Source organism: Tyto alba, unplaced genomic scaffold (genome assembly GCF_018691265.1).
Source record: "Tyto alba isolate M040663 unplaced genomic scaffold, T.alba_DEE_v4.0 Super-Scaffold_29, whole genome shotgun sequence".
Lineage (NCBI taxonomy): Eukaryota > Metazoa > Chordata > Aves > Strigiformes > Tytonidae > Tyto > Tyto alba.
This window is the reverse complement of record NW_024881303.1, coordinates 8,643,198-8,787,376: the sequence shown is the minus strand read 5'-3', so window position 1 is coordinate 8,787,376 and position 144,179 is coordinate 8,643,198. Positions and strand designations below refer to the sequence as shown.

At 38.9% G+C, this 144,179-nt stretch overlaps 3 protein-coding genes and 1 long non-coding RNA gene across 22 annotated transcripts in view; 3 read left to right on the top strand and 1 right to left on the bottom strand.

Moving 5' to 3' along the window:
• The window catches only part of SGPP1 (sphingosine-1-phosphate phosphatase 1), a 21,357-nt gene extending 7,293 nt beyond the window's left edge, over positions 1-14,064 (top strand). Inside the window, exons 2-3 of the mRNA XM_032996357.2 lie at positions 5,255-5,344; positions 7,653-14,064. Of these exons, the coding sequence (XP_032852248.2) occupies positions 5,255-5,344; positions 7,653-8,204 (642 nt within the window). The 3' untranslated portion in view covers positions 8,205-14,064. The remainder of the gene's footprint in view (positions 1-5,254; positions 5,345-7,652) is intronic.
• Positions 14,065-15,058: 994 nt separating this feature from the next.
• Positions 15,059-40,341, top strand: WDR89 (WD repeat domain 89). Of its 15 annotated transcripts, none has more exons than XM_032996379.2 (6): positions 15,059-15,213; positions 20,171-20,375; positions 20,999-21,767; positions 22,280-22,378; positions 23,591-23,676; positions 37,069-40,341. In XM_032996379.2, the coding sequence occupies exon 6, from the start codon at positions 37,100-37,102 to the stop codon at positions 38,261-38,263; it is 1,164 nt and encodes a 387-aa protein (XP_032852270.2). In that variant the 5' UTR covers positions 15,059-15,213; positions 20,171-20,375; positions 20,999-21,767; positions 22,280-22,378; positions 23,591-23,676; positions 37,069-37,099; the 3' UTR covers positions 38,264-40,341. The 15 variants fall into 15 exon arrangements, with proteins under 15 accessions (XP_032852270.2, XP_032852268.2, XP_032852265.2 ...); XM_032996377.2 differs by having other exon boundaries at positions 20,936-21,767; XM_032996374.2 differs by having other exon boundaries at positions 20,920-21,767.
• Positions 40,342-51,963: 11,622 nt separating this feature from the next.
• LOC122154021 lies at positions 51,964-66,318 on the bottom strand. The gene is made up of 2 exons (XR_006165923.1): positions 66,113-66,318; positions 51,964-52,978 (listed from the first exon to the last, which is right to left on the bottom strand). It is a non-coding gene; the product is annotated as an uncharacterized LOC122154021 (long non-coding RNA).
• Positions 66,319-66,422: 104 nt separating this feature from the next.
• Positions 66,423-142,019, top strand: PPP2R5E (protein phosphatase 2 regulatory subunit B'epsilon). 5 transcript variants are annotated; one of them, XM_042799238.1, is made up of 14 exons: positions 66,423-67,124; positions 69,985-70,145; positions 108,857-109,053; positions 121,026-121,127; positions 123,217-123,309; positions 127,879-128,009; positions 128,095-128,154; positions 128,808-128,916; positions 129,909-129,962; positions 130,059-130,109; positions 130,965-131,084; positions 132,196-132,323; positions 134,731-134,832; positions 137,481-142,019. In XM_042799238.1, exons 2-14 carry the CDS (start codon positions 69,989-69,991, stop codon positions 137,578-137,580), a joined length of 1,404 nt encoding a protein of 467 aa, XP_042655172.1. In that variant the 5' UTR covers positions 66,423-67,124; positions 69,985-69,988; the 3' UTR covers positions 137,581-142,019. The 5 variants fall into 5 exon arrangements, with proteins under 5 accessions (XP_042655172.1, XP_042655173.1, XP_042655171.1 ...); XM_042799239.1 differs by having other exon boundaries at positions 69,982-70,145; positions 134,731-134,817; XM_042799237.1 differs by having other exon boundaries at positions 69,982-70,145.
• Positions 142,020-144,179: the final 2,160 nt, after the last annotated feature.

Below are 144,179 nucleotides of genomic sequence, written 5' to 3'. Positions count from 1 at the left end.
ATTGAAGCCTGAGAGAAGATGAGTCGTCTACTCTATCAGCTTTACTCCTAGCTTTTTCTTTAATATGTGAATTTAAGAAGTTAACCTTTTCTTAGCCTTTTTTTTTTTTTTTTTTTTAATACTTAGTGATTTGTCCCTTAGTCATATGCATTAAGACTGGGACACTTTTCATAATGGGCATGATGTCTTCAAAGAAATATACCTATTCAAACATTTAAAAGCCAAAATATCAACAAAGGTGGGTTTTAATCTGTATGTTGCATTTGTCTCTATCTCCAGTCTCTTCCTTGCTGTCCACCCTTCCATCTGCCTCTGCTTCATCTTCTAATACTGTATTTGTACTACATACTTACGCATATTATCAAAGTTTTATTCTGGCCTTTGGATAAATATTTGTGCAAGCTGGATATCAGTGATTTGATCTAATATGGAATGTGGGATACTTTTGTCACAGAGAAAAATGCTGGGTTAGTGTTGAGTTTTGAGTCAGTGTGATTTCTGAAGTTCAGGTACGTATGTGAGTGTCTTTCTTTTTGTATAAGGTTAAGACTTTCAGATCACAAATTTGTGTTTTTAATTTGGAAAAACAAAAGCAGTATGTGGTTCAGTACTCTCCATACTAAAAATTGTTGAGGTCACATGGTAATTATGGAAGCATAATGAGTATATGAGGATATGCATAGGATGGTCTTAATTGAGGGCATAAAGGCAGGGTTTGAGATGTTTGTGTCTAAAATGGGGTGTTCCTGAATATCTGACTCTGAGCAGCTCTGAGTACAGTCAAGAGTGAAGATATGTCAATTCTGTTATTGGAAAGAACAAGCTGAGAGCATGGAACCTGGTTTTTACGTCTACCTCTGCCAGCTGTGATCTGACAACCTTTCAGGCCCTCATCTGAAAGGAGATAGAATTGGGGAAGACGATAGAAGTGAACTTGTAATCTTTTGTCCTTTGTGCCTCTGTAGGTGTGATTTGGCATGCAAGGAACCATGGGACTAAAATTGCTGGAATTCAGCAGTCTTGTTTTAATATCTTTAGAGACTGTAAGTGTGTCTATATACAACTATATAGAAAAAGATGTAAAAGTTTATAACTCAAATGTAATTGATAACTGTTACTTTAAAGTTTTCACACTAATCTTTATTATGTTTTCTACTTAAAATAGTCCCGTTTTATGAAAAACTTAGGTTTTCTCTTTGAAGATTCATTTGTGATTGGGAGAAAAGCTTTGTGAAATCCACTATTTATTGTAAAGCAGGGCTGATTAATATTAATCCTTTTAAGGCACTGTACTAATAGATGATGTTTGGTATTTGGGGGGATTTTGCATGCCTAGGCAGTGGGAGATTAGATACACAACCGTGGTATACCCAAGGTATATATACAAAATACAGGCAGTCATTTTCTAGATGAAACAGTGTTTAGAAAATGCTTGCTGGTACCTCAATGTTGCATTATTTTCAGACAATGCTTTGGAAGTAAATTTATGGCATCAGCCTTTTTTATAAGGATCAAGGTAATGATCCCTGTTATGACTTGGCATGCCGCTGAGCTAAAAGGTGTGTGGGAGTGTTAATATTCTCCTTTAGTCACCTTGTACACTTATCCCTACATGTGAGGACAAAATATGCAGCTGCCTTACCACCTCAAGGTAGATTTTAAGCAGGTGCAACCAGTTCAGTGTTGTTGGAGTTCTTGAACCCAGTGGCTGCTTTTAAAAGGTATGAGTGAATACAGGCCAAGGCAGAGGCAGGGTATTGTGCTTGATTTGTGTTGAAGTAGGGGGGTTGGTTCTGCTTGAATTCAGCTAGTATCTAAGGAGGCCAGTGAACCGTGGAGTCCTAAAGGGGATATACAGCTTTATGATGCTCTGCAAGTGGGTACTGGGGTTGTGGGAAGAAAATCAGAGCAGTTATGTTGGCAACACAGGGAGGTGTGGCTATAACATTGGAAGAAAGCAGGATATATGAAGGTTAAAACCTTCTTTAGATTACATTTTATTTCTTTGCTTCATACATAAAGATATCTTTATCTAAACTGAGAGTTATTTTACTGACTGATAAGTAAACTTCAGACATAAACTGACAGTTGTCCAAGTATGCTGGTTACACAGTGGGAGGATGAAGGAAAATGCTTTGTGTGGGAACTAATCACAAAAATCAACTTCACTGTTGTATTCTGGAATATTATTCCAGAGAGGATTGAAATAATGGTTTCAATCTTCTGGGTTTTTGTTTGGTCGTTTTTTTTTTTTGTTTTTTTTTTTTTTTACGGTGGACTGGATATAGTGCAGCTAGGTATGCTGTAGTGAATAAGCTCTCCTGAGTGGGAAGAAACTGGGTTTAGGCCTTCTGTGATTAACATACATTAAAAATACTGTAAATCAGTATGTGCCTAATACAGCAGACACATTTGTGGACAGGTCATGCTAAAGCTATTTCAGTAAGAATAATTTTTCTGGGTTTAAGTTAAAAATTCTTCATTACTTCATACATTTAACACTGATTTATATATTCTTAATTGGCTTTTTGTTGGGGACGCAATAGGGAAGTGTTTGAGCTCATGGGTACAGATACTTTGCTACAGAAGAACTAAACTAGCCAGTGTTTTCAGATGTTTTAATGGATATTTATTCTCAATACTATTAAAAACAGAATTGGAGTAAGATAGGACTGAGCCAAATATTCTTTCAAAAATTTTCTTCAAAGTTGTAGTTTCTGACAATTTCTTTCTTCCTCAAACACCCCTCCCTTGAGAGTTCCTAACAGAAAGCAAGTATTTCTTTTCATTTTCAGAATTTTATCCTGCTCTCCCTGCTGTTTACATTGACCTGACCAGGACTGTCAAAACAAGACTCCTCACATAAACCTTTAATTTCATACACCTTGCTCTTAGGGTCTTGCTGTTTAGCTGCTCTAGCCTCCCCCATGATCCCAACTTCCTACCCCAAGCATCATTAGCTGCTATAGCCCGCTGAGCCTGGCGCTTCATTGGTCTTTCTGCTAAAGCTCCAGCCTCTGTTTCAGTCGGGTATTTCAGAAACGCAGGAAAAGTCTTTAATCGAGAAAAGCCTTACCCCTAATTGGAGGCTGAAAGCACAAAAGATGTATGCCAGGAAACAAGAATGGATGTATGGTATCAAGTGATGGGCAAAACCATTTGAAACTTCTGACGTGTGTGAACAGATGCGAGTTCATTCTACCACCGAGGAATTGTGATGCTATTAAATTTTCTGGTCAAGATGTTTGCATTGCTTCTGGAGGTAGCAAATATTCCCATGCCAGTCTCTGACAAACAAGAAGTCTGTCTTCCCAGGCTTTTATCTTGCAGAGCATGTAAAGAGGAGTGTTAGAAGCTCCTCTTTACTTCAGAGGATATAGGGTATGCTATCTCTGTATACACCAGCAGTTCTGCTTTGGTAGCCCTCCGTGGGGGAGAGTGGAGGCACACCATGCAGGAAGGTTGTGTGGCTTGAGCGTCTGCCTGGTGCAGGCAGTGTTACTGCTACCCAGGGAGTGATGGTAGAGGCATGATGGGGGTGAGTGGTGGGGCTACACCTGTAGTGTGTTCTGGTGGTCCAGGACAGGGTACAAGGATTGCTTTTGTGGCTGCTGTTACAACGTCAGCATCTGATAACTCTGCAATCATGTCTTGAGTGTGACCTAGTCACTGGTGTGTTGCTCGTTATTGGCATAATTCTGAAAGGCAGGAAACTGAATTTGTTCCTTCATCATTTCAGTTAGAAATGTTTTCATTAAGTACATAATTTTGTTTAGGTACACTTTCTAGGTGAGAGTAGTATAAACAAAGATGAATGTTGCTACAGGAATATGTAATACAGTTGTGATCTGGACATCAAGAATTGATTTAAATGTGAAATCTGTTTCTTATTTGAAACATAAACTTCCTGATTTTCTGTTAGTTTGAGAAAAGTCTTTTAGGTTTGTCATGCTAACATGGTCCTGGAGCTGAGAATTCAAAAAAATGTTGGAGTGGTGCAGAAAATTGATAATCTTCTCTCGAACCTTCCATTGGAAGACTGATTATGAAGCTTGTCAATCTGTTAAATTGCCTTCAGAGGACTACGGTTTTCTTCAGTAAGATTAGAGATACATTCTCTAATTGGTTGGATATTCTGCCCTTCAGGTTACCTGTAAGACGAGCAAGGGAAAAGGCAAGAAAACCATATGTAATTCTTAGCTTTAATTTTGAGGTTTGAGTACATCTAGACTGCCTGTTTATATTGAAAGTGTTTATCACTGCTTTCATGTAGGAAGTGAAGCAATTTTGGAAACATGCCATTTTGTCTTGTGACTGCTTCTTTTATAGAACTGATATTTATTTTTAATGCTGAAAAAAGGAAGCTCTATCCTGTCTTGTACAACATTTTGCAATATGCTGGTGGGGAATGTATTTCTTACTGTGCTGTAAGATGTGAATTAGCATACTTTTATCCAAAACCTAGGAAGGTTAAAATACTAAGTTTCTACACATGCTGATGAGTGTTTATTAAAACCAATTACTTTGTTTGTTCCTGGTAAATGGTCCTTATTAATAAAAAATCTTCTATCAGAAGATGAAGATAATTGGAAATAATTATTTGATGTTTTTAATTAATGTGGATTGTAAGAGGGAATTTACATGGGTTTGCAGAGGACAGAAAAGATTACTATTCTAGGAGTTTCATACTGATGGTCAGAGATTGAGTCAAAGATTGTGGAAACTCTAAAGCAGTGTGTAAGAAATTGAATTTATTTGTAAATTATTATGAGTAGTTCCTTTTCAGGAGAAAGGTGAAGCTAGATTCTGCCTGGATTATTGTTAACAGTGCTAGTATATTATGTAACTGCTTCACCTAGTGTAAAACCGTTGCAGAGTTTATAACACAAGGCTTGTGTCTGCCCATATCCATTAGGATATTATAATATGGCAAGGCTAACTGCTACAAAGATCTATTAACTTCTTACTGCTTTGTCTGAAAAGATATGGCCAACACCCTGAAATTCATATATCCTGAATGCAAAGGAAGAGAACAAGGAAAAAGTTGAAAACGTTTGACTTCATGATGTTTTGACTTTATGAAAAGTGGATTTACTTGAGGTAGGCTAGGACAAGGAAAAGAGTTAGCATAAATTACGTTAACAGGAATTAATTATAGAATTATTATAAAGTGGTTTGGGTGTTTCTTTGTTTGGGCACCTTTTTTTTTTTTTTTTCCAATTCTAAAATAATCTCTCAATTTTTTCCCTACCAGTATCCCCTTGTGTTTGGACTGATCCTTGCATTCTGCTGGTGTTCTTTGGTTTGCTGTAGTCGAATTTATATGGGAATGCATTCAATTTTGGTAAGAAAATAATCCTACTAAACTTTAATTTTAATGTTTTTCTGATTTTATAGATTTCCCTCACACTTTTTACAGTGCAGTAATTGTATATAGATTTTTTTTTTTTTAGAAAGTGCTACCATATAGGAACAGAATACTTATATTTCTGCAGCAGAGAAATTGATACAATAGCTAAAAGTGGATGTCAAACTTCTGTGAATTTGTACTTTTCGTTCATAAACTCAGTCCACAGTTGAAGCTTAGCAGATATTTAATAGCAGTTTTAGTGCAGAAATTGATGACCGCACTAAAGCATAGACTTAAGCTTTCCTCTATAGAGTAGAAATAGTTTTTCAGGATGAGAGAGTGGCTCTTAATGTCCACTTGGATTCCATGTCAGCTGCTCAAAACATGTGCATATCAGAGTACCATGTTAAATGCCAGGGTTTCACTTACCAGAGTTCCTAAAACCAAATAACAAAGTTGTCATCTTTGAAAAACCGACTTACTTATTAAAAAGTATTAAAAAAATACCAAATCTGAAACAGATGCACAGATGTAAAAAGGGGTAAACAAGACTACAAAATGGTGATCGGAATGTAAAACCACTAATAAGGATGGCTAAAGAGGTTTTTGAGAATCAGTTGCTAGAAGAAGAAAAGCTAACAGACTGGATGCAGAAAGCCTGGTAGCGAGTTGTAAAGCTGGTAGATGAACACAGTGTAAAAGGAGTGTGTGAAAATAAGGCAGCTCAGAAAAACTGAATGACATGTTTTGCATGAGTGATTAGAAGGCTTTCGAAGTCAGAACCACTTGTATGGAGGATGAGGGGATGAACTGGTATTTCAGCTGATAATGTCAGCTGACAGATAATGTCTTAGAACAAAGTCACGCAACAAATAGTGATGCATCATGTAGACTAGGTTATTCAGCAGTTTTATAGCTGAATCCTCTATAGTGTTTGAGTGAATACAATTAACCATGTGTTGCCTGTAATATAAATCAACCATGGTGCCCAACTTTGGTGGAGGAGGAGGGTGTAGGGTGGCAAATATGGCAGGAAGTTGTAGTGGCTGCTTCTGAAATGAGCAAGTCTGACTTTCATATCAGTCAATTGTATTAGAGCTTTTACCAAGCATTCAGTTAGTGAATAAATAATGATTCATTGAAGATGGAGCAATACAAATACTGCATATGAAAGTCCTATGCCCTGGCTCATGCAGGAGTTGATAAGCATATGAATGAAAGTGGTGTGGTTTCTAGTGCTTGGATTTCTAAAAGACTTTCAACACATTTCTGCTTAACAACTAATGGTGACAACAGTTGCAGGTAATACCGTGCAACTGAGTAGTTAATGAGTAGTTAATCAACAGTAACTGAAATTTAATGTTAAATTTAAAATAGAATAACCTTTTAACTAAGAAAAGACTTTTTTTTAAACAATATTAAAACTAAAAATCAAGTATGATGCCACAGAAGTTACATCTTCCTCTTTAATAGTTGGAAACACTTCTCCATTCTTGCAGTATTGTTAATTCTGAAGCTGGGGTGGAAAGTCGAAGCTGCTCTAACGCTGAGCTGCAGGGGCTGACTGCCTTACCAGCTGCTGCTGCCAGCGTGCCTGCGCGTTGGCACCCAGGCGCTTAGGTCCAGTGTTGAGCTGTTCCAGCAAACTAAGTTGGCAGAACTTACTTAGCTGGGCCAGCTTTGTGTTGACTGTAGACTGGAGTGCCTTGGTCCTGGACAAGGACTGTTGTAGCCAGCAGATAGAATCCCAGAATTACAGAATGGTTTGGGTTGGAAGGGACCTTTAAAGGCTGTCTAGTCCAAGCCCCCTCCAGTGAGCAGCAACATCTTCCACTAGATCAGGTTGCTCAGAGCCCTGTTCAACCTGACCTTAAATGTTTCCACAGATGGGGCATCCACCACCTCTCTGGGTAACTGGTTCCAATGTTTCACCACCCTCATCATAAAAATTTTCTTCCTTATCTAGTCTGAATTTATCCTCTTGTAGTTTAAAACCATTGCCCCTTGTCTTATTGCTACAGGCCCCTACTAAAAGGTCTGTAGATCTATAACTTTGATCGTGGATCGCTTGGTCATAGCTTCATCCATGATCTGATCATGATGCAGGTGTCCTATTGATAGGTGATCAGATGTAATTCTTTAACATTAAAAAGATTTAATATTGTATGGTAAATGGGAAAAGATGGGAATCCACAAGTTGCTTTTAGCAACAGAGCAACTAGGCTTGTCTTCTTGCTAATGTAACTTTAATTTTTTTTAATAGTTATTACACTGAAACCATATCTTTCTCTCTCTTTAACAGGATGTTATTGCTGGATTTCTGTATGCTATTCTTATCTTGGTTGTCTTCCATCCAGTTGTGGACCTGATTGATAACTTCAACTTAACTTACAAATATGCACCCTTAATTATCATCAGTCTCCATTTAGCCCTGGGCATCTTCTCTTTTACTCTAGACACCTGGAGCACATCAAGAGGAGACACAGCTCAGATACTGGGCTGTGGTGCTGGAGTAGCCTGTGGCTCTCACGTTAACTACATAATGGGTCTAAAGCTAGATCCTCCTTCTGATACGTTACCTTTATCTCTTTCCTCTCTCACTGTGACTGTGTTTGGAAAAGCCATATTGCGGTTGTTGATTGGAGTAATAGTTCTGTTGTTAACAAAAGTAGGGATGAAAAAAGCCACTATTCCACTGGCATGTAAAATATTTTGCATACCACATGATGATGTACGGAAAGCAAGACAACGCATGGAAGTTGAGCTTCCCTATCGCTATATTACATATGGAATGGTTGGGTTTTCCCTCATGTTTATTGTTCCTTGCCTCTTCCATTTTATTGGTCTTTCCTGATGCAGTTTTATCATTTTAGATAGGGAGACCAGATCTAGTTGCTTTTCGAAGAGGTGCACTAGTTTGCTAAGGGAAGGCCAGTGAGCTTGGCTTTAGCAGGGTCTTTAACAGCAATACATAGCAGGCAAAGCATTTACAGAACTTTGCACATCTTTGGGTACGGTATGGGGCCAGAAGTCAAATATCAGTCCATGAGAAGTGCTGAACTCTATAAATGCTATGTCTAGACTCATTGCTGTAACGAAATCTGTGTGTATGTGTGATGCAATGAATGTATCTGGAATGTCTGTCATACTGTACCTGTATACATTGACATTTTAACAGGTATGTCTGACAGCTGATCAGAAAGCTCTATTCATGATCTGTTTGCCATTTCATAGTAATTTGTTCAAGCTGTTGGACCATAGACTGCTAAATTTGTTTTCTTCTATTCTTTCCTGAAGTCGTGCTTCAAGAGGTTTCAGCTAATAGGCATTTCTAATGGACCAAACTTGTAATGTGGTTGAATTTTTTGTAAAAAAAAAACAAAAACAAAAACAAAACCACCCCAAACAACCAAATAACAAACCAACCAAAACCCAACAAAAGCCTTTTTTATTTTTAGCACACTCTACAGAGTAAAATGTCTGGATTGGCATTGGTAGATATCACTAGCATATATATATATATATCATTCAGGTACTGTATTTTACGGTTTAGTAACTGTGCCTTTCTGTTGCTAAATTAAGAAATGCCATACGTACTGTGATGTAAAAATGCCTAATTTTATTTAAAATCCTACGTGATTAGGCAGATATTTTAAATTGTTGGATTGTCCACCTTGCTGGCATGGTTCACGTTAACCAGAATATTCAGTTTAGCCTGATCAAAATTGCATAAATGAAATGACCCAAGAATTGTGTCCTTAAGCTCATGATGTTGTAAATGGACAATAATCCCTTTTGTAAGTATTTTTAATGTGTATTGTAAGTTACTGGAAGAGGATATATTTTTCTGGAGATTGTTTATACAGTGGACAGATATTAAAAATTAATTACCTAAACATATAAACAATAAAAACACCCCATTCTGGAAAGAAATGGGCCTCACTGGTTCCAAACTAGTTTAGAAGGACCCTTGTTTTTAAATACTTGCTTAGAAAATATAATCTGTATTCTAGAAAAATATGTATTTTTATGCATTAACATTTAAAGGTGTTATAGCTATCTAAATTGGGTAAAAGTGCTTAAGACAATATAATGGTCAAATTAATTTTTTAATCATTTTGATAGGCAGATTGTGAGCAGTCATGACAGTATGGTCAATGCATAAACGGTTTGTGCATATCTAAATTTTACTGAATTATTATTATATTCAGCTTTTCATGATCCTTTTTCCAGTGATGAGTTCAACTGTAATTTCATGTGCCTCTTCTGTGTTTCATTTTCTGTCTGTTAATGCGATGTCTAACTTGTTTTTTCCATGTCAGGAACGGTCATATTGCAGCAATAGCTGTCTTATTGTCTGGCCAGACATGAATTACTTAATCTTGCATTGTATGTTTTTTTTTTTTCAGGGAAAACATAATTTGGTTGGGAAATAGAGTGATTAGATAGAATACAAAGCTTGCATTTTATTGTAAACGGTATTTGGAAGTTTTTTTATATTGGAGCTTTTATCTCCAAATTGTTCATATGTAAATTAGCAAAATTAACTTTGTATCTCTTTCCTCAGAGCAGTCAAAGTTATGGTACGCTGGCATTAGATGATGTGAAAAGCTAAATTTTGATGCATTTTTTCAGTGCATTCAGAATGCACCACTATGAATGTATTCAAACTGATGTATTCAGAACTGATAGTGTGTTAAACAACTTCTATAGTTGAAAAGACCTTACCTAGTAGAAAATGGTTAGCTTGTTTCAGTGCGTATTTCCAGATTTGATTTGTCTATCTGTTCTTTTGCAGTTTAATGCTGAATGTGCAGTAAAAGGTAAATTGGTTTCCAAGGTTTTGAGGGAGGGATTTCCACTGGTGTGGCTTTGCACACTAAGATAGTTATTTAAATAGCTGGGGGGAATGTACACGAAATGCCTTATGCTTAGAGCCCTGAGCAAGTGGTGTAGTTCCAATTATAGTAAATTAGTCTGAGGACTGGTGAAAATAGTAGATAATTTTCTCTGAAATTTAGGGCATATTCTCCTTAAATATCCTAGCTTTACAGTTTATAGTGAAAAATGTTTAAATTTTCGCACAGAAGAGACAAGCGAGCAAAACTAATTTTTTAAGGTACATAACTGACTTCTAGGAACTTCAAGTTTACAGCATAAGAGTGTTCCTGAAGCTGTCTTTTCTAGCTGTGCTTGCTCTGTTGTACTATTAATGGAAAATAAAATCTACTGTGGAAGATCTCGACTGGGGGAAAAAATCGTATGTAGGTAGGGCTTTCAACAGGCTAAGGAGAATGGCACTGTAGCTTATTCTACTGTTACTCATACATACATATTTTATATTTTTATACATTGCATTGGGTAACTTCAAAATGTTACGTTCCATGTACCACATAGTCTAGTACACAGGAAATGTATATCAGAATGTTTATACAGCACCTTTACAACCCTGTCTCTAAGACTACAACTACTTTACTGAAGTTTACATGAAAAAAGTTTTACTAATCTATTTTCATGTTTTATAAGGGGCTAGGCTCAAGAGGGCAGATTAGCACAAAATATCATGCAGTATGAATATTGTTATAGTATAAAGAATCACAAAAATGCAAAAATTTTAAAATCCAACTTAAATGTTTGCATTTTATTATATTTTTGTTTAATAATAGTCCAAGATTCCTTCAGATCAGGCATAAGAAAACATCAGGTAAAACTGGAGCACTTTCTTTGCCCTAAGCTATTCCTAAAGTTGAACATGAAAAAATATTTCTAGTATGAGCATCAGCTGGTACCAAATTATTTATAAATAAATTTAACCTAGCTTTAAAAGGTAGTTGCATGTCTTTTCAGGAGAATACACTTGAAACTTTTCATGAAGTGGTGCAAAAACATATCCATATGTCACTGCTAGTGAACTTCCTCAGTTCCAGGTTGTATAGTCCTAAAGGGAGAAATGCTACTACTTTATAGAAACAGATATAAATACACATTTATTACAAAAAGCTATGAGTTAAATTTGTCTTACTTGATTACTGTATGAAATAAAACCTGAAACTAACAGTCACATAGAGTTTAATCTGGCACAAAATTCTGTTTTCCAAGAGGCTGAAGAGACTTGAGTTAGTCTTAGACTGCCTTACACATAGGAGCAAGAATTTTCTGACTTGGCCCTCAATCAGAACTAACATATGCATTGCATCTTGGGTAAGTTCTAGAATCTGTTACTTTGAAAAGATTTTCATGCTTGTAAAAAAGCTGCTACTTGTGTTTCCCATACCACAAACTGGGGTTGAAATGTCTTTCTCCTGTGTGATCACTTATGAAGCTCTTCCGTCTCTGATCACATTTGCCTTATCACTTACCTTGCAAATTGGGTAGGGGAGGAAAGGGGAAGGTAGAGAAGCTGTTTTAAGGTAAATTGGCAAACCAAAGGGAGTTGTATTTTGTTTATTTACTTGGAATTTTTTGTAAGCTTATGTACAGGTTTTCTCAAAAAAAAAAGTTTCTTTAAAAATAGTATCTCTAAATGTGGTATGTTGCTTTTTTTTTTTTTTTACAGGAACAGTGTTAAATTGTCTGGATTTTAAGAGCTATTATGTTTTCTTTTATTACTATTTTTTTTATCACTGCTTTATGTATTTTTTACTCTATTTCTTGCTTATTTCCCAGGGAGTGTCCTGAACTTTTTGTAAGTAATTGCTACTGATGTGAAGATTGTAATTTTGAACTTGTAAATACTTAAGGGCTGTCAGTGGCTGTTAGCTGTTCAAATACAACAAAAACAAACTTTGCATGCTGTAAGTAAATACATCTGTTGTGCGAAAAGTTGTTTCTATTTCAGTATTTGCTTTCTCAATAAAAAAATTGAGATTTTTCATACACAATACATAAGAGATTTAATAGTTCAGTGGTATGAGGGGGGCATCGCTGTCTAACTCCTGTTGACTTTACTGGGAGTTCTGCACCTAGTTCCTTCCCATATTACACTGGGAATGAACCCTGAAGGTCACTTCCATGCTTTGACATGCGTACAGGCATCGGTGTGTGTGAAAGGACTTACCTTCTAAGGTATAAATGTAATATCCTTGCTTTTGAGGTCTGAGATTGTTCTTTTAAAAATCATACTTAGCCCAGTTTTTACAAGACTTTTTAAGGGCTAAACTTGGAAGCTGTTTCTTAGTAGCTGGAACTGGCTCTACGTTTGCAATTCTTAATTGATGCTTTCCCCTCTGTACCATAATTCTGCTGAATGACGAGATCCCAGAATAATGTCAGCAGATAAAATGATGACAGGAGAATTGATTTCTTGGGGTATTGTGGCTCAACTTGTAATAGATTCTTAGATTTTTTTTTTTTGTCTAATGTAGAATGTTTCTAGGTTATACAATTTATTTCTCTATTCTGCAAATAGCTTTGAGGAAACTTGGACTTTTTGTGGGAGGAAATCTCTTTGACTCCATGCCAGAACTTTATTCTAGTGGAAAGCTTAAGTGGCCTTTTTGTTTCAGTAAAAATGTATAAGCCTATTTTAAAATTTACTGTAAATAACATATTTGTCAAATTGATAGGTTACTTAGGATACTAATGTTGTTTTTCTTTGTATAATATTTCTCAAAACAAAGGCAAACAAAGCTTAATTTGGAAACAAAATGTGATAGTGTGGCAGAGAGGATATAGCTCTTCAGGTATTCTCTAAAAAGCCAGTATCACATGCTGGAGTTGAAGCAGATTTAACTATGCATTGGAAAAATTTCTTTGCACTCCGTTCTGCACCAGAAATACTCGACTTGCATGTTGGTAAGAGTCCATTTAACAAAACAAAGCAAAGCAATATGTGCTTGCAGTGTGTAATTAGTAACTGTTCCTGTAGGATAAAAGAAGAATAGAGGGTACATAGAATACTACCTTAAAGGTATTGATCAGTAAATGTAAATAAAAAGTCCTATCAAGTTGGAGAATTTTATTAGTCACTAAACTTTGACTAAATTAGTCACTAAGTTTTTCCCACAACTTTATTTTGTCAGAAAGTGTAGTGAAAGACAAGGGTGATATTCCTGAAACAGAATTTAGATCTTAAGACAATTCTAGATGTCTGAAGTATCATAACTGAAAGAGATCAGTTCAGGAGGTAGTAACCTGAAAAATAAGAGCAAAGTCTGAGGGGGATTTTGTATTAAACTTAATGCACTTAAAAATGATGCCAAAATTTGGCCTATACTTGATTTATATGAAATCTGTAGTACAATATATATAGAGATATATAATATATTGTGTATTGGAGTTTAATTTTTTATGTATAGATTTTTTTTTTTTCTTGTTACTGCATTCCCTGATAAAAAGCAAGTGTTCATAACATAGAAAACAGTTTTGTCTGTATAAGGTAAGGCTGTATGTTAGCAGTATTTTGGGAAATAATGCAGTTGTAATCCCCTGTGTCTCAACCTCTTGGAGAACTTTCAAAAAAAAAAAAAAAGTACTTTCAAATGGAAGCCCTGAGTTAGTTGAGGATTGAGAATTATATAATGGTTGCTGTATAATAGTGTACAACTGATGTTTTAAAAATTAATACATTGAAACGTTTTGTTATCGTTAATGATTTTGTACTCATTGTACACTTTCTGCAGTTGTCAACTAATACTTAAACTCACATTGACTGGTAACTGAAGTGTCTAACTTCATTGGCAATGAGTGGGTAATAAACTACTGTTGGATTCAAATGTGTTCTGTTGTCTTTATTCCTTCCAGTGCTGAGGGATACATGGCTGGACACATACCACAAGTATAAAACACTGATCACAAGAAAGCTTACATTCGTATTACCATATAGCAATAATTGTTAGAATAATGTTGGCATTTAAGGTGTGGGCTTTAGATGCAAAAGTTTAGGAAAAAGAATGAGGAAATACAGAAATGAGGGGTTTGTTTATTTCCCACTGCCTTAAAATCTGGACTGTTTAGTTTCATATACTGAATAATAAAACAAGGTATTGATTAAACTGTATACAAAAATGTAAATTGTATCTTTCTGTAGCTTTTGCCACTTGTTGCACACTGATAAATTAATATGGAAGCATGCTCTTATTCTAATTGACAAGAAACTTGCTTTCTAGGGAAGTGCCTGTTTGGAGAAGACTTTCACAAATTCTGGACCTACTGAAGTCTGGGTTTCCAGTGGATATCTGATGGATGCTTTGACTCGTTTGCTGCAGGGTGACTTTAATGAGATAGCTCAGTCCTTATTTGAAATCAGAATCCTTATAGAAAACCACCATGAGTTCGTATCTTGTTGGGTCACCTTCCAGTAACTTCTGCTCACCTCCCAGATCTGCTTTGAAAATTGGCCAACTGTGGGTATTTTTTTCCTTAGACTACTGAATATGTACAGCTTTTCATGGAATGCATGTCGGCAGTATATTTGCATAAGTTTTGCTTCCTTAGTAAACCAGACTAATTGCAGAATACTATTAATTTCAAATACTGTGAATTTTGTTTCGCTATGGTCCCAAGATTCTTTAACTGCTATGTAATATAGAAGCATGAGAAAGTATTAGTTCATTTGTATGTCTGTATTAACTTAAGTAGCCTTAAGCTACTTGAAGTGCAGCATAAAAAATACTAGTCAGCATAACTCTTGCTTCATCTCTTCCTGCAGTTGTGCAATGCCCAGTGAGGAAGTTTGAGCAGTTAAGTAATGTATTTGAACAGTATTGCAGAACACACTAGAAGAGGTGGGAACTGCCCCTTAGAAGGAAGCTGTTATGATATTTCAATTCCACTTACTGTACACTGTAGAGTGTTCCTCTTCATTTTGCTAACTGGAAGGATTTATGTGGAGCTAGTGCACAAGATTCTACTTTTTACATAAGGTAAGAACTCATACTTTTATGCTAAGCCAATCTCCTAAAACTTGCAGAGATTGCTGTGACTTTTTTTTGTCCTGTAGAGCTGTCAAAAATGTAGATAACAAGGATGTTAATTCCAGGGACTGCAGAAATGTATGATCTGTTGGCTATTAGTTTGTTCTATAAGTCTCAAGATAATTTTGAAGATGCCGAGATAAAAAAAATTGAACACAAAAAAAAAAAAAAAAAAAAGAAAAACCCGAAACAAACACACATACGTACACAAAACCAAAAGAAAACCCCAAAGACTTAAAGAATCTCAAAAAGGATAAACTCAGAAGAAAGTACATGATGAAAACCTCAACAAGTGTAACTAAATCACACCTCTTTGGCAAGATTTTAATTCATCATTCCATGGATGTTTATACCTGTTCATGGTCTTTGCTGGGTAAACATGGGTTTCTTACAAGGATGTAACTTGTTACCACAGAAGAGTTCTGGTCCCTCGTTTCATAAAATGACAAAGTGCTTGGTCTTTCTAATTATTCATTCTAAATAAAATAATTTTGAAGTGATTTGGAATAAGCATTCCTTTTCTGCTTAAACTGCTGATGAAGCTGAATTGCTAGCCTCATGGCAGTTCTAGCTTATGTCATGAACCAAAACCAGAAAGGTGTAATTGGAACTCCTTTGATCATCACATCCTGGCCAAATATTACTGAACTGATAACTAAATCTCCATAGACCTGTGATTGGGATCTTCCTCAGTTGTATACTTTGTTTGCTGCTCTTTCTGTGAGACTTTTAGATCACAAGTGGCCCAGATACAGGGCAACTGTGTAAACTTTTGTTGGTACAGATCATTAATAGTCCTTTGACATCAGTTTAGCCATGATTTGCATATAAATTGTTTAATCCGATTTGACTCTTTGCTTGCTAATTATTTTGCAGAAAGTAAAAGCAATTTCGTGCCCAAAAGCTTAAACTTGCAGTGCACTGGGAATTGTCCCTTCCTCCATTTTACATTTTGTAATAGAGCCTTCCCAGTGCTTTAGCCTTAGTCTGTGAAGAACAGCTGGATGTAGACACTTGTTTTTTGGTGTGGGTTTTTTTTTTTTTTTTTTTTTTCTCTGAAGGATCTTCTTATCACTCTTTCAATTGTCAAATATTTATTATTGACTTAAATGGATGCTCTGGCTTTATACAACTGTCTTACTCTGACCACATGCAATAACCTTTCCAGCTGGTGTGGCAAATACTTGGCTTACAAATGATGTGGGTTTGGTACAGTACATGGCAGCCCTTGCTAACTATAGCTGGTATGCTTGCTTTCACCCCTAATGTTCTGACCCTTCCTTCTGCTTCTGTGACTAATAGTTTCTTCTGTCCCCACAACTACTGAAGATCTATCACATCCTAAAGACAAATGTTTTCTTTTTCAAGTACATAATAAATCTTCCAGGTAGGAGAAAGGATTCTGAATCTGTGGGGTTTTAGTTCCTCCCCTGCCTCCCCTAATTGCATCTACATTGCAGCATTTTGTAGGGAAGCCAAACTTGTTTTCTTAATCTCAGGAGGAAAGGAGCAAAATTCTTTCATGCTGCCATAAAAATCAGTAAAAGGCTGCTGTTTAAATAGATGCTTCATAATGAAATTCAGTGAAGTTTAGACAACAGCAAACTCAAGAGAATCTATTTTCTGTGGATACTATGGTAAACTTATTAGTTCAAAGGAATTAAGGCATTTATTCTACTCTAGAAAACCCTACAGAATAGTGATAGAAAATGGTAAGTCTGCAATAGGTGAAATTACTTACACCTAGATTCTGGTCAGCCTTTCCCAGGTAGAAAAGGAATGATGTCCTGATTCTGTACAAGTGGCTGCTCTTGCCTCCCAGCCATCTGGTGCTTTTCTAGGTGTAGCCTTTCTGTGTCCTACACGCCATTTTTACTCATTTCTGTGGACACTTATTTCTCATCTACTCTTCAGCTTTTTCCCTTCAAGTAGCTCCAAAGACCAGAATCCTACCAAACTTTACAGCCACGCTTCACCTTCCATGACACACCACAGCACCGAGGTCCTTCAGCTCACAGCGCAGAGCGTTCACGTGCCAATCTGGTTTCCTTCATGCAGTCATCCTCTGCTTAGTCAGATGTTTCCATTCTATGCAGCTGGTGTGAAACGTGCAGAGTAAGACTGCAGAAGAGGAGAAATAGCAGTGAGGTATGTCACTAGAGCATTGTAGAAAGAAAAGGGGGAGGGGGAAACCTGTGTGTAGCAGAGGTAGGATGTTGGCATATGGAGGAGAAAAGGGTTGTGGGAATGTGCAAGAGCGGAGGACATAAGGAATTAACAGAGGTGTTGAGAAGTAGTAAACTAAGGAAGAAATTGAGAGTTGTGAAAAAGGCATGAGCTGTAAATCCTTTGCTCTTTTGAGAACATCCTTGGGGTTAGGAACAAAATAAATTCCATCTTCATAATCTTCTAATAACTTTTAAAATTCCTTTTTTCCTTAACCCCCGCCCCTCCCCTGCTGATATGATACTGAATATTCAAAAGAAAGTAGGTAAGAGTTTCCCAAAGTTAGAGTGGGCAGCTATTTTGGCTTAGAGTTGTGGTCATCTGTTAGAGAGAGAACAGTCTATCACCTGTACTAATTCTAATGCAGTTTCATTCAAGGTAGTCTCAAATTTGAGTTTGTAGATGGATTCAGCAGCTAATCTTCTCAGAATCTTAAAAAAAATAACAACAAACAAAACTAAACTTGGCTGGGTTTGGTTGTTTTTTTTTCTAAAGGTTCTTTTCCCCTTCAATATATGAGGCTAATTTGACATGATAGCTTAGCAAGCAGAGGCAGAAAGTACCTTCTGCTTCCGTATCAGATAAAGACAAAAATGTCCCCTGAATTATTTAATCCATCACATGTCTAATCATCTCTCCTGGTATGCTGGTAGCCGTATTTGGGTAATTCCTGCTGTAGAGAATTCAGTCCTGGTGGCTAGTGAAGGCCACAGCAGCCTTGGGAAGATTGCCAAAAAAATGCCCGTTATGAAGAGTTACTTCTCAATTGCTAATCTCATATGGTTAAGCAAAGGGATGTAATCATGTTTGCCTCGTACAGAATGATTAAATTTCAGAACATGATGACCCAGATTTCAACTAACCTGCAAAGATTTTTAAACAAAAAATTTAGAGAGGTGGTAACCTGTGCTTCTCCTGCACACAGCACGTACTTTAATTACTCCTTTTTGATGATTTACTGTTTACAGCATTATTCATGCTGTAATGCCTACTAATTGCTTAGCAATTATTGCTGTGGACTGCAGTGGATCAGCTGCAGATGCTGAAACTATAAATTAAATAAAGCCTATTACTCAAACTGACACTTGCTGCTTTAAGAGCTAGAATATTTTCTCTGGGCTGATGTTTATAGAACATAATGCTCTCTCTGATAATCTTTAATAAGGTTTGAAGGAGTAAAAGTTGCCAACATCTTTAAGACAGTGGTAAAAGTACAAAGTCAACTACTTTAGCATTCAGACTGATTTCATACCAATGCTAATTAGCCCTCTGTTGTGCTTGCCTTGCAGCAGCAGTTGTTTCCTGATGTATGGGCCTTGTGATGGTATTGAGATTGTGACTAGACTTCAGGCTGACTAACCTAATATATAATTGAAAGAAAAATTAAAAATTCTTATGGTCAGATTTGTCTCTTTTCACTTAAAGGCATGTCCAGGCATCTCTTTTAAACATATGGTTACTGAGATTTCTTTCTTGTCAATGCAAATAAAGGTTTATTTGAAAATTTATATACAAGACACTTAGTAGTTATGCAAACGCTGTAGCTATGATAAAGCAATTCTGAAATATGTATCTGGTCTGATGCTTCTCTGTCCTTGAACTTGGACTTTTGGGGTGTTAGTCATCTGTAATTGTTCTTGGTGTCAACCAATTTCAATTGGAGTTAGAAGACCAGAGCTTGAAGCAAACATAAAAATGGTATTCCCTAACACACACAAAAAAAAAAAAGCGTACAGCATATGGAATTTGACAAATCCATGTTCTTAAGAACTTGCCCCCACTCCCCCAAAGTCAATAGGTAGCACATCTGGGTTGTTTCCTAATGCGTGTCTGCTGTGTTCAGGAACTTCACATGTGAGAAGAGCCAGGTTGTCCTGTTTGGTCTCTGTACAAATACAAAAAGCCCAGAGAATGCTGATAGGTGAACCTTCCCTGGTGCGCTCTGGGTGCCCTCTGCTACCACTTAGATGGAAGGCTCCTGCAGTTGTGTCCAGTTTGATCTTTCTGTTTCAGGGAGGAATAAGGAATTCTTGCCGCTGACAAAATTTCCAATAAAAAACCAAAATCTCAACATGTATACCCTTAGCATGGCTGTTCAAAAAGACAGTATGACCATGAAAACAGAAACGTGTCTGCAGGCTCTCTTCCCTGCCTGAGCTATGCCTGGAACATCCACTCAGCCTTTTAGGGATAGTTACAGAGAACAGCTGGGGAGGATGAGGAGGAGCAGTGCACAGCGCATGGCCCAGTTTTCTGCTTTTAACAGGATCAGATACAAAATCTTACACTAGTGCTCTGTGCAGGTCATGAAAAACTGCAAGCATTGTTACCAATAAGAGCATTATTAAAATTAAGAATTCCTGCAGCAGACAGGACGGACACAGCTTATTCACTGCAGGATGCCAGAAGTTAGCTAAGGGTCTCTGAAGTCAGAAGCTGCTAACTGAGCTGACCTCTAAGAAATGGTGTCCTTACCCAACAACTTGACTTTGCAATCAAAACATCATTTTATTGTACTATGTAATTAGAGTATATGATTTAACAAACATTTGATTTTGGTTTATTAAGGGCTTATTCAGCACTAAGTGGCAATTAAGCATTAAAGTACCTTCAGTAAATCCAGGAACTTGATAATCATCCGTCATAATAATTCTGCCTCATTTCTACATTTTGTGTCAAGTTCTGCAGGTAGAATTGCAAAAAGTGACACAGAGAAGTTTGCCAACTCTCCCTCCCCAACAAACAGAGGAGAACTGAAATGTGAAACGATCCAATGAGCTGTAACTTTTTAAAGATGTTCAAAATATTCTCTCCAATAAATCATGTTACCTTCTACTACTTCAGCTGCAGGAATTTGCTAATGGAATTATGTTCATGAATCCCTGGTATGTAACACTTCATCTACATGCACGTTAATTGCAAATCACTATACTGTAAAAGTTGGTATAGGTGGCCAAAATACACTGCCACATAAATAACCTTGACATAGATAGCCAAGTAGTTAGGGTACAACTGCTTGATTTGATAGCCCTTACCTGAATCATTCCAGTTAAAACTGCAACAAGCAACATTCAGAATTATCAAGCTCTACCAACATTTATTTATGAAAGATCTTGGAAAAAGTAATTTCAACTACAACTACATACTCTCATTTCTTTCTCTGCTTTGAATGCTATGCATAAAATTACTCTAAAAATAATGGTGTTTTCATTCTCCCTTTTTTTAATAACTTTGTGGAGGGGAAGAAACACTTCTCACTGACCTGCATTTCACACAATGCAACCTAACTACTTCACTTTCTTTTAAGGTAGGAATCATAAAGATTCCTTTCTCAAAATGTCTTTTAAGTTATGTCTGTAAAGTAGCTGTCAAGAGTTACAAGCGATCTCTGAAGCAACTGCCAGGCAATTACTGTGGTGAACTTTACAGATGTGTTTCTACCTAGGATGTACGGTGACTCAGCAGCGTTGGTGTGCTATCAAGAAAGTTGTACTTTCTGTTAATATAGCTGGTTTCATCTGGGAGTACTGAATACCAAATCCGTGGCTGTTGAAGTATGTCATTCCAGTTGATCTTGCAGCTGTTTTTACTGTGTGAACAATGAACAGAAGGTATTTGTTGAATTTGTGGCAATACTTACCACCCCAGGAAACTGGGATGAAAAACTACTAACTACTACTACTGTATTTACAATACAGCCTTAAGTATTGTAATGTATGTTGCGTTAAATTCAATATTGTCTTCAGTGAAAGCATATACATCTTGTTTTGAAATTTTCAGAGCAACTCTCACTAGTTTGAGCAGTGATTAGTCCTGGGTGATAGACTTCAGCAGGACCAGGCTTCACAATGATGGAAGGTATTTACTGTGAAAACAGTAAGCGTGGAATTTGGGTCTCTGTGCTTTGATGTCATGTGCTTAGATGTTTTTCTATCTTCAGTGCACCATACAGAAAAAAAAAGTGGCCCCAGAAATAATTAAGAAGCAAAAATAAACAAAAATGGTGCTTTTTTCATGGCAGTTGGTGAATTGCTCTGTCTTCTGTGATACCTGCTTGGCTAAGGGTTCTGTGAGCTGTGCATCTGTGAGTCCTCACGAATACAAATAGTTGCATTAATATCTGGTCCTAATAAGCTATTTAGAGAGCAGACTTTAATCTGAACTCTAGGTGAATCATTAAGGCATCTGTGAAATACAAGTCAAGCTGACCATCTCACAGTATTGCAGAGCGATCATCGAGAAGGGTATTCTCTACTCACAGAAAGATTATTGTGCTGGTAGGTACATAAATAGATGCAGTAATAAAAATAACAGTAGATATACTGCATGTAGAATTAATTAAAATTTTGCACACTACTAGTGGTAGGCAACTGAAATTGTCAGTACTTTGAAGTACCTTTTGATTGACTTTCTGCTTTCATTACATGGCAGAGTTAAATAAAAATACATTAAACTGAGGTCCAAGTCATGGTTTTTATAATATTCTGTGGTTATTATCAGTGTGACTTGACTACATTATTGGGCTTAGATAAATCTCTTTTTCATCTTGCTAGAAAAATATATAGTCATCTTAAATGTTAGCAAATGTTAGTATGCTATCCTTCTAATAACCTGTATGTGCTAGCTTATTAAATTGTAATTAAAAAAAAAAAAAAAAAAAAAAGAAAAAAAATACTATTTGGAACTTTAACTGGAAGAAATGAGAGTCTGGCAAAATGTAAGAGCAAGCTGAAGGAAAAGGAAACATAATTAATGCTCCTGTCCCCCTTCCTGTTTGAATCCCTCCCAGGAAATAATCCTTTCTGTTCTGCTTCGCTGGAGAAGGGCAGCTGGGCAGCAGCAGATGCTTGTGCATCTCCGTCACCCCTGTGGTCCAGCTGCTCGACAGGTATTCTATGTAGGCAGTGTTAGTTACTGCTAAAAAGCTATAAAGGAAAATTCAGTCCCTAACCCAGTTGACCAAATCTGGCCTCATGTGCCTAGGGGTATGCAGGGAGAGCCGGCCTCTCCTCACAGGAGCAGCGCACTCGTTAAGGACAGGAAAAAAAAAAAAAAAATCAAGAAACAGGTTGATTTTAATTACTAAAGGACAAAATCGCCGTTTGCTTGCTGGTCTTTCGGGTTCTGCTCTGTGGAACATGACATCATTTTCTATTTGGGGCTCCCGAGGTCGGTGCTAGCGAACCGCAGCGATGCCCGAGCGGCCACTTCTCCCGCCCCGAGGCCCCGCTCGCCGCCGGCAGCCCGGGGTCTGCCGGAGGACCCAGGCCGTGGCCCGACCGGAGCCCCGTGGGCCCCTCGCCGCGATTTTATCCCGCAGCGGCAGCCATGCCTCCTCCCTCGAGGGCCGGGAATGGCGCCGGGTCCCCTCAGCCGGGGAAGGCCCCGCCCCCGGTGCCACGGCAACGGCCGCCGGCCGCCAATCACGGTGAAGGGCGGGTGGGCCACGCCCCCCTCCGCTGTCTGCACCAATCCCCTTCCCTTTGTGTAGTTTCCTCTCCCCTCCGCCACGGAAGGAAGATGGCTGCCGGCGTCAGCGGCGTCAGCAGCCAATGAGGTGGCGGGGGGGGGGGGGGCTGTGGAGGCGGGGCCGGGCGCACGAGGCGGCGGCCGGTTGTGGTGGGCGGCGGGAAGCGGGGCTCGCGGGAAGGGCCCCCAAGCGGGGGGTTCTCTGGGGCGAGGGGCCACTCGTGGGCAGTTGCCGTGGGGAGGGCGGGGCTGGGTGGGTGTGCGCGCGCGCGCCTCTGAGGGGAGTCATCCCTGGGGCGGGGGGGTACTTAGTGGAGAGCTGTGGGGGAGGGGAGTGTGTGTGTGGGGGGTCCCTCTGCAAGGGGGGGGGGTGAGGGGGGCACAGTGTGTCCTGCGGGTTTGGCCGAGGGTTGCCCCGTGCGGTTTGTGGGGAGGGAGGCCAGGGGTTGCTCAGGGCGGGGGGTTTGAGCTGGGGGAGCCCCCGCCCAGCAGTGCCCCGGCCCCCACCGCCCCCGAGCAGCGGGGTCGGGCTGCTCCCGGCGTGTGTGTCAGTGTGCTGGCGGTAGGGAGGAGGAAGGGGGAAGCTCCTGAGGTTTCCTTCCCTCACCGCTGCCTTTTCTTTTTCCGTTAGGCTAAACTGAAGCATCTCTGGTTCCGCTGGTAGCGATGCTGTCTCTGTCACTGGTGAAGCGTGAATAAAACCGCTCAGTTTACACTGTGAGTTTACCCTGTTACTCAGTGAAGCCTGGAAGCTTAGAAACACTCACTGGCTCTGCTTTCAGAGCACTGAGCTGGGGTAAGGGGCTGCTGGAGGGTGGACACTGGCCTGGCCACCTTTTCTAGCTTTGATGCTGTGTCTGGGAGGGAGTGGGCTGGGATTGAGCCTGTCATGAGGGCTGGGTCAGTGTATTGCTAATTTGGGCAGGCACATCTGATTAGGGTTGTGACTGGCCACTGACAGGCTGTCAGGGTTAAAGTTAGGGTCTGTATTGGCAGATAAAATATGTTTATTAAGAAGCTATGCTGGTTAGTACTAGCTGGCCTCACCTAGGTTTGGTGAAGATGGGGATCTTTTTTAATAATAGTCTTAAAAAAAAATTGGGAAAAGGTCAGAAGACAAAATAAATGTTATGATTTTGATTTTTTGTTCGGCTGTTTTATTCCTCAGTAAAAAGAAACTTTTTTATGTTTTTGAAGAAAAATATGGAGAAACTACTGTTAAAGCTGTAATACGTATATCCTTAATGATGTTTTATATAACCAACAGGTATTTTAAAACATGCTATGCTGGAGAATTAACTTTTTCCCACAAGGTATGGGAAGTGGAATTGTCAATGCTGTATTATGTTACTGACTCATGGTTACAGTTCTATAATTCTAAGTTATTTTTCCCTAGAAATGTATATACAGAAGAATGCAGAAACACAAGGTCTTTTCTTAGTATGCTGGTTTTTGGGTCTGTAAAAACTTTATTCTTAGAACTAAGCAATGTTAATGTCTTTTATTTCCTAATATTTTAAATGGATTTCCTGTTTGAGATCAACCATTAGATTCAGTGAGGTGTGTGTGCTCCTATAAGTGTTGTTGACAGAGTAACTGAAAAGTTTTCTGTTCATGTTTATCCCAAGGTTTGCTTTCTGCTTGTTAATTTTTCATAATGCTTGTTTAAAGTTTATATGTTGGTTTCTGTTTGTTGAAGGACTGTGGTAGCTATTTGCGTTTTTCTCCAGATATCTTTTTATGGGGTCAAGGAACAGCCCTGCAGGGAAGTTGGGCCTAGGACTCCTCGACAGATTCTGCATACACAGACACTGGCGTGGGGCCTGGCTGTTTCTTGTATGTTCTCAGACATTTTGGAAACAAGTATCTTCTTTTTTTGCCACATAAGAGTTCTACTCTACATGGAGTGATTGATGATGTTCAGGTAGTTTTTTAAATGCCTTAAGTAGAGAGGATTTTTTTAAAAGTTTTTTTCCCTTCACTGTATCAGTGTCGGGGTTCTTTGCTGGGATCTGGTCTGTACCTGACTGCATGAGAGGTCTCATGTAAAACCAGATTGTTGTTACGTGCTGACAGCACTTCCCAGCTGGGTTCTGCAGCTTTGTCATGCTTTTACTGTAACTATACAAATAATGGGATTTCTGAGATTTTCTGAAAAAAAAGCAGAGCATAATGAAATCAGCACTACCATGCTGATTAACCATGTTAATGTAAAGTTGCCTGTGCAGGCTTCTAGGACTTGGTTTTAATTGATGAGTGAAAAGACATTTTCTGTGTGGGTCAGCTGCTCCTGTGTGATGACGAGTCTGTTAGTGGGTTTCACACCAGTCATAAAGTGTTGAGCCTTGTGAATCAGAGACTTGGTGAGGGCAGGTTTTGGAGGTGAGTGTTCATCGTGATTTGCAAGCAGTTTAGGTGCAAGATAGACAATGAAGGACACAAGAAAGGCAGGAAAAGAGCATGTTGCCTATAGCCATGTGGGGTTAGGAAGCTCGACTTCAAACATGCCTTTGCCCTCTTCAGACTTTAGGCTGACCCACTATCCACTTCTCCCTTAGTTCTGAAAGGGGGAAAAATTAATTCAAGTGGTTTAATGTCTCAGGTAACTATTATCATGTTGTATTGAATGCTCATAGCAGCCAGATGTGAGTGTAATAGATTGAGAGAAGAAAGGTTTTTTAGTTGTTGGATTTGGTTTGTTCCTACTGCCCCCCCTTCCCTGGGAAAACTTAGTGATGGGTGTTTCTGGACTTGACGCTTGCTGGATGCTTAAAGAGCAAATACAAATGCACAAAGGTCAGTTGTCCCCTGTATGCTTCTGTGTGTGTTGCATGGAAATAGGAGAGTCACATCTTGCGTTGCTGTGAACTCTGGAAGATCAAAAGGTCTGAATTGAATTCACAACAATGAGATTTTAAAAAAGAACGTGTCATTTATTTTTAATTTCTTCGATAGATCTGAAGGAGAAGGTTGCCGTGTAGTTGAATTTGGGTTTTTTCCTTCTGTTTTTGGTGCTAGAGAAGGCCTAGACTCTGGTTCTAAGTGAAGGCTGTGATTTTTGATTAATAGTCTGATTTGATGATCTGAGGCTTTTAAAAGGAAAATAAAATGCAGGTACTTTAATAGCATTCTTTGTAGTACTTCAGGCTTATTTCCCGTGCCTTGCACTGTAAATTACGTTTTGTTTCTTTGAATGTCGCTCTGCTGGAGGAGAGAATCAGCTTATCATAACCGGTTAAAATGAGTGTTGCGGTACAGAAATGCAACAAACAGAGCAAGTGCTCTCCTGAACCGCACGGTCCAGGCCCGCAGCTCCTGGAGGAGCACCCGAGCTGCTCGCGAGTGCTGGTCACTGGTGACACCCCGTGGGCCGAGAGCGAAGTGACGGCGCCTGCCCATGGGCGGCCCCCGCAGCACAAAAACTCCTCAGGTCTACGTGGCAGTGACCGATAAACACTCCAACCGGAGAGGGGGGCGTTGCGTTTCCCACGGGAAGAGTCTTTGCGAGAGGAGGTGGCTGTTCGGAGGGGCGCACTCGAGTCCATTGACTTTTATTCCGAGGGTTTCCAGGGGCGTGGGGAGAGGAAGCCGCCTTCCGCTGCCGCCGCATCCTCACCGTGCACACACACGCCCTCCTAGGAGGGTCCCAGCAGCGCTGCTGAAGCTGTGCAGTAAGCAAGTGGTGTGTCTTCCTGATGTCTGGCAATGCGGTGTCTTCCAGGAAGAAATGATGAGCCAGCTTCTCTTGTTGCTTGTGTTTCAGTCTGCCTTCCTGCTTCTGTTCTTTGCTCTGCGAGGGCAGTTGTGGGTGCCAGGCTGATGAGGCTGTAAAGAAGAGATGAAGACAGTCAAAGTTTTTGCCCCCTCTGTTCTAATTGGAAACTATTTTGAAAGATAAACTTCATAATTTCTGCTCTACATTTTATTTGTGGTCAGTTTATGCTCTTAAACTGTTGTGCCAGTATTGTTCTTGAGTAGCTCCCTTCCCTCCTCAGCATTTATTCCTTTGATGTATTTGTAGATAGTAATCGTATCCCCTTTCAGTCTCTGTCTTTGCCAAGCTATACAAGGCAAAGCATCCCCGCTACTTCTTGTAAAATAAACAGTCCATTCCCTGGATCATCTAACCCGTCCTCCTCTGCACTTGATTATGGTTTCATTATCAAGAGATCGGCTTCAGCAAAGAGCTCTGCTGGCAACCTGCTGTGACCCTGCAAAGTATGGATTGACTAAAGCATTGAGAGCAAATGTGGCTTCAGAGCAAGGTTATTAAAATATATAAGGCTCTTAACTTTGCTTTTTATCCTTGTCTTGTTTTGGGACAACACTGTCTGCTGAAGATGTTGGAAAGGTCTTTGTGGATCTCAGAAAAATAAATTCCCCACCCAGATCTTAGGGATTTGTGGGTGCTAACAAAAGCATATAGTTTTTGCTGTGAGTTGCCAGCAGGGCATGCCTGTGTTGCTGTATACAGTAATTTCTTGATCAGAAAGTGGTAGAGTATCAATACGTACATACTTGCTCTTTTGTCCTTTCCCTTTTGCGATTCCATTTCTTATGACTGAGTCCTAAATCATGCTCACAGTGAAAGGTGGTTGAACATGAACTTCCAGTGCAGTATGGTGGAAAATCACTGCGTGCTTGGATGTTATAAAAATGGAAAAATTATTTTTTATCTGTGTGTGGCATTGGTGAAGCTAGTACTGGAGTGCTGCGTATGATTTAAGTACAAACACTGTCTAAAGACTCTTGAAAACAGAGCCGAAGAGAGTACCTTGCATAGGTACAATGTGCACATACGTGATGCCTTAGTATCTTTTACAGAGACTGAAAAGTAAATTCTTTTGAACAGGATAGAGCCAACATAGCTCTAAATCCCTTTATTTCAGCCTCTTCCATCCTACTGTTGTCACTTAGATGTCATCTTTTCCTTTTGCCTGCTACAAAGCACTGAGAATTGAGCTTAGGGCATGATAAGGATTCAGCAGAGCTCCCAGCTGTCCAGCTATGCGTGAAGAGCATGTTTGGAAATTGATAGTCTGTGAACTGTCACGGGTACAGAAGGATCTCCAGTTTCTCCTGTTGCCTTGATACTGGAGAGGGTCTGACAAATTACCTTGACATGGTGGTGTTCTGGATTAGCTAAATATCAAACCCAGATATTGTATGATGTGACTGGCGAAGATACCTTAGTGGTCTGCATGTTCCTGGGGAAGCACGTGAGGAAAATGAGGAGAAGTCATTTCCCCTCCTTAGGCTTGACAGATGTCTGTGCTTGTGCAATGCATCTGGAATGGCAGAGAATTGTTCAGGCAGTGATGTTAGCATAGTGTTAAAAATTTCCAAGCACATGAATGTTGTGTTCAGAAAATACTGGTGCCACATCTGCACATGTAGGGGAATGTCATCTTAGCATTCACCAGCAACATCCCTAGTGCAGATGAGCTACCTGTAGTAGCTGATTTAAGCTTGGGTTTTTAAAAGAGTCTTGAAAACATAATAGGTTTGTGTTTTGAAGAATGAGCTCTGGTAACAAAATATACATAAGCTAAGTTACTGTTGTGAAAGAATTTCTAAAATATTCTGGTAAATAAAACATTTTATCTCATTGTAGGTATTTTGGCACCAGTGTGTGGTAGTAGGAGTTATTTTTCCTGCTGTAGCTAAGTTTCTTTATATCTTTTTATTACAGTTGCTGCTAAATTTAGGCTGAAATTTCCCTGGCTTCCTGTGGTGTAGAAACAAATTCTTTAGAAGAGTTTCAGCAAAATTTATTAATATTTGGGAAGAATCTTCTTTCTTATTTCCAGTTTTTTTATATGAAGATGTTGGTGCCAAGTGACAATGTCTAAATTGAAGGAAATAAATGGTGTTATTTCATAGTCACTAAATTATTCATGCAGCTGCATAAGTAATTATTTCCTTTCACCTTTCTATGTAGGGTGGATGATTGGGGTTGCCCATTCATGTGTTGGTTTTGTTAAGCTTAAAATGGCCCTGAAAATCATCACTCTTGGAGTCCTTTCTTGTAATCCCAAAGGAGAAAGGACATTGAAGCACTTTGTGGTTGTGGAATTTGCAGGTGCATTACGGTGTTACTGTAACTTTTGCATTTTATCTTGTAGCATAGATGTTCAGAACAAGGCTTTTTCTTTCAAAAATCTGCTGCTGACTGTACTTACTAATGTTTGTGTGCACAAGTATTATGAGTTAGGCAAACACTGTCTTTTTTTCACTGATTAAGCAAGTACAGAGTGAATGTTGCGTCTTGCTGGGAATTACTCAGTATGCTGTTCTGCCAGAATCAGGACTCATAAGTGTTCACAGGCCAGGCTTTTGTTCAAATCCGCTCGGGCAAATAGCTTTATTTCTGTCACCTTTTTCTGTGAGATGACTGTCTTGGTGCATAGCTCTAGTGCCAAGCCAAACAGCAAGCCGTTTGACCGTTTAACAAAAGAAAATGCTATTAGTGAGGATGTGGGTGAGGAATAGTTCAGAGAAAGATACAAACTTTCACTTGGCTGCTCATAGTTACGTTGTGGAAACGTGAATGATGAAAAACTTAATGCTAGGTGCAGGAGGATGCTGTACTCCACATGTTTGATTTCCAGCAGTAACTGGCTGTATGTAATTGAGAGACTGATTAGTTCTGTATCTTCTTTCCTATGTTTGTGGTTACAAAAAGTGATGTCAATATGGTGTCTATGGTGGGAGGTGCTCACAAGAGAAAGGAAATGACTTCTCTGTGGTCACTGTGGTCTGATGAGATAAGCACAAATGCAGAAGGCTGAGACTCGGATTCTCTTCAAGTTTTGCCACGAGTTGACTGAATAGCCGTGGTTACGTTACAGACAGACACCAGGACACAAAGGTGCTGTGTTCTGAAGCTGTGAGTTACCTGGCACCTGCTGGAGGTGGGAGCACTGGTGCTTGCGTAGCACATGCGTACACATCGTTCACCTTCCGTTCCTCATGGGGATGTTAACCAGCATCCCAGGCCCCATCCTGGGAGGAGGTGTCTGTTAGAGAAAGGGTGAGTGTCGCAGAACTGGCCATGACTTCCCTGGTAGATGCTTGCCCTTCTTTTAGAAGGTGATCTGCATGCCTCACCCCGTACGTCGTAAGCATGCTGGGCTGGAGTCCAGGTTAGGCCCTGTCTGTGCCTGGGAGGAGAGGGGAGAAGGGAGGGAGGAGCGGTGGGAACAAACCTCGTATTTGACCCCCATCTCCCCATCATCAGAGATTTGCTCCAGTGCAAAAGCCAAGGCCCAGTGCTAGGGCAGTTTTCCTGGCAGCTCTTGCCCATTCTCTAGAATCCACCTGAGGATGTAGTTTGTCGTTTCCCTGTCCAGAGGCCACGAGTGTGTAGTTTAGGGATAGATCAACTTTTGCAAATGGTTTTAAAACACAGTATTCTTTACAAAAACAAAGGACAATGTATAGAATTTAGAAGATAATATCCTGATTACAGTATTGCTTTCTGTAATTTAGCCTTTGCCTGGGAATCTTCTACAATAGGATTGCTCCTGCTGCAGCTCCTGCCAGCTTGATCTGAGAATAGCTGTGGGAGTAAAGTAGAGCATCTCTTATCCTCTTATTACTTTACAGACTCCTTTATTGGATGACCACCCCAGCACCTGGATGCAGCATCATCCTCTGCCTGATGAGGTCACTGCGAGGAAACCTCCCCCTCACAAGAAAGTTCTCAATTAGATCCAGCTGCTCCTGTCAGTGTGATTTTGGTGACAGCCAGCTTGCTTTGCTACTCCTCCGTTAGTGGGTCTATGTCACTAGCATGGAATTGAATGAAAAGAGAAGACTGAAAAAGGAAAATTCTCAAACATACTTGAAATAATGTTTGACACAGCTTCTTAGAGTTTTTAGAAACTATGTTTCCCATGTTTTATGTTAGGGTCTCCTAAATTGTTCTAGAGAAGGTAGTTTATCTGTCTGAGCATCAGATTTTAAAAATTTTGACTAAATTTGAAGCTAAAATCAGTAATTTGAGCATTTTTATAGTTTTGTATGGTGTTTTCTGGCTTATTTGAATTTTTAAATTGTACACTGGATTTTTCTACACTTAGATTTTTCTTATGATGGCTTGTCATCTGGGTCCTTTGCAGCTCTTTGCCATCTCTTTGGTTCATTGATTTATATCAATATTGAATGACTTTTATATCAATTTCAGTTACTCAAGTCTGAATGTTAAATTAATTGCAATTTGGAGCTGAAGGCATACTTAAATATTCCAAATCTCGCCTGCCTCCACTGTATTTTGCATTGTTGGATGAAAGATCAGAATATGTCTTTCTAGTTGGAATGCAAAATCTTACACCAAAAAACTGAATTTTGAAAGCTTTCTTTTGTTGAAAATATTCAATGTGCAGCTTTTATGATTTATGTATTTAAAACTATGCCCGGTAAAATCCAAAAGTTGTTTTTGTGTTCTCTGTCTATGGATATCAGGTATAATATTCAAAAAGAGGTTTTGTTTCTGTATTGACATGAACACCTGCTTATGCCCTCAAAAGATGAGTACACAAAAGCTGTAGTTTCCTTTTTTGAAAAAATCATCGAGCCCTGAAGCACTGAGCACCTGTGACTTTTCCCCTTTGTTCTCTCCTAGCTCTGACTCGTCGTTGTTCCCTCTAACCAATGCCGCTGTTTAAGCCCAGTTCCTTGCTTCTCTGTCCCACCTCCAGCTCTTCTCTCCGTTGCTGAACAGGATTGTACCCCCAAGGTCAGTGCTCTTGGGAGGGTAGGAATTGATTTCATGGAAGGCAGATAGTTTGCTAGACCTAATTTTTTTGCTCTTCCCATAGACTTTGTTGTGGCGGTGTTTTATTTCATTGTGCTGTCTTGATATAATATTTTTCTCTGTACTGCAAATGCAAAATTACGTGGAGTTGTTTTCTTGCTGTGCTTTGCGTTTGGAAACTAGAGGCAGCTGATTTGAAAGGATGAAATAATTCTCTTGGCAGTTTACATCTTGTCTCTGCACTTTAGCCTCTCGCACATCTTATTCCCTTCCTGCTTGACAGACTAAATGCTGCTCTTTTTGCCTTAAAATGGCTTTGTGGGAATGCTGGAAGAACACCTTATCTCTCTGCTTCGGTAAAATAACAAAATCAACTGCAGGAGTTTGCATCCTGCAGAAATTATGCATGCCTGATGGGTGTTTTGTGCTTCCCCTCAGTGCTTAGATCGTTGGGCTGATCCGTCTTGTGTTGTGAAGCGGTGCCAGTGCGGGGAGGTCTCTGAAGGCATTTTGCATTAGTGAAGTGCAGCGTACTAATGCCTTCTCCTCAGCCAACCCTGCCTTCTGCATTTTTGTTTTAAAATGCAAACCACATGTAATGTTGCATGCATGGGTTACTTTCCACTGCCCAGAGCTCCAGGTTTGTACTTGGTTTGTTCTTGAACTTTTAGTAATAGTGAAAATAAAGGGAGGGTCTGTTTGTATTGTTTATAGTAGGAAAGAACAGTGCAAGATTTCATCTACTGCTGTTCAAATCCCTTGCTATTTTTGGTATTTGACCTCTACAGAGAAGATTGCCAAACCTACAGGTTGTTTTAATTTTTATAATGTGTTTCTACCCTCCTACTCATGAGTTACTCTTACGTTACTGATTAAATCTTTGAGAAAGTTCCATTTCTCCCACATTTTCCATGGTATTTTTCAGAGAGGTAATTCTATGTTTCTGTATGTTGTTGAGCCAACATTGCCTTTTGGAAATGAGAGCTATGCAATTTGGCAGCATCTTGTGTACACCACTGAAAGGTGAAGGAAAATACCTTATGAATTGCTAGTTTATTTTTTGAAAAACTGTCTGGATTGAAGAGGACTCATGAGCCTGTTGGCTGGAGTTGAGACTGCAGCGTTTAGAGTACGGCACAAAGAGCACAGCAGTACACACCGAGACAATATTACGTTTAGTTTGTGTGGATAGGTGCCTGCCTTTCGTTTCTGTGCCGCTGGAAAGGCCTGCTTTCAGCACCCCTGGCTGTTTGCTTCTAGTCTGGCTGGGTGGTTGTTTCCACACTCCGCTACTGAGAAATACGTAACAAAGGCATTTGAAAATCCCGTCCTGCCTCCTTGGCATCCCTTCCACTTCATGCCTTCTACTCTAAAAATCGAGCTTATTTCTTTTTTTAAAGGAGCCTTGTAGGATGCCCTGGAGGTCAGAATGTTTTAGGTTTTTTCAAAGTACTGTACTCTGAGTTCCCAAGATGTAATGAGTTTTGAGTGTCCTTCAGGAAGCTTACTGTTTCTGGTAGTTGTGATATCAGGGAGATGTGCAGGGATTGCATATAACTGCAAAGTGAATTCATAGAAAAGTTCACATGAATGTCGTTCCAGAGGACTCGATACAGTCACACCGAAGATTCGGGGTTAATGTGTAAAAGGTGGCTTTACCTTGTTCAGGGAGTGCAGGTGAGAGATGCGGGTGTCACATACGAGGAACGGTGGTCACAGAGGATGGGGTTGGACTTGGCTTCAAACATGAGTGACTGGGCTGTAGCCAGGCACCTCCAGCCACATGCTTGTGTGTCACCCAAGTGGTGGGGTTTCCCTGGCACCCTGACACCACCTGGACTTTGTGTTGAGACTGGAGAGCCGCTCCATGGGCCGCTGTGAGCTAAGATAAGTGAAGAACCTGAATTTAATTAACTACCTCACGTTCTGAGCAAAGGAGGTACCTTGGGGAAAGATGAGGTTTTGGTCAGTGCTATCTGCAATTTCTTCTGAGACTGGAACAGCTCAAGAGCAAACGGCCTGTGCCCTGCAGAGTCTTCGTGTCACGGTTTGTCTCATTAGCATGAGCAGTTTTTCTCATTGATCACCGCAAGTGGCTGTTGGGCTATGTCCAAAGTATGCCAGGTTTCAAAAATATTGACTTTGCCAAAGGATTCTTTATGGCAGAAACAAAACAGGTACCTGTGTTGTTGAAGTTAAGGAATGTTCAGCTAAAAGTGCTTCACTTCTGCAGTGCAGAGCACCGTGTGCTTTGTAGGTGGCTGCAGTCCAGTGCTTAGTTATCTCCTATTGTGTTTGGAAGACCATTGTTTCCTATTTGTCTCACAAATTTAACACAGATCCTATTCCTGCCATTTAAACTTTCCCATCAAAATACAACAGTGACTTCCCCTTCTGAAGAGGAAGGACTGGCAGCTACACCCTGAAGTTTGAGCACGAATTGTTTATATAACCTTCAATCACAATTTCATAATAGTCTGAAGACTTTCTTACTAGGGCAGACATTTTACTGAGGTTTTAGCAAAAACCTGGCTGCCATCAAGTGCAATTTTAAGGCTTCTTGGTTGTTGCAGTGGAAATAGAATTGAAAACTGTACCCTCCGGTTTCCTGATGATATAAATTGCACATCTATCTGGAAACATGAACAGCATTTTCTGGTATTTCAGAATAGCAGTACCTATGTCATTTGGGAGTAAAAGCTTAAGGGCTATCTTGGGCTAATTTTATTTCCCAGAAAATATTATTAAATCTGAATGAGCATGCTTTTGCAGACTCTGGCTTTTTACAACTTCTGGGTACTTGTAGAGTTCCCTCGTCCTTCCCTCCCCAGCAGTAAAATCTCTGCCATGAATGTTGTATAAACTGCTCATTGAATAATATTCTCTATCAAAGTCAGTAATATTTAAACAACTGCAGCTTGCTTTCCAAATGGATGACATTTGTCAGGAACATGTCTGTTTGAGTTTACTTGGCCTTTTGAGTATAAAAAGTCTGAATATTTAGAGCTTGAAATTCAGGTCAGTCTGGAAAACTACATCTTACAAAAAGCTTACAGAGAGAACCCAATTTTTTCAGTAACCATAGCACTACTGGGTAGCTGGTTTATGCAAACTCCGTTCTCCACCTTCAAGCATCTGTTTTTGAAACAGTATTTAAATAGAAGCTTCCATCGTAATTCTTCAGTAAATTGGATTAAGTAGAAGTTGTCCTTATTAATAATATGAAAATATTTTATTTCTTAAATTTAAATTATTTATTTGCGTGGGAGTTTAATCGTTTTGTGTTTGAGCAGTGTAGCAAGCACTGTTTGAGAACAGTTTGCTTTATGTAATAGTTCTAGTAAAAGCTGGTTCCATTTGAGGACATACCCAGAAAAGTAAGGAGCAATCTGTGGGTAGGGTTGTACACAGGCTAACGCCAGAAAACATGTTGAACTTCTCTTCAGAGGGGAAAGGAGTTTCCACAGGATGTCTGCGTTTTATGGCAAAAATTACTTGAAGATGTGCTCTGAAAGGTTGCTTTGATGTAGAAGATTAACCTGGGGACCTCATTGTCAGGATATTACTGAGGCAAATATCTTAGTGAGATTATTTGTGACTTGGGAATTAAGCTTTTATGAGTGTGCCTACTTAAGCTGTTTTTTAAGAATTTGCTTGTTTGTCACATGGTGTCATGAATATTTGTACGTACCAAAGAGGAGGAGGGCAAGCAAAATCCTGAAGCTACAAACAGCACCAAGAAGGCAAAAAAAGCAAATGCAGTTTTGTCATAGCAACTTTTTCTTTGCTGCTGGTCTCTCATGGACCACTAAAGTAACTACCCTAAAACAAGTAATACATGGAAACTTGCTCATTCCACCTCCAAAAATCCAGCCTGAAGAATTTGCAGAAAAATTTATGATGGGACAGCCAGGAAGGCATGAGAATATTTTCTTGCATTCTGGCTCTGCTTGATTTTTACTCCATTTCTGTTTGAATTTTTTCAGAAAGGATCTTTTCATGCATGTGGTAACTAAGGTCGGGTGCTGGCATAGTCCTTAAGGAAATAAGGAGATTTTTGAGCATTGCTTTACGCTTATTTGTATTACCTAAAATATCTGTACCAGTGAGAAGTCACCGGAGTGTTGAGACCCTGGAACCTGCTGTGATTCCCTCAATGTTCATTTTTTTTTTTTTTTTTAAGTGGAAGAGAAGTCTAACTGAACCTGTAATTGTAACAGAAGTCGTTCATGTGGATGGTTATGCTTACTTAACGTACCCCACCCACATCTTTCTTCTGAAAATGACTGTAGTTTGTGAACTCACTAAAAACATGTATTGTTCATGATGGTAAATACCTCATTTAAATTTAAATGTTTCACTACTTTTTCTGACTGTAAGCTGATGAAGGCCTTTACTGCAAGTACAGAATTGAATTTTCCTTTGTGTTATAGAAAGGAGTTTGTTTTTTTTTTTTTTTAAGGTCACACCCTTTCTTTAAAAGACAATCTATGAGATTGAGAGAATATTTTAATTTTTTTTTTTCCTTGGTAAAATTTGAATTTGCGTACATCACTGAAATAGTATGGGTTTCTAGGAGGGCTCAGCAGTGTCAGAGAAGAATTGCCTGTGAAGGCAAGATTTTTATCAGTTGCACTAACAGCCAGCGTTACGTGGTTTTACAGGAGGCTCAAAAACCATTTAGATTCTGAAGAGAATTGATAAGAAAGCTCAGTTCCAGTGAATTCCACTGATGTCAGGTAGGCTGTTGAGGCGGTCCATGGTACGCTGACAGGTGTTTATGTGTGTCATTGCGCACCTAAATACTTGTAAAATTGATTTCATCTGGCCATTTCCAGCTGTAGTTTCACATAATTTTGGTCTTGTTCTCTGCCTCCCCTTTGCGCCTCCCCCAGCAGCAGAGTTCACTGAAGCAGTCTCCTGCGGTTGTACTGATGCGGGCTGTGCCTCCTAGCAACTTTTTAGAACAAAAATTATTCCTCCTTAAGTAGTGGTGATGACTTCTATTTTCTTTCCACTTATGGAGAACATCGCTTTGCTATTTACTTTATAAAAATAATAAAGCAAATTTAGCTAAGTGACTTTCACAGGGTTCACAGACAGACTGTTTAATCTTTTAAGGGGATGATACGACGTAGTGCTTAGAGTCACAAGAGACTGAACTCCTTAACTCGGGGAGCCCTTTCCAGTTCTCTGTTTCTGTAAAAGTTGCAGTGGGTAGGACTTCAGGACAATGGAATTTTTACTTCACGCGTTATCTCCGGGCAAGATGCTTTTTCACGTATCTTTTGAAAGTTAATATTATGTAGAACGTCATAATTGAAACTTGCCTTGGATTTTATTTATTACAGGTTTCTGGCAGCGTTAGGAGCGACACCTGAGATGACTGCAGTGATTGAGGAGCAGCTTGCTAGCCTGCGCATAGCGAAGCGCGCTGCGCCGAGTGCGGAACCCGCTTACTTACTGGATATAGACGTTTCCAAACCTGCTCAGTCTGCAAGCAGTCGCTTTGTGGCAGTTTCGTGTTCCAATAAGTCAATCAGGGTATATAACAGGGAAACATTAAACTTCCTGCGGGAGTACAGTGGCCGTCCTGGGGTACTTCATGGAGTCAGGTTTGCACACGCGTGTGACAGCACCGTGTTCTCAGCGTGCAGTGACGGTACGGTAAAATGTTGGGATATTCGTTCAGCAGCTCAGAAAGCTGTGCAGGTATTTAGTGGCTATCCTTCCAACGCTTTCATCAGTTTTGATATCAACTGCAGTGATCTCATAATTTGTGCTGGAACAGAAAAAGTTGAAAAGGACACATTTCTGGTGTTTTGGGATGCCAGAGGCATTACAAACTGTGCCAGTGCTACTCAGGAACCCTTGGGAGTCTATTCTGAAAGTCACAATGACGATATCACTAAAATTTGTTTTCATCCTGTCGAACCCAATTTGGTAGTTTCTGGGTCAACTGATGGGTTGGTTAACGTGTTCAACATTAACAAGGATAATGAAGATGATGCTTTGATATCAACTTGCAATTCAGATTCCTCAGTAAGTTTTATTGGCTGGTCTGGGAAAGATTATAAACAGGTCTACTGCGTGACACACGACGAGGGGTTTTGTTGGTGGGACACTGCCCAGTTAGATACAGAAGAGCCAATAACACTACTGCACGTTTTAGATGTCAGAGACGCCGTCTGCCCTGAAAACGACAGCTTGCATTACCTGGTAGGTGGCTTCTACCACGAAAAGGCAGACAAACTCTTTCTTATTGGGGGAACATCCACAGGAAACATCCACCTGGTCGGCTGCGGCAGGGCGGGCCTGGGCCTGGCGGGCACCCTCTGCGGAGGACACGCCGCCCCTGTGCGCTCCTTCTGCTGGAGCCTGGCGGATGAGTCTCTGCTGACGGGTGGAGAGGATGCTCAGCTGTTGCTATGGAAACCCGGAGCTGTGGAAAGGTCCCTCGCAAAGAAAGCTTCTATGAAAATTGCTTCTTCCGTGCAGAAGAGAGTAAGAGTTCACAACAGCTCCCTCAAAAGCAGGAAGAAGTAAAATCCTGAAAGTGGGAGTCTCTGCTGTGTCGAGTTTTCCTGGTGCTTAATCTCTTGGGCAGTGCTTGGCTGTGCTCTGTTTGGAGGTAATCTGTGGAGAGAACTGAGATGCGTGAGTTCTACCTGGGAATGCATTTCAGTCACCGGAGGAGTGCACCTCTTTGGTTTGTGCTTTTTTTGGTGTTGGTTGGGGTTTTTTGTTTGTTTTTTGTTTTGTTTTGTTTTTAAGTTGCTAATATTAATCAGAAAAGAATAAATGTTTGCTCTCAAGTTCTTGAACAATAGATCTTAAATCAAATTGTATAAAAATGTTTTGGTGGCAGTTTAATGCCTCAGCCAACATTTTTAATGTGTAATATAGGCCCATGGCTTGCATAATTTGTTACCTTCCCACTGAAATTTCCTGGGATGTTTTAAGAGCTTTTGTATTTCATGCTGTATCTTGCTTTCTTTACAGAGAACTTAATGAAATTGCTCAATATATTAAAAGATTTTATGTCACATCTTAATGCCTGAGGGAATGACTTCTTGATGAAACAGAAAATAAGTCCTGTTTTGCACTGTCATACCGCTGGTTTATAACAAGCTCATAAAGAAGCAGTTGATAGAGCCGTATTTTTCATAGCAAAGATATGAATGTATTCAAACAGGAACACACGATTCCAAGCAGCTAATTTTTAAGTGTTAGAGAACTGTTAAATTGGCATTATTTACGGCACATTTCCTGCATGAAAATACCCAAGAACCTTGCAAGCAGCTTCATTCTCTCCTGGTAAGTGCCTCTCGGGGGGGTGCATCTGGAAGACTGGGGAGATCTTCAGTGGGTTAAAGAAGTTGATAGGTGTAATTACACCAGTGGCGCTTAAAATTCCAAATCCTGCATTTGAAATAAGGTAGTACCACATGCTAAGTGGGAATGTTTAAACCAAAAATGAACGCTGCCTTCTGAGGCTGTAGTTCTGGAGTAACAGACCGATGTGAGGAAACTTTAACAAAACCTTTTAGAGGTTAATGTGTATCCTTCAAGAAATGTCTCTCTGTGCAGGTTTTATGCTTAGACATCTCCCTCGGACAGCTTCGGTTTAGTATTCCATCAAAGCCCTGTTAAGTAGTGCCAAAATTGGGCTGTACTGGGGAAGCAGCTGAGTCTTTACGCTTATTCTGCTCCACTGGCAGGCCACCATCCCCGCATCTGCTCTGCACACACAGGCACCTTCAGCCTTCCGAGGAGCGCTGCAGTGGAACGGCGGCTGGTAATTCCGCCGTAGGTACCGCCTGTGGCTGCGACTGGGAACAGCACAGGAGTGTTTAAGAATCGCTGTATGTTATAGAACAGTTGGCAAAGGAATTAAGAGGGGTTGGGTTTATTTTTTTGCCCGAGGGTGGATAGCTAATTCAAAACAAGTTTTGAATGTCATGTTTAGAGGATTAGCCTGGAGTTGAGAACGGGTTTCCGAGGTACAGAAGGTACCTCTGGTATATGGTTACGGCCGTGCTGGAGGTGTCTTAATGATCTCTGGAAACAAATCCTATTTAACCAGAAGTATCGAGTTTCCCCATGATATGTTTTACAAATTGTTAATGTCCTTCAGCCGCAACTCTGTGTCCGCACTTCGTTTGGGTCTGCCTGCCGGTGGTAATTAAGATGAATCACTTGGGTGTGAAACTGCTGGTTATTTAAAAGCGCAGCTTCAATTTAAAAATCACATTTCTCTAAACTTTTTGTATTGCTCGGATTCAAGTTACAGCCAACATCCGTATCTGTTGCTTTTCAAATTGCTTTGTGCTGTTCCGAGACAACTTGGGCGGCGAGTGTCAGGGCCACCTACATCACGTGCCCTTTCAAGGTTTGTTCTCTCAGGTCACCAGTTATTGCCCGTTTCTGTGGAAGTCACAGTTTTGTCACTGTGGACCAAAAGCTTCAGACCCCTCTGAATTCTTGGTAAGGCCCTTGTGAACCGTGACTCGGCTCGGTGCCAGTAGTGGAGGGGGGGAACTAAAGGATGATTCTGAGACCCGTTTCGTTGCAAGTACGATCTATAACTTGCATGTTAGGTGTTCATCCACTCTGTTCCTGGTACCTGGAGACACTCAGCAGAATAAGGTCACTGGGTCTGTCTAACGCTTGATTTCTTGAAGATGATTTTGTGTGCTACCTACAGAAAAGCAGAGTGAGGGAGCATTTGGTTGCTGCTGCTTGTTTTCAAGTGTCTGTTGGGCGAGATTCTGCTGGATCCTGGCAACTGACTGAACTAAAGCAGCAGAGAGGGGAAGTTCTGGTACTGAGGTGTTTGAACTCTGCAACCTGTATCTGTTCCCTCGCTTCTGAAGTAGATTGATATGTAACAAATCGATGTCCATCACGGTTAAAGCCATGCTGCTTTTCCCCGGGAGGCTGATTTCTCCCTTTTACATACATGGCTCAAATAGCAGTGGAAGGGGGAGAACGTATGTGTGTATCTTAAAATTCTGCAAAATTCAGCACAGCAGCTGTCAGGAGGCTCAGTGTTGTGTTGCCTCTGAAAATGCTTGATTATTTTATTTTTTTTCTTTTATGTTGACTTAATTTCAGGTTAATATCCATAAAATAGACATAGATGGAAACTACATGTTAATGAGTAATTAGCCTGGCTTGCTTTTGTAAACTGCAAACACTATTTCATAGACCACAGAGCACAGGCAGAATACGTATATATGCATATAAATAATAACAGACGTTAAATTAGGCAGGTTAATGTGTCTGGCTGTATTTAATCTCTTAGGTTAGGTTTGATGTCTGTAAATTGGCTCCAGCATTGTTAAGAAACATATTTGACCTTTATAAAACTTAGGTAATTGAAACTATGTGCAAGTAGCAGGCGTCCAGAAATCATCACCCTGTGAATTGTTTAACCCCAGGGGAAGCTTTCATTCCGGAAGCAGTATCAGATTTTTTCCAGTAAATGAAAAGCAAAAATCCAGATAGACTACCTAAGTGCAGCAGAAAACAGTGTCCATCTTTATTTAGAGATGATAGTAAACCCGTTGTACAGGATTTCTGAGCAGCAGGAGATTATCCTGCTGCGAACACATGAAAATAAACTTACTTGCATTTGGTACGTTCCTAAATTTCCTCTTTGTTTCTTTTTCTTCTCACTGTAAGTAAAATCCAGCACTTGCACACTCGCCACTGCTGTGTTTAAGCTGTGCTCCCACTGAATATGAGCTTGTTGCCTTTTCTTGTACTGTTTTACTATTTCATTTTTGTTCAAGTAAAAGACCTACCAGTATGACATCCCATAGTCGGTGGGTAATTTCAGCAATTATCTTGCTAGAGTGTAGGATCTTACCCCCACTTTGGGACGGTGGTGGAAATTATTTAACAAATCTAAAGGTGTGAATTAATTTCTAGGAGGAATTTATTTAGCCAGTTGTCAGTCATAAGCTATTTTATGGCCAGATTGTGTATGGGGTGTGACCTGTGTATTCAAATGGACATACCTGCATGCCTACATTAAAATATTAATTAGGAAAGATGCTGATAGAGTAAACCAGTTTGAAGACCTGAAGTGCAAGCTTTTATACTACATTTTTGACTGACGGCTTTCTCTTGGCTAGCGATCTTATGTAGCTCTGTAGGTCATGCTGTTATATGAAGCCATGTGTTTTGTCGTGGGAAGTGCTGACTCAGAAATCGGCTTTTAAAGGCGTTAGGAGCCGGGCACCTCCACGCTGACGTGGCTGCATCTTGTGCCTCATGGGAAAGTGCCTTGCCTGTTGGGATGGGCCCCAGCCCAAGTGTAACGGAGGCTTAATAAGGACGCAGTTAATTGCAGTGTCAGTTGTTCAGCAAAGCTTTTGGACTCCTGAAAGAACTGACACTTGGCCCACCTCACAAAGCTCATCTGCATTTGCCGTTGTTCATTTGGAATTACTTCTCTCGATCCCTTCGAAATGGCTGTTATTCGGCTGCTTGGTCTTTTTTTGGGGGTAGGAGGGAGTTATGTCTTGCTGTCTGCTTTTCTGGAGAGGCTGAGTCCTGCCCTTTCCCCCTTGCGCTCTCCTGTCCTGTGTGTGGGCTGCTGGACTCTGCGCCTCTCATTACACCCAGGTGGGGGCTGGGAAGCAGAGAGGGAGGAAGAAGGGAGGTTGGCCCCAGCCAACCCTCTGACGGGGTCTCTGTCCAGGGAAGCTCCTCGGCTGAGGAGTCGGACCCTCTACCCTTGAAATACGTGCAATGGCTTGTTCTTGAGCTTGATGGAAGCAGGATAGGACCTTAAATAAATTAGGCAAGACATAAAGACCGTTCAGGCATAAAAGCCGGTTCCTGTTTGTCTGCGAGCTGAGATGTTTGGCAGCGCAGCGCGCGAGAGAGGCACAAGGTGTTTGCTCGCAGGGGCTGGCTGCTCTTAATTCCTGCTCGCGGGGAGGAAAGCCACGGCTCAGACCAGCACCGCTACCTCTACCCTGCAGGGGCCGGGGGACTGGGGGATTTCCCATACCACGGCAAAAGGGAAGGCAAAAGTGAGTGTGGAGGTGACAGCTAAAGGTCGCGGTTCAGTCTGTGAACTTACAGCTCTGGTAGGCAGTCACACAGCATGTACCCGGTTCCTTGGCAGTATTATTGGCAGAAAACCTAAGAACCAATTGTGAGAGTCTTTGGTGACTTCTTGTTTTCTGTTTCCCTTTTCTATACCGGTTTGCACACTGGCACAGGTAAGTGTGGGCTACTGGGGTTAACTTCAGTCACTGCCACGGACTGCTTGGCCTCAGATTGCTGTCACGGTGTTCTGTCCTGCCAGGATTTCAACACATGCATTTCTTCAAGTCTTGCTTCCTCTTGTCTTTAGATACTTTGGAATCTGTATTTTGAATGTTTTCTACTTTTCTGGAAACAGAATGACAGAAAATACTATTCTATGTACTCCTGCTGCAATCTTGGCACCAATATATTATGGGAATATATTGCATTTTCAATTCAATATCAATTTCAGTCTTATTCTCTCATGCTTTGAATAAAAATTTGATGCTGCTAAAATCCCATAAAGGTGGTACTTGAGCAGCCGGTTGCCACAGGAACTCGGAACTGGCAGTGAGAAACGCTGGGAGGAGTTTGAGAGAATTCTCAGTGCTAATGTAAAGTGATCATTTGGGGAAGTTGAATAAAAGTGGAAAAAAAAAAAAAATGAAGATCCAGGGAACTCACAGTAGATCACCAAAGGGCTGTGGCATCCCAGGTAGGACACTTGATGTTACTAATGCTGGCCAGTATGTCAGACCACAGCTGAAGCACAAACAGACCCACAGTTCACTATTCTGGATGTTTTTAATACAGGAATTCTTAATTACCAATGGAGCTGAGTACCTGCGAGTACAATGTTCACCAAAACTCGCTACTTCAGATTAAGACATAGTGAATACACACATAGCAGGTAAAATAGCTGGAAGTGACTCACTGGACTTTTACTGGGACTTCTGGAGGGTGCTGGAGAGCAGTGCTTACACATACCGAGTACAGGGGGTCTGCCTTCTGTCTTTGGTTTCAGTGCTGCAGGTACGTGAAGAATGAAGGCAGAGAGGTGAACCAATAAAGTGTTTGTAACACTACCTTAAACTGTAATTACTCCTGCCAAAATTGACTCTGTGCTGATGGATGTAAATTTTGCATTCAGACTTTCATGTCTTAGAGAAAACTGATTTCCTTGATGTGCTTTTGTTTCTGCTTCTCATATCAGAAGCGAGGGAGGAAGAAGTACGGACCCTGGACTGGAAATGTGGGTTCTGTTGATGCTCTGTCAGCAGCTGCCCAGCTGCGCACGCCTCTGCACTGTGTTCCTGTGTTGGAATCTGGTAACGGGTTAAGATGTCTCTTGGGTCTCTCTGAGCACCACGAAGCCGGCAGTACCCGCCGGAGTGCTGCAGAGGATGCTAGATGATGTGTGAGCTGATCACCGGGTCTTGGGAGAAACTGAGGCTGACACGTGTTGATGATGGGAACGCTCACTCATACCTGGAGATCTCAAATGCTGCTTTAAAATTGTTTTACTCAGGCATCTAGAGAATGCATAGTGCAACATTTTTTAACAGTAATTTGGGGATGGTTTGAAGAAGGAAGCCTCAAGACTTGACTTCACTACAACAATGACCTTGGTGAACTGTCTCAATTTAGGACTGAGAAAGGAGGGATCAGGAGAAACAGGGGCGTGTTCCTTGCAGAGGTACAGTTGTTTTTCAAAGGTTTGTGTAGCTGTAGATTTGCAGTAGGAACACGTAGAAATAGACTTGCACTTGCTATGCTACACTTTTAAAAAATGTATACTTGGTACATTTGCACATGTAAATTTAACAGTTACACTACCAAATGAGCCGGTAGATGCCAAGCAGTTGTATGTTTCAACATTCGATCTTTTTGACAAAAGTAAGCGGGGAACAATTATACCTGTCATTATGCCAGCACGGCAGAGACAATACCCATAAGGACAACAGTGTCTTGGATCAACTAGGATGGGGTTTGTGCTTCACACCCCAAAAATCTAATACTAGACAACCTAATGTTTATTAGAAATAAATTAGCGTTTTATAGAACAATCTTATTTTGCTAAATGAAGACATATAACGATGTATGGGTCAGAAGGAATACCGCTAGATAGCAAACCAGTAACGAGGTGGTAATAAAGATCTTGGGTAATCTATATGTGTATGGTATTAGAGTGACAAGAAGATAAAATAATTGTTAGAATTAATTCTTGTAGTTGGGTTGAATGTATTGAGTCCTAACTGTTGCAGATAGAAGCAAGTATGAAGGCAATTAAGGAGTGTAATAGGAGCAGAGAGACATCTTACCACATGCCAAGGAATGAAGGGGGGCATTTTGTGAAAATATCTTGGCTAAAATAAGACCCAATGCTTATTTATTTTTATTAGTGTTATTATTTTAACATTTCTGTTGTCGTTTGTTGCCAGGATGCCCAGACAGTGAGTGAACTGTAGCTCTGGGTTGTTAGGAGCTAGCTCGGTGGCATGTGGAGCGAGTGAGTTTCTCTTCCCTTTGTGCATTCACCTGCCATCCAGGACACTCGTGTTTGTTTCCCAGTTTTCACCTTACTTTTACTTCACATGTTCTAACCCTGCATGCTTATTATATTTCCTTTAAGCATTTGCTCCCATTTATTTTCTAAACTGTTACAATGCCCCAAGATTGCAGTCAAATGAGACATAACTGATGTATTTGTGGTTTCTTACAGGAGTGTGTAATTATTAGACACATTTGCTGATCGCTAGGTTGATTCATGTGGTACAGTTAGCACATGGACAGCTACCTATTTATGCATTAATATGGCAGTTTTAACTGTCCTGTCAATACTCCTTAAATACACCAACAAAGAGTCCCAAGACTTGATTATAGGTGACAATTTCTGTAGCTGTGGGTGTTTTTAAAGAGCTGGTTTATGAAACAATTCCAAAAAGCTCCATAGTATCTTCTAAATGAGAAGCCAGTGTTCCCCAGATGGCTCTGTAAGTAAATTCGGTAGATGCAGAAATAAATAAAGGTATTTCAAGAGCTCCAGGCGTGTTTTTGCACATAATGCTACGGTGAGCTAACAGAGGAAATGAACTTCCTTTTGTTTGTAAAATATAAAAACCTTCAAGTTCTTAACGTTTTTTCCACACTGCTGGGCGAGTTAAGCTACTACACAGGTTTTTCTTGTCAATCACAGGTTTCCATGCGCAGCACATTCACGAACCCTCCTACAAAACCTCAGAGAAGAAGGGCCACAGTTAGCTCTAGACTGCTCGTGCGGACGCAAACCAGAGCATTTTGCTGGGTCAGAATCCAAGGAATAGGAGAATAAAGCGTGCACACGGAGCTGGCCTGCAGCAGAAAATACCAAGAGCAGTTACTGCTGCGTGTGTGTCATCTTTCCATTCTCTCTCCTATGTTTTTAAAAGGTGGTTTAACTTACTGTGCACTCGGGGGTCATCTTGCTACAAAAGAGGAAGAGTTACTGAAGTTCTGCCATAGCTCTAAGAACCTCCTGTGTTTGTTCCCTGCCTTGCTCTTCTGGACCTCATACTATTTCTGTTCTTTAGGCAAAGGTGAATTTGACAGTTACCAGGATGATTTCCAGCTCCCCCGCACAAGCATTGGGACAGCACCAAAGGAACAGGTTTAAAATCGGTGTTTGAATCCCCACACTGCAAGAATGCTGCTGAGTGCGTGCTCCAAAATCCCTGTTTTGCTTGCTGGTGTTTTGGGCCATGAGGCTTCATGCTGCATATTGAAAAAAGAGTGGAAAGTGTGGTGTTGCACCTGCCTGCCTTGATACCTGGCGGAGTGTGCAAAGGGATCCCGTGTGTACAGACACCTGCTGAAATGGCCTCTGAGAGGTACTCTGTGTGACAGATCACATGGAGGAGCTTGGAATCGCTTCTGGATGTGTTCAGTTATTGGAAAGGTCATCTTATGGTTGATATTAAAGCAATAGTGTAAGTGGAATAGTCTAAATATACACTTGGAATAATAAACTATTGCTAATCTTCTGGAACAAAATGGTGCTCTGCCATTCAAAGACTATTTTCCACAGATTTTAGACAGGATTTAAGCTTTTTTTTTTTTTTTTTCCCCATTATCTCCAGTATAACTAAAATAAACCATCTAATTTTTAAGGGTAAGTTACAAAGTTATTCTCAAGGAGTGAAATTAAAACTTCTAAACTTTAGAACCAAAGCAGAATCTAGGTTTCTAAAAGTGCAGTATTTTGTATCTATAATATGCATTCTGTTCCATCAAGATGGTTTCATTATTATACATTTCATGAGCAGAATGGTCTTAAAAACCATTAATAGATATCAGCTTTCAGAGAATGATATAAAATAGCATCTCTCTTTAGCTTCCCTAAGGAACTCTCCTCTGAGTGCCACTACCTGACTTTTAACCCAGGTTCCTACCTGCTCGTTTGGTTTGCTGTGGCTGGCGGCAGCAGCAGAGGCCAAGGCTTCCCTGTGCGGATAAACTGCTGCACCTGGTGCTGAGTGGGTGAGCAGTGAGTGGTCCTGCCAGAGAGCAGATCACTGAAGTGTATCAAACAGAGAGCGGATGTGGTATTTTTCATTTTACAGACAGGGAAAGTGAGGCAAAAAGCTCCCCAGTTGCACATAAGAAATCTGTGCCAGGACTGAATTGAGGCCAAGAACTCCTGCTTCTCTCCCATTCTTCTGCACGATAAGGCTGCTGCTGCTGTGGCCTCTTCTGGAGTTTATAACGTTACCAGCAGAGGTAATTTATTTTGTTAATTTAAAGCTTTGAAGCCTGGGTTGAGGTCTAGAACCCCAGAGGACACAAGGAACACGCAAGGAACACGCAGCCAATATACCGGAGGGAATAAACCACACATGAACAGAAAACCAATAGTAAAGAGGTGAGAACACCAGGCAGCTAAGTCACAGTCGTAAAGCCAGAAGACCCTGTCCTTTCCTCAGCCCCTTACCAATTTTTGTCAAGCTTTTGCAGACACGGGTGGCAGGGAGGAGAATGTGTGCATGGCTTTAAAGAACTCTTGACAGAGAACAAAGTCATGGTTTGGTGCTGGCTTCCTGAGAGCCCCTGGGGAGAGCACGGGGTGGAAGCAGGGGAGAAGGCAGGAAAAGGTCCATTTGAAAGTCAAAGAGGTGACAGAAACTCCTACTAGATGTGTATCAGCAAGTCACTGAGGAAGACAGGTGTAACTCGTGTGGCTTGTCTTCCCGCTGTCAAGGCTAAATTGCAAACTCAAGGGCTTCTGTCAGGATGGCAAGGGGACACTAAGGCCCCGCAGTCCTGTTTTCCTAAAGCAGAAAGCCTCGGAGAGGTTGCACGGCTCCACCACGTGCTGGCGAGGTCGCGAGGCCTCTGTTGGGTGTGAGACTGCAGTACGGTGCCGCAGGTGACCGATGGATAACAAAGAGCCTTCAGAGGACCCAGCAAGCAACCGTTTGGAGGGAGAGGAGGAAAAGTCAAGATAACAGCAATGAGACGTGCAAGAGGAACAGCAGCATGGTGGCAGCCAGTGTCAAAGGCAACAGGCCGGCCGAGGAGGAAGTGGTGCTGTTTGGAAATCAGCCAAGTTGTCACCCGCGGTATTTTATGATGATGCCCTGCAATGTGATCTCTGTTTACATTTTAATAGATCCATTTAGCAGACGCAGTGGCAGGATTCCTGCCAGCTCCATTCAACCAACTTTGTTTTCCTTGCTAATGAGCGCCAGTGGAAGGCAAGCACAGACAAGCAACTGCCTGTGCCAGTCCCACAGGCAGCTGTGCCTGCGTCTGGGGGAAGCGGGGCTCAAGTTTGTGCTTAGCTCAACTTCCCTCCCCCAAGGAAGGATTTTTGCCAAGCTCTGCCCTCAGACCTCTTTCCACTGTGCACCTGTATGCACGTGTCATATTACTCGAGTACAAACAGTCCCAGTAAAACACCGCAGAGCTCGGCCCCGCTTTCTCGCCCACTGCCCAGCCGCACACCTCTGAGGTCATGTCGCAAACGTCACAAATGACCCATTTTGCACAGTTCAGTGACTTGCAGCTGGGGAACCCTGAGGTGGGATCTGCTTGACAGAAACTCAAGGCAGCTCTGCAGACAGGGCAGTGCCTGCGCGACTGCTACGGCAGGTGGCAAAAAATTTCTAATTGTAGAGTGTGGCTCAACAGCAAGTGGTTCATGTTGAGCACAAGAGGCAGAAACCTGTTGGTAGAGAGAAAAGTCCAGGCTGTGATCCTATGTAGCCCTGAGATCAAGCTGAATGAGGCTTTTTACCTTGGGTGATGCTAAAGCAATCTTATTGGGTTTTTATTTGTGTGGTTTTGTCCTTAAAGAGCCAGAGGGGAGAGCATTAACAGCAAGTCTGAGTCATGGATATGAAGGAGATGGCGTGAACCGAGAGATCGTGGGGCACAGAGAGGCTGTCGCCTTCTGACCTCTGTTGCAGTTACTTGATTTGCCTGCTGTGCTCCCGTGTGGATTTTATAAACAGCGGTAGCTCTTAATACCACACACACTTGGGATAACAGCGTGAGGTGTGTGCAGGAGCCAAGGCTGGGCTTGGTTGCCATTGTTCGTTATGTAAGAAGAGATGATAGAGTACGTTTCTTTCATTTCACTTAAAATTGATAAACCCACGGAGCTCTCCTGCGCGTCTGTTTTGTTAGTAACAGTTTAGTCATATTGTAGTTAATGCTCTAAAGGCACTGACAATCTCTTTAAAATCTTCATTCTTAGAAACCAGGCTGTGATCATTCATATCCTCCATCACCGGAAGGTTGAAGATGTTTTTTGGTACTGTATTGGGTCTGGCTGAGATGGAGTTCGTTTTCCCCACAGCAGCCCTCCCGGTGCTGTGCTCGGCACTGGCGGCCAGGAAGGTGTTGGGAACACCCCAGTGTTTTGGCTGCTGCTGGGCGGTGCTCCCACAGCATCAGCGCTGTCTGTCCAGCATTCCCCCCTCAGCAGTCCGGGGGTGGGCACGATCCTGGGAGGGGACACAGCCAGGGCAGGTGACCCAAACCAACCAGAGGGGTATCCCATACCGTATGGCGTCTGCCCAGCAATAAAAACTAAGAAAGGAGGAGGAAAGGGGGCATTCATTATTACATTTGTCTTCAGGAACAACCAGTATGCCTACTGAAGCCCTACTTCTTGGGGAGTGGCTGGACATCCCCTGCTGATGGGAAGTAGAGAATAAATCTTTCTGTTTTCCTTGTGTCCATGCATGGCCTTTGCTTTTGCTTTGTTGAACTTTATCTTGACCCATGAGGTTTTTTCCATCTTATTTTGTTCCCCGCCCTGTCCTGCTGAGGAGGGGAGTGACAGAACAGCTTGGTGGGCACCTGGCACCCAGACAAGGTCAACCCACCACAAGTAGGCATTTAGGTTTTTCCCAAGCCATGGAAAACATAAGAAACAAACCCTAAAACCTTCTGAAAAATGTTAATTGGGAAGCAAAGTCACATACTGTCTTTGTCTCCTTTGTATACTTAAATAATGTGAGAGAAAACCTCCTCACGGAACTGCAGCCCTCACCTCTTGAGCTGCTCTCAGATGGGGCAAGGGCAGCTGTTGCCCCTTAACAAAATTGTACAAATCCCCTGGTGTTACACTGCCTCTGAATGCTTTGTAACATTTCTACTATATTTGTATATTATAATGCTTTGTAATAAAATTATACTCTGGGGTGTTTGGGGCATACCAATGCAATCCCAAGTGCTTCAGTCACTTCTATCAGTGGCAGTATTGGACGGGGCCCCTTGCTGAGGCAACTGGCAGGAGCCTCCCCTGTGAGAGAAGGTGGTGGTGGTGTTACTGTATCACTTGCACCATGGACCAGCTTCAGACTGTGCTTACTGAAACTTTGGCCCTGGGATGTTGGAAATGAAATAAGGAGTTTTTCCAGAAATAAAACAGGGTTGGTGAAGCTGGCAGCTCTCCCAGTGAGACACAAAAGTGAGACTCAAAAATAACCCCAACACTAGTTTATTGTCAAAATTAGACTCTCATCTAGAGGGCATTTTTGGTGTTCTGTAAGTGGGGTAGTGGTACCACTGGATTTTACACTTACTATGTAAAAGAAACTTACCTAATGTGTTTTTCATCTGGGACTAAGAATTTCCCAATTTCTTCCTGTCCTTAGCTAACTTAGCCTGACCCGGATCTTGACTTAGCTCCATAAGACAACTTTTTCATTAATTTCAACATTGTCTAAATGTTTGGAGTAAAAATTTGTATTTCAATGTCTTCCCTGATGTTTGTTTTACCCTTGTTTCATTCTTACTGAAGTTTTGCATTTGTTGCTTTCTCCATAAGGAAGCAAAGAGTGAGTGCCAATATCATTACGTACCTGCAAGTTGTAAATCCTTAGTTGTCTTGCAATGTGCACGTAGCAACACAGCCTGCATTAGTAATGTAGAAATATACACAACAGACTGAACTCTACAAATAGTTGTCAGTTCCCTAACTTATGGTGGTTTAACTCAAATACAGTATATAATACAGCTTGTGTACCACTGAAATCTACTTACATAAGAAAAACCTCCAGCATTAAAGATATAAAACTTAGACTTCAGCCATGTTTAAAATTTCTTTTGGAACAGAGGCTTCTGTAGATACATTAGAATTAGTGGTAAAATTCATTAACAGCAAGAATATAAGTATCTAATCCTGCCACACATTTGTGAGAACTGCTGAATTCAGGTTGGGTGGGATGACTACAGAATGAGAGTCCTGTCCTAAACTCATCAATATTTTCCTTGCAGAAGTCATAATGTAGAGAAAAAAAAAAGCGACCTCCCCCATCCCCTCCCCTGCAGCATGTTGTGGTTTATGTGTGTATATTATAGAAATCTATTCTTTGTAGAATTATTTTCCAAATAACATTAAAATGATAGGAAGCTTACAATCTCTCTGAAGCACATGTGAGCGTGGGCCATCTGAAGACAAAGTGTCTGCCCTGTTCTGAGGGGTACGTGCTGCTTTGGGACCTTAGGTTCAGATATGATCCCTTAGAAAGTACAAGCTTGGCTCCATGGTCTCTCCTCCACAAGACCCTGTAGTCCTTCACCTCTCCTGTGTGCTGGAGAAAACCACAGAAGAGACGACAGAAGGTTGCGAAGAGGCTTCTTACCCCTCCTTGAACAGCCTGTGAGTGCTGCAGACTCTGCTCTTCAGTTAATGACTGCATATAGGAATAAAATTTAGTAATAACACTATTTATTACAATAATCAACTTATGACAAGATGAATGCCCGGGAGCTGAAATGGGACATAAATAAAATTAGAAATAAGGTACATTATGATGGCAGAGGCCAGAATTAACCATTCCAGCAACTTGCCTCCACCCATGCAAGACCACAGCACTGGAAATACTAAAATGAAGACGGGATTTTCTTTACAAGAAATGACAACTACTCATTTACTACAGCATCATGTTTAAACACTGATAAATATTTTCTTTTTCTCTCTTTAAAGTCATTTCACAGACAAAATTCAGGAGAATGGATCTTTGCACTCTTTAGCTAGGAATATTAACTTTCATTGAATTCTTCTCCCTTCTCTTCCCCCAGGTTAAGAAATTTTCACTCTTCTTAATTAATAATTCTCTTAAAGGCATCATGCCTTCTACACGCTCATACATTCTCAGCTTTCCTTAATTTGAAAGATTAAATGTTTGAACTTCAAATTCAAACACTTAAAAAGATGAAACCATCTCCCTTAAAATGCCTGTGCTAGCCTGACCTTTCTAAATCTGGCTCCGAAGCGACACTTGAGCTGTCAGCAAGGCTGGATTGTTTCAGGACGGCGTGGATACGGTCCATGCTGCAGGTGCAGCTCTGTGAGGGTAAAGTTGCATTTGTTTAGTGTCTTTGTCTTAGGTTTTGAGTACTTTTCACAATAAAACTACAGACAAGCTCTTCTGCAGAAAGGAAGGAGCCAGAGGAGCAAGTTGGTTTTGCAACCGCTTCCCTGTCCACTTGCTTGCCTTGATAGCAGCACGTCATGTAAGCATTAACAGCTCTGAATGGATGTTGGAGGGATTTGGTGAGTACCAAAAGAGCAACTTGCATAAAGAAGTATTGGAGCAATTACCAAAGCAATTTCTGAGGAAGATGCCATTATTGTTAGTAAAGACTCTCCACATGTAGGACAGTGTCACTCTTAAGCAAGAAAGCTCCCGGTTTCACCTTCCAGAGCAGAACCAGGTGCTCCACCTGGAGAAAGAAGAGACATCCTTATTTAAGCAAATACTCTAGAGACACCTTAACATTACAGCCTCCTGCTGTTCACTGCCTTTGATAAGGAACTGAAGGTAACACCTCAAATTTGGCTTTCAGAAGATGCCTGTCTGTGCTCATGGTGCATTTTCCATTTGTTTAGCTCAGATGCATCATTTATCAATTTTCAGGAAATACCTGCAAAGCTGCCATAACTTGGTGCATCCTGGGACATAGGAATGACCAGAAGCCAGTAAAGGATGGTACAGGGGACAGTTGTTTCATCTTTAGAATGATGCATAAATACACTGAAGGTTTTTAACTTGCATTTGTAACTCAGCCGAGAGCAGCAGGAACAAAGATATATTTAAATACATACTTATATATTTCATAACTATATTTATAAGGTGTTAAAGAACAACAAAATTACGGGCAAAAATGATCCTGAAACAGGAAAGAAATAAGCCATTCACAGGAAGAAGAGAACTATGAGATGGGAGAAACTTGGCTGCTAAATTGTGTATTGCACAGTGAGGCACTGAGTGGTGTTTTTTTACAGTCTAATACATGTATGTTTGACTATGGTATTTTTGCCCACATTTCCTCTTAAGTTAAGCGCTGCAAAGAAATAGTTCTGGTTGAGCTAAAAACAACGGAGAAATGGATGGTATTTCTAGAGGAAAGGTATTTTTCACTTACTGGGAAGGTTTGAGAATTCTGCTTGCAACACTATTGGCCCTGATTCCTCTCTCTTGTTTATATTTTGAATTTTCAAGTCACATACTGAATTATGCCAAGTGACAGAAGGGAAAAAGTCTGTGTGGAGCAGAGTCATGCTCCCATGAGGAACCGGCTTTCTTGGCGTATCGGTGTTTTCAGGCACTAGTGACCTTCTGAGCGAAAAATGGAAAAAAGAATCATAAGCCAGATTTTCAGACAGGAATCCACAATTAAACACATTTGAATATGCCTTATTTACGCTCGTAAGGAGTCATTTGTGTTTCTCTTCTGAAAAGTGTGAGCCTACTGTAATCTTAATAGCCACACAGGTTGCTGCCCTCTTCAAGGGCTTGATTAACTTGACCTTGTTTTCTTCCTTTCTAGCAGTGAGGTAGCCCCTGACTGGGTAGAATAGATTTTGGTCAGCTGTAAGGCATGCACAGTCATTCCAAGTTAATGGGGCAAAAACATGAGCTAGAGGTAGGATATACAGATAATGCAGGATCTGTGTATGAATATGAAGCAAGAAGGCAAGAGGCTGAGTGTTTACTAATGGCTTCTGGCAGCATCTGGTTTAGGCTGTGATTACAATTAGCATTTTCATATGAAACTTCTCTCCCACTTAAACTTTGCAAGACTGTGTATGTGGCCCATTGCTTCCTAATACAGCAAGCATCTGTAGAAATCATGTATGCTCTCATATCTTGTGTTACACTTGAATCCAATTTCCTGGGTGAGGAATAACTGATTTTGATGCCTCATTTGACCACTGGTATAATTAATGATGTTTTTACTCAAGCACACTTGTGCCAGAACCATCATTTTTTGTACAGGTAAAAAAGCTAGTCTGGTTTTGTAGTACATTGGTTTATACTATTGTTCAGCTTCCCAGATGAGAAAGGAAGTCTACATACATAAACGTGTCTTGCTGTACTAGGAAAAATGGTTCATGGATGCTTTTGCTGAGTTTGAAAAACTCAGTGGAAACTCTGAAGAGGCACAGCTTTGGTAAAAAACTGCAAAAAAGAAGGCAAGAAGTAGATACAACTTTGTGGTTCACAGTTTATTTAAAAACACCTGCAAGGGGGGGGAAGTACAAGCAGTCCTAAAATCTTTCTTCTGTATTAAAGAACAAAACCAAGACCTGGAATATCGCAGTTAGCAAAATATACTAAATTATTGGCAGAGTTCAATGAATGCAGGTAGTCCACCTTATTTTAGTGGTTATCCTTCTGTGGCCAGGATACATGGTAGGACAAAGTAAATGGAAACTCCCCTGTATATAATGGAAAATGTTGATAGGTTGTTTCTTTCTGTAATATTGATTTTTCTGAGCACAATCTTTTGTAAAAAAATTACCATCTCAAGAAACTCTCTGGCTGGGTATACCAGTGTGAGAGACAACAGCGGGATGTGACAACCAGTCAGTGACACTTAGTCCCATTAGTGGGAAAATGGACAAAACCACCTAGGGAGTCCCTCTTCAAGGAAACAGAAGAAGCTGTTGGAAGACAAGCTGAACAGAGTCTCATCTCTTACTCGAACTAGTTAGAGATTTTCACCAAGAGTGTATTCTGTTTAACCACAGAAAATCTACTCCAAGAGGACGTTCCCATTATGGGGAGTTACACAAAAAATATCATCGTGACCAGAGCGCTGGTGAGAGACCAGTATAATCACTGGTTTCACAAGTCTTGCCTCCTGAGTCACTCTGAAATGACCAAATAGTGAATTGATGGGCAAGATGGCTAATGATAAAGTGATAGAGTGCAATGCACGTGGTACAAAATATCTTAAAATACAGTGAAATTGGGCTTAATAATAGTTTGTTAAAAAAACCCAATGAATTGTAAAGGAAATTGAAAATGTAAATAACTTTGGTTTAGGAAATAATGATGACTTGATGGGTTTCGGAGTGTGACCAGCCGATTGGATCCTTAATGAAAATATGCATTTGAGAACGGCTGGGAGCTTTCTACATTGGTATGACAGAGGAAATTCCCCATGATATATGCCGACTGTGTATTAGGTTTTCATGAATCAGAGAGGCTCTGGCTGATGAAGGTACATAAGGATAGCTAATGCTAGACTAGCTTGCACTCAGCCATTTTTGATAAATAGTGTATTTGGAGGAGAAACATCAGAAATTTCCTAATTCTTCAGAATTACTTCCTAAACAAATGGCATAATTTTTAGGGCCTCTGACTGCAACAGAACAGACGTGCAGCCCATTGAAGATCATCCATGCAAAAAAGTTAGTACAGAAGTTCTAGAAGAATGCAAGGTCTTTCAAAAGCTTTTTCCTCTGATGCTTAATATTCTGACATGCAATGAAAGTGGGGACAAGCAGCTGAGACCAAGCCTGTGATTCACTGGAGAAAAGTTTTTCAAAAGAAAAGATGAAGCTCACTCCCAAAGTACCTTTTCCCCAGGACAAAACACCCTCAGCATTGTTTTTAAGACTTAGTAGAGACTACTTGCCTGGAGTTGCAGCCAAAGTATCTCCCTTCTTGTTGCCTCTTTTTAGGAAAAAAAATGAGATGGTAATGGGTCCCTGAACAGACACGCATGGAGAGTCAAGTCTCAAGCTGGCATTGTTGCTAATTCACTCAGGGAATTGAAGTGCTCTTGATTCAAGAGACAGTGCTAAGCACAGACAACGTCAGTGTACTGCTGCTGCAGGGAAATCAGGCTGCAACATGTGCCTGTGGCGTGGCTCCTGAACGTTAGCTGAGGTAGAGAAAACGTACACCACCTCCTACAGATTCTACCAGTATCCTGAGCAGAGACTGGCTCTGAGCAGTAAGGTGAAACCCAGTCATACTAAGGAATACCATCCATCTCCAAAAATATACATATTCTCAGGGAAAAAAAATAAACACACAAAGATTCTAACAAACAGAAATACTGCACAAAGGACCTTTAGGCTTGATGATCAAGGACTTCCATGTGGAAGCTGTTAGTCCTCCTGCAACTTTGGATGGATCACCAATAAAGGGTATGCCCCATTCCAAAAAGCAAGAGGGTCTGAGCTATGAAGAGTCACCACATAGGATGGATTTGGGCTAAGCTGCTCTGTGGCTGGATCAGTGTTCCCACCTACAATAAGTATACTGGGTTTGGATTCCAGAAATAAGTCTGTTGCATGGGAAATGTGAGCCATCCTATTCAGCACGGTTTGTAAAAGTAGCAGCCATCTGCTGGGGTTTATAGAAGGCTGAGAAACACAGGATGTTTACTTTTATTGAGATGTGCGATGGATGTGCCTTGTATGAGCAGACTTGTTACAATACTGATAAAACAACTGGGACATTAAGCTCAAGAGAAAAAGCTTGTTTTACATACTAAAATTGAACTTGAGCAAGATAGAAAGCGTCACAAACATACATGCACATATGCATATACATAATCATGTAAGTAAAGGCCAGTAGAAAACAGGTCAGACAGAAATTCCAAACAAATACGACACTAACTTTGAGACTAAACTGACTGCTTTCTGAGGTGCTTTATGGACACCACTCCCCAAAAATATAATCTACAACAGGTAAGATAAGGAAGAGACCAATTTAAAAATAAACCTACATTGTGAAATTACAAGCTGATATTTAGATAAACTCATCTGAAGGGGATTTGGCATTACCAACAAAACTGAAACGTGGGTGCGTACAGCGCGAATCCGAGACCTCTAAAGATGAGGCAGAGGCAGTCCCTTATCACTGACAGTGATCAGCAAGACCACATGAGACACTTGAGAGGGAACTGGGCTCGGGTGCCTTTGACTACAGGAAAATGTCATCCACAATGGGAATAACTTCCTGCTGCTGCAAATGTTAACCACCAAAGGGAAAAAATTCCCATGGGAGTTCAGAGGATGCAAGCAAAATTCTGCAAATGCTAAGAAAACAAATCCAAGAAGTAACCAAAGATGCAGATGGAGACGCTGACAAACAGCATTAGCAACAGCTAAGGTTGTTTTTGCCAACAAATGAAAAAGTTAAGTATAGTAACTCAAATAAAATTAAACATGTAGCAGCAATAGATGGCCTACTTTTTTTCACAAATGTCTCTTACCATTTTTTTCCCCTGAAGGTAATGAGCATTTTTGTAAATCTCAATTGAAAGCAGACTACCTTACTTATATTTCTGTCTAATTACTTGAATAAGCAGATAACATTTCAGATGGTAAATATTTTTGCAACTAAAATAACAAAGAATTCTGCATACATGGCATTCTGGTTGAAATATCCTGCAGATGATCACCCACTGGACCAACACTAGATGGCAATTTCTTGAAGAAACAATTTGAATGGGATGATAGGCAATGGTACTGTATGAAAGCTTTGGCATGTGTATTTGTTAGAATTCTGTCAATTTGTTAAAAGCAAAGCAGTGAGTTGTAGTGGGGAACAGGAGGCAAGTTAAATTGCTTACATATATGTATCAAAACAGCTTGCTAAGTGCAGTGCTACCAGGAATTATGAAAAAATCCATAAAACATATTCAGTGTTGTGTATTAGAACAGTAGTGTGCAACTTCCTACGACATCCCAAAGAAAACCAGCTGGATCACATTAGGAAAAGGCCTGAGATGGGTTTCAGTAGGTGTGGAATTACACTTAATGCAATCAGAATAGTTTGAATGTCAATGAATGAAATTCTGGATCAAAAATAGTGTACTTTGGAAGAAAGTTCAGTAACTCTGGATGTTTTATGTAGAACATGGAGAAAATTTATTTTCAGAAAATATATTTTCATGTGGCTTACATAATATTTTCAAATCCTAAATGAAGCTGCAGTGAGTTTTCAAGAAAGAAACCTAAGATCATAATATGAATTTTACCTAGGTATAAGTCAGTAAAAAGAAAAAAATCACATTTAAAAAATGTACTCAAGCAGGCATTGAGCAGTATTGACCAGGAGCATCTCACACTTCAAGCTACAAGGTGGTGATAAAATTTCAAGAACTAAGCTCTACAAAGATTACAGGTCTAAAAAAATGTCTCAACAGCCCATCATTAAACCCCAGTAACTGCAAGACACTGGAATTATTCTAAAACAAACTTGCAGGGCTCTCGTTAGCCATTTGTGTACTAAAAGCTCTCAATATTAGATTTTCATTGTCTAGTGTATTTTTGATAGACTTTAACACATGAACTACAAATGCACACCTGCAGAACTGCAGTTAGAGACAAATCTGCTCAGAGCTAGGAGATCACCTAGAAAGGCACATATTAGAACTAAATATGACTCAGAAGTGCACAATTCCGTTAAATATTTATTTATTCAAGATGAGCAAACAGTCAATGTGATCTGATTATTTTTTATCTGTATTTGAGCTGAAATGGCTCAAGTAGGAGACACAATTCCTTTGAATGTTCTAAATATAGCATTAGATGAATTTTCCAGAGGTGTCTGCTGGTGCTGCTTGGTGCCTTAGCAAATCATGGTTTTAACTCCTCCTTTCAGCTTCTTAGAAAGGAAAATCTCAACTCTTATTTTTGATCTTTTCTCATTCCAGTCTTGGCTATAGGTTCTTGCTATAAATTCTTCCAGGACCCACCTGACACTGGATAATGTTGAAAATTCCCTAAGTATAGGGACCAGATAGCATGTCAAAGAAGCCACTCAATAATGATGCCAAATCTTATCGTACGTATCACAGATTTTATATTGGCTCAAATTCTTCTGTATTTACTGAGTTGTCTTACCCTAAATCTGGTGTCTAGACTTCTCTATAGAACAGATTTTTAAAGTTGATAGTGGTGCATTTTTATTTAGTGGCAATTAAGCTTCTAAACTCATTAATGTGTTGTATATGTAATGTATACTGCAATTATGGTAGCCTGTTAAAGTACAAGGACAATTTAATCTCCTTGGTACCCTTCGGCAGCTGTTTTTTCAAATTTTGTTTTATTTGAGCCTGTTCATACCTTTTGCCTCTATAACAGGACATGAAAGCTTCTAATATTCCATCTTGCCAGGTAACACAAGAACAAATAATACAAATCAGTTTTGAAAAATAAGTCACTCGTTCACCTATCTCCATTCCATCGAAGATCTTGACAGACCTCCATCAAATTCAGCCTGAAGTTTTTTCCTTCTGAGCTCAAGACACGCACTGTAGTAATCCTCATCTTGTTTGGGAACTGTATCAAGCCATCTTATTTCTTGGCTTTATATTCTCTAAATACAGTCTATACCAAATTACACAGAGGTAAAGATAAGGAAGGATGCATGATGGATCTGTACAATGGTATAATGATGTTTCCTCTTTTATTTGCTATTCCTTTCCCAACCTTAGCATTCTCATCTCTTTTTGTCATCAAGTACGGGAGAGGCTTTAATGCCATTCCTTCTCAGTGTTTCCTAAAAATCAGTTCTATCAATGTGCTCCTTTAAAGTGAGGCATTCTCATGTCTTCAACCAAGTTTGTGAACTTCCAGGACTTGCAGAGAACACCACCATTTTTGTTCTTGCTCCAGTTATCTATTTTTGTGTGGTCTGCTTGGTTAGGAGATTGTTTAGGTGGTTCTTTGCTATTTTTTGTCTAAATCTAATTGATTTCTGTCTTTTTCTAGGATTCATAGCTTTTGGATTTCATAGCTTTTTGGATTTTGTCTCATGTGAAATTCCTGTACAGCGTCATGAAAGAACTACAAGCCTCCTTACTCACATAATTTTCTCAGCGGCAAAATTATCCTATTTGTTTAACCCTGACAGTGGATCTGGGAAGATTTTAGAAAATGCTCTTGTAACCTTTCTTTTTCTGTCCTTCCTATTTCAGCAGTGTTTATAAAGATTCCTTTCCAGTGCTTCCCTACAGTAATGTCTCTACTGCTGTATCTGCCAGCCAGGGAATGGACAGCATGGCTGCCTGGCTCGCACCCATACTGCTGTCGGCTCCCCCCGCTTGCGGTGGGTGGAGAGGGGCCTGCTTTGTCTTGCTCCGTGCGAGGGCACATCTGCTCATGCAGCAGACTCCCAGGATTTGTGTTTAGACCTCTGACTAACACTCAGCCACTTCTTTCCAAGTAGCTTTGTTCCCGATGCCTTTTAACAAGTTGTTCTAAAGCTCTGTGAAAGTGCCCTCGGCACCTGTACAGCCCTTCCTCTGCCCAGCTTCCTACTGCAACCTTTGGAACCCATTAAGACTTATATTTTAAACTTATTTAAGTGCTGAAAGACTCCCTCTGATGTTAAGCATTCCCTACAATGGTAAGCTGAGCTACAAACTATAGAACACTTTTATTTGCCATAATTTGGAAACTTTAAAAGTATCTAATAGGTTAAAGCTGTACCATGAAGGTAAAGCAAGTTGAAAAAAATACAACACAAATAAATACTTGCTTGTTCTCTTTTATAACAGAGAACAAGTATCTCTACCTCATCCTACTCTGTCTTCAGGGTCTCTGTACTCGGGGAAAATCTCAAATGTTTTATCAACTGCTGCTATAACCCCAAGAGATGCACCGAGTTTGGGAGGGAGCTGGTGGGTATTTCACTAGGGATGTGGGAAGAGCGAGGAGAGCAGCAGCTCACTTGAAGCACTCCTGGACACCTTAACCACACACTTTTACTCATTTTATTTGTTTGGTTTGGGGTGTGATGATGCTGGGCCACAGCAGAGGGTGCTCATCTGAAGAGGATGCTTTATACTGGGTGATCGTAACAGCGTGTACGTTGGCTTATAACACATTAAATGCAGAGATGATGGAAATGAGACTTTATCACAAAGTCATAAAACAGAAGCAGACCTTGTTTCACTTGGGATTCAGCCATACCCCACGTATGGGGACCACGTAACACAGGCGTTTCAGGTGCCAGAAGCAGCCCTGTGGGTGCTGCCCCGGGGCCGAAGGGGTGAGTGCTGTTGGGGAGTGACAGCTGAGAGAGGCCTTTGGCTGAGGAACACACCGCAAAGCCTGAAGAAGGCAGAGGTAAATGGGCAGCAAAGGAAAGTTAACAATTCATAAAATAGGCTTAAAGGAACACCTGGGGCCCAAAGGCAAGGTAACATGCTGGGGAAGAGGAACAAAATAAGAACAAAAATGTGAACTGGGGAATAAGTGAAAGCAGTGTTGTGCTAGGAGGAGGCAGCTAGCCAGCTGCCGAGGCAAGCAAGCTCCTACTTATCTTGCCATGTTGACTACAGAAACAGACTTCAAATGACACAGTGTCTATAAACAGAGAGGAAGAATTAGTTCCCATTCTAGTAGTTGTGTCTATAACCCTAAAATCCTTACCCCACACATGCATCAGGAATTCAGTTCCTGAGGGCACTGACAGTGTTATCACATAGCTGATACAAGGAGGAGCAGTAGGCAAAAAGTAACAAGCACTTGCTTATTATTAGAGAAACTTGGTATGGCGATTACAATTGTTGCCCAAAAGTTGGACATACCAATCTTCCCCAAAATGTGAAACATATGAATCAGAAGTCAACCGAGGGGTAAACAGGCTAAATAGAATGTTTTCTCATTCCACATGAATTTGCTTCAAAAGTAAACAAAAAATCTCAGATTGTTCTGTTTCAATCAAACTGATGAGGCAGGACAGTTACTTTGATGCACTATTCCACTATGTTCATTTTTGTTAAAAGATGGATCAGAAAGGCCTTGTTTGCATGCTGATTTGACTCTTCAAACAGCACTGCTGCTTCCTCCATAACGCTTTCTCTTTCTGGTCTTTTTCCTGCTGGTCTGAATAATTAGTTCTCTGGGGAGATCAAGTCTTTTCTTGCTTACTAGTACTGGAACAGGGAAGAGCTGAACTAATCCCATGGTACCCCCAATAATGGTCCTTTTGACATAGAGGAGATCCTCTATGGAGCATTATGTGACCCTTACTGTAGACAAGTATGTGTCAGATGTGCTACACAAAACATTTACAAGCTCCAGCTAGATCCATTTATGTTTATCACTCAATGAAGCAGGACTTCCACAGTGGTATCTATGTAGCAATCCTGTTTGATAAGCTGCTACGTAAAGAGCAGAATGCCAATGTGGATGAGAGCTCTGTATTCCTGCCTGGGTGGCCATAACAGATGGTCTATAGTGGAACTTCAGTCACACAAAAAAAGATGAAGCTGCACAAATCTGAGTCACTGGTACAAAAATCTCTGTTTTGGAAGACTCTTGACTGCTGTTCTGACTATTCAGGTGCTAAAAAGGACAATGTCTAACTGGTGAGGAGCTGGCCCTGCAAATTCCTTTCTAAGCTATTTAAAAAAAAAAATCCCTTTTGTAGGACAGTAAGGCAGTATAACTTTTAAAAAGGATAGGCTTGTCGTGTGCCTTATTGCTTGTAGATCTTCAGGAAGGGCTGCAGGTATTGAACGTGTGCATATTTTTATATATATGCCAACCCACTCGTATGTGAGATATTGGTCACGTGAACCTTATCTGATGACAGTTAATGTTTATTCTTGCACATTTATATTTATTTATACAAACATATATAAAAACATATACAGATACACATTTATGTAAAACACCTATAGTACTTATTTCTTCTCCATCTCTGGAATTCACATAATCATTTTTAAAGTAGCAATTTTTACAAAGCACAGACTAAACAGAGAATAGAAGATGGACAAGTAACAGTGACCCTTTGAAATATTAGCAGTTTAACATTCATATCTTATGTTGTGGTCTTAAATCTCCTCACAGATGGATACTTTACAGATCAAAGTAGAAAAAAGAAAGCAACCTGGAAATAAAAGGGAAGCCAACCCTGTAAACTCTGACAGCCAAGTGATAAAGAAAAGGTAAGATTTCTGTTTATTCACTGATAGTACCTCTATTTTTCTTGAATTGTTACCATAAAAACATCACCTGATATAAAACATATCACAAAAATGCTTTACACACTCAAAATGGACAAAACATACCACATGATGCATTTTTCATGTAAGAAATAAACTAGCTGAATGTATTATCTACCAGATTGTTCAGCTATACTGAGGAACTAATTCTATCACTAGCTATTATACAAACACAGAATTAAAAATAAAAAACTCTCTGTGCACAGGATAGTAGACTTGGACAGCAGTCTTGGTTTTTATCCTTTCTGTGGCAATTACTTTAATAAACACCCACATCACATGCTTCAGTTTTAGATTCTCAGTGTTTTAGAAAGATGGATTTCATTTCATACTGGGAAGACCAAAGTAAAACCATGTAAAATGACATACTCAACATCATCTTAAAGGCCAGTCTAGGCATCACTGTACTAGAACTTCACTTTTTCAGCGTATGCTATCAATAACTTTATGAGCTGCTCATTGCACTGTTCAATCCACATCAAAGGCAGCACACAGAACAGTGAATAAATCTCAGAATTAAAGTACGTCACTGACAAACACAACTAACAGAATTAAGTACATATAACAAAGCAACACATGTACATCTGCAGGTTCTATCCCTCATTGATGGGGCAACAGGACTTTACACTGTTTTTGCCAAATTCTACCTTATATTGGTATAAAAACCCACTGACCTACATTTTTTGTTATCAACCCTTGCTTGCATTTAGATTATTTTAGCTGGTCTGGTTTAAGTGAATTTAACGTTTTAAATATTTACAAATATGTACATAACTCTCTTCCAAATTCAGAGTTACACAACCATTCTGTAACTGTGGCACAGTTCAATCTTAGTAAAGTTTTGTTTTTTAAATACAATTCTTCTGAGAAATGCAATTGATATGCAAAGGATGACAAATTCTACAGTTTTCTGACTTAAAATCATGTGGAATTTTATTTTAAAAGATGTCTTGACTGCTTGATTGTCCATCTATCCAGTAGTAAAAATGAAGGGATACCATTAGGGCTGTTAATTAAATAATTTCTCAAGTAGCACTACTGTCTATGCAAGGGAGAAATAACTGGCTTGGTAGGTCAGCAGAAATGTACATAATTTCTGTTTACCTGTTTTGTTTATAAAACAGGTCAGCAAAATTGTGAATAGATCATACTGACTCAACCGTATTGGTATTGGCACATGTAAACAGGAATGCAGTCTGTGACAGGCATGACAGCAGATGCTGGTGTTGTTGAGGCCTTAACTGTAGTACTGTGTCCAGTCTTGGGTGCTGCAGTTAAACAGATTGTGAATGATTTTGCGACAACACAGGGAGAAGAAATAAGCATCCTGAGAGATTTAAAATTGTGACACACAAGGAAGGATTGAAATGAAGTGTAATTGTTTAATCTATAGGTAAAAAAATTTAGTGGACACCTATTTCTAAAGATATAAAAGAGGCATACTGAGAGACGAAAGACCAAACTGTTCACATCCATTAGTCATACTTTAGAAGCAGTGAGCTTTTATTTCAACTAGTGTTCCACATTCCTTAATGTGAGCTGGACCAGGGAGCTTACCTGGCCGAAAACTAGCAATTCTGGAAGTAGATTCACAACAGTTTAAATTACTGTAAATTGAGTCTGCCACAGTCCCACCTCCTCAGTTATGCCAATATTGCTACTCACATACCTGGAGGGTAAGCGGTCAAGAAGCTGAGTGGGACAAAAACTAGGTATCTTTTGTAGGACCAGTAATTTTCAGAGGGTTCAGACACTCACTACCTGCACAAACAGGGGGGACGTGACTGACCCATCAAAGTAATGATCTCTCAAACTGCCCTTGAGCTCATTTCCTAAAAAAAAATATGAGTGTACCTTGGAAGGTTTTTGTCATATCAACACAGGAGACCTGCTGCTCATGTGAGTCATTTTTTTTTTCTTCCAGAAATACAGGGGAAACGGTGTATAGCATTTTCAAACATAATAATCACATTAACATGATTAGTTGTATTTTAGGGGAAAAAAAAAAAAAAACAACAAAACCCCACCAGACAGCAAGCCTTCTGATAAAGAAACTGAACCAAGATTTATGATATTTAACAATACTATCTACAAGCACTTATTGTGCTGGATGCTATAGATATAAATACACTTGTTAAAAAAAAAGGTGTAAAACGATTCAGACTACAATCCTACCCTGGCCACTGGCTAAACAAACCCAAGGACAACGGTTGCAGGGCTGCAGAAACCCTGTAGTCGAGAAGTAAGCCACTGCTTCCCAGCTCTCATTCCGAGCGAACGAAGGAAAGTGCGGGCCAACCGCGGGGCCCCTCGGCGAGCCGGAGGGAGCTCCTCCCGCCCGCAGCCCTCCCCGGGAAGGGGGCTCCGGGCCCCCTAAGAAGGCCCAGTGCGGCGGGACACGGACTTTACCTCAGCATCAGTAGGGTTTTACCTCAGCACTGCCGAGTTTTTTACCTCAGCATCAGCAGGGTCTTACCTCAGCACTGCTGGGTTTTTTACCTCAGCATCAGCAGGATCTTACCTCAGTACTGCCGCGATTTTTACCTCAGCATCAGCACGGTTTTACCTCAGGACTGCCGGGTTTTTTACCTCAGCCGACGGGCCCTCTCTCTGGCGCTCAGTCTGCCTCAGCCCCGGCCCGCAGAGGGACGAGAAGGGCGATGATGGCGATGACGACGAGCCGCTCGCCGCCGCTGCGCACCGCACCGCACCGCAGCGCTCCGACCGGCGCCGCCTTCATCCTCTTCCTCTTCCTCCTCCTCCTCCTCCTCCTCCTCCTCCGGCAGCGCTCCCCTTTCCCGGCTGTCCCGGCGGCGGCGGCGGGCGCCAATGAGGCGGCGCGTCCCGGCGGCAGCTCCAGTGGGCGGGCGCGGGGGGCGGGCCGCGGGCCCGGGGAAGGGGGGGGGGTGGGGGGGGGGGGCGGTGGCAGCACGCTCGGTTGTGTGTGAGTGAGTGAGTGTGTGTGAGTGAGTGCCATGGCCGGAGCCCGCTGAGAGTGACAATAGGAGCCAGCCGGAGCGCGACCCCGACGCCCACCGGGACCCCCCCTCTCACCTGAGCCGGCCGCCGGCGGAAGAGGCCCTTCCCTTCCCCTCGCAGCACCGCCGCGCCGCCTGCCCGGCCTTAACCCCCCACCCCCCCCCACCCCTCTCCCTTCCACGGCCGCCCGCACCGCGCCCGCCGCTCCCCCTCGGCTCGGCCCGCACTCGGCTCCCCTCGCACCCCCCCCACCCCCCCACCCCCCCCCCCCACCAAACACACACACACACACGCACGGAGCCTCCTCAGGGCCGCTCCGCCGGGAATGTGAGGCAGCAGCCATCGCAGCCAGCGGGCCGCGCCGAGTGCATGGGACTGAGCGGAGCTCGAGCAGCCGCCCGCTCCTGAACCCGCCGCCAACGCCGCCCTGCGCTGGGGAGGCCGCCAACGCCGCCGAGGCCTACAGGCTCCTGCGCCGCCGCCGCCGCGGCAGGGACCGAGACCGGCGCGTATCGCACTCGGGCCGCCGCCGCCGCCAGGCATCGGCCGCGCTCCGCCAAGCCCGGCTCACGCCGCCGCCGCCTTCCCTCCCGTCTCCGGCTTCTCTACCAGGAGGGTCAAGGTAACTCCATCCCTCCGCGGCCGGCCCGCGGGGGAGCGGCGAGGCGGCGGCGGTGCGGGGAGGAGGCGCGGGCGGGCCGAGGCGGCGGGGGGGTGGGGGGGGCTGGGGGGGGGGGGGGTGCCAGGCGGCGGTGAGGAGGCGCGGGGGGCTGCGGGGAGGACATGTTCCAGCCGCGGTGCTCCGCGGCTCCCTTCGGGAAATGACAGCCGAGAGCAGCAAGGCGGGAGGCAGCCCGTTCCACCTCCGCTTCCCCGGGCGCGGGGCGAGCCTCTGGCTCGTTTCCCCGCCGAGATCCGTCGGTATTTTCACGGCCGCTCGCCTCTCCGTGCATTACACCACCCCCCCCCCCCCTCCCCCCCGGGGAGCCAGCAGATCTGATGTGCGTGGCTTCGTATTTACCCAAATACTTCGGGAATAGAATAAGATCCCCTGCTGAAATGAACAAGAAGCAGTGGCTGGGTTTGCAGCTTTCCCACTCGCACACAATAAATAATCTCGGGCTTCTCCCCACCCCCCCCCCCCCCCCCCCCCCCCCGGTTGGTTGAAACAGTGTGTTTCACTGCGATAGTGTATTCAGGGGAGCGAATGTTCATTTGGAGAGATAAAAAAAAGATCAGTGTTTACTGTAAGGTTGTTAGGCTGGATGTAGTCTTGTTGAATTAGAATTAGATTTTAATAATTTATAAAGCAGGTTAGGGAAACTGTTACTAAATTTACAGCAGAGAAGTGTCAGTAAAGCTTCTTGCTGACACAATGATCCTGCAGTTTAAGTGATCTACTTTAGTCCCTGTCCATTATTGTTATTTATTTTTTTTTTTAATTTAATTTTGAGAGAGCATGCAGACACTTCTGCAGAAATGGTTACACTTTAATGATGCACGTGATGGGGAGGTGAATCTTTTTGATGAGATGAAACAGGGCCAACCAATTCAGGTTTTAAGAATATATTTTTGCTGATATTTCCAGAATTTGATTTATGTAACAGGTAACTTTTTATGTTTTTTGGCGGACTGTTGAAATCTTAGAAGTAGGTTGCTGAAGTACAGGCCATTCTATTTCAGTTTATCTGACTTTTTTATTTACTAATCTTGGCTGGGGCCTGAATGCCCTGGTGATGGTGGCATTTTTTTCCCCCCAGATAATAAACAAGACCAGTTTAAAGTACAGGTTCGTGTTGCTGACAGTATATTATATTTGGAAAGCATAAGGTGGTAGTGAAAGAATACCTCAGGAGAAATCAAGAAGATGGAATAAGGTTTTTTCATTATTGTAATGCCAGCTGCACAGTTCAGCTTCTGGGTGTTGCACATGCTTCCTCAAAGAACCTACGGAGTTTATACTTCCATTTTTGATAGATTTAGTGCATGTATATGTAATTTTGTGTTAGCTAGTTCTTACCTTTTGGAACTTGTTTACACTGTTGCAATAAATCATACTTTCTAAAGACTTTTTTACAGAAGACAAACCCAAATAAGGTCTGTTTCAATGGATTTAATAATTTATGAAGCATATGAGTAACCAAATATTTTAATAAAATAAGTACTCGAAAGTGTTCTCTATATTGTGGCATCAACTTCTTTTAGCATACGAGTCACTTCGGTAATTGAAGTCAACAGACAGTGAGGATGAGTAATGCTTTCCAAGGACATGTTCTAAGACCCTGATCCTGCAAATGCTTATGCCGATGCTTAACTTTGCATGAGTGTGTAGCTGTACTGAAATCAACAGAGCTGCTGTTGTTAATGATCGTGTTATTAATGCAGATAGCTCTCCTGATTTCAGTAGAGGTGCACATGCTGGTGAAGTTAACTGTACACAGAGCTGCTTGAAATGTGTAGGCCTAAATTCCTCCTATCTTGTTTCCCTTAAGTATTACTCATGTATTTCGCCAAGATATGATGGGCCTTTTTAACAGACAGGACAAGACTGGTAAATGCACTAGCTGGATGGATTAATTCACTGTTTAAATGTTTCCTTTTGGTATTTCTTGGTAGTATGGAATCAGCTACAGGAGAACTACCAGTGCAAGTTTTATAGGAAGAAGCAATGCTTATTTCTTAGACCAGCTGATAGAGTTGGGAAACAAACTTTTGCTTGCAGAAACCTATTTTGGCGCTCTGCCTCTCCCTGCAAACCTTGTCTGGCTTATGCCCTTAGAATAGGTATGGCTACCACACTGCTATTCTTACAGAAATGCCAGAACACGGAATGACTGTGTGTAAAGAGACTCACAAGAAAATAACTGAGTATTTTTAAAATAGCAAATAAAGAAGTAATATGTAAAATTTGTCAGTGAAATTGTGAAGCATAGCAGTACTTTTTGCTATACTTTTAAAAATGTCTATAAAGTCTTGTATGTAGGTGTGGCAAATAAACTGATTTTTTCTTCTGTCCTATTTTTTTTGTCTTGTGCATATGGATGACTTTAGTGCCAAAAAAACATTTCTACCTTTTTGTGTGCCCATTCTTTAGCATGCATGGGTTGCTTGCAGAATGAGTTGAAATTACTTTGTCCCAAAGAAGATATAGTTGAAGGCTATAATCCTGTATCAAGTCTACAGGTGTATGAAGTTCTGCTGACATAATAATGTCAGCATTAGGTCTGAATTTTTTCCTGTTGTGGGATTTTTGGCAAATGGGAGACACAGATAAAAAAGTGAGAGGAATTATTTCACTCTTCCATTAAGTTTATTCCATACAATTTGTACATATGTTGGTAGGTTAGCTCTCTTAGCAGTCTATCTGGGTGAGCTGTCAGCAGGAGAGTGGTGCAGAAAGAAGATTTTTGGAAAATTTAGGTTACTCCTTACCGATTTCATCCATTTGGAATATGTTTGTAACACTTGTTTTCCTTCAGTAGGGATATGTCCTCAGCACCAACTACTCCTCCATCAGTGGATAAAGTAGACGGATTTTCTCGGAAGTCCGTCAGAAAAGCCAGACAGAAGAGGTCACAAAGCTCCTCCCAGTTTAGGTCTCAGGGCAAGCCTATCGAGTTAACTCCCCTGCCTCTGCTAAAAGGTAAGATCAAGAATGACTTTTAATAAATAAAACAGTTTTACTCTACAGCCAACTTATAAACTCAAAGTGTTCTGTTGCCAGAAATTGCAGGGAAATTTTGCCAGCAATGAGAAATGTTTCATGCCAGAAATGTATGTATTTAAGCTCTACAAAATATTTTATCTGTGACTTGAGGGTGTGGTAATTGTTTGCAATACTTTTTAAAGTTTTTAATTCTAACGTTAACCCGTACCATGACTTGACTTTTCAAGGCACTCAGGCTGTGTGTATGCATTTTATTTAGTTTGTGAATCCTCAACAGTTGATGTAAATGAACAGTAATTTTGATAGGGGTGAATTGACTTGTAAGCAGAGTGAAACTGGTTTTTAGTGTCTATCCTTGATGTGTGGGTCTGCAGCCTGGGACAGTGGTGCCCAGTGCAGCCCATGGGAATATTTTGAATGCTCTACAGCAAGGTATTAGTGGGAAGAGTGGACCTGCTCTCATACCATTTGTACATGGGTAGTTCCTGGCTGCTGCTGAGTCTTGAAGTCAAAAGGTCCCATGAGCTGCAGCCTCTCGAGAGGACAGATGCTGCCAGTCAGGTCTTAGGCAAGACGCTACTGTTTGGAGAGCCTTTCCAGTATCCCAGCTCCGGTTGAGTTTCTGCTGGCAGATTTAACCTCTAATTTGGGAAAGAAAATTATGATCCAGCATACTACTCTTGAAAGGATGCCAGTATTGCTGCAATATCTTGAATGCTTACCCTAAATCCCAGTTGTCGGTGAATTTCAGTACAATTCTAGGGGCCAAAAGAACCTCACAGAATTATGTCTGTCAGGTGAGGAAGGGGGAATTGCCTTTCAGAAGTGTTTCTCTTACACTGAATTCTCAAATAGTTTATTTAGTTTTGTGGATTTTTTTTAAATTGATATTCTACTTTTCTACTAGTAGTGAAAATAAGCATGGTTGGTACTGATAATTCTGCAAAGTAGCAAGATTAATAAGTTTAATATTATGTCTGTCCCATTTTTGCTTTGTGGGCAAGTATATTCTTTCCTCTACCTGTGTGAAAAATTTGTTAGTCAGACTACTGAAATATGTAATAAATGTGTAATTGCACCTTGGTTTACATCTTAACCTCACTTCTTCATAAGAAGAGAGAAGTTGCAAAAAATACCCCCCACAAAACTCACACCTTAATGTGTGTCTTAATTAAAAGTGAGATTCTAGGATTAGTTCTAGTGGAGTTGTCATTAAAATGGGAATTTCTTTGGGATACCTGTCAAAATGCACAAATGGCCATATTGTGTCTAAAGGAAGGTCCATCTCACCCCACTGCATTGTGCCTGACAGTGGCTGACTTGGAATCATAGAGGAGAGTAGAAGAGTGGGAGGCCTGGAGCGATGTTGTACCCAAAAGCTCTCCCCCTTCAGTGCTTCTTAGTTTAGGGCCTGTTGGTGCTAGTGGATTTGACTTTGTAGTCTGCAATGAGTATTATTTTATGAATTTTTCTCATTGTTTTGTGACAGTATGATAAAGAAGCAGATGCTCTTTTAAAATAATTTTAGAGCTCAGTTTTATACTTTTACAGGTCATTTTTGATATGCAGGTCATTTTCTTTGAAAATACTAGTTGCTACACTTCAGAAGGTGAATGGAGTTTATCCTTTGGATTAAATGGCTAGATTACTGGAAAACACTGAGATTTCTATTTGTGTAAATGAAGAAATTGATGTTACAATTATTTCATTCTGTTGTGTAGTCCCATTCAGGGAATAATGTAGGCATGTGCATGAGCAAAAGAAAAACGTTACCTTTGTCTGAGGACCTGGTTTTACAGAAACATAGGCATATGCAGGTGCTTAATTTGACTACTGTGGCTAGTCCTGTGGATTGAGATATAAAACCGTAATAAGATAAAACAAACAGATGGGGAGCAGAGAGTGTTGGTGAGACATTTATGATTAGTGTCATAATGAGTTACAGTGGTCCAGCTTCAAGTTAAGAATCTGATCCTGTGAGTTAGTTTTCCCTCTTTGACTTAATGCGGATTCCCAGAGGCACAGGGATCTACCTGTGCACATTAATTTGCAAGATTTGGGCCTAACAATCTATCTGAAACAGCAGTGGTATTGCTTCCTGCTGAAGGGACACTGGCAGTTAAAAATCATGCTACAGTTGGGAAGTATTCTTGACCTACATTAACATTTGTAACATTCAGGTTTACTAAACATGAAAAGTCAGGAAACAATTTTCTCCTGAATTTTTCATACTTTTCTTAGCCAATTGCCTGAAAGTCCTAATTTTTTAAACTCTTAGGTTTATACTTCTCTTCAAACAAGTGACTCATCCTATTACTTCAAGCCAGTAACCATATGATTTTAACTTTTATCTTTGTTGTTTGGGTCTTTCAAACCAAAACAGAGAAGAGATTGCAGCACAGTAGCTTTTTAAAGTCTCAGAAATAATGAAATCAGTTTGGGGATGTACAGTTGCTAATTTTAATAAACTTCTTGTTTTGGGTAAATTTAAAGTTTAATTAAACCTCTTCAGAAATATTTCAGTACAGGAAATTTTTAGAGGACAGACCTCAAATGCAACCTTAGACATATTTCATATTCATGATGGAAGGGCTTTGCTGACAAAAACATATATGCTATGCTCCCTTTTCTTACTTCTTATAACTATATTATATACTGACATTTGCAGGTTACCTTCTTTCAAACAGCACTTCTATGGAATTCAGTATCTTCTTTGATTACAAGAATCATGTATGCAGAAAACTAGATAAATACTTAGTCCATTCTTTGCAAGTTTTTATACTATGCCTGTCACCATAATGATTTGAGCACCTTCCAGTAGTGTATTAAGTGACGTGACTACACATCTGTCACATCTTATCTGCTCTCATTCTTTTCCCTAGGGGCAGAGTCACATGTAGTGAAATGGCTTGTTTTGGTAGTGTTTTAATGCAGTCTGTTGCCTTCTGTGAGCATACATGCCTGTATTGGAAAAACAGATAGATAAGTCAGTGTTGTTGTTTATTTGGTAATAAAAATGTTTTGGGAAAGAAAAATAGAAGAGACAGTATGTGTTGATGCTATGTACAAGTCTGAAGGATAATCTGCTATTTAGGAAATGGAATAAGAACTGGAATTTTCAGTATTGCTCATTCCAGAAAAAAAGTATAGAGAATTTGTTACTGTTGTATTTATTTATTTATTAACAGATGTGTATGTATCGTATCTTTTTGTAAACAAACATTTAATGTATTTAGAAAATAGGATGTGCCTTCTGAGGCTCTGTTGGTCCGAGTTTAGGCTTTCAATAGCCACGAGCCAAAAAGCTGCTCTGTTTGCCTATAGTAAACTTTTCTGATAATTTAATTATATTTTTATTTGTTGCCTTGTGACTAAATTTGATTTGGAGTTATCTTTTTAATATGGCTAATGTCCAATATAACACTTTAAAACCAGCCTTTTTTCCTTTGTTTCAAGTGTAGAGAAATGAGACAAGAAGTGCATATGGGACTTGTGATATAACTGTCCTGCATTTTCAATATGTGTACTTGTACCTATGTTTCCATCTCACGTGCATTTTTGTATGTTTGCATGCTCTTGCCTTGTGTATCTTTCAGCGCATTGTGGCTTTTAATTTTGGCTTTACTTTTAAAGAGGCTATTGGTATCATCAAGGCTGTCAGGTTCCTTAGATATCTGGTTTGTGGCAGAGCAGTCCTGGGGAAGGTCCTGTTTCTGGGAATGAGTACTTCCACCTCTGCCTTAGTCAAACCCAGACCAAGTTTGTTAACCAAGTTCGTGGCATGCCTCAAATCATGCTTGTTCTGCAGAGGAAGATAGTGTTGTGTGTACATTGGGTGAGAGTATTATTTATTGGAGGGTTATTTTACTTTCCTTTTGTATAGATAGACTTTTTAGTTAGAAGTCTCTAGAGGTAGATTGGTAGGGGTGTAGTGTTATAAGTTAGTTGGAAAAAAGTGTATTGTAGTACTGGACATGTGAAAACAGAGCAATTTCAGTATTACCTGTAAAAGGGGAAGTGGGGAGTTCATTTGTGTTTCTGCCAGTATCTGTAATGTTAGGGGAGTGTCCAGAGGATGAAAACATACATACAAATGACTAAAAAGATCATATGCCTTATGAATACATCTTTAGCATCTTGAGAAGTTGGACAGAATACTTGCATGTAATTCACAGTATTCTCCTTATCCCCCTTGCCCTCATTAAAAATACATGTTAAGTAAAACAAACCATCCAAAAGTAAGACTGTTAAATTTAAATCAATGTATCCCATTTTTATAATTTCAAGGTGTGCCTATGTTTTCCTATTATCCTCCCACATTTTCCAATGATGTAATATAATTAGCGTAGTTTACTTTCAGGTTTTCTAAAAGTATTGTGTATTTTTGTGGAAGACAGCTCAAAGTACAGTTTTTATCTTTAGATAATTTTTCTGCCTTAAAATAGGCATGCAGAACAGAAGTTCTCTGTCAACAATACCAATTGCTTTGCTACCTCAATATTATGAAATTTATTGAGCTTCTAATACATTTATCAGATAGTTTCCATGGCATTAAACAGTTCCTGTAGTGGCAACAAAAGAGCATTGCATAGTCAAAAAGGGAAAATCTCTTTTCATTTGCTGTTTGCTTTTGATCATCATTGCCCTATAGTTCAGGTTTTATTATAAGCTTTTCTTATGAATGCTATCTATAGGTCAAATGAAGTTCCTAAAGAATGAAAAATCCTACCAACTCCAAAAGACTTTTGACTAAGTGAGAACTGCAAGATGTGCACTTTCTTTTTCAAATATAGTTTTTTGAATTTTTTTTTTTTTTTAAATCACCTTTATCATAAAAAAGTCTGGCTTTTTCAGACTTATGGATACTGCCTTCAGAACAGTATATATGGGAAATAGTTATGCTTTAAGTTGTAGAAGAAGAAAGATGCAGCTTCTATTTTCTGTTGACTTCCATGGGATTTGGCTGCTTGTCTTTTCTGAGCTACTCTCCATTTGTGAAATTTTTAAGACTTTACAGGTATCAATAAATTGTTAATAATACACCTATGCTAAATACTTTCTCCTTATGTATAAATAGAAATTTAGGATCATAGAGGTTATGACTTTTTCAAAACAAAATTTTGCTTTATTTCCATAGTTGGAAATAGATCCCAGGACTCTTAATTCATGGTGTGGAAGGAATCCTGGAACTTGGTTTGTGCCGTACATAATCAATGGTGAATCAAGCATCAGTCCTGGAACTACTTTTAAGAAATCTGTGCTCATTCTGGCTGAAATAAATCTGGACATAATGGGCCATCTCTGTGTAAGATTTGGTAATAGGGCCACAATCCCAAAAGGGAGAAGGATTTAGCCTATTTATTATTTTTTCTTCAGATGTGTGAGCTTCCTGTCATATGCAATTAATCTATTCACTTTCTGTTGTGCTCTTGGCAGTTGTTTCTTGAACATATACTTAACTTTCTTATTATTTTTTTCAACATCTGGTGACTGTAAAGTAATTATTTCCAAAAATCTGAAAAGTTTCTGTTTTTTTTTTTGTAAAAAGTATTTGTTTGATGGTGTTTAGAAAGGGCCATATACTAGTTATATTCTGTATTTCTGAATATTTCTCCCCTTGTTACTGTCTCCCACATTTGGAATGTAGTTTTGGAGAGCTGCACTTGCAGAGGATGGGCATGTGTAGAAATGCTGACTTGAAGTTAAGTTCATAGTAAAAGAATACAGTGTCTTAGTGAAACTGCAGTTGGTGAGAAATTCTGTCAGCTTAGCCCTGTTTTGCTAATGTTTCCATTCAGTTGTCTTTATTTCTAAGTTTCTTTAGATATGGTGATTTTCCTGTAGGTTGAAGGTGTTTTGTTTGTGTTTTTTTTTTTTTTTTTTTTTTGGTTGTTGTTTGTTTGTTTTTTTGTTTTGTTTTGCTTTCTTTTTAAACCTGAAGCCTTCAGTGTAATTATTTTACCTCTGGAATTCCTCGGTCTACCTTTTGGAAATGTTAAGTGAAGATTATTCCCACCTCCTCTTTTTTTTTTTTTTTTTTCTTTCCAATTTATTTTAAAAGTGAAGTAACTTGCATTCACTGTGTAAAATGTATTTTGGTACTTGTCACAGGATTGAGTCTGAAATCTTGATCATTTTCTTCAGGAGTGCTTATACTTGTGTAGAAACTTGTGTTGTTTACAGTCTGTATTTGTACAGTATGTCTCTATAATATGTTGCCCAGTATTATTTATTTCTCTAATAATACTACAATTTTCTTTCTGTGTCCAAGTGTAACTCTATAGGTCTGTAATAGAACCTCCTGTTTCTGTAATAAGTACCTCCTTTATGTTCCTTTCCCAAAGTACCTTTGACAAATGTAAGTTATGGTTTAGTCATGCAATTATTTCTATATAGTATACATGATTGTTGAAGTACAGTGTTGCCTTTATAACTGATTACGATATGGAACTTGTACCTTTCACTACAGTAATTTCCCATATCTCTGGAATTATGTGTGTATTTATAAAACCTGTGTTTGTGTATATTAAATGTGTATAATATATATCTGTGTCCATAACGAAGTTATATGTTGAATGTCATATATAAAGTTTAGATTTTGAGCTTACTTAATTTTGTGTTTTTAAAATTCAGTACTTGCAATGGGATATTAATTCTGTTCATTGGTAGAGCTTTACAGTAAGTAAGCAGACCTTTCACGTTCATCCATTTTAAGCTACTGCCTCCCCGAGAAAAGAGCACTTTCATTTATGCTTTCTGGGGAGTAGGAGGAGGACAGAAAACTATTTTTAGATTCAGGGTAACTTTCTTTCACCTACAGTTTTTTCATTCAAGTTATTACTGTTTCTTTGGCTCAATCAGGCAAAAATCCTTAGAAGTGGCAGACGAGAGGAGTCACTGAGTTGAGTGAGTTTTGGTAGGGTTGGGCATTTATGGATTAGTGGTGGGACAGTGTCATCTTAGTAACTGTCTAATTCACAAATACCAGCAAATGGGCACACATTACTTCATAAAAGGTTAAGGAAAATTTGTTAGAAAGATACTAGAGTCTTCTTTCAGAAGGATATGGCAGGGCTTATCTTAAGTTTGAAACCTCACTGGTTGTGTCAGTCTTCGTTGCAGGTGCAGTTCCATCAGGGTTTTTTCTGGTGGCAAAGCTTCTTGGAGAAGTTTCCAAGCGCACACCACAGAGCACTGCCCCTCATCTGTGCCGAGACAAGTGTCTGCAAGGCCACAATGTAGACCAGAGTGTTAAAAACATTTTGCCTCCTCCTAAGTTTAGTGATGTGCTTGAACCTGTGTCCTCTCAAACAGTTGACTCAGCAGAACTGAAATAGTGAACTGTTACATAGGGTTGGTAGCTTCTGTGTGTGTTTTTCTGTTTAAAAAAAAAAAAAGTTGAAAAAATTACTGTAGTTACAATCAGGATCTTGATCGAGCGTTTTCAAAAGATAAGGCAGCTGTCCAAAGAACCAGTGTGAAATACTTTTATGCCCTTAGTTGTTGCACTTGATTGAACAAATTGTTTTGAGCGAAGTCTTGAAGTTAAGCTACAGGGGAATCAGTTCTAATCAGGAGTAATAATGATTTACAATAATGGAAGGTTTTTTACTAATAGGTTTTTATAATCAAAAGTGATGTGTGTATAATTTTGAAAATATATGTATTTTAGTAATTTCATTTTAAAACTAATGTTTTATGATGTTTTTTATTAATACAGTTTTATAAAAATGGGTAATTATTTTGCATGTATTCCCTTTATTAATTTTTATGGCTATTTTTTCCTTTCCAATCTGTATGACAGGTTCTTATCCCTGGTATTTCCCTTGCATGTAAAGTGTGTGGTCCTTCCCCCAGCATCTGCAAGAGCCTGGGGCAGAAAAGGAACACGGGATAAGAGAGTTGGTGTACCTGGTTAAATGGACAGAAGGCGAGAAAGTGAAAGGGATCCCCTTTCTGGGTAGTTTTCTAGAAGAAAAAATAGAATAGCAGATTGCTGCAAAGTCTGTTGAACATCATTGGACATATTGCTAGCTCTTCTGTAACAGCAGCTTCTTGTGTTCCCTGATCTGAAGAGCTTGTTCTAGAAACTTAATGTTGGACTTCAGAACTGATCAAGTTATAAGAGAGGTGAATGCAAGCAGTTTGTTATTATGATTATAAAGGTTTGTGCATAATTAGCGTGTTGGTTTTGAAGATTATTATGAATTTAAAAAGATGCATCTGCTGCAAAATATCAGTCGCAGACTTAGCCTTCCTTACTTGATGGGTATTTTGCAGAAGCTAAAGTAAATCATTAGTGGTATCTCAGGGATGATGAATAAAAGCATATAGCTCTGGTTATATATTGGTAAAAGTGTTAATTTTAGGATTTGATCCCCCAGTTGGAGATGATGGTCAAGTACTCAGATACAATAATTTTTCTTCAGAAAAAACAGGTACCCATGAAGAATAAGGTTAAGCTGAAATTGTATTTTGTCTGGAGAAGTACTTTACTGACAGGTTTCGATTAAACAAATAAATGTAAGTTGCACAGTTATCCATTTTACCCCTTTCATTGTGAATAGTGACTAGGAATAAATGTGGTTTTTGTAATAGGGAAGTGTTTCTTTAGGTATTCTTTTGTCACAAGATTAAGAAGATTTGTCGTTAGAATTGTTATTTTTAATGGGTTTCTAACTCTTTTTGGGGAGCATCAGAAAAAATGTTTTGTGTCATTAAGAATAAATGAATGTGGTTTATGTTGAATGTGGTCTGTAGTTTTCTTTGGGATTCTTGGGAGATTTTCAGGAAGTTTTAGGGATAAGTTGTGTGAGATCCCTTTATTTTTTCACCCTGTTTGTGATATTTACCTGGTCAGAACTGGCCTTTTGTTGTTTGGGATTTCTGTGTCTTGTTTGCAGTATATCATGAGCTTAATTTAACATTTTAGTAACTTTCTTGGCTTCTTTTTTGTGTGTGCTTGTACCAAATGTGGATTTCCAAGTTTTAAAATCTAGGTGGCAGTAAATTTGTTTGTTTCTTTCAAGGTTTTGAATATATTGTCATATGGATCATGTTGTAAAGGAAGTCTACTGCAAGTTAAATGTATCATATTACAAATTGTTATTGGGGATAGTCAGAAACTCAGGAAAGGATGACTACAGCTTTTAAAGGAAGTATATATTCTTATTTTTCTTCTATGTTACCCAGTAGGATGTAATGTGAAGGCATAAACTTGCATTAGTTTTCTGTGCAGGTTTAGCTCACATGCTCTCCACTTTCACATTCCATGTCAGGGTATAGATTTATATGCAGCCTCTTTATAAATAAGAAAGTCTATCTAATAAGTGTTTTCTGACTTCATACAGGGTTAACTGTTCAAAACTGTTTATAGAGACTATGTTTTCCCATCTATGTGGAAACAAAGGTGCAAAAGATGGTTATTACAGCTGAGACAGTACTTGAATCACTGTGGAGAATATAACTTATTTGTTGAATACTGTCAGTGTTACCAAGGGAGAGTAAATTTGGCACCTTGTTATCTTTGGTGTTTTCAAATAACATTTTTGGGATAGCTTTTTGAAGAAGTTGAGGTGGTACTGTTACTAGTCATCTTGCTTCTCCTTTACTTTCCCTGTATTCCACACAGTCCATACTTCTCCTTTCTTTTTCTTTGCTTATTCTATAGCACTGCCTTCCTTACTCCCACTTTCTACTTCCTATAACCTCTGACAGATACAATTCACATATTTTTCCACAAGAGGGTGATAAAACTTGCTCATACATGTAAGAGGATTCCATGTGGAGTGGATTGCAGAGGTTATTGAAAATCTCAATGTAATAAAATAAGTTATATTTATAAAGAAAAAAAAGAATCTGTTCATCTTCTTAAGCTTCATCAATGTGTTACAGTGGTTGTTTGTCTGCACTTCTGGAGACAAGACTAGACCTGTCAGGATGGAGATCCACCCGGTGAAGAGCGTGCCAGCTCCATCCTGCTTCTTTTGCAGTAATCAGACCTTACTACAAGCCATTCTTCCTTTTATGTTATTCATGCAAAAATTTTCCTTGTCTTTCCTCCTCCATGTAATCTCTTGAGTTTTTTTTTTTTTTTTTCTCCTTTCTTCCCCATCCTGCTTATTATTAGAAGAAACAGACCCTCCTTTCCTACCAGTGCTAAGAAACTGCAGGGGTTGAAATTTCTGCTCATCTTTAAAAAGTGCAAAAGGGGTGAAAAGGCAAGGCAAGGAGAGAGAAAATAGCCACCACTGTGATTTGCTTCTAATAGAGGATTTTAGGAGAAATCTGTAACTGCTTTTGGCAAAACCTAGACCTTAACAGGTATTTTACTAAAGATTAAAAGCCAATCTAGTTTTTAAGTCTAGGAAGTATGATGGAGAGAAGTGGTTATTAGACCTTCTGAGAAGAGTAGCTCTAGTATTGTCTGTCTCAAGTGATGGAGACTGTGGCTAAAGTTCTGGTATCTGGCTTTGGCTCTTGGAAGAGCGGTGCAGTTGTCTCAGGGTGTGCTGGATGGCAAAGGTACAGGAGCAGAGCTATTAGCTATGTGGGGGAGCGTTGGGTTGCAGGGCTTTTTACATGTACTTTAAGGAAGAGAGCGTATCAAGGTGGTTGTTAGCCTGTATTTTAGATGGCGTAATTTCAAAAAAAGCATCCATTGCTGTAAACAGCTTCAGAATATCATCTGAGTTGCCAGATTAAATCTTGTTAGCCACAAGTAAAAAGAACTGCAGTGAGTCCCTTAATACTAGAGAAATGAGCAAACGGGATCTACATTGTGGGTTAGGCATAAACTAGGCAGTGAAAAGGCTCCTGGAAAAATTCTAGACATTTCATTGCGATGAGTCAAAAGGAGTCCTAGCAAGGAAGGAGAAAGGAACAAAATACTTGAGATTATGTTTACCCTATCCTCCCATTAACCGTGAAATTTCAGGTCACGGAGTGAAATTTCTCATTCTTCCTTAATTTCAGGAAGAGCAAATGAATGACCCAAATAAAGAATAATAAGAATGCACTCTTTTACGGAAAAGACAACCTCAGAGTCAGTGATCTTGTCAGAATATCCCAATATTTTTGTCTCCTTCTAATAGTAGGAAATTTCAAAGATAGAAGAAATGTGTTGAATTTCTCAGGACAAGTCTGTTCCTCTTCCTGTTCTTTCAGTTGTCCCTAAACTACCACATGCATAATGTGCACAGTCAAATTCAACAAACAGCATTTGGAGCACCTTGCTTCATGGGCAAGAAGGGCCGAGTTTAAAGTTTGGTTCATGTATCTCTAAATCTCAAGTTGGACAGGTTCTTCAAACTAACACACTTGAGGGGGGCATCCCCACCCCAAAGCAGCCCATCTACAAAAGAAAAAAATTCACAAAACCCAAATCATTCTCAGAATTTTTGTATATGCTTCTGAGCTGACTCTGAGAGAGTTGAAGGGAATGGGAGAGATTCTAATTTATATTAGCAAGGTAAAAGTATTTTTCTTAAGTTTTCAGGATTTTCTCTTAATGAAAGAATGCCATTATATCTAGAAACAGAAGTGGCTAGAAGCAGGTTTTGAAGTATCTCTAAGCAAGTTTCTTTTATTTCCTGTTTAGTAAGGAACAGTCATTCCTGTTGCAGAAACTTTCACAATCAAGGATTTTGCAGAGAGGAGGGCTGACATGCCTTTCAGTAGAGATCCTGAGGTGACCTCATTTGACATGGCTGCATCGTTGGTCTCCCCTTGTTTTGCACAGTTGATCTTAGCATGAACAGGCATTGCGCTACAGCACAAATTCATTTGAGAGCCAACATCTTAAAAGTTCCTTCACTTGTAGTGAAATGTGTCAAAACTTCATGGTCAATAAAAAGTAAATGGTTTGGAAGTGATCATACTTCCATGTTTATTTGGTTTTGGATAAGTATTATACTTCTGTATTAAAACCCCGTGATATTTTGAATATAATAGAAAAGCTCTACAACAAGACATAATGTACAGTAATAAAGCACAGACTGTTTTTTCATTACAGTTGGTCTTTTTAGATAAAGCATTCATTAATTGATAATGTTTTTGCCCATGTAGTTTTAAATGTCTTGAGAAACAGGACCTATCTCATGTCCAGAGCTGCAGCAAAGATAGTTGAATGGAGTGGCCACCAGTGTGTGCTTTGTTTCTGGAAAGGAGTCAAATGGGTGAAAGAGAATTAATTCAGCCTTCCCCTCCCCATTCCTAGAATCAGTGACTAGATAGACAATGCCTCCTCATCTCTTGAGCTCGTGCTGCATTTGTGGTTAATGCAGTTTTTCTGCACTGTTGTTTCCCAGGTTTCTTGTCCATACTGAATACCTATACTTGGGATTATTTTTCTGAGACGTATTATTTGGTGCTTTTCCAAACTGAATTTCACCTTATTTTCTGGTCATGTAAGGAATTTGCATAGGTTCCTTTGTATTATTTCTGACTTTACTGCTACTCAAAGTTCCCTAGTTAATATCCTCAGAAGATGTTATCTATATGCTATTTTAATCATATAGATCATTAAGGAAGCTATTAATGTCTGGACTAAATTGATTCTTACAACTCACTGGCATTTCATTCCAGTTGGATACTTTGAGATTTTTATGCTTTTATTTCTAGACTTTTCAGCAATACTGTGTTTCTCAGCCTCTCCTACCCATAAAAATTGGAATCAGTTTTAAATGTACGACTTCCAGGGAAAACAGAAATGTGATCATGCTGGAGTAGAATAAACTTTGTAAAACCAATCACAAGTTGAAATTGAAGCTGTATTATAATCATTGCATATATATCTTCACATTGATTTCAATATGCTGTCTTTGTACTTTAATTTGTACAGTAGAAGTTCTTAAATGATAAATTATTAAGTAAATATTTTCCTGGTGGAATGTGCTTTCTATTTTTGTATATCATCTTGAGAACAGAATGTGATTCCTTTCTGTAGGGTCAGCTGTTTGAAATACTTGCCTGTGTTTGTTCTCACTGCATAATCTATAATCCTCAATATGTCTTTAATCCACTTTATCTCCTAAAGAACTACATCTTTGGAACAGGGAAGAATATAGTGTGATAGGTAGAATCTAAGGGTATAAAGTTTGGGAAGATTAAATCAATTTCTGAGGTCAGTATTGATAGATTTTGCCAAATAACAGATAGAAGAAATGACTAGTTAAGAAAATTAAATACTACTTATATTGCTATTCCTATGGAATGAACAAATAATAAGTAACAATGAAATTTTACAGTATTTCATATCTGGAAGTATGATAAAAATAAAGATGGAGTTTACCACCTGGCTAATCTTAAACATCTCCTACAGTGCTCAGGGAAAGGAATTGATTTATTTTCTTTTGATTCATTATGGTTATTGTGTCAAGTCAAACTGAACTTAAAAATGTTTGTCTTTATATGCACGACCAAGGTAGAAACCAGAGTGCGTATTTCTTAGCACTGACCACTTGAGATTGAGTGAATGCATTAACCTGGAACAAATTTAGCTGTGGGTTCAAGGAGGGGCATGTGTGTGCATGCACATGCGTGTTTAAAAGTCTGTTCTTGGAAGAATGAATGCATCCTGGTGTTGGTTAGTAGAGTTTTGGACAATTTGAAGTGCTGTTTTTGTTAAGAATCGCACAATGAGCTTCTGTTGTGATTGCTTCATTAAATAATGGAGGAGAAAAACTTTTGAAAAAAATTTCATGTAGTCTACATGTATTAAAAGGCAAAGTGTGACCCTTTAACAAAATCATTGGTGCTGTTAGAGGGTGTCTATTTTGATGGACTTAATAAACTATGCATTTTTCAAGTAGGAGAATGGGGAAGACCAGTCAGCTATCAAAATTTCAGATTTTTTTTTTAATTAGCCCCAAACAAACTTTATTTAAAACCACTATTTTTGTGTGTAAATTTCAGGTAGCATATTTTATTAGGTGAGTATTGAAGTGTTAGATGCAAATAGAGCTGAATTTTTTTTCCAAGTGTTGCTGTTGCTTTTCTGTGTTTTGGTAACTGACAGCAATTGAAGATCGTTAAATAAAACAAGTTGTCAAAGGTCAGGTTTCTGTGTTTGTCTAATACGAAGGTATTAAGTACCATTTGTCAGGGGACGATGGATTTCTCATTTTGCCTAGTGACAGTCTGATGTTTACAAGGTCTTTGGGTTTGGGGATAGTGATCATGTTAAATGGCAAGCTTGCGTAGCACAGTTTTTTTTGTTAATGAAGCCACACTATATAGCAGGCCTGACTTCACCACCACCAGTACTTCTATTTATTTATTAATTTATTTTTAAAGTAATTGGTGTTAAACACAAATATTCCTGGTTTTGTATTTTCGAAGATGATCGGCAATATTAAGGAAATCTGGTGCATCAGTCCTAATGTTTGTTGTTCTTACAAATGGTTAGGAACATGCATAATACTGAAAACCCCACATTCTTATAATATTAAACAGAAAGAAAAAGTTTTTGTGGAATTTCAGCATTCTATAGTTGTAAGACTTCAGAGAATCCAGCAAGTATATGTAGATTGCATGGAAGCTTACTTACTTGAGTGGAGATTTCCTGTATAGAAAAAAAAAAGATACCACGTGAAGCAGCATGGTCCTTGTCTGCTACTTGTCCTTAAAACCAAGTCCATCTAATCCATTCCCTGGAAGGGATGGGAACTGGCTAACAGGGCAGCAGGTGAATCTGAACACCGAAATGTCTATTTTGTACCTGCACATACCATTGCAATAGCATCCACATGACTGTAGGGTGGGAAGGCCTGCATTGTATTTTTTCCAGTGAGAATCTAAGTGGGAATTTGCATTTTTTCTTTTTAGACAACAAGAAGTTTTCTACCAGCTTCACTGCTTAAATTCATACTGTGCTTTCTGTGCTGCCATACCATTTTCCATAAAAGAGCAGTTGCATGGAGACAAAGAGGCTGCTGATTTAAGTCTCAATAGAGAAGTCTGTTAAGCTTCAACTGTGGGAGGATACTAAATGTAGCTAAGAGGTTGGCAGATGCTACCTGGACCAAACTACTTGAAAATATTAAGCAGCTGTTTAGTAGGTTTGTCTAAAAACCATTTAATGGCTGGAACTGTTGCTGGGAAGAATATGACAGAGGAGTTTTGGTTTAAAAATGTACTTACTGTCTGGATGTACTAAAAAAACCGCAGAGGTCAGCTACAAATATTTTGCCAGTGTTGATGTGAGGGGAGAAAAAAATCTAGCCCCAAGCCCTTCATTCTCTTCCCACCTGTCTTACAATTTTTTTGGTAATTTATGTCAACTTATGCAACATTTTGGCTTTCATTTTCAAAGGGAGTAGTACTGTTTCAGATTATGTAAGTTAAGATGAAAGCTGTGGAGTGTTGTCTCCTGAAGTTTTCAGAAAGCTCAGTGTATCTGCTGCTATTAGTGTTTTTCTAAACTACAACACTGAAAATTTACCTAAAGGGTTTATTTTGTGCTACAGCCTTTGAGAGCACCATAAGGAGGCTGAAAGCGAGGTGCTGGGACTGGGCCTGAATTTCTGCAGGGTACATGCAGACCTCTGTGTACAGATCAAGAGGGGAAGATTTCTTCGTCTCTACCTTCCTCATCCCTGCACTGGAGTACTCTGCAGGTTGGATAGTCCTGGGAGCTGCCCTGGTTTCTCGACTCGTTGCTGAGCCAGAGTGTAAACGTTCTTTAGCTGTATCATCTCTGACCTGTGAGATACTGGGTGGGACGCATGAAATGAGCTACCCCAGCATTTTTTGGTTTTCCTTTTGGTGGATGGAGAGGGGAGATAAAGAAGTTGTGTGAAGCTCTTGTGCTGCGTGACTAAACACAGAGAAAAGGCCTAAGGAAGCCATTGCTCAGGACCAGTGTAGTTAATTTTAGCAGAGAGTATGGACTTCTAATTCATTTCGAAGTGCGGTTCCCTTTATGACCTGTTCCGTGGGGAGAGTTGATTACAGGAGCTCTGTGCTGGCTCATTAAATAGTTAACATCAATGGTGATATTTGCACACGTGTGGGTATAACCATTTCCAGTAGAACACATTTGATACTTAACCTGGAAAAAAGTCAAAAGAGGTGATTAATGTTTTGTACATTTGGAATAGGCTTAATTTGGTGTGCCTAAAGCATCTAGCAGGTGCTGTAGAAACGGGGGAAAGAAATCATCTTTTCAGCATGTTCCACCCATACTTCACATTGAGCCACAAAATAATATTCAGATGAACAAGAACCTCTTGATTGAATCTAAATGGAAAATGCAGTTTTCCATGGCCCAGTTATTCCATAAATGATAATTTTATTGTAGGCAAATTTAACTAAACCTAGGAGGTTTCTGCAGAATTATCTGAAAGAAAAAGTACTGTTCTCGTTTTAAAGTGAGTCAAAGAAATAGCAAGAGTTTTTTCACAGAGTCTGTCTTGATCTATCTTGGCTACTAGTTCTGTTTCTGATAGAAAAGGGTTTTCAATTTTCCCAGATATGTTCTTTGTCAATTGCTTACTATTTTGTTTGTTACTACATTATACAGTAATGTGACTGAAATTACTGTACACACCGTTTTATAAATTGCCATTTTTTCTTATAGAACTTCTAAAAGATAATTTCTGAAAGAGTGTACTTTTGCTCATCTGAAATGGTTGCTTTAGAGCTTCTCTTTGTCAGGGGTGGGTTTTGTGCCCTGGATCAGCTTTTGGCTTTGTTTGTGAATACCAGCCCAAGCTTGTGGCAGAGTTCTGAGACAGTGGAAGATTATTTTGTGTGTAACAGCTAGATAGGGTTATCATAATTAAGAATGATCAGGCATTTAGCATCTGTCATTAACTAGAGTGTGTGTGTGTGTGTGTCATACTCTCAGAGCAAATAAGGATGATTTGTTTCCTCTTAGGTGTGACAGAGGCATCAGTGTTACTTCTCTTTGTGACACTGGTAAGATCAATATTAGTATGCATCATGGCATCTGGAACTTGGCATACCTGAAGAAGCTGCAGGAGAATGAGGGAGATGTAGATCCATTAAATGATCGAAGACCCAGAGACGATGCCTTATGCAGTACAATTTAAAAAATATCTGTTTGCATAGCTTATCAAAAAGCTTGAGTGCAGATATGGTCATACTGTCTTATGGGGAGAAAATACTGGTCAAATACAAGAAGAGCTAATGCTGTTGGCTAAAGCCAGAAACTAGGCATGCGTTTTTAATAGTCAGGAAAAATATGAACGGGCAGGAACACTTAAAGTGTTGTTAGATTCTCTGTGTGCTTCCAAATCAAGAGTCATGACTTTTCTAAAAGTTGTATTATTTGATCACAAGTTACCAGAATTAATTCAGAGAGGGTTGCTTCATTAGGAAATCTTAGGGACTGTTTCATATAGGTTAGACTATCTGCTTCCAGCTTGTGGTTTCCTAACTGTAGCTGGAAGACCCCCAGCTTTAGCCATTTCAGAAGCTTTGAAAATTTGTAGGAAGGGCAGTAAGGGATTTGGGGAGAAAAATGAGGCTTTCATGAGTTAGACAAGTTGGATCTTTCCTTGGAGGAATTAGACTTTGTTGTTTCTTCTGCTCTGTAGGTCTTGGGTGATGCTCTACTAGTTGTTCAGAAGTGCTTACTCTTTTTGCTGCTCACTCTGAGACACTGGGTCGTGATTTACAGAGTGGATGATGACTCAAAATGCAAGTGAATTTAGTGGGAACTAGTCCTGAATACTACACAGTGCTAAGTAAACATTCAGAAAAATCAGGATGTCTCAAATTGGGCATTGAAAAATAATGGATGCTTTTAATATGAATCTTTTTATTTCTCAGTGTTCTTTTAAATTAATAACTTGTGAGTAATACAGTATAAAAGTGTCAGTCTTTAAAAATGTTATTCTTGTTTGACTTGAGAAAAACAAGAGACAAAAATTAAATATGACATTATACAAACTCTTTAAGATTCACCGCTTTTATTACATACAAGTAACTGAAAGATTGCTCTAATCTTATTTTAATAGAAAAAAAATGTGATCAAATTATTTCTGTTTTTCTTTTCAAAAATCACAGACTGTTACAAACCTTTTTCAAAAGTCTTGATTAAAGGTAATGATGCAGGCTAGTGAAATTCAGGTATGATCCAGGCTGGAGCACAGTCGCTTTATTGGCTCACCCCGAGTGCCAAGTCCCTTCCTTCACAATCAGATTTTTTTTTTGTTAAGTAATAAAACTTTTAAATGAATTTTTCTGTTTTTATTCATTATTTTAGTTCACTATTTAATTATGCATTTTTTTTTCTAAGCGTGGTGTGCTGTGTAGCTTTTACTAAAATCCATAATTTATTTTGTTGCCTTGTCAGATCAGTTTTTTGTTATTAACACATTTTAGCAAGTTGTGCCAGGTTACAGTAGGGCTATAGATTTAAAATAGTTTGAAACTGCAATCCTGCTTAAGCTTTTCTTCTGTTATCTCACTTCCTTCTGCCTGCCCTGAGAACAACTATCTTTTCATGCCCTTTCTCCTCTCTGTCTTTATTACTGTGGAGAACACCAGTAATGTGCGTTTGTGATCTTCATTGTCAACTGAAAGCAGTTCAGTGGCAAATGCCTTGTATGCTTGCTTGGTATTCCCTTCTTTGGGTCAAAATCTTAGGAGATATTGAACAACTTCTCCCAATACTGTGAAGTGAAATTTTCAGTGACAGAAAGTTCATCTGTGAGGACTTTGGTATGTTTATTCCACTAATTTTGTGGTGTAACATGTAGTAATTTATTGTGATGTGTTACATGTCCTTGCGCTAATTTTTGCCTTTCTTAAGGCATTTGCCTTCCCACTTCCAAACAAATGTCTAAAAAATAGTCAGACAGATCACTGAGGGTAGAAGAGAATGGTTGCCCTTACAGAAATGAGTGAAACCTCAGAGATGCTGATGTGTAAACAACCCCAAAAAAAAACAACCCCCCAAAAAAACAACCCTGAAAAGGAGGTTTCATGGCTGTTTTATACAAACTCCTTAAAACTCGCTTTTTGATTGGTTTTTTTTATGAATTTGGGGAAATGAAACACAACACACTGATGAATCCAAAATTTGTGGAGACTTGATATATACTTAAGTACATGCAGTCAATTGCTGAAATGAAAGCTGTTCTTCATATCTTGTTGAAAAATGATTATGCTCTCTTTCTCTGAAAAGAAAGGATTGTAATTCGAGCTGCCTTTTTTAAAAGAAGATTTTCCTCCAACCTTGTTTCAGGGTAGAGTTTGAAAAAGGAAGTAATTTGTAAGCTGTTGAAATGCAGTTCAGTGTCAAAGCAACCAAAGAATAAAATTGCTCAAAATAAATAGTTGCTCTTATTTTGAAAGCGTGTCAAAGTGGAGGAGCCTTCTTTATGCATAATTAGTGTTGGCTGCACAAAACCCTCATTTCAGTGGCTAATGATAGATAGGAATATTAATAATATAATTCATGCCTTGTCATATTTTGCTGCTTAATCATCTTGTTTGGCACTCCCCCGACCGTGTTGTGTGCGGCCATAATTCAGGAATGAAAGCTCACTCGAGCACTGGTATTACAGTCCAGTAATCAAAGAGGCTGGGATTATGCAGATAATGAAAGGACTGGCCAGCGTGTGTTTACCCATGAAAACTGGAGTGAAGTTGGAGACAGTAAACAGCTGGGGAGCCGCCTTCCGCGCCGGGCGATGGCCGTCGCTCCTACGTCACGGCTGCTTTAAACATCCCGGGTTGGTAAGCAGAAACCGAGAACGCTCTCAGGTTCAGAAACATGTGTCAGCAGTATTACCTGAAGTTTCCACCATGAAAAACTTACATCTCTTCCAAGCCGCTAGTAATGTTGTCTTTTGTATGCTGTTGCTGCTGCCTAAAGTAGTATTTTAAGGAAGTTGCTAATATTTTGTTGGTAAATACTTGATTTGTAAGCAGTTTCCTAGACATTGACATAGATTAGAAAGATAAAGAGGGGCTATAGCATGAATCTGAATGCAAATAAAATAGAAACCCAGTATTTTTTTGCTTTCCTTAATTTTCTGAACTTCAGTTTTAAGATCTAAATCCAACATTTTCTCAGAGGCTAGCACTGAACCTTGTGAATCGCTTGTGATTCAAAGCATTGCTATCTTTACATGACTTTTGTTTTTAAATTTTGTCGTAGGAAGCGATTGCTTGGCTTGATATTGAAGGTGGGGGGCACAGTAATGGATAAAATGAGAGATAAAAAAGGAAGTATCTAAACCAAATGTGAAAGGGAAAACTAGGTTTGGTTGGGTTTTATTTGACTGGGCTTTTTTTGTTTGATTTTAAAACTCAGTAAGCCCTTTCCCTTTCTTGGTGTTTAAATGGTATTTCATCTTTAAGTACTGTAGGTGCTTCCAAGATACCCATGATTTTTTGTGAAGCGGTTTCCATGCTCTTGTCAATGCATGAATAACAAATAATAGAATGGGTGGGGAGGAAGTTGATTGTAATTTGACTTAAAAGCATGAATGTTTTGACCTCAACGATTGGCAGTTTGAAAAGAATGATTTGCTGTGCTGTTTGTGTGAGCGTTGGGTTGTTTAGTGTTAATCACCATCCAGTTATGACTATAATTCACTCGTTAGACAAGTGAATTAGACTGTAGGCTAGCGCTGGACGTTTAAACATACCTTCAGTAAGCACTCAGGTTAAAAGGTGGGATATTTTTTAGAGTGCTATGTTGATGAAAAGAAGCAATATTCATCTTGTGGATGTAATGAAGGTAAGGTTCTTAAAATTGTAGAGGTCTGAACAAATAAGAAATTTTTATTTTTTATTACAGTTTCTTATGTACTTAAAAGATAGATTTCCTGAGGTACTATTCTGAGTGACTCATTGTGAAATTTTATTCATAATCAAAGGATAAGATGTTGCTATTTTTGGTGTTACTTTGTTGTTGTTTTTTGTTCTTTTGCTTTTTCTAGTTGTTTATGTTTTAGGTTCTGAGTAGGATGCTTTTTGATTTGGTTTATAACTTGAGACAGCTTTCCTTAGCAGGTGTAAACTTTCATTGACAGGTATCATTTAAAAATGTTCTGTCTATGCATGTTGTAGCAAGGCAGTGGACTCAGAGAAAAGCTGATCCTTATTTTTTTAAGTTATACTTTTATCTGGCTTGTATTTACAGATGTAGGATGAGCTTTATGAGACAGACAGTGAGCAGAAATGAGATGAATTTATAATCTGATCCTGTATTCATAATTCTTCTAGACTGGAGAGCCCTAAAACCCGAGAAAGCGTAGGATCCGTCTCCACACTGGAACAGTTTTTCCTGCATTTCAGAATTAAGACCAGTTTTTGCGTTATTCAGAAACAAGTCTAATTTGATTATTTTAGCACTGTGCCTGATGAAGGATTGCTGAATCAGGTTCACTATTTGAAAAGTAGGCATGTAAAGGGAGAAGTGTGCCAGTGTCTGTGCTACTCTGGCTAGTGTATTAGTGGTAACATTGACAAGGCAAGGGCTGATATCTCTGGTGAAGGATGTTAAGAGGGACTGTATTTGTATTTTAATTCAAAATATAGATTGCAGTCTATTTTATTTTTTGCATATCTTCTTGCTGAAGTTAAGACAAGTTTTGAAATTGTCATTGAACATGCCAAGGCCTGAGCTGGTTCTCCTGCAGTTGGAGGTAGAGAATTATGTGCAGAATAAAGGTGAAACTGACTTTATGGTATTCTAACTTGTTTTTAAGTTTTTTGTGTGAAAGTTACAAATCCAGGAGCTTTCCTACCAGTCATGTGTTCTTAAGTATTTCTATAGGAAAAAAAATACTATGTTTCTGTTTGGTTTAAGAAAGGGCACAGGCACTGCTTATTAGACATAATGAAAAAGAAGCTTTATTTCAAAATATCAGTCCAGTGGGCACCTCCTGTTAGCTGGTGTATTCTACCCCTTGGACATTCTGAAAACGTTAGGAGTTTCAGTTATTCAGACATTTCTCTGGTTATCAGTTTTTTGTTTTGTTTTTCTCCCTATTTTCAAATAGTTCTAAAATTCTTCCACAGAATTCTGTGAGTTTATTACTTAAATTAAGAAAAAAGAGCTTTTTTTTTTTTTTTGCTTTTTTTTTTTTTTTTTTTAATAAGGGTCAGGAAACCCAGAAACATAACATGGGTTACTATTGTTATCTCAGACCTACCCAAAACTAAAGGGTTAATGGCAGCTTGCTAGGTAGTGACAAGAAAAGGTAGGGTGATCAGGGAGGGGGGAAAATCAAGGGAAGTTGTTGCTCAGCCACAGGATCAGGAAGCAGAGAGGAACTGGACAGACCTGTTGTATAAGAGGAGCTGGGCTGTGTCAGGTGCGGTGCAGCAGAGGGGAATTTGAGCTCCCCGATACCAGAACCAGATCGAGTACAGAGAGTACAGTGAGCTCTGCTGGAGCTAATTTATTCTGCAAGTGAGAGGGAAGTGCTACTGCAGGCAAACTGTGGTATCTCAGTTTGCTCTAATATCTAAGCCACTTTTCCTGCAACTTTTTAAACTCTGAGCACTTTTAACAGTGGAAAAAGAAGAAGATTCAAGGATTACTTAGTATGCTGTTACTTGGAGATACTGAGGTTGTGGAGAAATTATTATAAAATTTTATTCATTAACAGTTGAAGTACATTATTGTACAATAATATGATTTTGTTTGTCTTACAAGTACTTCAATTGAAAATACTGATGCATAAACTTGCATATGTCTACAAGTTGGTTGAATTTTGGAGTAATTTGATTTTTTTTTCAGGTGATCTGAGCTATTGAAGGGAGGGCTGGGGGTAAATACTTGTACCATGAATGCCCTAAGGTGGTGCCGATGCCTCAAGGAAGGATTATCTCATAGTGCCCAAAGCAGAAGAACCTGCCATTTTCGTCTTCATTGCACAAGCAGCCTCTTTTAATTTACTCTGCCTTGTATCCTGATCAAACCCTCGCATTAGGCCAAGGAAACCTGTGTGTCCAGATAAGGCTGCGTGCAGTGGAGAGAGGACAGACAGGAGCTGCTCTTTGCACCTTATCAGAGTGAGGACAAACAACCCGGGAGAGCTCCTCCATCTCTGGCAGGCCTGCTTGAGTGCAGGAGATGACACTGAAATGGCAGAAAGCCCCGTGGGCAGCAGGGATCTGCAAATCCAAGCCAGGAGGGAAGTGTGCTGGGTGCCATGGAGGGTCAGTGGTGGCCTCTATAGCAGCTGGGCCCAGCCCGTGGCACTTGGGCTGACTGGAGCTGAGGACCACCAGAGATTCCTTGAGTCTCTAGGCTTGTCACAGATATCATAGCTCTGAGGCTGACTCATCTGCCTGCCACATCTGCCTCGGAGATCGAAGAAGAGGTGCCTCCTTTAAAATGATGAACAACCCTCAGGCCTTGGTCTGCACAAAAATTACTTTGGCTGTAACTAAACATCCCATGGAGAATGTGAGTCTGTAACTGGGAGTAACCCTGTCCTGTCCCATCACAGTTGTGTCCACAGCTAGAAACCCTTCGACGTTTTCCCAACATTTTGAATCACCAAAATTGAGTTTTGGGAGTTGGAGAAAGAGTGAGGGGGATGCTCTTGAGATGGATTCTAGATCCCAGTTTGCCTGGTGCTCCTTTGATGGACTCTACTTGTCTTATGGGGGCTTGCTCTCCCTCTTCACTCCTTGCACCCTCCAGGTACTGAATGTCCCTCACAGTGCTGTCGTGGGAAACGAGGATTCCTCACTGGTTTTGATGCACCATATATTTGAACCAAAAACAGATGTGCATGCCTTTTCTACAGTATAGTTAACTTGAGTTTTTGCTGTATTGCTTGAGTCCTCAGTCTGGACCAAAGTTGTACACAGCCATACAGAACTGCTTCTTTAAAAACAAAAATAACCCCAACCAAACCAAACAAAACTAATGTGAGACTGGGAAGTAGGGATGTGCAAGGCTGATGGTGATGGTGGTTTGCAGGGCAAGGATTTTGCAGTCGGCTGTATGTGTTCATTCTTTTTAGCAGAATCACATTTAAAGCAAATCCTTTTTGCTATCATTTCAGGTGAAAATAAGTTCCTTTTTCAGCAAAACAAGCCATCACCGAAGCATTCAGTTTCTCATTTACAGAATAAATGATTTCAAGTTCTCTTGGGTCCTCATGGAAAAAGTACTCCACCGTTTTACTGGATGCTACGTTCTCCAAAACATCCCATTTTTTAAAATGGCTGTTTCTTAATGATCCACAGCTGAAGGCCCTTCCCTTTACTCTTGGCAGCCCGGGCTGTCTTTATGGGGTGGAACAGGATCTTTCCTTCGTCCTAGGAAAGAGTACTAATCTGCCAGTATTTAACTGAATCCAGAATTACTAATTTGTCAAAAAGATCTGCTTTTAGTTTTAGAGATGATGTTCAGGACATCTGATAGTTGCATTCATGTTGTCAAAAACTCATGCTGTGTTTGTCTGTGCTAACCTCAGAATTTCTAGGGGGGATTAATTATATTAGTATTAAATGATTGTGGTTTTCATTAGTAAAAATGAGTCAAGTTCTCTTAATAAAATGGTAATTTTCTCATTTGCATTCTATATTTCTGAAGTAATGGCTTTTAAATACTCAGCATTTAAATTTGCCTTTCTAGTGGAATAATAAAGTATTACAATGACTGTAAAGTAATTTAGAATGAATTTAGATCATTTAGTTATTTACTTTTCCCAGTGTTTTCCTAGTAAAAGCTGCCTAACTAGTCTGTCTGTCTCATCATCTGTTTTTTCTGTTTGTACCAATTTGTTTGATAACTATGCAGAAGCAGAATAGTTGGGAGAAAATTCCAAGATGTTTCAACTTAATTTTGCATTAGCAAAATGATGAAGAAGCAAGCAGGGCTCCCTGAATTGTCTGAAACATCATTTTGTAACTGTGAAGCCAGCTGTTTTATGTCATGTATATAAGAAAGAAGTCTGTGTGAAAAAACACGTTTCAGGATGGTTTGCTTGTATGTGTGTATTGTTGTCACTTGTTTCACTCTGTAAAAATTTAACTTTACATGTTTTTTTTTTGTCTTCTGAGTAGATCATTGCAAGTGTAGAGAGTGGTCTAGGTAATATGTGGGGGGGGAAAGGACTGGTTAATAATAGGTAGAGTACAGCTGATCTCTAGAGCTACAGTTATCGCCTATTTAATGTGGTACTTCCTTACAGGATTTAGAACTTTAAATGCATAACACTTATGTGGTAAGGTCATTACTTTAAAAGAAGTGTGAGTGAAGTTGCTATAGAATCTTAGAGGCTAAATTCTGTTCGTTTGTATTAAACGCTGAGCTTCATCCTGCATGGGAACAAATTTACTGGAAGCTTCCTCATGTTAATTTATGCAAGTATGAGGCATACCAATTCCTTAGCGCAGCAGCTCAGAAAGAGTTACTCAACTAGGTTACTTTTCCAGTTGTGACTAAGGGGCCAATTAGCAGCATCCGGAATGAGACGGCACTGCCTAGGTAAAAATAGATGGCATTTGGAGAAGCTGGGGGCTGTTTTGGAGAAGGTCTTCAGCTGCAGACTGAGAGAAGCAAGACAAAGAGGCAAGCTTCAGAAAGAAGCATTACAGACATGATTGTGAGAAACTCCATGAACAGGCAAAGGTAGGAGCAACCCAGAGGACTGGCATGAAGCAATACCAAATGGGACCCTCAAAGGGAAGGGCCTCTGCTGCCAAAGGAATGCCTGAGCTGGGTTCTTCACTCCCTTCTGACAAGAGAGATAATGCTAGCATTGATACTAAAATGAAACAAGCTGTAACATCCTCTGAAAGTGACAGGACCCAGAGGAGTGGGTGTAAAGCTCACTAGATTGTTAGGTCTTCTGTGAAGGATTGATACTTTCGTGTCTCTGTCAGAGGCAGGAGTAAGGCACACAAGTGCTGCTTCAGTAGGTTTGCTTGAAAGCAGTTAGTTGACTACTGCTAGGTTAGTTGACTAATGTGCCAGGTACAGGGAGGAGAACTTGATGGCATGGGATTATATTTTGCTTTCTAGTCTTTACAGTTATAACCGTCCTGTGACTGTAACAGTTTAGATGGTCCTTCTCTGTCATTCCTGGAGGATACTGAAGCCCACTGGGTTAGTGTAGTTTAAGACTCTTTTGTTCTTTACTGACCTGCTTTGACTGCACATTAGCTATTGGATTGGGAAAGGGCTGTCTGTGTATGTGCCTGCTGATAGAGCCTGAATGTAAAGCGATATAGAATGCTTCCTTCCCTTGATAAACTTCAGTCCAGTGGAGTTAATTACTTAAAATACTAATTTTTACTGTAAATGGCATGCTCTAGTTGTCACTTAATAATGCATTAGTGAATTTGATATTTCATGAAAAATAAAGGCAAGAAAGGATGTATGTACCTGAAGTCCTACCTTTAAATACACAAAGGATGTGTGTAAGTTACGAGCTCTTGCTAGTGGTCTAGAAGTGAGCCTGATGCCTACACTTTTTAGGAAGTAAGCTAGAGAATGCATGATCTGTGTATTCATACGGTCAGATACAAAGCATGTATGCTGTACTACATGCTTTCTTGATCAGTGATCAAACCTTTTAAAAACCCTTTAAAAATGCCTTCTAAAAGTTACAGTAATTTACCAAGAGTATTTGGATCACCTCATGAAGAAAATCTTTGATTTATCTATGTGTGTATAAACCTGCAAAACACACACTTCCTCTGCTGAGGCTTTCTTCAATTTTTCATGCAATACATAACTGGTGAGATTTCTCTTCCTTTTTTTGATTAGTAAGCAGTGAGCTTTCTGCCAATTAGAGCAAAGGTGTAATCGCAATTCAAATGAACCAGCGTAACACTCCTATTGATTTCACTTTGGACAGGATGCCAACTGAAGATGAAGCTTTCGACCACAGTACAGCTGAGGATAAATACTGTTGGTAATCTAATTTCAGCTTATCTTCAGTACCGAAGCACCTTAACTAATGATTAGTTTGAAAGAGGTAGAGAGGGTAGCAGTTGATGGTGAGGAGCATTGTTTGGTAACCACAGAAGAAATGTTTTAATTATATTTAATGCCTAAACTGTTACGTCTGGTTAATATTTGTAACGGTCTAAGCTAATAAAGTTTTGCAAAGTGAATTGATGCACCACAGAGCGATACATTTGGTTACATTAGTTTCAGGACATAACTGAAAACTACACAGACAAGATTTTCTCAAACTTATTTATGAATCTTAAGAATTTAATACGAAACTCTTTATTTGTAATAGGTCAAATATTTAAAGTTAATATACTGTTGTATACTGATAGTCATATTCCAGAGGGGCTAGACAAATTCACTTCGGGTGCCAAGGCCCACTCATCATCAGATAGATTTGTCTGTCGAACAGCAGATGGTATTTTTAAGGGATAAAACCCCCCTATAGTTGATATGCATGTGTACAGGTAAATATCTTCTGCCCAAAGTAAACTGCATTATTTTTATTGAGTGTTTTTGGAAGAGGTCAGGTAAAGTTCTGAAAAAACATCCATGAACATTATGGTGATACAAGGCTATGATAATCATTGTCCTTTAGACAAATACAAGTACTCAGAAATGAGGTCTTTGGTCTCTAGAACCTTGTGTTGGGGAGATAAAATGTCTACCCCATTTAGGATTCAAGCAGCAAAAAACCAGCTGCTGTTTAAAAGACAGAAGAGTGGCCAAATGCTGTATGTCAGTCAGATTTCCAAGCTTTAGCAAAAAAACCTGGTTTAGGTATAACAGAACAGGACTCTAAAGATGAATGATAATTACTAGTAAATGAGTCTCTCATTTACATAGGTTTAAAGTGCCATTCTGTGACGGAAAAGGTCCTATTTTTAAAGGAATAAATAGCTGGTGTTTTTACATAGACTTATTTAATGATCATACAAATAGCATAAAATATCCGGCATGACACAGACTAACTTGACAGGTTATAGGGGAGTATTATACAAATGTCATGTTTTTCCCATCTATTTATGAATAGTTCCAGATTCTGAATAATCTGAAGATCAGGAGGTTGCTGTAGAAATGGCCTAGAACAGGGATATATTTCTGTGTACCAAGGAATGTGGGAGAGCTCTACAGTAATTGAAACAGCAAAATAAAGTAGATTGATTTATTTATTTTCTGTCATTTAGATAGATCTACTGGGCTTGGCAATGTGAGAAAGGGTGTTCCCTTAACTAACAGCTTGACTAATTTGAGTTATTGTCATAAGGTACTGAATAACATAGCCTGAGCCTTACAGATGGGCATATCTCAGGGGAGCTGGTTGAGCCTAAACACTAGAAGGCCTTATGCCAAGGGACTTATCTTGAAGGAGGGAATGATGTGGTAACCTCCTTTCTTGGCAAAGAAACCATGTGGATTGCTTGTGGATGCAAAGTCCTCACGTAGCATCTTTTGAGTAATATTTTCTAGTTTCTAAATTGGCAAAGAGAGGTCATCCCAGCGTGTAGATCAAGATGTACCTTCAGGTTTTCCTGTGTTCTCTCGTGGCTCAGCTGGGATGTGGCGGGGTGTGTGTGTGTGTGTGTGTTCTCGTGTTCAGGAAAGGCAGATGAGCAGTGAGTGCTGCGGCTGGTGTCCCTGAGGGACATCATCCCCTGCAACCCGGGCTTGCTTGTGGCATAACATCGGGTCCAGCTTAAGGTGTTGTTTCTGATCTTAGAGGATCTCAGTGGGCTGAAACTAGTATTTAGAAGCCTAAATGAATAATGAACACCAAACCCAATAATCTTGTTCTTCTGTCATGCTGGAGCTTCGGGAGACAAGAGGGAACGTGTGTAAGAAGTTGAGCTTTTAGTGGGGGCCGCTTGGGGACTTCAGAATTAACTCCCAGCTTGTTTCCACATTTTCCATCATAACTTTGGGGTATGTTTATTAAAACTTGTCTTTCTTACACAAACATAGCATCTTACACGTGTGCGGTTCCATAAAATTCTTACTCCATTACACACATTGCTCCCTGTATGGAGAGAGGGTGAGAGCAAACACATGATGGACAGTTGGATTGCGTAGTGTGTTACTGGAAAATGTTGGCAGGCTTTTGTGGTAAATTAGCACAGAGTAGAATATGTTCTTGACTAAATTTATACTATCAAATGAGAAGGGAATGGAAGTTGTTTTCCGGGTTCAATTAAACTCTTCTAAATGTATAAATAGGGTTATAGAAATCTGTATTTTATATGTATGTATATTATTTAAGTTAATAAATGTAAATATTTTTAAATAAAAGCATGAGCTCTTAGTGGGTTGTGTATGTATAATAGCTCTCACTTAATTACTTCTTTCACTGGAGAATTAAGTACTCCTGTGACTTCTGGGATAAATTAGTGGGTCAGTATCAAGCAGAGTAGCAATCTTGGCACTTGTTCTGAGCTCATCTGGATGAGAGTTATGGTTTGGGTTTCCTATGCTATGGTTCATTTTTTTTACAAGTAAGTGTTTCTGAATAAATTTTGTAGAGAAACTCTGTAGTTTGAGCAAAATGAATATTGCATATTTTTATTTGGATGGATGGCAGTTTCAGAGCACTTACTAAGCAAGGTATAATTTTCTCACCCTTAGAGGAAGCATGTACAGATACATAATTTTATCATGATTTCATTACGTTCTTAATGCACCAAACAAATTCTGGTGGAAATCCTGAACTGCCTTGTGAGTGCAGATAGAATGGGAGGTAACTATAAGATTGCCGTGACATGTTTGTTCTCTTGTATTTAATGGTCATTATAGAGCAAAAGCTTCTAATGTCATGCAAAAAAAAATTATGATCTGATAAGAATCTTATCAAGAGGAAGACAATAAGCCTCTTAAGGATTCTTCTGTCTTAGGTCAGCAGGCCATCATGGTGTTTTTGCAAAGGTGTTTATTAGTAGCCTGGAACTTGTAAACACTTTTCAGGGTTTTAGGTTTTTTTACCATCCAAGGAACCTGGAAACCATGAGATGTTCATTATAAACTTCTTGTGTTACCATTTTCTGATATTTGCCATGAATTTACAATGCCAAAAAAAAAAAAAAATGCACATGATGGAACAAGATAAAGTTGAAGCTGCAGTGTAATCCATCATTCTCTCTAAAATTAACAGAAATAAAGCACAAGATGAAAGTGATATGAGCATAGCATGACAAAGTTGAAATAATGAGCCGAGACTTGTATCTCTATTGATGTTTGGAGTTCCAGTGTTCTACTGAGAATTTGGGAGTGGATGGAGGATGGCAGGGTCCTAAAGACCTGCTAGGCAATTAAAAATACACTGAAAAACACCCTGAATGGCTGTTAATGATTTTAAAAGTAAGGAAGACAACAATAGGTGACCCAGTGGAGCACAAAGTTACTATTGTGTAGCTTTGCTCTACATCTGTAATTTGAGAAATCACTTGGAAAAGGAGATGGCTTTGTTTACATGGTGTTTCTGTCTCAGGTCTTGATGATGTATTTTAGGGTAGAGGAGCTGGGCGAGTAGATAAGTTCAGTTTATTTTGGATTTGCATTGGCTTTAACTGTAGCTTTTTCTGTTCAAATGTCTACAGAAAAGCCTGAGTTTAATTCTGGTGTACAGCTCTTCCTGGTAACAGCTGAAAGGAACCAGTGGAAGGTTCATCACTGGAGGCATTACCAGCTTGTATTAAGCAAAGGTATAAGGAGTGATACTTCCTTACATACTAATCCTGGAGTCTCAGGAAACCCAGGGGCAAAGATTTTTCCTGTAGAGTCTTGTGTTTGTGATGGAACATGATGTTAAAATTGTGAGATCTTTGGGTTTGTGGATATCTTGATTCTTAGTCTAAGAATGTTCTAACACAGCTCTGAGAGCTCTGAAACTGCACCAGGTTTTAGTGTTGTGTCCCAGCATAGTATTGGGTTGTTTTTTTACATACCTAGCTAAATTAACGGGTCAGTACCCCAAAAAAACCCCAAACCAAACAACCAAAAAACAAAAAAACCTGCCCACAAATCCTATAAATGTAGAAAGTGCAGGAAAAACAATTTCTGGGTTTGTGGGTTGGTTTGTTTTTTTTTTTTGTCTTGTTTTAAAGAGCATTTAAAATCCACCCTCTACACAACACACACCCCCCCCTTTTTTTTTTTTTTCCTCTTGCCTTTGGACTAGACTTTGAAATGAAACAGTTCTGTCTTTCATATCTAGCAGTGGAAGGTTAGGCTGAAGGTGTGTGACAAAGGTACCCCAATAATTTCTTCACTACCTCAGGTCAGTATTCTCAAGTGGCAGGGCAAGCACGGACAGCAGCTCTCTCTGGTGACTGTTCAGCAAACCTACAGACCTCGACTCTTCTGAATGAAGGTTAGCTTGTACTTTGAAAGTACAATTTGGTAATAACCTATTTAAAACAACTAGCTTAAACGTTCTGAGCCAGTATAAAAGAAACTTGAGTCAGTCCAGGAAAATTGGCCACAATAATTCTCAGTGTTTCAGTAGAGTATTTTTGTCTTATTTGGGGATTTTGTGCCACGTATTCAATTCAGGAAATTGAAATAACATTTATGTTTGGTTTTGCCAGAGTTTTTGCTTCCCTTCAAAAAAAGATAAAATTTGGTAATCATAATTTTTAAAATACTGGTAAAAAGTGGATGTGGGAAGAAAGCAACCTACAAAACCTGTGATAAAAAATAAGTGTTAATTTGATGCCCATGCAAGCTCATGATAAATAATGTAATGGGATATATTAAAGACACTGGAGTGTCAGGAACCTCCAGATATGTAGTTGCTCTGTCAAATCTAGCTCCTATCCACTAACTCATGCATTCCTGTTTTGCTTAAACATTTTAAGCTTCTGTTTTTTACTTTTAAAATATTCTGCTGCTTTCACTGTGTTACCTATTCCCCAAATAATTTTTTCCTCTTTGTCTTTTCCAAGTGTCCTGCTCATGCTCTACCTCATTCTCTTTCTCTCTTGGTCTTTTAATACATTTTTTATGTTGTTGCACTGCCTTCTTTGCCTTCCCACTCTGATCCCTTCTCGTAACACTCACGATTGCTTTGGCGTTCTTCCATCTCTTCTGAAATTTTTCGTACTCATCCACTTGCTTTACTCCCATCAGTTTTTCTCTAAAGTTTGTGTCATTTGAATCCTTTTCCATACTTTCTCTGCTATCTTCTTTGACCTGGGTCATTTTTGTCTTGAATGTACTTGTAGGTAGAAGAGGTAAACTTTGACTGTCTGGATTACTCCATTAGTCTAAAATGTTCCAAATCATTGAAGAAATAATGAGGAGGGGTTGAAAAGTGTTGTCAATGTACCTAAGGAAGAAGGCATTGCTGCTTGATTATGGAAAGACACGGTTACTACTAGGTGGTGATTATTAGTACCAGCATGAGGGACACTATGGTACCCTGGTAATCTTGTCTCCCATTAGTTGCTCACGAATTCTGCTATCCGCTATGTATTTCCTCGACTGCTTATCATTATCCAAGATGTTTTATATAGCTCTGTTTCAGAATGGATTTGTCATGTTAGGTTAGTGATGAGTAAGAGTACACAAAGTTGTAAAACCTGTGGCACCTTGGAAGCTCTCTGCTCACTTCAGGGTGACACATCATCAATGCTGATTTGCGCTAATACAGCCCTTTTGCAACGAGTATGGATGTAATAGTATTTTGCTATGGCTCATCAGTAGCTTTGACAACCAAGCTTGTAGTCTTGGTCAACTTCCAACTTGAAGGATGATCACAGCACAGACACCATTAGTCAGTGGTGGGATGAACAAGTATTGGTCACAGTTTGACAAAACGTATCCTGAAGAAATCTTTTCATTGAAACCTTGACTGCTGTGGCTCTGCATTGAGCCCTATGGGTGAATGAGAGGGGGCTTGAACTGTTGCCTGCACCATGCCTGCTGTGGATGTAGGCAAACAATTTAACTGAAGTTTCATAAACTTTATAGTTTTTAAAAATACCCTTTGTTGACATTTTTTATTGTCCGTTTGTTTTTAATTCTTGGTCTTGAGATGAAGGAAGCTGCAGCCTTTCATCTGTGCGTTCTATTAGGGGGATAAAGTTCATAAGATTTTTACATAAGTGGGTAAAGGCAGAATTTTGATTAATATATTTAGAAGTATATCTGCGCTATGAAATTTTGGCTGTGTATAAGGCTAAGAGTATGTTTATCCCCTGTTGTTTCTAGTGCTATTCCATATACACTCAAGGTGCTCAAGTCATACATCTGAACTGCTTTCATACTACTCATCCAAGTAAATGATGTTTGTTGAAAACTTCTGTGAAATGATCAGGGAGTACTGGCCAACAGTAGAGGGATTTGCAGTATCCAGGATCCCTGCAAAACTACCCAGGAGACTCCCACTTGATGAGAACTTGTTTGGTTTGATCAACGAGAAATTGATGGTCAGGGAAATAATTCTCAATTTTATGACTGATTATCTGAAGAAACACTGATTATCTGGAAAAGTGGTGGAGCATGTCCTCTGTTAGACTTCTAATCAAGCCTTTTGAATGTGCTGCAAACAGTACGTTAGTGATGCACTTCTCTTTTTGTGTGTCTGCTCATGAAAGTCAGCTTGAGTTTGTCCCACTATATTTATTGCTGTGTGAATAAAGTGGTACTGGTTAGACTTTATATATTTGGAACACAATGCCTAACTGCTGCCCTGCCTGTATAATTACTAACTATAGAGAATGAGTTGGGAAAAAAGCACCTATTATAAATGAATGATTACTGACTTCACAAAGCATTCATAATATTGACAGCAAGTCAGTAAAATTAAATGAATGCAATCAGGATAGTGATTACTTTTCTCAAGAAGTGTGTATGTAAGAAAGAGAGGGCAAACATTTGTACTTCTTGGCATCTTAAGACCAATATTCTGCTGTGAAAAGTGGCTTATAGAAATGTGGCTCGTTATGTACTAGGGTATATGTATGACAGGACCTTGAGTTAGCGAAAGTGTTGAGCTGGATGTCACTAGACCTTCTCTTGAAGTGAACTTCTCAAAAAAGACCAAAAGACTTTCAGATTTAAATTCGCAAGTTTTATTTGAGTAAAACCTAGAAAGTTAGCTTCTTACAAAATAGAATCTTCATAGTGACCTGTGGGGAATAGATGTAGACAAAGAAATTTATGCAAAACTGCCTACTTTGTGCAGCTAGGTCCTTGTTTTAGTAGTTGGTTGTTTAACTTGGCAGCTTGATGAGTGGCAGCAAGGCAGGTGGGGTTTGGTTTTTTAGATCTTTTTGGTGCAAGGAGATTGTATTTAACTAGAACAATAATAATCCTAGTTTTGTATCTCCAGTCCCGTGACTTTTCTTTACAGTTGCTGTGCTGGTTTAAGCAGCTCAATCCCTCCCCCCCATTTTCCCTGCATTATACCCTTCATTGCAAACCTACAGGCAGAAGTGGATCAGATAACTGATCCAGGTATTCAGTATCTCCCTCTTAGTTTTTTCCTGAGAAGAGACACATAGCCCAGTTCTCTAGACGCAACCTTGCTGATCTGGTGCATAGTTTTATTTTTCTATGATCCAAAATAGGTTACTTGTAATTTTTTTTAATTAAAATATGAATATAGTATAAACATAACTATTTTTTATATAAGTTATAGACTTGCAGTAAACGTATGCTATCAGTTTTTTATGTCTTTATTTGATAAAAGGGTGCAGAAGGGAGAGACTGCAGAGATGACTGATGAGAAGGGATGGGCTGGTTGGATTAGGATTATTTTGGAAAAAGGCCATTAAGAGAGAAAATCAATTGCTTTGGCCATTTTAGAATTAATATATCAGCCCTTGTAGTAGCAATTGCTGGTCCATGCCTAAAAAAAATTTACAATACTTTGTCAGTTTTCCTGATAACTTTATAGAACACTTGATTTTGTTAAAGTCTCTGACTCTGTCTTGATTATCATTGTTCAGATGTGTTAGTACTTGCTTTCACTAAGCCAGTTTCCTTTGAATCTGTGAATACTCACTGTGTTTCAAAAGCTCTGTACAGTTTTAAATGGCTAAAGAGAAAATTGGCAAGCCTGAAAATCATCTTGTAGCAAAGACCTTCTGAAAACGAGGAGAGTTCTCACAGTCATCCAAATGGAATTTTATCTTTCTTTAAATTGTGATTTTAATAAAGGTATACTCTCTTGTGCATTGGACGTAATCCACACATGCCACTTAGTAGTGTCAGTTTGATTTTATTTTATAGATTATTTAAGTATCATGCATATTTACACAGATTTATTAGACAAGTTGTTTAATATTCAGGTCTTTCAACTGAAAGTGGATACAGTGGTAATATTGAAGGTTTTAAAATATGATGGCCTGGATGTTTGGTTGTGCATTAGCACAAGAGTAAAATGTTGCAGAATTCCTTGAAAGCTCTGAGTATCCATCTGCTGAGAAGAAAATGATTTGCTGTTTTTCATCACCTAAGTGTGAACATGTGTAATGAACTGCATTGCATTAAGGAGTTCGGCTCTGCTGTGGAGCTCCAAGTACCATTGTCTGTACTCCAAGTACCAGTGCACTCCCTGCTCCGCACGGTGCCATGAGGGTGGCCGGGGAAGTCCATTTCTAGTGATGTTTTGGTGAGGGTTGTACAGCTGTGAAAGAGGCGTTAGAGAATTAAGGAAAACACCTAAAAAACTCCACCAGAAAAACCCCAAAGCAGAAAAAAACCCCAAACCCAACTAATGGCATGGTCTCTGTGGCAAGGCTGGATATATGGAATACTGATTTTGATTTCTGCCTACCTTTGTGTGCTGTGCATATTAGGACCCCCTAAAATTGAATCTCATATATTTTTCCTGTTTCCAAGTAGAAAAAAATAGGTGTTACCCTGTTCCCAAGGCACCCTCAAATTCCTAAGAGCAATAAGAAATATTATTGCATTAAACTTCTTGAAATTTTATTTTGTAGTGTGACTGGCAACTTCCTTAATAAAGAATAGTAGATATGACCAGAACAATTGAGTTACGGGGTTTTGTGGGTTTTTTGCTTAGGTGGTGGTGATTTTTTTTTTTTTTTTAAATTATTTATTTTTTTTCGTTTGCCTCTATAGTTTGCATGGCTCATTCACATGGTAATGCTGGCATGAAATTCATGCAGTGTTCTAGAGTGGTTTTTCTTGAGAATAACTTAATTATATTTTTCATTTTTTTCCCCACACCTCCACATACTTAACTTGAGGAAAAAAAGAAAACAAACTTTTATTAGTTATTTTAATGCTTTAGTCATTTTAAAATTTTTGTTTAATACCAACCCTACCTTAAAATGAGTATGATCTTGAGTCATTTGAGTCTGGTTATAACTTGTACTGTATTGTATCTTAATGGATTCCCATTTGATTTCAGGCTGTTTTTCTTTGACTAAGACAGCCTTGTCAGTCAATGTAAATGTGTGCAAGCCATGTAGAACAGTGCAACCAAAACCCCAGTATCTTCATGTAGCATAGATTTTATTGATACCACGTATATGTTTTCAAGTATTATGGGAGATTATAGATAGCATAAGAAAGAGTGGAATTAAACATAGAATTAAACATAATAATACTCTTGAGGAAAGTAACTAATTGAACTTTTATCTCCCCCCTCTCTCCTTTTTTGTTTTTCCCCTCCTCCTCCAGCTTGTATTTATACTCTATCTTTTGGGAGAAATTGTTAACCAATTAATTATTGCCTGCTTGCTAATAACAATGAATTCTGAAGACCATTCTCCTTTTTTTTTTATAACATGAAGGCAGCTAATCAAGAGAGAAGTCGCAAGTACTTTGCTTCCCCAGACCGTTTATCTCCTGTAAGACTGTAACCTTAGAAAGGTTGCTAATAGAAGTGGTCTTTTTTGTAATGAGTGAGGGCTAATGACTTTCTCTGACTCTTTGGCTTATCTTGGGTTTCAGTGCTGCCTGCTGTGAAGCGTCTGACTGTGTGTGTGAGACCTGGCCAGTGGAACGGCTTTAGGGTGACCTGCTTTTGGAACCCTCAGTTTTTCCAGAGGTGTTTAGGGGGATTGTTTTCCCGTGTATCTCTTCTCATTGGAGTTCTCAGGATCACATTTCTTGCATCTTCTGTGCCACAGATGAATATAGCCTGTGGGAATGTGGGGTGAACAATTATGATACGAAGTGTGGTGTCATAACTGTACCACTTTTCACCCCACTCTTAATTTCCTTTGGACACAGTTATTGTAGAGCTTACTGCTGCCTGGTATCATCAACTGAACTTTGCCAAGATCTTGGTTGCTTTTTGTGGAATGCAGTTTGCTAAACTATTGAATCCTGTCACTATGGCAGTGCTGTGAGCAGAAGGTTGAATCAACTCCTGTACTTTACTGTGTCAAGTCAGAAAGCATGTAGCATCTTTATTTGTGCTGCAATCCATACTTATTCTTTTCAGTGTTTAAGCAATGCAGAGAGTTGATGTGAAGTGCCCTGGGGTCCTTGCATCTCTATCAGAACTTTTTAAAACTATGCAGCTATATGCTATGACCTTGTAATATTTCATAGGTCTTTTGAACTTGAAGCTAGTAACTGTTGCGTACATGGTTTTAATTAAAACAGATTCATGGCACTTTGTCCTTAAAACTACTATACAATTACAGATTTAATTGTTTACCAAGTATTCCTTAACTTGACATACTCTTGTGTCAACAATAAGAAGTTCCGTCTTAGGCTAGCTTTTTCCTAGTACGTCCAAGTTTTAAGTAATAGACATCAGTTCTTTACTATTAAAACTTTTCTAGTTGCAATCAGCAAAATTTTTAATTTACGTGTTGTATTGTGGCTTGGAAGGTCATTCTCTGAATTCTGCTGCTGACAGAGCATTTGTGCCTTTAAAAAAAAAAAAAGTAGATGAAAGGAAGGAAAGTGCCCTCTAATCTGAGGGCATACTTTCAGAGTAAAAATGCATATTTCATTTCTGCAACTTTCTGCTATTGTTAGCCTCTTGTGTATATGAACATGGGATGAACTAAGCTCTCTGTGTACTCTTTTGATGCACATGGTAAACTAACAAACCACTAAGGAACTGACATTCCTTTTATTATTTTATTAAGTCTTTCAACTGCTGAGAATTAAGAAAACAGAGCAAAAATAGTAAGTAGTATAGTCTACTTACTTTATTGGTCAAGCACATACGATTATTTTGTGTGAAAATGTTCCTATTGATGCATGTTATGTGTTCATAGTACAGAAAAAAATCCTCACTGTATTTCAGTAAAATTGATTTTGCTCTGGAAAGCATCAACATGGGGGGTAATGATTCAATCTGAAAACTTGTTGCAGAATTATAGTCTTGCTGTGTATTCATATACATATCATGTATATTCATATAGAGTTATAAATGACACGGGTTTTAGAAATCGCAATTAATCAAACTTGATATGCTTGACAGTTCTTTCATCCTTCTTTGGAGCGTAAGTTAATGATGGGGAATGTCAGTCTCCAGTGAAAGTAGTGGTATATCATAGAATTAAGCCTTGAATGCTGTTGTGTTTGCATTCTCCACTTCAACCTGGACTTTTTTGGTGAACTTTATTTTCATAATAGCAGATGATGATTAAATTACTTCTGCAACATGTTGTTCAAGATCTCACACAATAGGAATACAGTTGCTATAAGAGGTTCGTTTGTTAATCTGAGCTCTGTTTTACAAAAACTGTATGAATGCTGCTTTCCTTTGAAATTGATCTTCAAAAAGAAATCCTGTTTTGTATAATAAGATGCCAGACTCACAAAGATTTCCTTTCTTGTTTCATAGACGTTCCATCTTCAGAGCAGCCTGAACTGTTCCTAAAGAAACTTCAACAGTGCTGTGTCATTTTTGACTTCATGGACACGCTTTCAGACCTTAAAATGAAAGAATACAAGCGCTCCACTCTTAATGAACTGGTGGACTACATTACAATAAGCAGAGGCTGTTTGACAGAGCAGACTTACCCTGAAGTAGTTAGAATGGTGAGTTCCTTCTTTCTCATGGTCTCTTTAAATCCACTTGCAATTCCAGTTACGCATTGTGGGCGAAATTGAACCCTGGAGTAGGTGGATTAAATGAGGCCTTTGATTTGTATTTTCTACTAGACATCACTTGGGGATAATTCTCCAAAGACAAAAATATTAATTTTTATATATTCTTAATTAAAGTCAAGTAGATGATGGTTATTATAGTGTCACAAATGTATGAAAGGAAACCTGGATTGTTTCCTGATGGAGAAAGCCAGCAGCCATAAAATCAGTCCCTCACATTTCCCTCCACCTACCCCCCTTCCTCTCCCCAGTGTAAATAATGGAATAATTTCTGCAAGTTTCTTAACTTTCTTTGAATTTTATCCAAGCTCTTGAGTGTGTACTTTAGGCAGAGAGAGCTTAAAACCTGCATGCATAATGATTTTTAAATGATAAATACTAAAAATGTTGTATATAATCAGTGTGAAAATTTCCTGGTTGTATTATGTGGATTCGTAGCAGCTGCTGCTGGAGTGAGCAAGATTATTCAACAATAAAGCCATACCTTGTGTATATATATATATATATATTGTTAAATATCAATTTTAAATGTAAAAATGGAAACAGTACCAGATGCTAGATATATGGTGAAGAACATTCATTGCGATTGGCAAAATCAAGCACTGCATTAAAATGTTTAGTCTGTACTACCATACAGAACCCTTATAACCTGTTATCTAAATGAGAAAACAGTTAGTTAAATACAGATTTGGTGATGTTGCCTCCTAATAGTACTGTGCGATTCGGGGAATCCGCTGGCTCTGTGCTGTAAGAAAAAAAAAATACATATTTTTTACATTGCATTGTATATGCACCTTATTTGTTTTCTGACACAGAGATGCATGCTGTGTTGCTTGATTGTAATATTTAAAAATAGCTGTAAATTGTGACAGAATCATCAAGCGGTTAATAGTGAAAAAAAAAATAGCATTAAGGGAGTATGGAAAAATCTTAATATGACTTCTTTGTGTGTATGCATTGTCAGAAAGCCTATAATTGTGTGATCAGATTCTTCCCCTTCTCCCTCACCCTCCCTTTCTCCCTTCTGTACTGGACAAATCTTCTGAATGAACTGCTTTTCAGTCCGCTGTGTTATTTGTTCAGCATGTGATCTAATGCACCATTCAAATACCACTCTGAATACAGAATTACTAGTTCTTTGCTGAATTCTTCTGCACTGTAGTATCTAAATGGTTTACTTGTAACACTTGTGATCAACAAATTATCTCATACCCTTTCTATAGACAGGACACTGATGCACAGGTAACTTCAATAAAATTGGTTACTTTTTCTGTGTGTGGAAGTTGCCTCCAAACTCACCTCCTGGGAGAATCTTTTTTTGTTTGTTTTTTTTTTTTTTTAATAACGTTTCTGTTATCGAGGTTGTATTCTTGCCTTGACTTTGGTTATAGTTGTTTACTTCAGCAACATTTGTAGAATAAAGACTTTTCAAGTTAGTGTTATCTTAGGTTTGGGCCCAAGAAAGAAGAAGAATTTGATCTGTATCTGCTCATAAAGTTCAATTTGAATCATAAGTTGTAACCTATGAAGCAATCTGAACTTGAACTGCAGAAGAGATGTAAAACCCCTGTGCTAGCATGTCCTGTTGTCCCTGCAGTCACTTATGTTGATTCACAAAACAGTTTTTATCTTAAGGAAATGATGCATTGCCTAAATCGTTTGAAAAGCATAGTTTTAAATAATTTTCTTAAATATAGTCTGTTAACTGTGATATGGAGGAGTCACCGGAATTAAAGATACAGCATGAATTTTTCCAGTGGATTTCACAGATATTTGCTAATGGAGCTTCAGGAATTCCAGTTTCAGCTTAGCTCATTTTTGATGGAAAACTGTTCTATCTTCTTTTTTCCCCTGATCCTTTCATTGCATCATGCCCTTCTTCATCTTGCTTTCTTCTGCCTTGCATTTGGGCCCCAGTGCTGAAGTCAGGCTATGTTTTCTCTTCAGTGCCAGAGTACTTAAGCAGGGGAGGACTGAGGACATTTTCAAGTCCTCCATCTGGCTACTCAATGGCTCCTGACTGCCCAAATGTGAATTTTTCACAAATAAAACGATGTCTAAGTAATTAGGGAAGCAGACATGTTTTTCCCCAAAGAATTTCTGGAGAAAGTTGTCATATTTAAATTTTGTAGGAAACTCTGGCCTGCAACGGACACCTGTGCTTTGATAAGATGTAAGCTAGTGGAAGGAAAGTTTCAAAATTGGAAAGTTGGCATACCCTAATTGTGCCTGTGGCAACCGGCGGTGTTCTCGGTGTATGTGCTCTGAGAAAGACACTTTGGAGGTTGTATTCCATGTGAGCAGGGTGCTCTGCTCTGCTATTGAATTTATGTGAGTGAATCCATGGCAAATGCATTAATGATTTCTTTTGCTCATCCCAACAAATGCTAATGCAGTGTTTCTACTAAACCACAACATCAGGGCTTTTGTGCGTTGCAGGTATTTTGTATCTTACAGATACGCTATCTGGTAAAACTGTTATTTTTTTCTCCTGGTCTTTGCCTATAAAAGCAAGACACCTCCATCACTTTGAGCACAGTTATACAGGTCCCAGAGGGAAAGGTAGGACTTCTAATATTACATGAAATAAGTTTTTGGCACATATTGCCTGGTGAATAGATGGCATTAGTCACTTTGTGCTGAAGCATCATGTTTGGTGTAACTTGTTCTTTGCAATAAGCGCATGTTCTTGTTTCATGAAGAATTGTGCTCATAATTGTAGACTGGGACAGGCGTAACTGCGTGCAGTTGGCTTCATGAGTGCAACTGCCACTTTTATCTGCTTCTGAGGATTTTCATCTAGGTCTCCAACTGTGTTCACAAAGGAGCTGTCAAGTTGACAATCCCTGACCTGTCATGGTATCGATGTCCTGACCAAATTAGTGTCCCCATTGACTGCCTGCCAGAATTGTCATGGGAGTGTTTTGATTGAAAGACCAGTATCTTAAAACTGATAAAAATGGAGCACAAGCCTTCTTTGCCCCTTTGGAAGGTCTCCTCTTTGTTATGGTTAGTGTTTATGAATTTAGGAATTAGTATTTCCTGCTTGGCTCTTTGGGCTACTGTGATTTGGAGGGGAAGTGAAGTATTGTAAACAAGTGAAAAAGAAAGAAGCTGTTTTGTGAGTTTTGGCATCATTTAAGAGCAGAAAAAAAGGCGCACCAGTCTGAAGCTGATATTTTTAAAGTTACCAATATTTATAAAGAAGGATTAATGGCTAAGTGCTTTCTTATCTTAATTATCTAAAATGTCAAAAAAAGTGATACCTGTGAAAGAGCCTTTTTTTGTTTCAAAGTTTTATAACATAGGTGTATATTACTGTTCTCTGTTCATGAGTGACAAGGCATTTGGCTTTACAGATACTATGGATAGAAAGATTGCCTGTAAAATTCTTCAGAAACTGTGATATTTTTAATTACATCTAAATGCGGTGATGTTATGATGTATGGGTTTGAAAAACAGTCATTTGTGGTAGCCAGCATAACAGCTCCCTGATATTTTTACTGCCAGTCATCCTAAATTCATGCCGTTAATACCTTAATCCCTAACCGTAATATCACATATTTTCATCTTGTTCTCTTGAGCATATGATATTATATTGTATATAGCTAAATGTGAAATCACTTGGCTATTTGTCAACCTGTGTGCATGTCCACTTCTCTAAACCACTCTAGCTTGATACGTACAGAACTGTTTGGCATGTTATTGGTTATTTAAAAAAACAAAATAAAATTGAATTTAGTAATGGCCACCAAATCAAGCTTGCAGGGGCCTCGTCACTGTCATCAATATGAGTGGATGGGAAGAGCAGTTGGGATTTTTGTTTATGGCCATAAGACGGACAGATATATTCAGGAGGGTATTGCTCAGTGCGCTTCCCCTGCAGTTTGATGTGTTGTTCAGAAGGGCATGCGACATTCTTTAAAATTAGGCTAGTCTTAGGAAAAAAGGCCCTTGCCAATTAAACCACACTCAGCTAAGAAGGAAATGCCAGTAATATGACTTTATGAGCCAATAATTGGACACTTAATCTAAAATTTGTTCCTGTCTGAGCAAAATGTGGAGGCTTAAACTAATGATGCTGATTTTGCTGGTAGATTAAGCAATGGTAGTTGAATAAAATAAATGTTTGTTAATATCTGTGGTATCCTAAAGGGTGCATGTAGTAGAGCTTTTTTTGTTTTCTGGGTATTAAGACACAGGTTGGGGAAAATTATTTATTTCATTTAAAAAATTGGGTGGGAAAAATTGACAAGCTGTTAAACTGAGAAATCTGGGTGAATCTCTTTGTTGGTGGGACACATTTCAGCTCTCCTACTTGCTTCTTCAAAAATTGTAAACTCAACCCCTGATGTTTTCCGTGATGTTTATGCAACATCGTGGATGGTTGCCAGCCCATAAGAGATGGCTAAGGAAACTTTTTTAAGATACACCTTTCAGAATGGAATAGTATTACTTTGTTTTCCTCTATTTTAAGTGCAGAAATGCCTTTGGCTTGTTGTTGTTGTCTTTATCTTTTCTGCGATGATGAATCAAGTAAAATAAGACTGTAATCTCTATAGCCAAAATGAAGCATCATATTAAATGTCTTGTGGCTCAGAAGCTGAGTTGAACAACACGATGAAAGAAACTTGGTTAAATGAATACCCAAATCAATACCAATAATAACATTTTAAAAATCACATGATATATTTTTTTATTTCTTTCTTCTTGTTTCTACTGACATAAATCTAGAGGGATTGCATTCCTTTTCCTGCAGGTTTGTCTCAACTGATGTGGAGGCAAATACTGATCAGGAGTTTGTTTGTGACAGACCTGTTAAACATAATGAATATCTTGTTAAGCCATGATTTTTTTAGCATGTTAAGGAACCTATTTTTAGAAAGTGTTCTAGCTGTTAGACTTCATAGGCATTATGAATTTCTTTATTTTCTATAGCTTTAACTATAGCTTATGACTAAGTATGGTGCTCTGCTTGCTAAATGTTCATCCTGTTTAGGGTTTTCCATGTTAAAATGTTCTTGGATAGAGATTTTTATGCAAGTCTATCTATATTCAGTCTTACTTTTTTGATTTAGCAAAAACCTTTGGAATATGTTCCTGTTGGTTCTTGTATTAGTTTTAAAAATAGAATACTGAATGTCATTTTAAGTTTAAGGGAAATAAAGGAAATCATATGCTTTTACAAAAAATAACAAATAATGTCTCTTTTCTAATATGAATTTTATGACTTCAGGAATTCTATAAAATATTAGGAATTAATCTTAAACTCAACTTGAATCAGTAGAAGTTGAATAGTTTGTTTTGAAACTATCTGAAGTGCTGAAAGGAAGATGCAGTGTCCTTTGACCCCCAAAATGGATTTTGATTAAAAATTGTCATGTAGGCACAGCCATGATGGAACAAGCATGCTATAAAAAAAAAAAAAGATAAAAATCACATCGTATTTTAAACTCTGTTCTTGTTTCTTTAATGTGAAGGTTATCAATTCTGTAGAAGCAAGAAAATAATCTAACTTTGGTTTTTTATGCATTATATCCAAATTCCTCCATTAAATGCTTTTGTATTATTCACATTCTTTATTCACCTACTTTGTACAAAAAACACAATGCTTATTAAAAGAAGAGCCTCCAATGTTCTGTACGCCTCTCAAAAAATCAGTTGGAGGCAGCTCCTCTTGCAGTAGTTGTCCCTAATAATTTTTCCCGACAGTATGTAATTACATTTACCCGTATCCATTATTCCTCCTGTTGATTACACAGGCCTTTCATTCGTCAGACTTTATCTGCATAATAGTACAGTGACTAGGTCTAGAGCAAAGAAATAAACTGGAAAAACATTTTTGTTCCAAGAAGTACTTGTGTTGACTGTGGCGCTTTCTTTTTTTTTTTTTTTTTTTTTTTTTTTAAAAGAAGTGTACACCCTCAACCCCCCCATTTTGGCTGTGTCATCTCCTTAAATACCTTTTGAGCATTATGTCTGTCGATAAGCACGATGTGAGTCTTCCGGGGATCGTTTTCTTGGGTTTTGAACTTTTTGTTTTGTTCTTCAGTTTGGAGTCCGAGACAGTATGACTTTTGTAATGTTGTCTGGAGTTCAAGTTCATGTATTGGCAGGCTTTCACTTGATCTTGTGTCTGCTCTAGAGATGAGTGGCTCTTTTTGCTGGTACTGTGCTTTCATTTGTTCCAGGGTTACTGCTATGATTTTTTTTAGGTTGTATTGTACAGAATTAGCTGGGCACACATTAAATACATAACTGTTTCACTGGATCTTCTCAAAACATACTGACATGGAGACAGCGATGAACAGGGTGGTTATTAGTCAGGTACCCTGTTATGGTTCAGGTCTAGGTGACCTAGAGTGGAATTTCGAAGCTCCGGTTCCCAGCAGCCAGGTGTACGGGGAGTGCTGCCTGGGGATGGGCCTCTGCTAGCACTTCTGACTCGGATTGTCAGTGTGCCCCTGTCGTGGATCTGCCATTTGTTCTCACTCCACTTTGATGCTTGTGATAGAGAAGTCTTAGGGTTTGTAAAGTGGATTCCTTTTGGACAAAACGTCTAGTGCAGGAGGGTACCTGATTACTTCCAACTTGCTAATGGGCAATGCATTCAATGCAGGAGATCCCTAGAAAGAAACTCCTCCGTCCAAACATATGTAATGTGGACACTGCACCTGAACACCAGCTCTTTTGTTCTACAAACTTGCTCCTATTGCACTTCTCTGCCAACAGAAGCGTAGCCTAAGCATCTCAGTTTTGCTGCTCACTCATCTGTGTGGATGGAAGCTGCTACTGCTGCTGAAGCAGGTGATGGTAAGCTAACAAGTTTAGGAGCCCTGATCTAGAGCTAAATTCTTGCAGGTTATTGATTGAATTTTCAGCAGACTTAAAGGTCAAGAAAAGATGAGAAGGGCTGTTTTCCCCACACTCTCAGATCTGGATTGTTGACTGTGTTCGCAGTCCAATGTGGTTCATTTTAATGCAGCCAAATCAAAAGTAATGCTGTTGGGCAAAAAGAAGGCATATAATATTAAGCCCTGAAAGACTGTATTCAGGCAAGCAGTGGTGCAGAAAAGGACTTGAGTGTTGTGAATTACTACCATGAGTATCTTAATGTGAGCTTCTGGTACAGTGCAACTGTTCAAAGAATTGAATGTCAATAAATTAAAATGGCAACATGTAAAAAAAAAAGAGGGAGATGTCTGTCTTTTTATACTGCCCTAGCACACTTGTGCACAGGTGGGAGTTCAAGGGAAGGAAGCAAAAATAATCACAGGATTAAAAAAAAAAACAAACCAACAACTGCCTGTGTTCAGAAGCTCTGTCTTTCCATTTAGCAGCACAGAGGTTGACAAGTGTCATGTCTATATAAAAATACCATTATATAAATAGATATATACTGCATATGCAAATATATATACAGATGTAGAAGAGATCTGGTGGTTTAATGGGAACCAGTGAGGAATCAGGGAGTTTCAACCTTGCAATCAGAAACAGTGCTGTGGTTAAATTTGTAATAAAACTATAGAAGAGATCTGGTGGAATCACTTAAAATATTTTAAGATAAAATTAGGTATTACTTTTTCTAAGATGTACTTTAACCAAACTTCTGGGAACAATTCAATGAGTTATATAGAGATGATACAGCTGAGTGACTGCAATAGTCACTTCAGGCTCCAAAATATGTAAATCCATAAACAATATTAAAAAAAATGCATATGCAGATGTATTTTAGAAGGACGAGTTTAGTGTCTGGTCTGGGGGCCATTGTTGTCTCCCAGTTAGCATGGCTTCACCTTATGGCTTAATTACATGTTATTGTTACTGTATGTTGTAATAAGCACAGTAGTGTAAACACTGTGTGTGCAGAGATACTTGGTATCAATTTCATATCTACATGGGGTTTTTTTGGGTGGTTCTACATGTTGGCAAGAGAAGGACAGGTGTTCCCTATGAGCTAATTTGGTATTCACTTAGCCTGCTTTTATGTAGCTAACGCATAAAGCTTCCCTGCATGTATGTTTTCATTTCAAGCTCTATTCAGGAAAACTATTACTGATAAAAATCTTTGTTTCAAACAGCACAGGGTAGGAGCAGAAATTAAATTTGTGAAGTGTTTCTGTTACAGCTTCGTCATTTTTATAGCACTCCAGTGATAAAGAGAGGACTTCTCAAAACATTTATTCCTGGCTTCAGTCTTAAGCCTCTTAACTTTTAGAAAATAAAGTACTATTTCAAATATAAATGTGGTGATAAAATCAAAGATTTCTTGGAGCTTGTTACTTTAACTGTACATTCATAGTTTCATAGTTCTGCATTGCCAGATACCAATCATCGGATCTGTTCAGAACTTGCAGCTCATTCTTTGTGAGGGTATCAGAGCAGCCTTCCCCTATCCTGTTTGTTTTTAATGAATTGACATTGATTTATAATTGCCTGGAAAAGTTTTTGTCTTGCTTCTCCTCAGAGTTGTGCTTGACTGACACACTGACATGGAGCTTAGATGTTTCTTGGCACCTCTGATTTCAAAATCTATCATTTTGGCATTTCCAACTTGATCTTGGAAATTTTAGATTCAATGCCAATAGATAGGTTTTACTGAATTGTTAAATAGGTTTCTGGCACTTGGGTGTTCAAATTCTGCATAGCAGGGGAGCAGTGATGTACTTTTCTATACCCAGTTTGGCGTGTGCTTCTGAAAGGGTCAGTCATGAAAGGGTCAGGAGAACAGCATGCAGATGTCTTTGAGGACATAATAGGGGAGATCTGTCATGATACAACTTTCTAGAATATTAGAGTTCTGGTTTGCTTTACAAAAACATCATCTGGGCTTGGAAACATTCCTAATCCGTGGAAGACAAAAGTCAGTATTGATCAATAGTCATTTGTGTTGGCTATGGGAGAGGATTCATCAGGGATTGTCTATGCAGGCTGGCAGGGATGTCCTTTGGCTTGATGATCCAACAGAGAGGGCAGAAGAGAAATGATTCAGCTATCCAGCTGAAGGAATTTGGGCATGCTGCTTGGGCCCAGGGATAAATAACAAATAGCTACCTCATGCCTATCTGAGAAAAATTATTCTTTCCAGATTTGATGTAGCATACTCCCATCTTTGTCTGGTGGCTGTCAAAGTCTCCAACGTGCAGCTGGGCAGTTCATGCATGGAAGAACTTGCTGTCTTCGGTTCTCCCTTAGAGGCTTATAAACATTACCCACCCAGAGGCTACTGATTTAGATAAGCATGCTATAAATTGACGCTGCATGTAAATGAGCTATCATGCTGTGTTGTGGTGATTAATGTAGCTGTAATGGCACACATTATCTTTTAAAATTATGATAACCTGGGGAAATCACGTAAAGGTAACCTGTTCTGTCTGTTCTTCCCAGGAGAATATCTACATTTTAGCTCCATATAGCTTATCTTTACTCCTAATGCAAAAAAGAAAATTAAAGAGAGCATACTGTTTTCTAGGACCATATTCTAACTTGCATTGCATTTACTCCTGCATGTTAATTTTCTTAGGCAAAAAAGCTGTCTTTGAGTTGCCTCGAGACTGGCCTTTATTTAATAGGCACTCTCTAGAAATCATACTGGTTTTGTTACAAGCTCAGGATTCAAGTGTCAATGCTGACACTTAACTAATTGTTGCTGAACTCTTCGTACTTCTGTCATGCTGTTAAGGCCCTGGCACTGACTGCTCAAGGCCTGGTTTGACTTAATTTAAATGTTACAGGAATTCATCTTAGTTTAGCTTTTCATTCTGAAAGTATGTACTTTCCCTTGCAGGTTTTGCTTGTGCCATAATTCAGTATTTGTTTCAGCTTCTAAACATAACAGCTGATGAACACTTATGTTTTCTCTGATCTGTTGGTATAAGTTTCATTAATTTATGTGTGGTTAAATTAGCAGAAAAAATTATTTCTTGTTTCAAATGAAGTTTAAAGCAGAAAAAAACATAGCTGCAGAATGCCTTTGGTTTTGTTAGTTCCCTATTTTGGTCCAAATCCTGAGAAAGCTGAGAACTTTGAATGTTAAGCATTAACCAAAAATGCTTCAGTAAGTATTGCAGAATCCCAGATGTTTGGATCCAAGGCACTGACAGACACACTTCACCCTTTTCACTTGGGAATCCTTTGGGCTGTCTACCCTCTTTTTCCCTGTGCTCTAACACAGAAACGACTGTCTTACTAATTCTGATGACTTTCTCCCTCTCCCAGCTCTTTCATATCAGGAACAGTAGAAGGAGGAGCTCAGGAATCCTTGAGGAAAGACAAACTATAACATGTATATTCTCTTGAGAGAAGTGAATGAGTCAGGGGAAGAGGATGGAGAAGAGAGAAAAAGAGTATCTCCTAATAAATGATAGTAACTTGGCAGATATGCATACAGGGCAAGTGGAGTTCAGTGTCTATCAGCAGAGGTGATAGTAAGTGCTGTATCTGTTAAGGCTGAAAGCCGTGTGAATTGAAAACATGAGATTTACATATACAGTGAAGGCTTTGGTAAAAGTATGTTTTACTGTAACTGTAGTGAAATACACCCTCTTGTGGCAAGAAGGAAAAAGTCCAAGCAGAAATCTGACCTTTTTTTTTTTTTTTTTTAAAATATGCCCACTGGTTTGCTTTACTTTTCCTTTCTCTTTCCCTTGCGGTCAGTGAATATTCCTCACTAGTATGCACCACATGCTTTCCCACATTATTTTTTTTTTCCCCTCTTGTTTAATCTGTTTATGTGGCACCTGAATCTGTTCTGTTTATCTCACAAATTCTAAAAAGTCAGTCGGTTTTAATCTGGTTTTATCAGTATTTGGATTGTGTTTAAACTCTTGGCTTTAAAGTGCCCTTTCTTACTAACTTGCCAGCATATTGAAAATATGCCTTACAGACTAACTTTAAAACATTCACTGGAGTAAAAGACTGGAAAAATAAATAAGGATGTTGAAGAACATACTAGTTTTGTTTCTTAAATAGCTTAGTTTGTCTGAACTACTGTGAAGGGGTCATGTACAGATGGGATTAGGAGATAACATGCTGCTTTCCCCAGATGTGTGATTAACCAGTTAGAGGTGGGTCAAATGCAGGAGCAGAGTGTAAAGGTGGCACAACATCACCTTCAAAGTGCAGAAGAGGCCGTACAGCATGGTTGCAGTTTATTATGTTTGCTGCATAATAAGCTGTACACACCATTCAGCACTATAATTAACCCAGGAAAATACTATGGTTCAGTCTTTGCTGATACCACGAACCTCACAAAGCCAAGCAGTCTCAGAAAAATACCTCTAAATAAGATTAAGAAAAGCGAGCCAACCATGAAATAAAATGTAGGCAAAGTGTCAAGGAAATACTATTTGTTGCTTGCATTTAGTACCAAGTTCTATACTTGGCATGAGGTGTCCAGGCATATAATGTGTGAGTAGCACTGGCAGCTTTTAACAAGTGCTGACAGACAAGACCTTAAGCAGATATCACTAATATTTTCCCTGTGCAAAGGAAAATGACCAAGTGTATGAAAACATTTGTAAATGTATGTTGGTGGCATTGCCCGCAACTCCTAAACGGTGGTGGCTCTCAGCCCACTGATGCCCAGCAGGATTGGGAATTACATGTTAGTGGGCTCATCTGGAATGTTGTGGACAGAAATGGTGACAGATGGGGTAATGCTGGGCTGTCAGTGGAAAGAAGAAACAAAAAGACCTGGAGAAGGGAAAGACAAGGCTGGTGACAGGTTTGTAAAGTGACAGGTTCCTTAAGATGTGTGCTGTTGCTGAAGAACTTTGTAAGACAGCAGGCAAAAGAAATACGGCTTCTGTGATGGAGGATAGAGTAGTTATAGACATACTGAGTCCTGAAATCTAGTACCTATTTGAAAAACAGATCTCATCGTTCGTTCTTTCACTTTTCAGGTATCTTGCAATATCTTCAGAACTCTCCCACCTAGTGACAGCAATGAATTTGATCCAGAAGAAGATGAACCCACCTTGGAGGCATCCTGGCCCCATTTACAGGTTTTTGATCATTTATCTCAGAGGAATGCTTATCATTGCTTAATGTATCTAATAATTTTCTCATCTCTTTTTTAACCTGTGAATCAGAACTAGCTTGTGAGACACATTTATTAATATTGTTCATGGCTATAATATGGTTCCTACAAAGACAGGAGAGTACTTTCACAAAATGTTAAAGCTTTCTTTCAAAATTGTATTAATGGTGTCCCTCATATTCCTGTTTTCCTTCATTGATTTAAAAATCATTTTACTTTCCAAACTGCTCTGATGCACAAGTGTTTTTCAGCAGCTTCAGCAAGAGCATTGTGGGGATGATACTGCTAGCAGTTTCACTTTACCGAGGGTAATTTTCATACAAAACTACACAGGTGTTGGCAGCTTATGAGAAAAATGAATGAGAAGCTACATCTCTCTCTAAGTCCTTCCTCTCACCGGGCCGAGGTTTGCTTTCAGGTGTTTGTAGTACGATGCATGTTCACTGCTTTGTATCATCCCTTCTTCTGAACCTCAAGTGTCAACATAAGGTATTTTGAACAAAGAACATAAACTTATTTTGGAGAAAGTATCACTGATACTAATGCAGTAAATTCCTTTATAGAAAATATAGATGCAGATCCTGGCTAGGTTAGGACGATGACTTACACCACTAATAAACTTAGAAGGAGTTTACCTGAATTACAGTTTGTGGAGTCTGCTAGCTTCTGTGAGCAAAGGAGCACAAGTGATCTCAGCTTCAAATGAGGATTTTATTTGACAGTTGCATGTGCAATCCTTGCCTGTGAGGAGTTTGTTTCACTCTTTTGTGGTCTCAAATTTAGAATCTGTTGAAATGTAGGTTTCATCCCTCATGTATATTCAAATTTAAAAAAAAAAAAAAAAATTAAAAGCTTCAAGGCAGCTCTGAAGAGGTTTCTTTGCCTGCCTGGAAACAGCACAGGCATATATGTCTTGTCTTATGTTTTTTGACACTAGTGCTGTAGTTTTAAAAATCATTACTTAATGGAAATGATGGAATTTCTTAGCCAGTGGATGATTTACCCTTGTCAGGAAGAAATGCACCAAAGAATTTGTCAAGAGTTGGTGGAAATGATTTCCTGATTATTTAATATTAGTTATGTAAGCTGGTACTTCTTCCATGTCATATTGCTAAACCTCTCTTCCCCTGTTTTGATTTCCTATTGTTTCCTTTTAGAAGTCAAGTGTACACTGACATAAAGCAACAGCAGCAGTATTGCAACATATTTGTATTTGCATGGAAAAGTTTGAAATTACTTTAAAATATAATTTTTAGCTTCCTGTCTCCTTCCGGTATTAATATTCATGCTCACTGAAGTTAGAAAGGAAAAAAATTGTCAATGGCTGCTCTTCTTGAAAAGTTTCAGCAAAGAGGATTACTAGCTGGTAGCTCATCCGACCAGTGACAGGTCAGAGTTGCTGTCTTAGGAGGCCACAGTAGTCCCTGTTTCACTTCCATTTGCCTAGTTTTTATACTTTTCTTTTTCTCCACTAAATTAAAAGTCTGTTACTGTCCCACTCATTAGTTTAAGCAGAGATGGAATTGCATGGAAGTAAGAAGGTATTCTCCAGCCCTGAGGCTAATCTTTACAGTAAGTTAGGAACTTCTGAATAAAATCTGGTTTGTATTCTTCTGTGTTTCAAGGTGTAGTAGAACACTAAGCAGTTTATAATTTAATTTAAATATTTCCAGCTGTTTCACCACCTCTTTAAAAATTGTAATGTATGTGTTTGATGTGACTGCAGTAATTCAGAGGGCAGTTTAAATGTGCTTTTCAATTACTTTAGGAAGCTTTACAAGATGATAACAAGCATTAACAGGGAGGCAGTGCCTGTTCTTGGTGATGGAATGTCTTTGACTGGAGTGAAATAAGCAAAGCTAACTTAAGCTCATGTAATTAACTAACTGTAAGGTAGCAATTTGATAAAGGAGAAATTTTTTTTTTGTTATACTTATTTTTCCACAGAGCAAAAGGTTTTTATTTTCTAGCAAAAGAATTCAGGGGAATACTTAAAAATAGAAAGAGGAAGCAATTCATAGACGAAACCGTGGATATTTTTTTTTCTTTTGCAGCTTGTATATGAGTTTTTCATACGATTTTTGGAAAGCCAAGAATTTCAGCCCAGCATTGCCAAAAAGTACATAGATCAGAAATTTGTATTGCAGGTAAGCTGATCTGTTTTCTTTAAAGCTTCATTTTGCCTTTGAAAAAAATTTCTTTAAAAATATTTTGTTTAGAATTTGAAAGCGTAACTTTATCTGCAACAGCAAAATGCTGAACAAGCATATACAATGTAAGTTTTCAATCTATGGAGGTAGGGGCAATATGTGTGTGTGCTTATATGTCAGTCTCTGTTGCTATACGTATATAAAATAGTTTGGATCCAGCCTTGATCCTTTAATCAAAATATTTGATTACTGGTTATGAGAGGGAGCTGAAATAGTAACTGTTGAAAAATGAAAGGTTTTCTATCAAGTAGTCTAAAAATGCTGCTATCTAGAGAGACTACTTAAACACTAGTTTTAAAGTGTCTTAATAGTGTTAAAATATTTCTGTTGGAAGGGGAGAATATTTCTCCTTTCTATCTCTGCTAGAGAGCTGGCAACAGGGGCAGAAGTTCATTAACAAACCTATTCCCAGCACAGTACTGAAAACAGTAGTTGGGGAGAAAGTAAATCAAAAGGCCCTATAAAGTTCAAGCTCTATTAAAAGCATGGAAGAAGAAAGACCATCATTGGCAAAGAATGGGTAGCTTTATTTTTGTAGTTTGCTTGCCATTTTTCCGGCTAAATGGAAGAGATGGCCTCTGTCAGTCAGTCAGCTGGTAGCCACATATTTTACATGTATTTCATCTTTCTCCTCTTTGTGTACAAGCTAGGCTTCTTGTGTCCCTTCTTATTTCACTTTAAACTACAGTACTTGGTCTTCTCTACTGAGGAATTTATTTTCAACCAGGCCTTGGCAGATGCCAGAACAGAGATGGCTGAAGGAAGATGTTTTCTGGGATAAGCCAGAAAACTCCGCAGATGTGACTTTTGTCTTCAGCTTTCGGGAATAGCCCTGTCTCGTGTTTTCTGTTCCCTTCATGAATTTTTGTATAACCGCAAAGTCAGAATGAAGCTGTTTAGAACTTGCTTTTGAAATCAGGGAAATTTAGAAAGATTCCCACTTAGTTAAAAGAGGGAGTTTCCTTGCAGCCTAAGACTTGAATAAAAGCCAAACTAAAAGTGGTAGGAGATACTCAGCATTTCTGAAGATCTTTCTCTCACCCCTTTGTCATGGAGCTTTTATTTTCCCCTGTAGTGCTGATGCAATACAAGAACTTTTACTGCTCTTCTATGTTATTTGTATGAAGAATACCCGAAAAACATAGCAAAGAGAGCAATTTCTATCCTTCAATTCAAAGATGCAAAGAAGGGACCTCAGTTTTCTTCTTAATATCATAAGACTTTCTTCACTCTACAAAAGGAATGGAATATACTTACGTTTTTATTTTATCCATCTTCTAAATAGAAGAGCATTTGTCATCCGGATCAAACCTCTGTGGTGGAGTTTCCTTTTTGTTCATCTAAATATTGGTTTGAACAAGGGGTGCAGCAATCTGATCATCCAGTACCTGGTGGAGATGTAAAAATATGTGTGTGTGGGGGGGGGTGGAGGTAATCACTCTTGACAGTTTCTTCCAGACTGATTTTATTTTCTTTAGATATAGCAGGAATACTTGTGTTCTACTTCAAAATGTAAAGAAAATAATTCTTAGATGTTCCTGTTATTTGCTGTTGAACTTGGTCATGACTGGCAGCATCCCCCTCACACCCTTTCAAGGCATTCAAACCTGTTACGATTTGGCACAGGAGAATGGGTCTAAACCAAGGATTTTTATTTTTTTTTCAATCCTCTAAGTCTTTATTAAATTACTAAATGAAAGAATGGTATCTACTGAAAGAGGGAAATAGGAGATTTTAAAACGTACGCATCTGAAAATGTATGATACAACAATTAAGAGTTCAAAAGAATTCTAAGAATTCATAAATTCTCGTCCCATGGTTAGGTGGTGTGTTTTTATATATTGCTATGCACAGTGTGTCAATTTAATTCACATTTTTCTGTAAAAAGTTCTAATGAGTCTTATGTCTACATGCAAGTAGATATGTTTTGGTGTGTATAAGTGTTTGTGTTTAGCCTGTAGGAACTGGTGTGTCCTTCCACTTCTTACTGTGTTATTTGTTTAGAGTAACTCCTAAGAATCTTTGACTGCAGATCGCTTACATAGGAAACCAGCTTGAGACTTAAGAACATTAAGCATGTTTGGTGTTTCATGACACTGACAACACAGGTGTGACAGTCTTTGAAACCAGCTTTCTTTTTAAATTAATTTGTTTTGTTTTGTTCTTTTTTTAATTTGAGGAAAAATAATGAATTGTTTCTTGGCAGTAAGAATGCCTATATGAAAAAAATAACACGGTTCTTGTAATGGGCAATTTTCAAGCTTTTTCTTGTTTGCTTGCTTTTTCCTTTTGTTATTTGAATGTAGATGCATTTCTGGCTTTCAGCTGTATGTTTTGATAAAATGCTGTACGTAACTGTGTAACTGTTCATTTCTGAAGCCTGCTTATATACAGTCTGAAATGGTTGGCAGTGGTTGCTAAGAGACATACTATTCAAATATATCCACAAGTGTCTATGTTATGTAGGTTGCTATTTTGGAAAATTTATTTCCCATTTCTATCTATGTTTAGTGTCAGAATAGTCACGTAAATTATGGAAGTCTTGCAGCTTATCCATAAAAATAAGACTTTATTGTTGAAACCTGATAACAAATTGGACATCTCAAAATAATTGGTCTTAGTTCAGTGTTTCCACAGAGGATCCATATAAGAGAACTGGAAATATAAATATTTTGCTCCTAGAAGCAATCCAATAAGAAAATTAAAAACATGTTTCCAGCTCTTTGCTGTCTTTGGGTGAAACTTGCTATGTGGGGAATGATGAGGTGACTATTTATTTATTTAACTGAAGAACTAATTTAACAAAGCAATGTATTTATAACCTCTGGAAGGCAGCTGACAGACCTCATCGTTTCTTCATCAAATTCCCACCACAGATTCTTACTGCAAGGAAAAGATAGTGAGTTCTCATTACAAGCTACAGAAACATCCAAAACAATGCAGAAGAGTATGTGCATCAGTCCTAAACCTGGATGTTAGAAAGCAAAATCCCAGACAGCTTAACAACTTTTAATCATATTTTTCTGTCTTTTTTCTTTTCCACCTCCCCAAAGTTGTGTAGCAGTTTAACAGAGGTCAGGTGGTATACATAAACTGACATATCTGCTTATAATGGGTCTTTATAATTTATCTATTTTGAATCCAAGATAATTTTGTTTTCTGCCATTCCTGTAATAATTTTCTGACTATCTTACACATTTGTAAGACCTCTTTGGCAAACTGTCTTCAGTTCTCTTGCAAGATAGGTACTGATTGACAGTTACTTTCTTTTTCATGCAAGAGATATACTGGTTGCTAATGAGTGTGCACCTTAAACTTCCCTATTATCTGTGCATTTAGGTGTGGGGCGGGTGGGGTATTTGTTCTTTTTTTGTTTGTTTTTGTTTTGTTTGTTTGGTTTGGTTTTGTTGTTGTTGTTTTGTTGGTCGGTTGTTTTGTTTTTAAATAAAGTTTACCTTCTGACTTATTCCAAATGACTGCCAGAATAGCCAATGTTGTGGTGTCAAAAAAGATGAAGGGTTAAGAGGAAAATCGTACTTTTGTGGTAGAGGATTCAAGGGGAATAGAGCAAAGATCTGCAGGTGATATTCCTGCTGCTCATTTCATGCCTCTATTCTTAGAGGCATTTTCAGGTGTCAGTGTTACAGGATATATTTTGTACAGTACAAGTCACCATATGGCATTATCTTCTGACTGAGTGCCACATAAAAACAATCTTACTTAAGGATTACTTAGTAAAGGTGTGTTCTCTGGGGGTGATTTGTTATTGTTTTTGGTTGGGTGGGTGGGGTTTCTTGGGGGGAGAGGGGGGTGAGGTGGGGTGCTTTGTTTTGTTTGGTGTTTTTTTTTGTTTGTTTGTTTGTTTTTTTTTTTTTAAACTGGATATTGAAGTTACCATTTTGTTCAACCTGGAGGTTTAATGAGCCCGATGCTTCGATTTGTGTCAATTGGTGGAGATCCTGGAACAGCAAATCTCATACTGGCATAGACTTCACTGTTGAGTCTTTCCACAGCGTGAAGGCCATGCAATCACTAGGAACGTTTAAGAGCTCATAATATAAATTATAAGCTGTTAGAAAAATGTGATCTTGACACAGGGTTTTGGGAACAAAATATAGCAAATGAGGATCTTTTAGTTCTGCAGATTGAAGGAATGGTGAATGATAAGAGGTAAACTGTCTTACTGTGTAGATATGACAGCATTTAAGAATTTATTTTGGGGGAGAAGGAAGGCAGCATTTTGGAGCCAGTTAGTCAAAAGTTCATTAGTAGTTTGAACATTTCCAAAGTTTTGTTATGTCAGAAGTGAAATTTAATAAACTGAGTTCTGTGATGTTGTACTGGGGTTACAGCAGATATTGAATAATGTATTTCTACACCTTGGGCAACATGGATATCACATTCTTACGTGTGTGTGCTTTCATGAATTTAACTTTTGTATAGAATTCTGTGTGTCATACTTGTCAAAGGTCTACTGTTTCAGTTCTCTTTCTCCTTTAAATACAGCTGTTGGAGTTGTTTGACAGTGAAGACCCTCGAGAACGAGACTACCTAAAAACAGTCTTGCACAGAATTTATGGCAAGTTTCTGGGTCTTAGAGCATTTATCCGAAAACAGATTAATAATATTTTTCTACGGTAAGTTGTGAAAGAAAGTACTTTTTGCTTACAAACATTTTAGGTAATTGATAGTTACCTGTATTTAACTTTTCTTTTTTTTTAGATTTGTTTATGAAACTGAACACTTCAATGGTGTAGCTGAACTGTTGGAAATTTTAGGGAGGTAAATGAGTCTTTCTTTATTATCTATCTCAAACTTCCCAGCTGGGCACGTCAGAATAGTGTTGGATTTGGAAAAAGTATTACTATAAGCCCTGATTCTGAAAACAGATGTTCACACATGCTCATCTTTAACTTGCATCCAGTTATATACTTTTGGCAAAGATGTGACAGAGATTTGCATGTGGGCTTAAAGCCAAAAAGTGTTGGATTGATTGTGTGTGTGTGTGTGTGTGTGTGTGTGTGTGTTAAATTTTGTGCACTTCGTCCTTACATACTGTAAAATTAGGTTTTTTGAAGCACACTAACACTGTGAATATTTTGAGTAAATCTAACTCTGCTAAATTAGTTACTCAAGAACACCTTGCTTACATGAATTTACAGATGACAGACAAGGTCTTATCTGTTTGGCAACAGGTTTGTGCAGCTGTTTATATGGTTATTCCTAAGCTAGAGCTGAACTGCTACCGAGATATGTACTGCACTGCTGATAGAAAGCAGGACAAAAGTCAGCACCTGTTTACAAATGGCACGAGTCTGCTATTTGTAAACAGGTGCTGACTGCTAGATTATTTTAATCTAGAAAATGCTTGTTCAGACATCAAGAGAGTTTTCTGTGATGATAGCACTAATAAATATTTCTCTTCTAATTTCTAGTATTATCAATGGGTTTGCTTTACCTCTTAAGGCAGAGCATAAACAGTTTCTGGTGAAGGTGCTGATCCCTTTACATACTGTCAGGAGTTTATCACTCTTCCATGCACAGGTATAAATTATAAAAATATTTTCTGCTCAGTTAGAATGATACAATTTTTTTAAGGTTGCTTTGGAAATGAAATTGCTTAGCACATAAAAGGTGGGGGGGGAAGTTTTGAAATGTGGAAAAAACGCAATAGATTTTTTTTTTTTTAATTAATTTAATGTGCTCTGTATGATAAATGTCTTGCTTCGGATTAGATAATTAAGTGTAACATGCATCTGTAGTATGTTTAGTATTTTGTTTAGTAATTAAACTCTCTCTATGTTTTCCTTTCTGCTATTTTCTCATTCTCACAAGTTTGACTTTCCCATTCCTTCTCCTAGGGGATGCTTGGGTTTCCTTAGTCTTGTGCTGTCCAGGCTCTTCTTTACCCAGGCAACTTTCTGAATACTAATACCCCCATTTTTCATGATCTTTAACATTCTCCCTCATAGATTTCTTAATACTGCATATATGCTCTGATATATCTTTTCATACATTCAGCTTTCATGGTGTAATAAGTGATACCTGGTGCCTTTCTCTCCGATTCGGATAGTGCAGTCTTTCTTATGCTCATAAAGCTGTGCTTTCTAAATACGTTATTTCAGGTTTACTTGTGTTGGCTCATCTCGCAAGAGTTTTCATGACTTTGCCAATGTATAAAATGTGTAGAAAAATGCAGTTTCAGAGAGTAGCAGAAGCTCCAACGTTGGTTGTATGACTGTGTTTAGAGTTCGAAGTTGCTCTGATTTTTATTGTATGTGCTACTTTGTCACCCTAATTTTTTGGGGTAATCTGTTGTTTCTTATGTAATGATCTTAGAGTGGATTTGCACAGTGCAAACTATGCATCTCAGTTTAAAATTGAATGCAGTTTGAGAAAGCTGTATAGCATCTTGCCGTGAGGTTTTGTTTTCTGTTTTGTTTTGTTTTTTTTTTTTTTTTTTTAAATTGTTTCTTTATGGTTTCTTTATAGAAATGTTCTAACTTTAATTTTCTGAAATCTTTACTACTTCACAGCTGGCGTATTGCATAGTACAGTTTCTGGAGAAAGACCCCTCACTCACAGAACCAGTAAATATTTCTTTCATTCTTGTTTTTGCATCTTAAACTGCTTACCCTGTTGAGAGAAAAGTAAAAAAATCTAACTTTTTTCTCCTTATATTTCAGGTCATTAGGGGTTTAATGAAATTCTGGCCAAAAACCTGCAGTCAGAAAGAGGTAAATGATATGCTAGTATTAACAAAACATAAGAGTTATTTTGTTCTATGGTATAATAGGCGGGGAATCTTGAGATTTCCAGGTAGACAGCACATGCTGTGGTAGATCTTGGTATTAATTCTTGTAGGTGAATTTTCCATACTTGAATTCTGTTTTTTTGGGGCAGTTTTGACTACAGAGAGAAAAGTTTGATAACAGTGGGTTTTATTCACAAAATAAGCACTGCTGGTTCTGCAGAGAATTTCTTTTTGTTTTAGAAAGGAGAAAATAAATACAGTTGAGGATAGATTGGAAAACCCTGTTAGATTTGGAATTGTTTATAAGTGAGGATAGTATTTTTCCAGGTAGGATGAAAGATATTTTATTGTCTGATGTTTATGTACTAAACATGTAAACGATGCAGTTACACCTTTGCCTTTTAATTTCAAATTCTTGATGCAAATCTGAGTTTCCCTAATGAGATTTTGTGACACAGCAGAACAGTTATTTTAAATATTGGTTCCAAAAATAACGTAAAATTAAGAGACTCTCCTTAGTTAAGAAAGTTTAAGCCTTGGTCAAATTCTTTGTCTCTATGAGTCTAGATTTTCAGCATGGATACACTGGTGCAATTCTGAATTTTGTTGTGAAGGTCTGCTTTAAATAAAGCATTTGTACATGCTTGTCCTCCTTCTTTTAAGAGACTGAATCCAGAAGCTGCTGAAGGTAGAAGCGGTCACATTTTTTCAGAGGGTCTTGCTGAGCTAGTGAGGCTTCCATTTCTCCCTGAAGTGGTGGAATTTGAGGGTTACCAGCATTTTGCTGATCAAGATGATTCAGAGGTTTTATATTCAATGCTTCTTTCCTTGTCTTTAGGTCATGTTCCTAGGAGAGCTGGAGGAAATCTTGGATGTAATTGAACCATCACAATTTGTCAAAATCCAGGAACCCTTGTTTAAACAAATTGCCAAGTGTGTTTCTAGCCCTCATTTTCAGGTCAGTGGTAGAGGTTATCGTTTGTATAGGAATGTATAGTCTCAATTTAAAACATAACAGCCCCCAGACGTAACTATTTTTTTAGGTTATGTGGTTTTAAATATTTGTCTTCTGGATTTCTATGGAAGAGAGTATGTTGCAGTGGAAGTTGAGTTCTGAGAAACGTGAATAACCGTAGATATGTCTGGGGTTACAGCACAGACCTTGACATTCTGAGCCACATAAGTCCTTAAGCTGTATCCAAGCAGACTTTGAGCTCTTCTGACTGTAGGTGACGGGTACTCAATGTATGGCCTTTGGGCTGATAGACCACATAGGATGTATTTTCTCCCTTTTTTAGCACTGTGTTGTGCAGCATTCTTGTTTTCCTACTTCCTTCTGCAAGGAGGAGTCTGGTTAGAGGTGATATTACCCATAGTCTGTTTTCTTCATATTGCATAAAGGGAAGAAGGGGGATGAATAGGATTGAAGTTGAAGCATATGTGAAGAGGAGATAGGATTTATGGCCTGTAGTGTCTCCATATTAAGCTAGGTGACATATTCTGGCACAAAGGCAGATATGACTCTTTAAGGCTCTTCCTTGGACTACATTTGTTCTTAGCATAATTTAGATCAGTATTTTCCCTCTTACCCCCCCAACTCCTTCCCAGGGTGATTATTATCCTTAGTACCCTCCCCACACTTGAGATTTCTCCCCCCTTATTCAACCCAGCTACTGGGCCTTTCCCTGTCTCCTTCCTCTGGGATCCCAGCACTGCTGTCTTGCGACTGCAGTCACAGGAGTGAGGGAAAGGGGCGATGGGAAGTCTGTCTGCTCTCCCTTTCCTTCCACAGCTGCAGCATTAATGCAGTGTCTGCACCTGGTCTTCAGTGAGTAACAACATATTGCTCAGGGGGAAGAGAGAGTGGATGCTGGTGGATCTGAATTATAGGATAAAAACTTAATTCCATTAATGCATGTTACACTACTGATTAGAGTTTTAATTCCAAAGTTAATGATTCCTGCTAATTAATCTTTGCGAAATTTCTCTGTGATTTGTTTTTCCTTCAGAAAATTACAAAATTATAGGTATGTGAATTCCTGTTAATATTTTATTCCTTTGACTCAAAGGTGGCTGAAAGAGCACTGTATTATTGGAATAACGAATACATCATGAGTTTGATAGAAGAGAATTCAAATGTTATACTTCCCATCATGTTTTCCAGCCTTTATAGGATTTCTAAAGAGCACTGGAATCCGTAAGTTTTTGCTGTTACACTTTCTTTATCTTACCATTTGACATACCACTGATTAACTTGGGTTATGTCTGCTGAAGAACAACTGAACGGGAGAGATCCAAATTCAAAGCTGGTAGGAGCAGGTGCAACTCTATTAATGCCAATAGAAGTTAGTCTGTACTTGAGCTGGTCTCAAAATGTTTTCAATTACCTGGTACATGTGCAAAAATCAGTACCTTATGGGATAAAAATAGACCTTCTCACAAGTTGGAAAAAAGATAAATTAGATGTTACTCTGTTATTGAAGAAAAAGTGTTGCTCATCAAGCATTTCTCCTACGCAATTTTTTATAAACTGGATAACGTCTTCAGCCTGATTGTAAATTGTCTAAGGAAGAGTATTGCTAGGCATTAATAAAACTTTGTGTCTCTATCATGGATGATTCTGATACTTCTGGTAGGTCTCTGGTACTGGCATTTTTTCTAAATATCTATGAAGCATATTAGACATCAGTATATTCTTAGGTTAGGTGTTTCTTTCTAAATTTAATTAAGTACAGCTATTCTCTATTATACACAGTAATAGAGCAGTTGCTTCGTATCAATGTGCTGTTAATTTGGCATTTTTATTTTTAAACTGAGTGACCTAATAGAAAGTGTTTCAATGAAAAATACTATTCCTGCTAGATGCCATGTATTCTATACTTCAGTTGAAATGTTTTTCTAAGTCAAGATGGTTACCATTTAGTAGACTCAGTATTTTTAATGAGCTGTGCTGTGTTAAGGTCCTAATTGCTTTAAGACCTTACTCTAAAGTAATTGGAAAATATTTAATCTTTCGAAACATTAATCATTTTGTTCTGTACCTACCTGAACCCTCAAGTTTGTGTGATTACATGATGAATCTAATGCTACTGAAAAGCTTCTGTGGCTAACGCTGGTCACAAAGAGACACTGTCCGTGGCATAGTACCGCATTAACAGTCTCCAACCTGCCCGTGCTCCTGCCCAACCTTTTATACTATGGACTAGGAAGCTTCTGGTAATGAGAATATTCCAGTATCCCAGTTCTCAGAGTTTTCATACCAGCAGGAATTTTGTAGCCTTGACACACAAGATAGGTTAAGGTACATGTAAAATAATGAAGGTATTTAAAGAAATTTTCTGTTTCTATGAACATTTTTAAATGTAGGCAACAAAAATTTTACTGAAAGAGGTGAATGATAGACAGGGGTGCGTGGGAAATGGCACATAGTTTGTGTCTGCTGTGTAGGTTAGCTCCAAAGGTTCCCAGCACCAGGGATGTTGATTCGCTGCCTCCTGGCTGAAGAGCTGGTTCTTAAGCAGCTCCATGTCTGAATATGACAACCATAGTAGTGGATCAGGAACTGGGATCTCTTGATTGATAATCTATTTCAAATTCTTTGAAAATTTTTTAGATTTGTTTCTTTCCCTTCTTTTTTTTCAGCTACTTTGCTGTTTCTTTATCTTCAACTCTGCCAGAAAGGAATTTTGACCTCTAGATAATCAGACTATTGGCAGACCCATCTTGCTTCAGAAATTCTAGTATGTTTTAGGTTAGATACCCAGTCAGATGGTATAAAAGGGTAAACTGATTCTACCTTTTTTGAACTATTGGGGGACAGAATGCCTTTGAAGCCTTTATGAAATTATTATTATACATAATTTCTTCCTGTATGAAAAGATTATGCCTATCATGTTTTATGCATTTAAACAACTCAAATTCACATAAGCAGTGGTGTATTGACTCTTGGGTAAGGTCAGGAACAGCAATAAGCAAAGTAGGTGGAGGTTAGAGAGAGAGATATAGATATTATATAGTTTTTAAATCTATCAAATATATATATACACACAGAGGGTTTTACACAGATACTGCAGCACTCATATGAAGAATTTGTAGGGTTTTTTAAGTGTTTTTTTGCTGTACCAAAGTGAAAATGAATATGAAACGTACGAGTACAAGGAAATGACTCTTGAAATACTGCCTTGTATTTTGCATAGATGCACTGAATATTCAGTTTCATAGAAAAATCATAAGGAAATATGAATCACTCCCATTTTGTGTTTAAATTCTATTCCTTCTGCTAGCATTGATAATTTGAATCCCTGGAGTTGCATTCAGAATTGCTCCACAGCATGAGTCTGTAGTTATATGTAGTACCTTTCTTCTGTTACGTTTTACCCTAGAGTTTTGGTTTGCTCCATTTAAATAGTTGGTAGAGACGTGAAGGATGATTTGCACCTTTAAATACATTAATCGAAAGTAGTTTCACTGAAATCAAAGAATTTACATTATACTTGCAAGAGCAGAATTGGTTGCAGAAATGCTGGTACGAGAAGACTATTTCATGTTTGATTTCACCCGAAACTAATGGATTCCTTTCTTTTTTCCTTTTTAATGTTTCACAGGGCTATTGTGGCTTTAGTCTACAATGTGTTGAAGGCATTTATGGAAATGAACAGCACCATGTTTGACGAGCTGACAGCCACTTACAAGTCAGATCGTCAGCGGTAACTTTTTAAAGCTTTTTTTGTCAGCTGTGCATAAGGCCTGCTGTTTAGTTTTTCCCTTGCACTCAGATGCAATTGCATAATCTCACACATAATAGACACAATGCCTCATTTTTCCCCTTACGTGCTCTTTAGCCTTCTCATTGCAAGATGTTAGATATGATCATGTACAGATTGTTCTTTACCCCGTATAAAATACAGTATCCAGTGCATCACTTGGGAATCCACATTCCTCATGGAATTCCTTTTGACTCTTCATTCTGAAACACTAAAATGTATCAAGATCTTAAAAAATGAAAGAAAAACAAGGGTCTGAAGATAGCATTTTGCTTAAAGACTTAAAAAAAGTAACACAAGAGACATGAGGAAAACCCCTAACATTTGATTTTCCAACCTACTGTTTGTAGTCTAGATGTGGTCTTAAAGCAGAGAGGAATCTCTCAACCCTTTAATTTCTTATTCAGAGGTCTTGCGGTATTTGAGTCTTTTAGCATGCAGGATCCATTAGATACACCACTCATATGATCATTAGTTCCACCCTAGTAAAATGCTTTTTGACTTTTCTCCTGTTTTTCTTAATCTTAATTTTCCAATTATAGTGCAGCATCTTTTCTCACAAGTTTCAGCTTATCCAAAGCGTCAGGTGAAAAAAAAAAAAAAGAGTAAACTTCAGGAACGCTGAACAGTTTGCAGCTTCATTTAAGTCTTCCCTTTTCTGTGACTCGGGGTTCCCTCAAGCAAAGAAAAGGGTACTGTATGTCATTAGACCTTGCTAGGTTAGTGTAGTCTCTAAAGGCTCTCGGAGGCCATGCTTTTTGAATTGTGTGACTGGAGTCACGCTGTCCTTTTGTTCTGCTTTGTTGTTGTAAAATACAAAGTTCTATATGCAAAAAATCTACACGTAACAGGTTAGTTCATTAATACAGCATTTTACTTTTAGAGACTTAGATCTATATTTGAGCTAAGATACTAGATGAATTCTAGATAGATGTTGATATATAAGGCTCAATCAATAAGGGCAGATGAAACAACACTGTCTTGGTTTTAGAGCAGGAAAGGCAGAGAATCTTAGGACTGGTCCAGCCATCTGATCCAGCCATTTACTGAGTGACCTCAGTGACTTAAATCAATTTGTGATTGCACTTTGCCCCTTAAGATAAGGAACACTGCTCTTAACAGGACTAGACACTGTAGTAGCATGCCCTGTGTCTGGATAATGGGTGAGATTTATTGACTGAACTGCACAAAGAATTTTTCTGCACCTACTGACATTGTATCTCCTATCAAGGTTGGTGCTAACCATTTCACTGCTTTTATTTACTACTTAGTATTTTAAAACCTGTAAATACCTGAATGTATAAACTGGTATATTTACCTTAATGTTTACAGAAAATCTTTAACATCTTAATAAAACCACATTTCAAAAGGGTAGCTTTGATATCACTTAAAGCTTGAGGGAGAAGTATGTTCAATAATAATGACTAGGATAGGTCAAATAGGTAAGTTGGATGAGGTGATCATCCTCTAACAGTCTTGTAGGTAAGCAGGCATGTATTTCGTAATGATTAGAAGATAAATACCTGGTAAGTAGCAGGAAAATGTCAGGCTATTTCACTTATATTCAATCTTAAATACTTTCTGGTGACAGTGAGCACTTTTTTTTTATTATTATTAAAACTGTTCTTCAGGGATTTATCAGAAAGTTTTGTATTTTTTTATGTGTTTAAAATACTCTTGGGAAATTGAATTTTCAAATAATTGAGCCAGATGTTGGTACTTTGACCGAATCAAGATGTGTAGGAATGTTTCTAATCTGTTGAAATATTTTCCAAGAATTCTCTAATGTGACTGTCAGAGAATCTTTATCTCTGAAATTGTTAGATTTCCATTTCATCTAAACCTACAAGGTGTTGTGATAGAAACTGAAAGCATTTTGTGCTTTGCTGTATCAAGGAGATTTGTTTAAAGCAAGCTGTGTCAGAGACAGGAAATTTAGAAAGCAAATAATGCAGGTAAAATAAATGTTAGGTTAGCTGTTTAATTTTATCAAATCAGCTGTTAAAGTCTGTTGTTAAAGCAAGTGCTACATAGACCTTGTAGGAATTTGGTAAGGAAAAAGAGTAAATCACTGAACAAAAAACAGGTACGTCTTGTAGGTCAAAACTTTCCCTTGGCTGGTACCTAAGCTATATGAAAGCCATCAGTCAATATAACTACGAACAGTGATTCTAAAAGGATAAGGGAATGCTTGTTCTAGAAAGTGGATGTTATTTATAAGATTAAAAAGACACTTGCTTAAATAAAGGCCAGTTAGTCGTGAAAAGTTAATTTTTATAATCATATCATCTTTGTTCCATAATAAAAGTCCAGTGCAGTTTTTCCTTCTGCTTTACAAATTAGCATCTATGAACACTGTCACCTTGTTCAGCTCACATTTTATGTTGGTTTTGTACTGCTTTGTTTAGTGAAATTTATGTAGGTACTGAAATAAAAGAAAAAATTGTTTTAAAAATTAAATGCATGTTAGGAAAATTGCAGTTATGTTCCACAAAATTAGTGCTGCTAATTAATGTCAACTGTATATTTTTAAACATAAATATTCTACAGCCTTCTCTCCTGCTAACTCTTTGTTTTATTTCATCTGTTAGTGAGAAGAAGAAAGAGAAAGAGCGTGAAGAACTGTGGAAAAAACTGGAGGATTTGGAATTAAAGAGAGGTCTTAGACGTGATGGAATAATTCCAACTTAACAAAAAAACAAAACAGCATTATTAACCTGTGGAGTCACACATTTATGTAGTAGAAGATGGAGCAACAGTTTTCTGTATTGTGCAACTTTACAGTAGATTTCACATTTGTTTCATTATTACAACAGCACTGTATATACCTGTCTCTAAGTAAAGGAAAAAAATAAGGACTTTAATCCAAAGTTTGGACAGCAGATGGACTTCTCAGAACTTTGCAAACATAATCATTGTTTTAACCCTTCTTTAAATCCAGTCTTCAAAGATCTGTTGATGAAAATTGCGATGTCAAATTCCATTGTCAGGACCTGTTCCTTATTTATCGTTAGCAGAGAGTATAATACAACTTTCAAATGTGAACAATCTTAAAATTTAGCTTGTCTTTCTGCTAAAATGTTAAGTGTATTTATAGTAAAAGAGAAAAAAGACTGTCATTTCCTTATGAGTTTGTGTAACATCCTCCTTCTCTGGATAACTTTACTGTAATTTGACTTTTTTTCCTTTTGCACATCTTCATAAGTTGAATGTCCATTTAGATCAGGGCCATGAAAAGCATAGGTCCTGAATAAAAGTTTTGTTTACTGGTGTGAGCATTTTTGTTAGTACCGGGCAGTCTCTGGTGCTTCCTTAATTTGAACATTAGGAGTTAAAAAACAAGTAGGTGATAAACATAGTAGGAAAGGGAGCTTTGGATTCATGCACCTATTTATTGCAAATCCAAATGAGTGTCCACAATCCTTTAAAAACGGGCGGTGGTAACACCCTGGACTTCAGTACCTAACCAGTATTAGTGAAACGGCATTGGACACACATACCGGAGTTGTTTTAGAAATACTAATTGCTAAATTATTACAGTATGTTTATATTGGACCATTTCAAAAGAATAAAGACAGACACTAAACAGTGCAAGCATGAAATTGATCTCCAGTGGATGTGGATCTAATTGGAAATTGAGTTGAGATAGCAGTTTGGACTGTTTGGAGTTGTTGCCTTACTTTTTAATATGTATTTATAAAGTGTTCCAGCAAAAGAGGATGTAGCCTCTAGGAAACATACTATAGTGTTTTTGTGGTTATAGTACTATTACTCATCACAGTACCAGCCCTATGGTCTTAGCTGGAAAGGATTCTAGATAATATACTTCTGCATTCTCATCTGGATGCTCATTCCTAACTACTGTATTTGTTACCAAAAGTGGTTCTACAAATGCTACTGAAAAAAATTCTGGAAATCCTAATGTTCTGAGTATTAATAATAAAGTTTAAAATGCTTTTATATCAAAGGTGCATTGTGACCAAATTGTTTAAAACAAAAGAAAAAGAAATACAAAAACAAAGAAGAGGGCTGTATTATAAGTATACATTATTGGCTATCTGCTTTGTATTTGAAAGTGGAATCTTACATCTTTGGTAGGTAAAATGCTGATAAGACTTATGTACAGTATATATTTAGCTAATGCAGTTGCATTATTATATACCGAAAGGTATGTGTTTCAGGATTTTTCTCCAGGATGCTTTTGAACTGTTATAGACATATGACAACAGTGAATTGATAATCCTAAACCATCAATCCAGCAGTATTTACAGTATAAAACTGAATTGGTGTTCATGAGTCTTTGTGATAGTTGCAAACATGAATTTATGACCTGTTGCATTGGTAGAAATACAGTATAAACACAAGCTTGTATATTTTTCTTCCTACCATTTAAATATACAGTAGGATTTGAAGTTTTCTTGTTTTCAGGCACGGAAAAGAGTTAAAAAAGAATTCCCTCCTAGACTACTGACTGTTTCAGGATTATCAGGTCACAGTTTGTACTCCTGGGTCTGCGCAGACAAATGTTGTAAACTCAATGATTTTGTAAAAACTTGACACTGTTAATTCTGGGAAAAAAAGTGGAATTAGTCATATGCAACACCAAACACAACATGGTTTAATGGGATTAATATGAGCTTCTTTTAAGAACACTGACTGGGACGCAATGTAAATTAGGCAGTTACTGTCATAGTTGAAACATTTTATTTTAAAGTGCTGAAGCAAAGGTGCAAGCTTAAATACTGAAGATTAAATAAATTTATAACAAATCATGTCCCTTAGCCCATTGATTTTGACAGTCTTTTATTTCTGTTACCAAACAAATACTTGCTAGTGTGATTTCTGTGTGAAATGATCATGCTTTGCAAGAGGGTGGACTTAAACTCATGCTCAAAGACTATGTTCAATTGTGAAAAACTGAGATAGAGAGGAGGAAAAGAGAAGAATGTTTTCCACCTGGTGGAGTAAAACACAACAATGTGAAATTAGCAAAAGCACCTTGTCCTATACTTAGAGTTTAGGTGAGTGTTGTTTGTTCATAACTATTTTTGGTTTTGACATGACATTCTGGTATTGATCATACAAAACTGATGAGAACCTGATGGGTTGCAATATTTTGTTACCTCTGATGTTACCTCTAATGTGGGGATAGTGGGGAGTATCTAAAGTTTATAGATGATTTATCACTTCCGAGAAGGAATGTTTCTTTAAAGTGAATGAGACAATGTGATATTAGTCACTTGACTCTAAAAGTCTGGTATGACAGTAGGTTGCACTGTGCGATGTACGTGAAGAAGCACTTGCCACAATGATACGACCGTACCCCCGGGATCCGCTGTTTGCCGCAATCCAAATGCGATGTCCTGCCACTCTGCAGAGCTCCCTTGGTATCAGTTGGAGTTGTAGGCAAAGAAGAAGGCAGCATATGGGCCCAAGTGTGATCAGTGCGTCTCTTTAATTATGCTTTCGTTTGCTTCTTGAGTTCCAGAAACTACCTTTATTTGTGTAAATGTTTTGATTAACTGCTTGTGCAGCAGTTGTTGGGTGGTCACTCATGTCCTGTACCATATTGGTTTCAGGAGAAAGGATTGAATGCTCTCTGGTAAAAGCAAAGAGCTGCGTTTTGAATAATAGGGCATTGCATCAGGTCATGGGGATAAAACAACTGTAAAAGTAAAGTTCCTCTCATATACTTTAAATTGAGCACACATTGCTTTCTTCGTCTTGCCAGTCTCCCTTATTGTTTTCCTTTCATTGCTTTTGAGTGTTTTTTGTCTCTCTTCCAAAGGTTGGAATGCTTTAAATACAAGTATTCTAATGCCATTGGAGTGTTCACTAGCAGGGTTACAGTAAATTTAATCTTGGTTTTGTTAGGAGAAATGAAATTATTTAATTTATTTTTTTTATCTCCTCCTATATATGGAAAAATAGAGGGTGTTGGAGCCAAGAATTGCTTGAGTAAGAAATACAGCAGCTGTACTTACATTATACGTGCATAAGTACAGCCTCAGGCTCTCTCACTCTATGGAAAGGAAAACATATTAGGAGCTTTAAAAACCTTTTTGTTGTTTTGTGAGGAGGACGAGGAGAGACTAGATTTTTCTCCCCCTAGATAAAACTGAAATAATTCGCTTTTAGTTCTGTCTTGGAGAACAAAGATGGCCTTTTCTCTTAGTTGTGTAACAATATCATCACAAAGCAGTTGCCCTGAAATGATAAAAAGGTGACAATGCGCAAGATTGAAGAATGTTTTTATTTACATCTGGCTTTTTTATTTTGACTCACTTGCTTCCCATAGCAGCTCTGTAGTGAGCCACAAATTAGTTTTTCAAGTTGATATGTGCAGCAGATTTTGTATAGCCCAGTTTTTCATTTTGAAGTCTATGAAACAGTATCTTGAAATGGAATGGAACTAATTTTGATTGAAAACTTTTATCCAAGTGTTGCTTCCCATCCACAGAAGCATACACTTTTTATCATGACCTCTCTGAATACAAGTTTTTGTTATTTGGATCACTTACTGTAAATATGTTGTATTCATAACCTCATGTAACGATGAGGAGTTTTCAAATATAAATAGTATCGATACATTTCTTGTTGTTGTCCTATTTTTGATTGTAGTATAGCGAATGACCTGTCATGCTTTTTGTTTAAAGGTTAGCATTAGATTCATAGATCTTAATATTTTAGCATTTCATTGTTTAAGCAGGAGAGGGCAGCAAAAGTTCATTTTTCCCCATAGGAATGCTCTGGTCCATTACTGTTTTTAAACTTGGATGCATTTAACTATCAGTGGGTAGGGGGGAAAAATGAAACATTTTTTATATATATTAAAAGGTGCATATGAAAATATATAGACTGGTCCAACCAGACTGTGAAAATGTCTTCTACTCTACATCAAAGTAATAATAAAAGAAAAATACCTTCCACCTCTGGATAAAATACAAGCAAGTCTTAAGCTCTTGGATTCAAATGTCATTCTTTGGAAATAGTTTACTTTCTTAAAAATGGTATCAAGAAACTCAAACTCAATGGTGCTCCCAGCTATAAATGTGTAATCCTCCTCTTTTGCACATGCTCAAGAGGCTCTGTACTGTGGGTGCATCTAAATAAAGAAGCAATGAAGTGTTTTCCAGGTGCTTGGCTTTTTTTTCCACCTCCTCCCTTCTAAACTCCATGTACATTTTCAACAGTGAACTTGAAGCGATCGGATATCCATTCTCATATGTTAAATGTAAGGATACTCGTCTAAGAAACACCCAAACAATGAGGTGGTAGTTTAAGTTTCTGCCAGAATTACCATAGTAAACACTTAGTTTTCATTAAATGTGGTTTTTTTTAAAGGTTCTCTCACGATGATGAGCATCCGCACTGTACACAGCTGTGCCTGTGAGGGAGGTGGGGAACAGTGGGTACAGAAAATGGGCATTAGATCCACACAGTGTGCTTTAGAAACCTCTCGCGCCTTACACTTTGCAGCTGGTGAAGGAACTTGTTCTTTTATAACGTCATTCTGCTGTTTCAGTCCTCGTGCTACTCTGCCTTGCAGTCTGGAAACGAGGACAGAGGCTTAAGACGGTTACATATGTGAGAAAGACCCTCAGGAGGGATCCACTGGTAGAGCCTGGTAAGGGGCAGTGCTGATGAACGGATTTAGCAGAAGCCCAGTAGATATGGGTGCTGCAATAAAGCTGGAGACAAGATGTATTAAACATTACTTCTGATTTTAAAATGCCAGTTTCCTACACAAATTATTCCAGTAGCCTAATTCTTAAAAATGCCGTTTTGACTTCTTCTCAATTAAGTTTTCAGCAGTTGGATGTTATGTTCTTTGTTACAAGCGCTCATTATCACAAATCTCTTCAAATACTTGTAAAACAATATTCAGATCGCTTAACAATCGTCTCTTTCTTGTTGCAGGGCAAGTATTTTCCAAAGAAGTTTAAAAAAGAGAACATGCAATAACTTGGCCTTCAGGGTAGGATTTGTCTTCAGTACTTGCAAGTTAGGAAACAATCTTTAAAGGACTGGAATGAAAAACTTAAATTAGTTTATTTCGGTAATAATTGCTTCACTAATTTTTCATCTTTGTCTTCCCTTCTCAGGATTTCTCATAATAGCAGAGTGCCTAGTTTATCTTACATTAAGTTTGGACTCCAGGTCACAAGTCTGTGACCTACAAAAGTAGTTTTGTGTGCAGGTAAAAGCTGTTCTCAAGTCTGTATTCAATTATTGCTTCAATGTATAGATAAGCAATAGCTTGGGTATTAAACTAGAAACTGATAGAAGGTCTTGCATTAAGAGTTTGGAGCTATCTATGGTTTTAAAGTTTAAATGCTGAAGCCAGAGCGAATATCCAGAATTTGTTAGTAAATACCTTGATAGAAAGTGTACTAACCCACTGTTAGTAGTGACTGTGGGCTTTTCTGGAAGTCTCCATCTCATGAAAAATTGTCATACTGAAACTATCTTTTACTATTTTTCTGGTTTTGATGTGGTGGGGTTTGGGTTGTTTTTTGTTTTTTTTTTTTCTGCCTTCATTTTGTCTATTTCAGTACTTTACCCCACAACCCTCCTTGAAATCACCAAGGGTGTGAGGTTAGGGATCACTTAGGAAGGTTGAAAAACTTGCAATACATTTCAAGTAGTATATATTTTGTATTGCTGGACAGCGTCTCATACCTTTGACACACACTTGAAAATGTCTGGGAACTTGTCTTGCAGTATCCCCGAATCTGGAAAGGTCTTCCAAAAAGAGAATGAGAAAGAGGGATATTCTGAATTCTGGGTTTTGAAATTCTTACGTTGTCATCACCTGGGACAAATTTCCGCTTGCGTACAAAGGCCCTGCACTTTGACAGGGAAAGCAGCCACCCAAGGGGCAGTGCTTACTCAGAGCACCCGGCTAGCGGCGTGTGAGGGTGCGGGTGCCAACCTGCCAGCCAAAGCAGAAGGAGGCTCAAGCGTAATTGCCCTGACAGCAAGGAAGGAGAGACATTGCGTTTGTACAAGGATGCGTGCAGACCTTCAGCAGCAAAAGGCGGAGGTTACCTGCAAACCTTTTTTGAACCGAGCAGGCTTGGATCAGTTTTCTGGTGAAGCAGACGTGGTTTAGCCATGCAAGCAAACTGGGCAAACAGTCCAGCTCAATTTTGGGTATTTTTTAATATTAATTTTGCAAAATGTACTGAGTAGGACTACAGCTTATGATCATCTGTCATCCCTAAGACTATGCAATGACTCCCATGCTTTTCTAGGTATTTGGCTATGCAGGTAATGTATGTAAGTGG

Bases quoted from the DNA above. Each gene is read 5' to 3' on its own strand.
- PPP2R5E (XM_042799238.1), top strand. From the start codon at position 69,989: ATGTCCTCAGCACCAACTACTCCTCCATCAGTGGATAAAGTAGACGGA. The intron at 129,963-130,058 runs GTAAATATTTCT...CTTATATTTCAG, and splicing joins ACCCCTCACTCACAGAACCA to GTCATTAGGGGTTTAATGAA. The intron at 132,324-134,730 runs GTAAGTTTTTGC...AATGTTTCACAG, and splicing joins TCTAAAGAGCACTGGAATCC to GGCTATTGTGGCTTTAGTCT.